The 144,179-nt window shown below is 42.2% G+C and overlaps 3 protein-coding genes and 2 long non-coding RNA genes across 7 annotated transcripts in view; 3 read left to right on the top strand and 2 right to left on the bottom strand.

The window, feature by feature from the left end:
* PPARA (peroxisome proliferator activated receptor alpha) overlaps window positions 1-41,882 on the top strand; it is a 50,085-nt gene extending 8,203 nt beyond the window's left edge. The window contains 7 exon segments of the mRNA XM_043515175.1: window positions 15,469-15,590; window positions 15,592-15,683; window positions 22,420-22,580; window positions 24,164-24,302; window positions 25,640-25,842; window positions 35,542-35,989; window positions 41,514-41,882. Coding sequence (XP_043371110.1) covers window positions 15,475-15,590; window positions 15,592-15,683; window positions 22,420-22,580; window positions 24,164-24,302; window positions 25,640-25,842; window positions 35,542-35,989; window positions 41,514-41,761 — 1,407 coding nt within the window. The 5' untranslated portion in view covers window positions 15,469-15,474 and the 3' untranslated portion in view covers window positions 41,762-41,882.
* Window positions 41,883-55,527: 13,645 nt separating this feature from the next.
* On the bottom strand, window positions 55,528-73,610 carry CDPF1 (cysteine rich DPF motif domain containing 1). Of its 2 annotated transcripts, XM_038412046.2 has the most exons (5): window positions 73,435-73,610; window positions 64,844-64,956; window positions 63,411-63,515; window positions 62,501-62,612; window positions 55,528-57,913 (listed from the first exon to the last, which is right to left on the bottom strand). In XM_038412046.2, the coding sequence occupies exons 2-5, from the start codon at window positions 64,954-64,956 to the stop codon at window positions 57,794-57,796; spliced, it is 450 nt and encodes a 149-aa protein (XP_038267974.1). In that variant the 5' UTR covers window positions 73,435-73,610; the 3' UTR covers window positions 55,528-57,793. The 2 variants fall into 2 exon arrangements, with proteins under 2 accessions (XP_038267974.1, XP_038267983.1); XM_038412055.2 differs by lacking the exon at window positions 63,411-63,515 and having other exon boundaries at window positions 73,435-73,604.
* Window positions 73,611-89,760: 16,150 nt separating this feature from the next.
* On the bottom strand, window positions 89,761-99,020 carry PKDREJ (polycystin family receptor for egg jelly). Its single transcript, XM_038387638.2, has one exon. The coding sequence runs from the start codon at window positions 98,904-98,906 to the stop codon at window positions 90,942-90,944; it is 7,965 nt and encodes a 2,654-aa protein (XP_038243566.1). The 5' UTR covers window positions 98,907-99,020; the 3' UTR covers window positions 89,761-90,941.
* A 3,753-nt stretch (window positions 99,021-102,773) lies between these two features.
* LOC122455410 lies at window positions 102,774-112,688 on the top strand. The gene is made up of 4 exons (XR_006281656.1): window positions 102,774-102,942; window positions 103,969-104,127; window positions 109,156-109,275; window positions 112,629-112,688. It is a non-coding gene; the product is annotated as an uncharacterized LOC122455410 (long non-coding RNA).
* Window positions 112,689-117,624: 4,936 nt separating this feature from the next.
* LOC119842136 lies at window positions 117,625-129,381 on the top strand. 2 transcript variants are annotated; one of them, XR_006281662.1, is made up of 5 exons: window positions 117,625-118,286; window positions 118,559-118,737; window positions 121,041-121,206; window positions 127,201-127,360; window positions 129,047-129,381. It is a non-coding gene; the product is annotated as an uncharacterized LOC119842136 (long non-coding RNA). The 2 variants fall into 2 exon arrangements; XR_006281657.1 differs by having other exon boundaries at window positions 117,625-118,737.
* The last annotated feature ends 14,798 nt before the right edge of the window (window positions 129,382-144,179 follow it).

The following is a 144,179-nucleotide window of genomic DNA, read 5'->3' as shown; positions in this document are numbered from 1 at the left end:
GTAAAAAATTCAGCATTGTTTGGAAAAGTAGGTGAGGTGAAGAGAAGACTGGATTAGATGACCAAATAAGATTTTTCTAATTCTAATTTTATTCTATGATATTTCTGACTGACATCACAGTCTTTGAGAGACAAAATTCTGACTTTCTAGTGCTACTGCTTGATGGACTCCTGCCAAGATGTTCTGACTTTGTGAGAGTTAATGGAAAAACATACTAGTAGAATGGAAGTAAAATTCCTCCATTCCAATTATAGGAACCACTACAGCATCTACTGTGGGTGATAAGTCCACACAGTATCACTTAAGCCCCGCCTCCAGTCTTCACACAAATTGTCATGAAGTTGAGAGCAGTTTTGAATGCAATTAGGGCTCCACGACTGGATGACACTAGTGCAGACATCTGGCCCACATTTTTTTATGCAAACAGTCTAGAAAGAACAGGGTTTTTTCTGCTGTGTAGGAAAGCAGAAAGTAAGAATGCTTGCAGGCAGGCTTGGCTAGTTAGTGATAGGATAGACCTGTATGGCTGGTCCCTGGCGCGCCAAGACACAGGTTGCATAATTTATACGGCACCTCGTTGACCAAGTCAAAACTGGTTCCTGTTGCTGTAGGGGATGGTAGCGGACAATACAAAGGCAAGCTGAAGGTCTTATCACATCTGGTCATTCAGAACCAGGATATTTTATTACATCCTAAATCAGGATATGGCACGGTCTGCTCAGCTCCTGAGAGCTTAACTAGTCTAAGATTTTAGACGCTTCATCCATGATATTAATTACTTGAAAGTCTATACAACAAGTGAAAAAAAATTTTAGTCTGCTGTGAAACCAATGTGAATCTTTTCCCTTGTCTTAAATAAACTGTATAGTCACAATTTTTAAATATCCATGTTATTCTGGTTTAATTTACTACTGTTTCTCAACATGTAGCAAGTAAACCATTTACATTTGAGCCCCTGTTCGCCAGGTCCTTGTGGGACTTGTTGCATTTACTGTTTCCCTTTTTTTTTTTTTTAAGTAATCTCACGGGATATTAATGCACTCTTACCAAGCTGCTGAACCCTCTGTTTGAGCCACAGGATGCTTCTAAGCTCAAGTTTCCAACACAGAAAATTTTATTTTTGGTGTGAGTGACATCCACTCAGAGTAAATCATGATGCTTCCATGCACAGGACTCCAGTTGCCTTTGGGACTTTTGTTGGTGAAAGGATGGCAGCCGTCAATGAGATTGAAGCTATAATGACCTTTCTACCCTACAAAGGTCTGTGGAGCACTTGCTGGTGGTCAGCAGTGTTGGAGCCTTATGGTCAGATGCTGAAAGCTCATTTATTTTCTATTCTTGCTTTTCAGTGTAAGTAACTGCAGTAGCTGTGGATGTGGTTGGTAGAGAGGGTTGGGGGTCTCTGGCAAAAGTGGATAAATTAGCCCTGGAATAGCTTTACTTCTTTTAAGTTACTAATTTCTTATTAAAAAATTACCTGGACTGGTGACAATACAAATTAATTTTCATACAGAAACAGAGTGTAACCGGAAGGGAAGAGAAGAGAAGACGGCAGAGATATGAGAGTATAGCTCACGAGTTACAGTAGGTATAGACTGAAGCTAGCACAGCAGCTACAACAGCAGTTAAAGCTGCACTGGGAGCATGGGGAATGGGGGGTCCAGGTCATGCATCTCCCTCAGTATCCCTAGACCCAGAACTATGCAGGGGAGACTCCCCCATCTCCCTCTGGGGACACCGAGACCCATGTAGTGGCCTCCCGTCTATCCCCCTGTCATGTGATCTTGAGGAAGGAAATTACGGGGGCAGAACTAGCCAGAGACTGAAGCTGGCATAGCAGCTGCAGAAGCACTTTAAGCAGCTGATTTCTTTAAGCAGTCATCAGAATGATTTCTGCAGTTTTCACTTGGAACAGTCTCTTCCCTACTATGATTAGCTGTTTGCTCCAATCCCCTCTTACCCCAGCCCTATCTTCCTAGTTAGGTTTGCATTATTATTTCATAGCATTAGTTAGAGGGCTTTTCTACACAGAGGTTTTAGTTTGCTCTGACTTGATGCGGAGTAGCTGGTGCACAGTACATAAGTAGCAGTAATAGCGTGCACTTAGGACAGTGGTGCCCTGTTTCAGTTCGACATATACATATGGCAAGGGCTTGCTGCACTCTAAGTGCATGGCATTTTGGGGAGGTATCCTGTGGTCCTTTGCTTCAGTGTTGACCTGTGTGAATTCTTGGATTTTTCTTGCTGTGCACTGTGAGATACATTGTGGAAGCCAATGGACTTCTGAGAATTGGGGTCAAACTCCAAAAATCCCATGATTCTGTTCCCTCCATCCTGTGGTTCCTGTTTCTGGGTGGGCTAGCACCATTATCAAATTGCTGCCAGCCAGGATGGACTCAACAATGCTTCATACTGTAATGCTGATGATTGCAAATAGAGAGGTTGTTGGGGCTTTATTTGAGCTCTTGTCAGTGGCTTTGGCTTTGGCTTTCAACCACCATACCACCAAGTAGCTGATGTGGCTCCAATAGCAGTTCCTCCAGCAGCGGTGGGAAGAGGAGAGGATGAGAAAGAGGAGGATGATTCCAAGCAACAGCTATTATGTGTACTGTTCCTGGACCAGCTTCATGCAGATTTCCAGCTTTTCTGGGCTTGGGAAACCAGCATGGATTAGTGGGAGAGGATTATTTTGCAGACCAGCAGTTGCAACAGAATTTCAGGATGGTGGAGGCAATCTTTTTTGAGATCTCTTTTGAACTAGTAGTGGCAGTATACCAACATGTTAACTCCCATACCTGTTGAGAAGTGAGTTGCCATCACCATCTATAAACTGGTCACCCCAACTCTGACCAGTCCTTATCCAACCAATTCAGAGTAGGAGGGTGGACTGTTAGGGCCACAGTCGTGCAGGTGTGTGCTGTTACGCAGAAGGTACCATTGCACCAGGTGGTAAAGCTTGGTAACGCTCAAGAGATTGATGGCTCTGCACACACTGGGTTCTTGGATTCTACTGGGCAATTGTTGGGAACGATATGCATATCATTTTCCCCCCTGCACCAGACCTCATCATTTATAAACAGAAAGGGGTATTTCTTCTTCAAGTGATGGTCCGTATGTGTATTCCACACGTGGGCGTGCATACATGCCATAAGCCTGAGTCCTGAAGTGTTTCTTAACTGTGCCGCCTGACCTGCACATACATGTGTGCTCCCAAAGGAGTATTTCTCTATGGTGCTCTATGGCCTGCTTGATAACTGTGGCAGGTTGATGTAGTCTTCAGCTGCTGAAGGTTGGTCTTCCAAGAAGACAGTTTCTGTTGCTTGTGATTAGCTCTTAGAAGCCAAAATTCGTCCTAGATTTTGTTCTGTTTGTTTACATGTACTGGAGCTGTGATTGTGAGCAAACTCTTGATGATCTTTCTTCTAAGGGAAGCTTTGTTGTATTTGATATGGGAACCCAAAAAACTGACTGTTTTTATTGTAAAAGTCAGGAAATTCAAAGTTAAAATCATATGAATATGTTTTTTAGGTTGTTGTAAGTCCTAGAACTTTGGAGGTGTCCATACAGATTCTACCATATGATTATCTCCATTTTCATATGATTGTGTAAGGAACCCTTTTTTTTTTTTTAGCAATTTGGCAACCTCAGTCTATTTTCTATATACATCTATATCTTTTCTATATACATCTATATACATTCTATATCTTTATAACCCAGAGTTATGGTATCCCACTGGTTATTCTCAGCACATTTCAGCTAATGTAAGTTACATAAGTATTCCCTTACTAACAGGCATTCTAGTTCGCCTGTATTCTTGCTTTTGAAGGTGAGCTACAAAAGGGAAAAAACTGTCTTGTACTCTTTTCTCACCTTTAAGATGTAAGGCACTTGGAAGATTTTGTCTTTAAAAAATATTTTTTCTGATTTTTTTTTTAATATTAGAAATAACTGGAGAATGAGTGAAGTGGTGACTTCACATGAACCAAAAGAGTGAAAGTTGAACTAGAACTGAGCTGCAACAGGTTTCAGAGTAGCAGCTGTGTTAGTCTGTATTCGCAAAAAAGAAAAAGGAGTACTTGTGGCACCTTAGAGACTAACAAATTTATTTGAGCATAAGCTTTCCTGAGCTACAGCTCACTTCATTGGATGAAGTGAGCTGTAGCTCATGAAAGCTTATGCTCAAATAAATTTGTTAGTCTCTAAGGTGCCACAAGTACTCCTTTTCTTTTTTCTTTGAGCTGCAACAGTTACCAAAGGAGAAAAATTGACACCTGGAGCCTCCATTTCCAATTCCCATCAATTTCCTTAACTGGAAGACTATTTGTGTTAAGTTTAAGATCCTTAATCACTCTCTTGCCCTCTAAGTTGCTACAGCACAGTTCAAACTTCCAGGCTGCAAATTTAATTGGCTGTGGAGTGGAGGGTGGGGCAAGAGAAGGTAAAGATGATTGATAAACTATTCTCAGTTCTCTAATGAAGCTATTGCCCTTCCTTAGATAAAGAAATAAATGGAAGATACCAAACTTCCACTTATTTCTTTTTGTATTTCAAGATTTGTACCTTTCGCACCTAGCCAATCATTAATCAGATATGCAGCAGAGAGGTGTGGATTAATGTTGACTGATTTATGGTGAGCACTATAAATTAATCCATAGTCCAGCCTGAAACTAGTTTATCATGGTCTTTAATAACTCTTCATGTGGAAAAGTTAGGGATATAAAGTTTCTTGCAAACTTTTTATGAAAAACTCTTGCCCTTCCATCATTTTGCATCAATCCTTGTAAATCCACCAGGAAGAAAACCCTGGGACCAACGGAGTGTCTGTTCTCTGTCCCATGAAATTCTGTTCAGGGTTGGATGGGTGAGAGAGTCAAGCAGCATGGGGAGCCAGCTCACCTGAGAGTCTGGAAGTCCTGAGGTTCCTAGGGCAGTCATCATGGCAGGGTTACCTCAGAGTCAGGGTTCCTGGAAGCCTTCGGGTCCCCAGAAAGGCAGCCAGGTTTCTAACAGAAACCTTCCTGTGGTTTGTCAAAAGCTTGTCGAACCTTGGATGAACAGCTGTATTCCTATGCCTTTTGTCATTTTTTTTTTCAGCATGCATGTCAAAATTGTAACTGAACATGAATATTCTAGTCTAAAATCAGGCCAGCATTGCCACTATCACAGCAATAGCATCACACACTGTTCTGGAACCCCAGGAGCAGACAGCCTCTCAGGGGGCATGGTGTGGATCACACCAGCCTTCTCTCCCCCATCCCTCTCCCAAGATATCACACAGAGAAGGTGCTTTCCCCCCATCCCTTCCCAGCCAGTGGTTGGGGGTTCTCTTTGTCCCCTTCACCCATAAGCAAGGAATTACCTGCATCCCCTCAAGTAAAGGATCTCCTGTATCTAGCTAATGTACTAGTGCTGTAGATCAAGCTTCACTGAGGATCCTAAAAACGCTGATTTAGTTTGAGTTCACTGTTCATCCTCTTGAAAAAGTAGTGTGTGATACTGTCATTAAAGACTATCACAATGTATGCATACAAGAAAAAAGAAAAGGAGTACTTGTGGCACCTTAGAGACTAACAAATTTATTAGAGCATAAGCTTTCGTGAGCTACAGCTCACTTCATCGGATGCATTTGGTGGAAAAAAACTGCATACAAGGGGACAGAATTAAGATTGCCCGGGTATCCTAAATTCTGGATCTTCCTAATTTTCAAGTACTTGATTTTCCAGCTTAAATGTTCTTTTAATATAGTATTAGCGTGTTGGGGGGAAGGGGAGCAGGTGGAGGAGAAGGGAATGTAATTGAGTTGCATGTGATCTGTATTCAATATTGTTATGACCTGCCTAAATGCTGGGTTGAGTTATTCATCTTATTGTTTAAAAAAAAAATTTAAGTGAAACAAAAAATGTTAGGAAGCTGTTTATTTTTTTTAACAATGTAACTGGCAGCCATGGATAGGGAACCAATTTTTAAAATTGATTTCACCTTATCCATAGTGAATTCTCTTCCTTTTGTGAAGGTTTGCAATGTATACAATGAATGTAATTTTGTGTACAAATATTCCAAGTAATGAGAACTGTTCTAAGACTACAGCAGTTACCAGATTGGGAAGAAAAAACTCCATCCTTTCACTGATGGGCCAGTGCTCTGTACTTCAGTTGAAGTAATAAACTTTTCCATGATGCTCGCAATTGTGCAAAGTTTGTCTTTACCTGGTGATTATCTTATGCCTTGAAGCAGGTAGTTTGAGATATACCTTGTAATTTGAACCTGGCTACTGTAACTGTAGATGTTGCCGTTATTCATATAAATGTCTACAGCTGTCTAGAATACCTACTAGCTTTGGCAACAAATGCTTTGTTCAGCAACAGTGTTCACAAAGTAAGTGACCTGGAACTCTGTTACCTATAGTCTAGTCATGAATGCTTCAACTTTACCCTTGTTAGTTGCAATCAAGTCCTTTACAGGATCTATTTATGCAGTAAATCCAGACTGTTACCACTGATTATGCTTCTTAGAGACGTGCTTTCCAACATGGATTATCCCGACAGTGACAAGTGTTAAAAGTTTAGCAAAGAAGGAAAGTAAGACTGAGTACAGGAGACTGGGGTGGAGTTCGAGAAAAACACATGTGCCTCTGAATCCACAGCATGCTGGATTTTTTTTATACTCTGTCCGATTATGTTCCAATTTGTCTACTTTCTAGCACCTTTTTTAACTTACCAATTTTTTGTGACAAGAAGGGAAAGTCTGTCATGTTGTATGGCTTAAACGGAGAGTAAAAGAAACCGTTTGTGCGGGTCAGGGTTTGCCTGATATGGCATACTGATATCATAGCTGCGCATTTTGTAATCAGACTTTGTGGGAGAAAGCATAGTGCTTCCCAGTGTTTGTGACTTCTTCACAAAAATACCCTGCAATCTGACGTGTGCAGTGACGGGGGAATAGGTATTTTCATGTCAGTTGTATACATCAGATTTTTCTTTCAAGCAATAATTTCATGGGAAACTTTGATTTGTATCTGTATTAAAGCATGGTATAATAAAAAAAAATTACTTGCTGAGTGTGAAATTACTTTTAAGTAATGATCACAATCTTTTTCAGTGAAACTTGCACATGAGCATATATGTACATATACATACACAGACACTAATTATATTCAAAACAACCTAGATAATAAGATTGAGGGAATTCCTAGAAGTTTTAGTATAGAGCCCTTCTGTGCTTGTACAATTAAACTAGAATAAGAGTTCATACATTTTAATAATTTGTTCTATATTGAGATCAGTAAGTATACGCAGAGTGACATTTTGTTGTTCACTTCTTAAGCAGCTATGCTTGATGAGCTGTAATAATTAAGTTGCTGTAATTTTGAAAGTACAGAAGGGCCTGTAATTTAACAGTTAAGCCACTAAATGTTTAATTACTGCTTTTACTAGATAGTAATCTTCTTCCATAAATTCAGCTAAAAGGACTGGCAAACTTAAATATTAATGTGAGTGTGAAAAAGAATACTGCAGACAGGATTTTTATTGGGCACTGTGTTAAAGTAGCTATTGCAACATATATTGATTGATATGTTTTAAAGTTGCCATCTCAGCTTCATTTTTGCATTCCTATTGAACAAATATTGTTCATTTTAAGTAATTAAACTTGCATTTCTGTACCCTCTCGTTCTTTCAAAAATATTTTCTGTGGCCTAAGTGTACCACATCCCTGCCCTGGGAGCCAGACCGAGCTGTGCACCTTGCGTTGGGAGCTTTAGGTAGCATTGAGCTTGGGCTTCCCAGTTACACTGAAAGAGTACTTTTGCTATATGACCTCCCTCTCATACAGAGACAGCTCTGGCAGATAGTGGGGGCAGAACATCTGTTTATTCCCTACCATTCCCCAACCCATTTCTTGTGAGTCGCTTTGGTGCAGAACATCCCCTGTAGTTCCCAGAACATAGATACTGTTACTCTGGGCTGCCCATACATGGGCCACACAAGGGGAAAAGGCTCCTTACTCCATCCTTTCACTGCATGGCCATGTAAGGGGGGTTGCAGTCTAACCCTTTGTTTCTTATGTATTTCTTTTGTGGAAGAATTTCCTTAACTAAAGTAATGATGCTTGATGATGTACTTAGTAAAAGGTGATGTGCCTCATGTAGTCCCCAGGAACCAGTGTTGGACCTAGTTTTATTTAACATATTTACTAATGACCTAAAAGTAGTAGTAAACAGCACATTAAATTCAAGATAATACTAAATTGGAAGATGTTGCTAGGACAGAAGTTATGCAAAGGAATCTAGAGATTAGAGCTATTGGCAGAAAATAACAGTGATGTTAACCCCAAATAAATGCAGCCCATTTGGATTCTGTTACAGGAGCACGGTCTTTCCAAGGCCTCAAATTTATGTCACATCTGAGTTTCCTTTAGTTTGCAAGTACTATTCTGAACATGTAAGTCTGGTTTAGCCATAAAATCCATGTCTGTGGATGATGATGATGACCATCCTTGCCACCTTCATTGAGTATATGGCCTCCCAGTCTCAAAGCATTAGGTTTAATGTTTCTAAGCACAGTCCTAACCATAGTGCTGTTTCTGCAACCCTTACTTATGTAGCTGCTTCTATTTGCTTTTCTTGTTATAACTACGTCCCCTTGGGCATGTGAGCTATATTCATATTGACTTATGACAACTTATTGTGTTTTGTACATCTCTATTTATATCACCTCTGAGTCTGAGCACCAAATTTTATTTTTCTCAGTGATGTGGCCAGATCAGTTCAATGGGTTTTGTAAGTGAAATAAAGATCCTTCTATGGAGACTGATGACCAATTGTGTCATAAGTGAGCTGGATGTTGAGGGAAAGGTAAGACCCTCCTGCAGGAGCACAGAGGATTGTTATACCATTGACAACAATATGACTTTCAAAGAAGATGAGTATGGAAAGAGATTTTCACTTTTACATAACTACTTCAAATTTACATCAGATCAACAGGGACCATCTCTTCAATAGTCATTATCCTCAGGGCCATGTTTAAAATAACCTAATATATAAATATTTACAATTAATCAAATTGATATTGTTTGGACACTCTTAATTGAACAGCTGAGCTACCTTTTAAGTTCATTCCTCCTCAATGAGGTTGACTCATGTGGGACAGCCTGAATTGATATTGAGAGCTCAGATGTGGTGCTGTCAGTCTGGCACCTTTCCTGGGAGTAATACTTATTTATATGTTTTCCGCACATTTGGTCAGGAGAAGAATTCTGTTGGAATTGGTCTTGCCCACTCCTTCCTTTCTGATCATGCCATTCCAAAGCTGCAAATCATGTCCAACTCTTGCATTAAAATTGCCAAGGAGTATGAGCTTGTCCTCTTTGGTGATGGCAGAGAGAATTCGGTCAAGGTTGGCATAAAATCTTTCTTTTGATTTCGTTATCAGCATCAAGGGTTGGAGCATATGCACTGAGTGCTGCAAGCTGATTTTTGGCAAGTTTAAGACAGAAGGTCCTGAGTCATTCATTGATGCTAACAGGTAATTCTGGGAGTTGGCTGACGATTTTGTTTTTGATAGCAAAAGCAACACCGTAGATTCAATGTTCATTGTTGCTGCTCCTTTCCAGAAAAAAGTGAAACCACCACCTTTTTCCTTGAGCTGTCCTCCTCCTGTATGTCAGGTCTCACTCAGTGCAGCAAAGTCGATGTTATGCCTCCTGAGTTCTCTGGACACAATTGCTGTTCTTTGCTCTGGCTGATTACTTTTCAGGTTGTCCATCAGGCTTGAACGTTCCAAGTTCCAAATTTCATTGTTCAGTTTTGACCGCAGTTAGGTGATACCTCTGGACACAGTTATCCAGTTGGGGGGAGGCAAGGCAGGCTATGTTTAGGGTACCTTCAAAAAATAGTCAGCACTTTCTCTGTGGCCTATAACCAACTTGGGCTCATACTCAACACCAAGAAAAATGAAGTACTCCACCAACAGGCTGCAAATTACCAGGATCCTGCTCCTATAATTCAGATCAATAAAGAGACCCTAGAGAATGTTGAGCACTTCCTTTACCTGGGCAGCTGTCTGTCACAGAAAGCTGACATTGATGATGAAATTCAACACTGCCTTCAATGTGCCAGTGTAGCTTTCGAACACTTGAGAAAACAATCTTCAAAGATCGTTACATCGAGAATCAAACCGAGCTTCACATGTATCAGGCTTATGTTATCCCTTCTCTCTTATATGGTGCTGAAACCTAGTCAAGTACAGTAGACGTCTCAAGATTCTTGAATGATACCCATCAATGGTGCCACTGAAAAATTTTCTGAGTCAAGTGGAATGACCAATGCACCAACATCAGTGTTCTGTCCCAGGCCAAAGCCTCCAGCATTGAAGTGATGATTGTCTACCACCAACTCCATTGGGCTGGTCATGTTCTTCAAATGCCAGAAAATCAACTCCTGAAGCAGGTCATAACTGAGCCACGGCCAAAGGATGAGGGAAGGCTCAAGGACATCCTTAAAGCCAAGGAGAGAGGGGAGACCTGTCCTCTCTCTGGTCCTGCGCCCGTAATGCCTCGAGATGCCTAGAAAAGAGGATCAGCTGCCGCTGGAAGTGGTGTGAGGAGCGCCGGGAGTTGGGAATACTGGTGCCGCGAATAAAGACCCCGGACCACACCATCGTTACCCTGACCGCCAGAACAATGCTGGAAAGGATGGCATCCGCTGCCACTAGGCTGAGAACCTCAGGCGGAAGCCGGACCAGGGCAAGGTGTTCGAGGTGGGATCCAGCAAGTGGGATGCCAGCAACCACTTCCTCCCGGGGGGGGGGGGTTGGGCAGCTTCACCAGGTTCGCTGACTGGTGGTTCATCCACCTGGCCCGACTCAACTGCGTTCCCCTCAATGGAGCCATCTGCCACGGCAACCGGAATAAGCGCTGCAGGAAGTGCGGGTACGCCAATGAGACCCTGCCCCACCTCCTGTGTAGATGCAAACAGTACTTCGGAGCCTGGCAGCACTGCCACAACACCATCAAGAACCAGCTGGTGAAAGCCATCCCGCTGTCCCTGGGGAAGATCACCGTTGACTCTGCCATCCCCGGGACAGACAGCTGACTGTGACCCTATGTTGTCATGACCAAAGCAGAAAAGAAGGAGGTCCTCATGGTAGACTTCACAGTGCCATTTGAAAACAGGTCACTAGCTTTCCATGAGGCCCAAGCACGGAAGGTCTTGAAGTACACCCCACTGGCTGACACGCTGAGAGCCCAGGGCCACAAGGTCCAGATCCATGTCCTGGTCGTGGGAGCCCTGGGAGCATGGGACCCCCACAACGAGCAGGTACTGGGAGCGTGCGGAGTCTGTCGATGCTACGCCAGGCTCATGAGACAGCTCATGGTGTCTGACACCATCAGGTGGTCCAGAGACATCTACACGGAACACCTCACAGGACGCCGCCAGTACCAGGTCGAGTAACCAAGAACGCCGACCAGGGAAATAACCCACTTCCTTCCCTGACGAACTGACGGATGCACCCTACCCATGTACTTATTCTCTACACCAATACTGACTTGGACTCTTAATACATCCCATGGGTGGCATATCCAAGCCCACGTATCCACTGACGCTTTAAAAACTCCCACACCCCAATTTGGATCTATGCTGGTTATGTGATATATATGTACTTCATGAACCTTGTAGCTGATACTTGCAATCCCCCATAACCCAAGCCCGACCCCAGATGTACGGTACCTTCCCTCTTACCTTGCGTAGATTTGATTTTAAACATTGACTTAAACTCATGGGAGACCCAAGCCCTTGGCTGATAAATGGAAAAAGACCTTGTGGCAAGGATCCCAGTATTTTGAGATCCATCAGAGATAACAGGAAATGGGAAAGGAGGAAAGAACGTGCCACAGCTCAACTCAACAATCCAGATTCGCCTTTTTCATCGGGAAATGTCTGCATCAGTTGTGGATTCAGGATTAGCCACCTGTGTATCCACCAGTGATAACTGGCTATCGTTTTATGGAAGACAATCCTCAAACTCAGAGATCACTGATGGCTTATTTATATTTGGAGTCCACTTTAAAAATGTTTGTATACAATTAAATTAAAGGAAATTAAAATGTCCTAACCATCATATAACATATCAAAATGGGCAGCTGGCACTTGAGTTGATCTTTTTTAAAATCACAATGTAATGTATAGAAATAAATTGAGCGGAACTGCAGCAAATCAGACTAACATTAGTCAGAACATGACCATCGCCTGTGGCAGCATCCAATTGATGGATAGTTTTCTGATGATTGACTGAATAATTCTTGTTAGTCTCAGTATCATTCTTCTACCACAACACCTCATCTAGTACATCTGTTTTAGTTTGTCATCCCTTCTTTGCCCAGTCTCATTCTGTAGCATAGATGTTTTTAAATGTTATAAATTATAAGACAGATGCACTTATAGATGAGTTGCTTCTATTTCAAGATCTGTCCTTTCTTTCTGTCAAATTGATTTGTATTTGTAATACTGTTTGTATTAAATGGGTTGTGCCTGGCTTGAGGGAGAAAATCTTGCCAAGAAATCTAGCGCTATAAACAAGATAATTGTCCATTTTTCAGAAATGTCTGGCAACTAGACAGGGAAAAGCAGTACTTCCTACTCCCAACCAAACCGCCTACCCATGTAAGGTAGAGAAACATTTTAATAATAGTTGTCTTCATACCTTGAGTTGGCAGTTCAGCCACAGTCATTGTCCTTTTTTTTTTTTATGCAGCCTAAATAAATAAATCTTGAATGCTGTTCCCCTCTTCATACCATCAGCCATTTGGAGACATGCTTCTTACAATTTGCTACCTGCAGTTTCTTTTCAGTTTTCTGGTACGCAGAACATTTCCCTGGTCTGGTTTGTACAATGTGCTTCTTGGAAAAGCTTGTATTGTAAATTCTCTGGGCCAAATATTGAATTCCTTAACCAGTTTTTCACTTGGGTAAAACACCCAATTGGTGTGATGTGGATCAAATGAAAACTGAGTGAACGCCCTATATCTATGTGTCTGTACTAATCTTGCAGTTCTTTTCCTCCAGATACATATACTTTGTGTTAGGCCACTGATTATGGTGGACCCTGCATTTGTAAAGTAATCCAGTGTTATACATTACTATGTGGTTTGAAGAGGAAAGAGCCCCACAGTAGTAGCCAAACTTTCGTGGCAAGCAGATGAGGGAAGCAAATACCAATTTAAAAAAATACTTTGCCTTTATGTACAATGTCTTTTGTCAGTGGACCTGAAAGTGCTTTACAAAGGTGAACAGTGTTTTCTCCATTTCATGGATGGGGACAGAAGCAGAGAAAAGCTTAGTAGCATGCCCAAAGTCATACAGATCATAATTAGATGAAAACAAATATGCTGATTTATGAACATATACTCCAACTTGAAGCATACTTCCTAACTTTAAGGATTAGAATCTGTATTCCTAACCATCCATTATGATCAGAATGAGTGAGTGTGGATAAGTAAGATGAACCACAGTTATTCATGGATCTACTTGAGAATTGGGGGACTTTAATATTAATATGGAATTTGACAGAGAGCCAGTGCAAACATTGTAAATGACATTAATTGCTCAGACAGTCCTCTGTTGGTAAGGATGCAAGCTACAGCATACAAATTACTTTTATATATACTTATAAATTGCTGTTTCCTATTTTAGTTTTTTACCTTACAATAAGAAAAGGAGTACTTGTGGCACGTTAGAGACTAACAAATTTATTAGAGCATAAGCTTTCGTGAGCTACAGCTCACTTCATCAGATGCATTTGGTGGAATGCATCCGATGAAGTGAGCTGTAGCTCACGAAAGCTTATGCTCTAATAAATTTGTTAGTCTCTAAGGTGCCACAAGTACTCCTTTTCTTTTTGTGAATACAGACTAACACGGCTGCTACTCTGAAACCTTACCTTACAATGTAATTTGGTATAATAAGCACACACTGGAAAACACTACAGAATTTTTTGTATATGCTAGTGAACTTCTGGAAAGTACAATGAATATCTGAGACACTGCACTACTATAACAGCATTTGATCATTAAAGATGACTAGTAAAAACTGTGTGTGCAGTATGCATTGTTGCAAACAACTTTTTTAGGCTTGCACAGACTCATGTTACGCATACTGAATCACTATCTGCCCTCAATTATACCTCTGCAACAATTTTGATGGGCCAGACTCCTATGTGACTGGTCCTCCCTGAGTGTTTCTGATATTTACTAGTCTTTTTTAAAGATGATTGTCCTTTGCATTGTAAAAGATAGATCCCCAGCACTCAGCACAGTCTGCCCATCATAACTGTGCTCCTGTTTCAGTTGCAGAGAAAACAATTAAAAATTTTCTCTCAAGATAAATGCTCAAAACTCAATGAGCCAAATGTATTGTTCTGTGGTTATGCGTGGAAATTGAGTGATTCAAGCAAGCGGAAATTGCTTGCTATTAAAGATATTCACAACTTTTAACAGTGTCAAATAAGAAATTGACTTTGGAATTGGGTGTATATGTTTAAAACTTCATTTGCTAGCATATACCACAGTTTTCTCGTAAACTTAGAAGAGGTAAAAATTGGTAAGAACGTGGTATGTTGGTAAATGTCAAATCTTCATGGTGACTAAAGTAACAGTCAGAGCTTTTCTGTAACCAGCAGTGCATATTCAGTGCATGGACATACTGAATTGGTATAAGAACACATACTAGTTGAAGAAAATGCAGCTATAAGTGTAGTTTCAGCCTCAAAAGCTAGCTTCTTTAAATAGCAGTACTTCTTAGCGTGAGTAGCAATATTATACAGTATGTGCCATTGTTTCCTTTTCTGGCAGATTCAACTAAAGAAAATTTTAAAATGTGAAATCAGGGTGAGGGCATTCAGTGTAACTTCACTGACTTTGGCAGGCTTGCACCCAGAATGAATTTGGCTCATTATTTCCCAGAGGTTTATACCATAAGGTAAAGTTGTGATCTCTGTGCTATCACAGGATATACTGAACAAATTTGGGAGGGATGAAGAGAGCACCTGATGCACATCTTCTGACCCTAGTCAAACTACAGCTGTGGATAAACTACTCCCTATGTAAAGTATTTTGATGTATGATTATTCATAATTTGTAGATTTATTTATTGACATTTGCCATTTACCTAGCACAGTTCAAGCTGAAATACTTATCTGCTACAGAAACATAATTTGTCGCTTTCAACAGCAGAAGAGAGGGAGAAGGTAACATAGATACTTACTTAGCCGTAATCATCTTTTGCGTGGTCAGTCTATGGGGATTTTTGCCATCGTGTCAGTATTTCATTTTATACAATGCTTCTGAAAAAACATTTTAGCACAAAATATTTTATTACAAATTATGTACTCCCTTATTTTGAACCTGTATGTGATTCAGTTTATAGAGCTTTTAAATGTGTTATGATATTACATATATATATTTTTTTCTTAACAGTCTAATATGAGGATTAAATGGTGGACACAGAAAACCGGTTTTTCCCCCTTAGAGGAGGATGATCTCGGAAGCCCCTTATCTAGAGAGTTCCTACAAGACATGGAAAACATACAGGACATCTCTGTCTATTGGTGATGATAGCCCTGGAGCATTCAGCGTAACGGAACTCCAGTCTTTGGGAAATGGTCCAGGATCTGATGGATCAGTCATTACAGGTAAGAGTTTAGAATACAGTAAATCTTCATCAGTTGAGATAAGATGTATTTAATTGAGCTAAGCAAATCCTTCCTTTACATTACAACAGTTTCAGATATATAGATAACACTGGAAACAAAAACCTTTCAGCTGTTTATAATGTCAGTAAATTAACTCCAGTCTGAAATTTGTGAGACAAATTACTCCATAGAAAGTAACAAATTTATTTGAGTATAAGCTTTCGTGAGCTACAGCTCACTTCATCGGATGCATCGAAAGCTTATGCTCAAATAAATTTGTTAGTCTCTAAGGTGCCACAAGTACGCCTTTTCTTTTTGCAAATACAGACTAACACGGCTGCTACTCTGAAATCCATAGAAAGTGATATTTTTAAAACAAAAATTTTAAATTATTTTATTGGTTTCACTGTTGAGGTGAGGTGGAGATAAAAGTATGTTGGTCTGTTTTGTATAAATTTGTGATCCCTTTAAAATGAAATTTTGCTGACGACCTTTAATGTACACCATTTTTTACGAGTATCTTGCAAAATAATCACAACTGTTACTACAAAAGTAGCTACATTTTCCTCCAACTTAGCAGGTATTGTATAATATTTATACCTCAAAGTTTTCCACTGATTTCGCTGTCTTTGACTCAGTCCCATGAACTACAATCTGTGTGACTCTTATAACATACACGATATGTATAGTAAAATCTGTGCGAAAAGGAGATTTGTCATTCTGACTGCTAAAAAGTTAAACTAGAACTCAGTGAAAAGGTTTGTCTCTAACTTTTCATCTCTCCAAAATGCCCTTATTTAAATGTTGGTTTCTCTGTTGATCTCAGTAACACAGTTATTAAGAGAGTTATTAAGGCAGAGAGCCATTAATCCTCAGATCTTATATAACAAAAGCCTCATGTAATCAAAAAGGCATAAATGAGGACTGTAGTGCTGCCATTAGGATTATTATGTACCATTTTTGTTTATCCAGTACAGTGACAATAGGAGATTTTTTCCCACCACTTTTGGAGGACATCTGATGAAGTGAGCTGTAGCTCACGAAAGCTTATGCTCAAATAAATTTTAGTCTCTAAGGTGCCACAAGTACTCTTTTTCTTTTTGCGGATACAGACTGACATGGCTGCTACTCTGAAAGGAGAAGAAGATTAAAGTTACTTTAGAACAGTGTTTGAAATCACAGATCTTAATGCCGAAGGTGCATAATCTGGCATGTTTATGCAAATGAATTAATGTCCTAACTTGCTTATTGAGTAAATATACATGACTTATTTACATAAATGAGATCAAATGTTCTGATTACCAGAACATTTGACTGACAAGGCTACAGCATGGAATGAGCTTTAGGAACATAGGGATTTTTATGCTCCTGGCTGACTCGGGTATTTCCACAGCTAACTCTGGAAGCTGTGCCTTGTTTCCCCTAGGCCTGGAGTGGATGCATATGAGGCTGTGGCTGGGTTATTAGCCCCTGTGGCTGACTGCTGCTTGCCTGCTGCTGTCAAGGAGATTCTTGCCATCAACTGGGAAGTGCTCCCTCTGAGCTGCTATACCTGGGTGTTTAGTTCTGGCTCCTCCTTTCTCTTTGGTTGACCTCACCTACTGCTCCCTGACAGGAGGGCGGGAGCTGTGGCTGCTGCATGCTTGTCCCTGTGACAAGGGAGAAATGGCTAGAGCATTGCCCAGTGTCACTCAGGGATCACTTGGGAGTCTGTGATAAGAGATGTAGCCTAGAGCAAGAGTCATTTACAATAGAAATCCTGCCAAAAGTGGCCCTAATCATAAAGATGCCTCCTAGAATATCTCCTTAGCACTCAAGCTTCTGTGCAGGAACAGTTCAGAAAGCAGATTTAAAAACAGGATCCTTCTGGCCAAAGCAGGAGACGTAACACATTTGAGTTTGAGATGTGGTGTTACCAACTCTCACCATTTTACTGCCTTCCTGATTGCAAAGAAAAGATGGAAAACATGAACCCAAAGGCTCAAAATCTGGAAGGCAAATAAAAGAACTAAAAAAAAAAAAACTTTTAAAACATGATCATTTTGGGTGGTCTGAGTCAAGATTTTTTGAGGCTCTTGAGGTTGGCAATATGAGTTCTGAGTTAACCTATTTCTAACATCATATTCCTTGACCTACATTCATATAATTGTTTTAATGTATTTGTTCAAATAAAACCCCTGTGAATTTGGTAAAATCTTAGTGTAGTGCAAGATATAAGGACAAGTCTTCTAGCTTTAGAAAATTTCAAGTTTGGTGGAGGGTAAGTTCTAGAACAGTGATACTCAATTAGATCTACCCGCGGGCCAATTTTGAGAATTTTAATGATGAGGCAGGCCATTTGTTCACAAGGCTGACAAAATTAAAAAACAAAAACAAAACAAAACAAACTTCAGCTGCCAATAAATAAAGACCTTGATTGCAACATAAGTATTAGTGTTTCTGTCTTTTAACGAAGTTTATAAATCAACATTATTACATGTGTTTGTGGCAGCCTCTAATGGGAGAGGTGATATAGATGATTGCTGGCAAGTTTTGTGAAGACTGGTTTGTAGGAGGTAAGGGCAAGGTGCATGCACTGGTGAAGATGCTTATCTGCCAGGTGATTGCAGTGTTGGTTTTAATAGTCACGATAGCAAACCCAGATTCACAGAAGTACGTTGATCTGAACATTGTTAAAAGATAGATAGCTAGATTCTGGCTATTCTGAAACTGGTCAGCATATTGAATCCAGAAATCACAAAGTCCCACTTCTCTGAATTTTACCTTGAAGACATCTGAGCTCTGGAGTTTTACAATTTCTAATTTAAAAGTTACCTTCATCCGTTGAATCAAGAATGTTTTTTGCTTCAGAAAGGCAAGGTTCATCGGCAGTGACCACAAATGGATCATGAACAAACAAAAGCAAATCCTTTGGAATTTTAAAATTCTCAAATCACATTTAAAAATTTGCGATTGGATTGTTTAGGAATTCTTGCGTCGTTTTCATTGAAGTTTCATCTGTAGCAACAACACACAATGTGGGAAAGTACAACATCTTTCCTGTTAAGTTTGTCTGAAAGGTTTTAAGATTCTTCTGAAAGCACACACTTTTTCAGACCTCTGACACTGTTTTCATGGCCTTGGAGCTGGAAATTGAGGCAATTCAAGTGACCAATATATCACACAAAAAGCTACCTGTGACATAGAGGGGACATCATTCATAAATTCGAGGAACTCACATGCCTTGTTGGTCTTGTGATTATTTCTTTTTGAAGCACACAAAACCTCTTTAACACACGCTTCCTACTTAACCAGTGAACGTTATTGTGCAACAGATCACAGTATTCAGCTGAAACATCTTGTAAAAGACCTTTAAAAAGACAATGTTGCAAGCTAGAACTTGAGCATACATAGTTCGCTAATCTCATCACAATACCCATTGTTTTTTTTGTTTTGTTTTTTTTTCAAGTCCCCAGACAACGTACTGCACAGGACAGTCTGGTGAATGATTCACTGAAGTGTTTTTAATGAAGGGTGTATCGCTGCCAAATGTGAAGCAAAGCCCTTCTCTTTCCCTGTCATAGAGGGATCTCCATCTGTAACAAGCAAATTTACTTTCTGCAGATCTAAAACATTTTTTTTCAAAAAAGCCTTTTACCTTTTCAAAAATGATCTTGCCTGTGGTGTAGGTTTCTAATTGTACTAAGCACAAAAATTCTTCCTTGAAAATTTCACCATCATAAAATCTAACAAACAGCAATAGCTGGGCCATGTCACTTAAATCGCTTGCAAGAGACATGTATTTGGTATTTTTTTAAGTCAGAAAGCAGTGATGACAAACAATCCTTGTAAATTACCTCCAATATTCACACTGCTGTGGAATCAAACAGGGGAGCTTGCTTCACATGGTTCACAATGTCATCTTTTTTTTTTTTTTTTTTATCTCTGACAAAAAGCTCCTCCAGCATTTCCAACGTGTTCTCCTTCAAAAGCTCAGTAGCCAGGAAAGGCATTTTCTTTTTGCCTAATACCAGCATTATCTGAAGAGAAGCAGCTGTTGCTTTTTCCTTTTTTGTTTTGTTTTTTTGTTTGTTTGTTAAAATTACTGTGCTTTGATTCAAAGTGGCACCTCACGTGGGTGACTTTACAGATGGATACAGTGGTTTGGCATATTAAACACCAAAGGTTTGGCATTTAAATGAGGTGGCATAATAAAAAGAAAATCCACTGTCCAGTTTGGGTTAAAAGCTTGGTTTTCACTGTCAACTTTGCAACATTTTACTCCCACTCTCACTCATTTTTTACTCCATTTCCATCACTAATGAAAAAATGGATGACATCCTAGCTCAGTCATAGCCGATGCTATTGCAAGAACTTAAGATCTAGTAAATAGTGCTTAATTTTTGCTTGGGTAAGTTACTTACTAAAGAAGTTGTAGGCAAATGATAGGCAGCACATCTCTGTTTGTAAATTTAATGATAAACATTTTTTAAAGGTGAGCTAATGGGCCATGCATGAAGCCTTGGTGGGCAACATTTGGCCCATGGGCTGCCTATTGAGTATCACTGTTGCAGAGGATTGGTGCGGAGAAGCTCATGGTTTGGGTGGCAACATCCTTTAGGGATGAATTTATGAAAGGGGGAACCTCTGTCTCCTATGATCTCACAAAACTGGGTCACTGGGCAACAAAATGGCAGATGAAATTGAATGTTGGTAAATGCAAAATAATGAACATTTGAAAAAATAATCCCAACTATACATACACAATGATGGGGTCTAAATTAGCTGTTACTGCCTAAGAGAAAGATCCCTTAGAGTCATTGTGGATAGTTCTCTGAAAACTTCTGCTCAATGCATAGCAGCGGACAAAAAGGCTAATTGTATGTTAGGAACTGTTAGGAAAGGGATGGAAAATAAGACAAAATATCATAATGAGCCTATATAAATCCATGCTAAGCCCACACTTTGAATACTGTGTCCAGTTCTGGTCGTCCCATTTCAAAAAAGGATATTGTTCAACTGGGAAAAGTTCAGAGAAAGACGACAAAGGTAATCAAGGTTATGAAACAGTTTCCATATGAGGTGAGACTAAAAAGATGAGAGCTGCTCATCTTTTTTGAGAGAGAGACGACAAAGTGGGGATATGATAGAGATGTATAAAATCATAAATGATGTGGAAAAAGTAAATAGACAAATGTTATTTATCACTTCATGCAGTGCAACAACTGGGGGTCACCTGATAAAATTAATAGGCAGCAGGTTAATAGAAACAAAGTAGTACTCTTTCATACAACACACAACTAACCTGTGGAACTCATTGCATAGGATGTTGTGATGGCCAACAGTATAACTGGGTTAAACAAGAACAAGTTAAGTTTATAGAGGATTGATCCATCAATGGCTATTAGCCAAGATGGTCAAGGATGCAGCCCTAAACCTCTGACTACCAGAATCATTCCATAATTGCCCTGTTCTGTATGCTCTTCTTGAAGCTCTGGTTTGGGCCACTGTTGGAGACAGGGTTCTGAGCAAGATAGACCATGGTCTGACCCAGTATGGCAACTCTTCTGTTCTTACGGGGGTTTTTTGGTGATTTTGGAGGTGGTTCAAAGTGAAGCGTTTTAATTTTGCAAGATGTTTAAATTTTACAGATGAGCATTGGACAGTTTCTGCTTAGTTATTTCACTATTTGAGTTGAGCATTGTTTTCCTCACATTTAGAGAGGTGAGGCAGCGCAGTCAGTCAAAGAAGGTTTTGATTGTCAGATCATCTACATTGTAGTCCCTAGTTTGTCTTCCTTTTGAAGCTTCTCTTTAGCCTCACTGCAGTTTAATCATATGGCCTGTTTTCACTCCTCTGGTAAAGGGCAAACTCTTCAGAATGGCACTAGAAGCTCAGCATCTCCTGTCTTAGGCCCTAGTTCACGAGTACATGAATAGTCCCACTGAACTAAAATGGGACTTTAAACACATGCTTAAAGATAAGCATGTGCTTAAATGTTCTGCTGACTTGGGGGCTTTAACCAGGAAGGTATATTTGCTGTCTTTCCATAACAGCAGGTCTGACTCTGACCTGAGTAGGCTAAACTAAAGCACGTGTCTGAAAGTATCCTGGGCAGAAGATGTATTGGCCAGCTGTGCTGATTATAACCATAGAGAAAGGGTGGTCCATTGGCTGCCTGGGCATTATGATGATACTTTGAGGATCTGGTCCATGGGCTTTGCCCTAGCAACATGTATCAGTCTGTTCGGCCAATGCCACTCTTCCATTTCTAACTTACATTATTTTATAACTAGTAAAACATCTGAATAATAGATAATTACAGATAATTATAATGAATAAATTCCCTTGCAAACATGAAATAGACATTCATTTAACAAGTGATTTCAAAGCTTTAGTTAGATACTTTTGGATCACAATCTAAATTATTCTAGATTTTCTGTGCATACTTACTGAACTGTTGTTGAAATACCACTACAACTTCTTTGGTTCTGGCTCTTAGCTCTCCTATCCTTTTGGGTGTGCATTGTATGTGTCATCGACATTAGCCGTACAGACCCTGTATTGTTTGGTGCACTATTAATAGAAGCATGAGCTAGTTTTCAAACAGATTTGTTACTGTTAAATTAATAGTGCATGTAATGATTTTTTATTTCAGGCTTTTAAAATAAACTCTTTCCTATGTGGATGAAATTTAGCACAGAACTGGTGCTGATTTTGGTAGTACAGAATTTATGAGGGTTCCTTTTTCTTTTAGACACCCTTTCACCAGCATCAAGTCCTTCATCCATTAATTTTGCCACAATTCCCGGTAACATAGATGAATCACCCAGTGGAGCATTAAACATTGAATGTAGAATTTGTGGGGACAAAGCCTCAGGCTTCCATTATGGAGTACATGCTTGTGAAGGTTGTAAGGTACAGTTGATTTTTTTTAATAGCCTAAACCATATTGCTTTATTTACAGGGTTATATGAAGAAAAAACATAGTTGCTTTGTAAATGTAATTAAAATCAGTCTAACTGTAAAAAGAAAACACAATTTAAATAATAAAGTCACTTGTGATCTTCTCAGGAAGTATTTTTGTCTGGTACCATAATTTGATACTAGAACTTCTTCAAGAAAGGCAGTTGATGATGATTATTAGTAGTAGTGCTTTTGTGAAAAGAACTAGTTATCATTAGAGATTAAAATAATTTAAAAGGAATAAAAAAATGTTCCATTAGTGTTTTATTTGTGTTGGGAATATGCTATGGGAACCATGTGAATTTGATACATTTCCATTATATTTCCAAGGGACAAATCCTGAATGCCTCATCACCATCACATCCTATGTGAATCGCTTTTAGTACAGTGTTTTTATTTATTATAAATTTTGAACCAGTACATGGTCACAAAGCCAAACATGCTTACCATCAGTCTTTGAAGTGTAGGATAGATGACCAAAAAGATATAAAGGTTTTATATTTTATTTTCTAGCATATGTCTAATTTTTTTGTTTTGTTCTGTATCACATAACAGGACTTGAGAAAGTGAAGCAATTTTAAAACGTTCAAAAATTTTTACAATCACTCAACTTTACTCTTGGGTTAGGATAATAAGGTTCAAATGTAGAGTTTTGTGGATTAATGTTCTGGAATTGGTGGAATAATTCTAAATTCAAATCTGAAGATTTGCACTCATTCTTTTAGAGTTAGAGAACTAGGTCATGATCAAATATGGCACTTTGTGACATGCTGGCAGTGCAACATCTTGCTTCACACATCACAATGTCTTATCATGACACAGCGCTGTGTAGCAAGGTTTGTAGAGACTAGTATTTCATTGCAGGGTCACTCAGAACATCATGGTAAGATCATTTATGGGCTTTTTCTCTGGTGCCCATGTGCCTGTGCTTAGCTCTTCCTCTACACCCTTGCACTTTCCTGTGTATCCCCAACTCTTCCTGCTGTTAACATGTGCTCTTCCTTCACGTAACCACCTATTGCGGTATGTGTGTGCGCGCGTGCATGTATGTGTATGGCAGATGCGGATTCCCTCTGACAGGGAGAGGGGGCTGGCAAAGCATATGCTAGGGTAAGACGGTGCAGGACACAGTGCATGGTCGTTCTGTTTGATCTTTAAAGGCTGCTCTGATATTACCTTAGGAGGCATTTTGGTCCCCACAGCCTGCAAAGGATCAGGAGTGCAGAAAGGAGGCTTAAAGCTACCTTTCCCACCCCCCACATTCTGTCTGTGCCAAGTGTAAACTCAATGCAGGTGAGAGTCTGGCCTCCATGTAATGCTGTATTTAGTGAAATAGGAAACTGTTGCATTTTGACACCTCATACTTTACTTATATTTATCTAGATTAACATTTACCTTTAGTTTCTGTAAGTGTCAACTGTGGAAAAATAAGACAAAGAAAAGAGAAAATGTAGTGATATGATTAAGATTTATTGGAAGACTTACATTAGCTCACATTTTTGACAATATATAACGTTCTCTTAAACATTTTACAGGGATTTTTTAGGAGAACAATTCGACTTAAACTCATCTATGATAAATGTGATCGTACCTGCAAAATTCAGAAAAAAAACCGTAATAAGTGCCAATACTGTCGTTTTCAAAAGTGCCTTTCAGTTGGAATGTCACATAATGGTAGGTAAGAGTGCCCTTAATAATTTGTTCCCAGTTCCGCAAGCAGGCATGTGAATAACTTTACTCACATGAGTAGTTCCACAGAGTTACTTGTGTGAGCAAGAGTTACAGGATTCAGTCTCAGGTGAATTAAAATGAGGCCCTGATCCTGCATTGAGAACGCTTGGGTGCAAGATTTTGTTCTCAGTACAGGATCAAGGCCTAATTAGTGGGGTTCATTTGTGTTTTACTTTCCTTCTTTTCCTCTGCTCTGGAGTAATCACGTTTTAGGTGCACAGTGTATGGACAAGTTTTTAAAGGTCATTTTTCCTACAAAAAATACAAAAGGCTCCCTTTCAAAAATTAAGAGCGGAAGAGGCATGTAAGCATGCTTGACTGGGAATGAGAAAAAAATATTGAAGGCTAGTTTAAGAATGCATGTTTGTGAGATTTCTCCTCTGATGTGTAATTCAATTTGATCAACAAAATGAAAGGTCACTAAAAGTATGTATTAGTTCACTTTTACAACTTTTACTATTGGGGTCATCAGAAAATTGCCTTTCATTTCCAGAAAATATATCTGAACTTCATAGTTGCTATTTGTTTGTCTGGTCCTCTAAATATTCTAAAATCATTTCAATTTTGTTTGTCACCAAGTAGAATAAATCTACAGTTAAATACTTAGTGTGTGTCTGAAATGTGTCTGAAATGCAACTGTCATTAATATTATTTTAAAAAACTTTTTATTCTATTACTTCCTTATGTGCAAGACATTGTTTGCATTTTGGAGCTTGTTTTATATGCGGTTGAATATATTTGTATTCAAGCACCCCATATCTTCTGAGGATTTAAAAATATAGTGAATTTAGTAATTTGGGGTAGTACTTAATCTGAGTGTTCCAAATTTTATTTATGGGACATTGGAAAACAGCCAGTAGACTTATCTTTCAGAGCAAGTGTATAATCATTAAATAAATTTCTAGTCCTGTTTAGTCTCCTGCCAACATCTATGGCTAGAATAGGATGTTTCAACTGAAGTCAAACAGTTAGTTGTACATTGCCCTTTCCCCTCTGCATACAGCAGAGTGCATTAATTCTGGACCACTGCAGCTATCAGCTTATGCTCTGAAGCATGACATTTGATTATCCTCATTGGAGATTGGTGATTTAATAATTAGGGACTAATTATGTGGGGAAGGGCTGTCTTATTTAATTCATGGCTTTATAGGTAGGACAGGCTGCCTCTAATAGTCATTACTCCTTCTAGATAGAAATCTGACTGCTGTATTCAGGGAGGGAAAAATAGTATGGACTTATGTAGAATTTATGTATTTGTTTCATAATTGTCTTTCTACCAGCAATTCGTTTTGGACGAATGCCAAGGTCTGAGAAGGCAAAGTTGAAAGCAGAAATTCTAACAGGTGAACAAGATGTGGAAGATTCAGAAATGGCAGATCTTAAATCTCTTGCCAAGAGAATTTATGAGGCCTATTTGAAAAACTTCAATATGAACAAGGTCAAAGCCAGAGTCATCCTTGCAGGGAAAACCAATAACAATCCAGTACGTGTTTTTGCTTTAATTTTATTGTGGAGCTAAAATGTATTGATGGTAATACAATGAACTGTAGAATTCTTAAGCAAATCATTTAGGAATAAGTGGTGTACTACTATGTGTTAGACCTGAAATATGAAAAAGTAGTACCTGTCGTAAATCTGGTCTTTGATATGTAAGATCAGTATAATGGGAAGCTTTACAAAATAAAGTTGTGGTTAACTTGTAAATGAAGGATCTCAGTCAACTACTAGATCATGTAGAGCAGCGTAATAGGGTTGGCCACCTCCTGAGCACTGCCTCGTGGCTGTGGCACACTGCTTCTTGTAACCCAGGTTCCCCCTCTCATAACCTACTAATTCCTTGGAAGCTCTGCTCTCTCAATAATACCCCTCCGTTGGACAGGTTTATTATTAATATTTTATGCAAAATAGTCCATAACAATAGTCTCAACATAAAATTCATTTATCTCACACAGTTTAAATAGTGATTAAGATCCCAACAGCTAATCCCTCAATATGCCCTATACAACACACCAGCCACTTTGACCACACCCAGATCCTGTCAGTCCTCTGCTCTTCCTCTGGCCCTGGAGAGCCACCCCAGCCCTTCCAGAGGGCGTGCAACCCCACTCTTCCCTGCAGAAACAGCCACAGCCTCTCTTGCCAGGGGAGCATCCCTCACTCCCCCTGGCTCTTTCTTTGTTCCTCTGGGTTCAGTTCTCCAGCCCTGGAGATGTTAGCAGATAAGCTCCTCCTCTGCTTTTGGCCTTTGGCTCTAACTCTTCAGCTTAGGGCCAGCAGGCAACTCCCTTTGCTGCTCCCTGGCCTTCAGCCCTACCACCCTGGCTCTCTGGCTTGGGGATGCCAGCCAGCAAACTCCTCCACTGCTCTCCTGCCTTCTCCCAGGGATCACATATAGTCTGTGCCAGCTTTTATCTCATACTCAAGCTTCTCCTCCCAGGCAGCCCTGACTCACCAGGTCTCTGTTTCCCTAGGGCCCCAATGCCCTCTTTTAAATAAAGTTAATTGGCCAAACTGGAATGTGATGCTCCCTTTTAAAGGGCCAGTGTCACCATGTGACAAGGGGCTAAATGGTGGGGGAAGTAAATTTAGTTATCAGAAAATGAAATGTGATATCTGACTTCTGACTTGTTTTAGTATTGGGAAAAAATGTGTTTATTTCCCATTAAGACTATAATAATGGTAATAAAATTTAGAATTTGTATAACACTTTTCATCCACAGATATTAATGTTCTTTGCAGAGGTAAGTATTGTTATCAGCATTTATACAAATGGGGAAACCATGGCATAGAAAGGTTGTGCCTTGATCCAGGATCACAAAGAGTCACTTAGTGACAGAGTTGGCAACAGAATGCAGGTCTCCTGAGTCTTATTTTCCAGTTCTAGCCACTGGTCCACACATCTTCCCTATTCTAATTGTATGGTTTCCTTTGAAGGGGGAAGTGAACAAGGTTGAAAAGGAATTTGATTTTTATTATTTTTTCTTCAAATATAACCTAGCCAGTCTCTTATATTAAGTGGTGAACACTATCTGATTCTTACTCAGGAATACCAAAATCATTACTATTTTGTAGGAAATTGTGTAATATTAGTTTCTCTTATGAGTTAATCAATGGTTCTCTTGTGGTATCCTTGATACGTTAGCGCTCTGCCATCCCATTGTGTGTACCTAGTCAGTAAAGCACTTAAGCACATAAATTGTCCCATTGACTTCCATGGAACTATTCACATGCTTTAAATTAATCATTGCAGGTTAGGGGCCTACAAAAATCTAAAACACATAGTATGGACCTGCACACAGTACTTCACAAACTCTTCATAATTTATAATCAAGACATCAGGTTATGTATCTACTGTAGGTGCAATGGACCTGAATTTCTAGACCTTGCATTTTGTGTATTCATTTATATCTGTGCAAAATTGATGTACAAATTGCCAAATCCAGAAATTTCTACTCATACCAATGATAGCATTTTGCACTTACTTGGGATAGATGGACATGAACAAGACAGTGGAGAATCAAAGCTTGTATATTCATAAATAAAATATATTTCCCCCCGTACATGGGAAAGAAAAGGATTTATATTATTTAACAGAGTCTTCTCTTGTGTAACCCTTCTGTGAAGTGGAGTCAGCAGCAACAGGGTCACCTTCAATATTGAGGGGTTCTTCTTAACCATTCAAAACAGAACCAGCTCAAGCCTCCACCCAATGATCTGGGAAAATGTAATAACCAACCGTGAGCACATCTGAGAGGCCCTACTTCCCCACTTGCAAGCACTAAGTCTGTGTATAACAAAAGAGAACTTTTAATAAAAGGGAAGGGGAAGGAAGCATAAGTTTGGGAAAACACCACAAGTGCATTCAAAAGCATGTAACCATAAGCAAAACCTGACCCCACAATGTGTTGAGCAGTGTTCTTTGCCTAAGTTTTCCACCTTGTGGTGGAAAAGTCTGACAAACAAATGACCCTTTAAGGAATCACATACACCCCTCTGCTGCATCCTACTCACAGTTGGCTGTCCTTGGTTAGCGAAGACCAAGAGTTCAGAGGTGTGCTCCCACTCCAACAAAGGGGGAAGAGTAATCAAGCAATGTCTCTGTGGTTGCTGTCTGCCTCTGCAACTGGTTGTTTGCTGCTGCCTCCACCGCTTGTCTCTGGATTTTCTTTCCTTTCACCACTGTGCCTACACCAGGTCTAAGGCATAACTTCTAGACCTGGTTATCAGTGATTCAGCTCTGATAATCACTGCACAGCAACAGTGACTCTCAATTGAGTCTAATTAGCTCTGTCTTTAAACACTGGAGAGCGGAAAGTCAAATGGTGTGTAGGACTCTTTGGGCAGAGTCCACACCACCATGTAGGAACATCTGACCCCACCTGTCTCTTCTTTACTGGTATTTGTCATCCCTATCACCTGCTTAGTGAGTGAAATTCCATTTCAGGTGACCCCCTCAATCCGGGCATGCTAAGTACAGTTCTGCTGCCCAACATCAGCCAAAAGTGATAATTTTAGCAAAGCAGCTTCATCATGTTATGCTAGGGTGACCAGATGTCCCGATTTTATAGGGACAGTCCCAATATTTAGGGCTTTTTCTTATGTAGGTGCCTATTTACCCCCCACCCCTGTCCTGATTTTTCACACTTTCTATCCGGTCACCCTATGCTATGCACCTAGGCAAGTAGGCATATCTATGCAAACACATTCTGTTCCTGAAGTCTCTTCCCTCAGCTCATTGCTAGATGTCAGAGGAGAGTTCATTCATACCTGCTAACACTTGGAGAATATGCCTTTTTTAACATTTTTTTATTTGACAGGGTTTTATTTTTTTTAAACATGGCCCTTCAGGTTCAGTTTGTGGTGATGGGAATCCAGCTTACTTGTTGCTGAACAGTACTTTAGCAGTTAATTTCAGTAAATTCTGATTCTTTTTCAAGTAACATTCCTACAGGTGCTCCACTCTAGGTGCCCTGTGCCTTTGACCTGAGATTTCTCATAGCAGAGTCTGCTCAGCCTGCACATGTGTTTGTCAGTCTCATTTCCCCTGCTGCTGTTATATAGCACAGCGTGGGCAAGCCGCCCTCAACCACCTTGGGCTGAGACGGAGTTTTAGCAGTTGTCCTATATAGATTTCCTCAACTCTGTTTTTCTCTCTTACTGATTGTTGTAGTGTTGTTGTTAATTTTTCCATAGTTAGTATATACTCCTATTATAGCTTCTTTTTTCATTTTTTTAAAATATTTTTTCTATGTACTATTTATATAGACTTTAGATCTGACATTTTTTCTGACTGGGAGGTGATGCCCAGTTCTCCTGGCTTCAAGCTACGTTTGTCGTGCCAGGAGGCAATCCCAGGCAGCCTCAGACATTCTCTTTGCATCTGTTGCTCAAAAGTGCAATTTTTGTCTGGCCTTTAAATCAAGAGCCAGAAAAAAAAAAACTAAAGCTTCACCTCCTTGTGATGGAGAGCTCTCTATGTCCGACCTCCAACCCAGGCCAAGGGACCCCCCCATATGTCAGTCCCCAAGCAAGTCTGCTGCCTTGGAGTCCCACAGTTCCAGGGCACCTAAGAAGAAGATTCTGCCCCATCCAATTCCTTCCCTCTGAGAGCAGTGGTCTCCAAACTGGGGTGCGCGCACCCCTGGGGATGCATGAGATGATCCCAGGGGGTGCGCGGCAGCAGTAGCGCCCCCAGATGGCACTCCGCCATTTTCTTCGGTGGCAGCTCTGCACGTCCACGGCTGGTGTTCCCCTCCAGCGGCCTGCCTGCGGCAGGTCTTCCGGTCTTCACATTGGGGTGCGCGAGCCAAAAAGTTTGGAAACCACTGTCCTAGAGGACGTATGAACCACACCAGAGAAGGAATAGCTTTCAAAGAAGGAAACCGTCCACTTCTCAGCCTCCTTCCTCACACACCAAGCAGCAATTTTGACGTGGTGATTGAGGGTCTGAACCAGTGTTCCCTCAAATTTTTTACATCCATGTGTGGAATGAATTTTGTTACGTGCACCAATATGGAGGTGATGGTGGTGAGGTTTGGAGTGTGGGAGGGGGCTTGGGGCTGGGGCAGAGGGTTGGGGTGCGGGGCAGCATGGGCTCTGGGGTGGGGCTGGGGATGAGGGGTTTGGGGTGCAGGCTGCCCCGGGGCTGTGGCAGGGAGAGATGACTCCCCCAAACCTTCTCTCGCCGCAGCCGCTCGGGGCCGGGTCACAGGCGCCTCTCCCTGTCCATTGCAGCTCCGACTGGGCTGAACTGAGCTGGGGTCAGGCTCCTCTCCCTGGCAGCTCTGCTTGCCTGCATGACCCTTTATAGCCTGCTGCACAGCTTACAAGGAACTACCATTCTCATCCTCTTCAGCTTCACTGTTTCACCAGCCTTCCTCCCTTCTGCGACTGCCTTTGCCACTCAAGTCGAGACAGGGACTCTATCACTACAGACAAGTGGGTCTCCACAATCCACTTTGCCTCACTTCCACCAGTGAACATCCTCCCCATCCCTCTTCAGGGACCCTTCTCACGAGAGCATGCTTCAAGATATAGACACATTCTTATATATATGGGGGCTATAGAACCAGTTCCCATATAGCACAGAGGGAAGGGACTTTATTCAAGTATTTTCTGGTACCAAAAAAGAGTGGAGGTTGGAAACTCATCCTAGACCTGAGACTACTCAACACCTATGTGAAGGCACAGAAGTTCAAAATAGTGATGCTTACAGTGATAATTCCATTAGAGCAAGGAATTGGTTCTCAGCCCTCTACTTTCAAGGTTCATATTTCCACATCACTATCCACCCATCCCACAAATGATTTATCCATTTTATTGTTGGCCAGGACCACTATCAATACTGATTGCTCCCCTTTGGCCTATCATCTGCCTCGAGGGTCTTTTTGAAGGTCATGTTGATAGTAGCTCTGCAGGAAAGTATTCTCTTACCAGGACAATTGGCTGCTGAAAGGAGGAGCAAGATTCTCTTCCTTTTGCACCAAGGCATCAGACACTGGAACTGGTGCATATGAAAAAGCTCACTATCACAGCAGCCTATCTCCTCGGCATTCAGAAAGTGACTGCAGACTCACTCAGGAGACACTTCTTCCAAGACAACAAGTGGGAAATAGACTCCAACATATTACACCACAGATTCTGTCAGTGCGGTACCCCCCGATAGACTTGTTTGCCACTTCTGCTCAAGGGGCAGATTGGGTCACCAATCCATAGGGAACTCTTTTCACCCTCAGTGGATGTCAACCCTACTGTATGCACTCCTGCCAACTCTCGTAATAGCCAAAGTTATGCTCAAAATAAAGAGTGCCAGAGCCAGAGTAATTGTAATAGTTCCAATTTGGCCCATGCAAACATGGTTTTCTTACCTGATACAGCTGTCTGTTTGCCCTCTGATCACTCTCCGCATCACTCCCCATCTCCTCTTGTAAGAGTGCAGGAAGATTTTTTTCATCCCAGTGTCACGATGCTTGGTCTCAAAGCATAGTTGTTGATGGCTCATGCGATTAGAGGCAGCCTGCTCAGAGGACATAAAAAGAGTGATATTATACAGCAGGAAACAATCTACTCACTACATGTATTCTGAAAAATGGATGCGGCTTGGCAGTTGGCCTGGTCCTGCCAGCAGGCAGCTTTCACCAATGACTACATCGCTTCTGGATATACTAGGCTACACCCTACCTCTGAAAACCTCGGGTCTATTGATGAGCTCCATAAGAGTCTCCCTGGCAGCCATCATGGCTTTTTACCACCCAACAGAGGGCTATTTCGTCTTTACCCACCCGACCACAGCAAGATTCCTTGGAGGGATGGGAAGAGAAACCTTTTTTTATCTTCCGGTCCAATTCCCTACCCCAGTATTGGACCTCAATCTGGTCCTCAAATGCCTCACAAGACTGCCCTTTAAACCTCTGGCTACCTGCTCACTGCTCCATTTGCAATGAAGATGGCATCCCTGATAGTGCAATGGGTTGGAGAAATAGAGGCCCTAATGGCATATTCTCCCTTCACCGTGTTTTAAGGACAAGGTCACACTGCGGCCCCACTTCACATTCTTACGTAAGATCTCTTTAGAGTTCCATCTCTATCAGCTCATTCATTTGCCTGTCTTCTACCCCAAATTGCATCTGAATTCCCAGGACACACTGCTGCATACCCTGGATTTTGTCTAGACAGAATAAAGCCCTTCAGAAAGATCAACAAGTTACTCATCTTGATAGCAGACAGATCAAAAGGGTCAGCAGTCTCTAACCAGAGACTTTCCAAGTGGATATCAGACTGCATTAACTCTTGTTACCAGTCTTCAGAGTAGTAGCCGTGTTAGTCTGTATTCACAAAAAGAAAAGGAGTACTTGTGGCACCTTAGAGACTAACAAATTTGTTAGTCTCTAAGGTGCCACAAGTACTCCTTTTCTTGTTACCAGTCTTGTAACATTCAGCCACCTTCGCTTTCACGCTCATTCTACAAGGTCTATTGCCACTTCCATGGCCTTCCTCAAAAAACTACCAGTCATCAACATCTGTAGAGCCACTATTAGGGCATCCATCTGTACATTCTCCCAACACTATGCAATAACTCTCAACTCCACCTCCGTTACTGTGTTCAGCTCGACTGTATTTTCCACCGTACTGGACTCAGCTCTGAAGCCCCTTCCACCTTAGATGGCACTGCTCCATAGTCACCTAGAGCACCTGTGGGGACACTACTTGAAGAAGAAATGGTTACTCCCCCTGTGCAGTAATTGTGGTTCTTCAAGATGTGTTCCCCTCTGGGTGCTCCACTACCTGCCCTCCGTCCCCTTTGCTTCAGAGTTCTCGGCCCAAGGCTCTGCAATAGAGAAGGAACTGAGGGCAGTTTGCCCATGCAGTGTTATGTAACAACTGCACTGGGCATGAGACTGACGAACACAGAAATCTCCAGTCCAAAGCGCAAGGGACACTAGTGAACCTGGAGTGGGAGCACATAGAAGGACACACATCTCGAAGAACTAGAGTTACTGCACAGGGTGAGTAACCATTTCTTCTTGGCACAACTGTAGTTCATTTTCAGAAATTACAAGCTCTTTTTACCTAGAGACAAGGTAGCAGTATTAACTTTGGGTCCCAAGATGGATTTGGCAATAAACTTCTCCTCCCGCCCCCCACCTTCAAAGAACAGCATTTCATACTGAAAAGGTGTTAAACTTTAATGACCCACAGTATCTAAAAAATAGGTTAAACCTTTTAAATGGTTTAGAAACTTGGGTGTTTTATTCCCCCACCCATGAAGTTATGTTATTGTTTAGAAGTACTGAAATGGTGCAGAATGTAGCTACCATACGCAGATCAAAGATGGACAAGTACCAGTGAGATGTCACTGATTCCTAAGAAATATATTACAGTTATCTAAATAGAGATTAACCTTTTCACTCTGTTAAATCTTTAAGTCCTTACTCGAGCAAAACTTACTGACTACAAGGAGAGTTTTGCCTGAAGGAGAACTGAAAAAGGACTTCACCCTATGGTTTACTTACCTTAGATGGGAAATACTTTGATTAACGTAAGGAACCAGATTTATAACTGGTGTCAACTTCATTCATTTCATAAACCTAGTTTTTCTTAATGGCTAGCCCTTTTTTCTAATTCTTGCTCTTCAAAAATATTTTGAGGCTTTATAGTCTGGTTATTTTCCTGAACTCTGATCACTCTGTTTAAGAAATTGTGGCTTTTAATTAATTTTTGAAGGAATCATCTCCTCAGTTTTCACTACACAGATTTCTTTACTTAGAGCATCCTCATTCATGGAGAAAGTTCTTGCTAAGTGCTGAATATTTTTATTACTTTGTGAGACAGTGTTCTAGTGTCCTGAAAATCATTATCAGTAATAACAATCCAGCACTAACCTTCTTAAATAGGAATAATGGCTAGAGCTCCTGAAGAAGATCAGTTGCACAGATATAACTTAAAATAAATAATCCAATAGTGAAGAACAATACAAAAGTCCAATTCCACTGATAGTTGTAAGCGGACTGTGTAAATATGTGAAGTGTCAACGTATGTTTAAATGACTGAATGAGTTCCTCTTAGTCAAATCCCACAGTCCTTAGCGCTTGCATAGCTAATATCCCACTGAGGTGAATGGGATGTGTCACAGATCTAGTCAAATGCCCCCTCTTGACTGTTCACCAGATTGCTGTGAGGAGCAGCAACTAGATTCCATGTGCTTTAAGCCATCCAGCAACTAGATTCCATTTGTTTTAAGCTATCAGAGCCTGAATAGAAATCATGCATTGCCCTTAGCTGGGGGTCCCAGGCACACTCTTATAGTACAGACCCTTTGTCTAGCACCTCCTCCTGACGACAGACCTTGTAGTCCAACTGGCCAGCCCCTGGGGGACCACTACTTACCCCTCAAACTTTCAATAACTTTAATACATCATCTCCAAGGAACTGTAGCCATGTGGGTGTTTTGGGTTCACAGGTTAACTCTTTTTAAGAGTGCTTGAGAGATGCAACACATAACACACATGCGGACTGACTTTGTGAAGAATTCTAAACCGCCACTGCTCTTTACGTAACCACTTAAGAAATACACAGATCTATATTAAAATAATACATCCTCCACACACTTCCCTGCAACATTTTTTCTCATCACTCCAGAGAATTCTTTGGACTGGGATTTGGATACTCTAGGGATATCCAAGATCCTCCTGCTGCAGCTCATGGCTTGACTTCTGATTTATAGAGCTTGCTTTCTCTAACCTTGGTTGGTCACATAGCTAAACCCCCTTGCTCCCCCTAAGAAAGCATGCATAGCTTTTCCACCCTGTCTCTAGCCCAAAGCTACCACACCCCTGAGTGCCATAGCTATGTCGTAAGTTTTAAATTTAGAGCAGGCCTGGGAGAGTTGTGCTGATAGGTTCATCAGCAATGGTGGATACACATTGACATAGAGACATTCCATGATAGTGTTTTTCATAAGAACAACTTGACCATTGCAACCAGAATTCGTAAGCTGTATAGGCAGATTTCTCAAATCATCACAGGATGTCATCTGCATAAGTGCTAAATAGGAAGTAGTAATCTGGTCCTTATCCTTTTAATTCAGGGTTTATTAATGGCTGAAGACTGATCAGTGTAAGGAATTAAATAGTCCTCAATATATTTATTTTGTAAATGGATTAATTGGTACCTTTCTCTGTAGCCATTTGTTATACATGACATGGAAACACTGTGTATGGCAGAGAAGACTCTGGTGGCAAAACTGGTAGCCAATGGAATCCAGAACAAGGAAGCAGAAGTTCGAATCTTCCATTGTTGCCAGTGTACATCTGTAGAGACTGTAACAGAACTTACTGAATTTGCCAAATCTGTCCCTGGCTTCTCAAATCTTGATTTGAATGATCAGGTGACTCTGTTAAAATATGGAGTTTATGAAGCCATTTTTGCCATGCTAGCTTCTGTAATGAACAAAGATGGGATGCTAGTAGCCTATGGAAACGGCTTTATAACTCGGGAGTTCCTGAAAAGCCTAAGAAAGCCATTTTGTGATATTATGGAGCCGAAGTTTGATTTTGCAATGAAATTCAATGCACTGGAGCTGGATGATAGTGACATATCACTTTTTGTGGCTGCTATCATTTGCTGTGGAGGTAAGAGATAAATATCTGTTCTTTGAAGTAATATTTATGATTTCACTCCCATCATTTAGTAATTAAAAATGGAAAAGTATATTTCTTTGTAATTTATGGAATTATGACAATTCAGTTCTGTCACTAACAATGTTTGTCTCATGTTAAATTATGTTTGGTATAAGATAAATACTCATTAAGGCCTTAATCCTGCAATGTATAGCACAGGGGTTTGCCCACTTACAACACGTTGTTGGATTAGTGCCTTGGGGCTTTCTAGTTTTAAAAGTGGGATGTGAAGAGTTATCCCTTCCTTGAGGAATAGGGTTGGGCATGAAGAAATATTTCTAAACTCTGAAAAAGGTGGGGAAATACAATATGGGACTGATAGCGGAGTTAGATATTCCTGTTTCTTCTAATTTCATCCTTAGAGGCCAATAAAATTATGGCTTTGATGTTGCTCTCTGGTACATGTGAGTGGACCCCACATTGAAATCAAAGGGTTCTGTGCAGCCACAGCATTCTGCCCAGGCATTTCATATTGCAGGATTGTGACCTTAATTTTAATGTTTATTTCCAGAAAATGGCATTCTTAAATTTGAGTTAAGATTATAAATACTTTCTATGTTACATGACTTAAAGTTGTGCTAGATCAGTGGTTCTCAACCAGGGATACGCAGAGGTCTTCAAGGGAGTACATCAACTCATATAGATATTTGCTTAGTTTTATAACAGGCTACATAGAAAGCACTAGCAAAGTCAGTACAAACTAAAATTTTATACAGATAATTACTTGTTTATACTGCTCTAAGTACAATATTTATATTCCTGTTGATTTGTTTCATAATTATATGATAAAAATGAGAAAGTTAAACAATTTTTCAAGTAATAGTGTGCTGTGACACTTTTTTGTATATTTTGCCTGATTTTGTAAGTAGTTTTTAAGTGAGGTGAAACTTGGGGTGCGCAAGACACATCAGACTCCTGAAAGGGGTACTGTATCTAGAAAGATTGAGAAGCACTGTTCTAGATGATTCACAGATGACCTCAAACAAACCACTGCCCAACATTGTTTACACTCTAAATTTAATAACTTGGGGGGCTTAAAATAATGTAATTTAAAATAAACAGAATGGAAAAAAACAGAGTTAAGGTTTCACTTAAAAACTCCTCACAAACATTTGGAGATGCACAGTCAAGGTGCTCCAAACTCTACCCTCCGAGCTCTGAATCCTCATCCACCCATATTACAGGACAGCCTTTCACTTGTTCTCCCAGTATTCACAAAATGAGGCATATATCCCACTGTACTGTCCCATACTTAACATACTGCACCAATTCCTTCACTACATATAAGCCACCTGCCCATCCTACATCTTCCATCTTTTATTTCATGTGCAGACCAAAAACCTCTGCCCCAACATCCCAACTTCTTACTGTCATCAAGGTACCACAGCTTATGACCCGATTCCCTCTAAGTACAATCCACAAACATCATCCCCCATCATGATTTACTATAAGACAAAAGGCCCAGTATACCCTGTGAATATTATTTTTTACTGCACACAAACTGTTAAAAACATTTATTTAAGGTTGTAAACTCAAGCACTCAAAAGTTAGAAATTGCTGGAATTGTCCAGGCCTGTGCAACTCTAATTCAGCCCTCTTGTGCATATTAATATGATCCAGTTTTTAATACATGATCACATGGGTATTTTTTTTCACAGGACCTCTGCCTCATTCAGTGCACAGGATAGTGCTTTGGAGATGCAGCAGGGCAGTGTAGCGAAGGAGAGCAGGAGCCCTGCTTTATTTGTTACAGAAGTTTGAAGGTGTGTAGTGAATGAGATAGAAGGTGATCACTAATTGTGTGTGCGCCTCATGTTCTGGGTGCCTGACTTGAGACCCTGGGGTCTGACTTGCAGAAGAACTGAGCACTTACAGTTGCAATTGAAGTAAAAGGAAGCTGTGCTGTGAATATAATAAACACTCTATAATTCTAGCTACACTGAACAATCAGGGCCTAGGTGTCTGAAATTTGGGCACCCAAAATTAGTGGATACTTTTGACTGTAATCTCTGTGTGCCTCAGTCCTCATCTGTAAAATGTGGATAATATCATCCCCATATCTTATTGTGAAAATAAACGTATTAATGACTGTGAGATACTCGGAAACTATGGTGATGAGTGCCACAGAAAAGTTCATGAAGAAATTAATAATTCTGTCTTCAGGGCAGGGTATGCATAGTAGGCAATAAATAAAGCCTGGTGCCACACACACAACAAGAAGGAGAAAACAAAATATTAAATAGCTGCTCATTAAGTGAGCACCAGCCACCCAATGCACTGAATGAGGGAGTCCTGTGGGGAGGAGAATGAGGGGAGGGAGATGTGATCATGTAAGTAAAGACTATATCATAATTAGGCTTGGCAGAATTCTATTTTTATATATAATTTCAATGGATAATATTGATGTATTTTTTTTCTATTTTATCACTTTCAATTTTCATAGTTGTGGGAGAATGCAGGAGCAGGCAATAATTATTTAATGACAGTAGACGTAGAGTCAAAGTTACAGCTTTATAATGGTTAAAACTAGGGCTGTCAAGTGATTAAAAAAATTAATCACGATTAATCACGCAATTAAAAATGTAATCACGATTAATCATACTGTTAAACAATAATAGAATACAATTTACTTAAATATTTTGGATGTTCTTTATATTTTCAAGTATAAATTTCAATTACAACACAGAATAAAGTGTACAGTGCTCACTTGATATTTTTTATTACAAATATTTGTATTGTAAGTAGCAAAAGAAATAGTATATTTCAGTTCACCTAATACAAGTACTGTAGAGCAATTTCTTTCTAATGAAAGTTGAACTTACAAATGTAGAATTATGTACAAAAAATAACTGCATACAAAAATAAAACAATGTAAAACTTTAGAACCTACAAGTCCACTCAATCCTACTTCAGCCAATCGCTCAGACAAACAATTTGCAGGAGATAATGCTGCCCGTGTCTTATTTACAATGTCACTTGAAAGTGAGAACAGATGTTCGCATGGCACTATTTTAGCCGGCATTGCAAGATATTTATGTGCCAGATGCACTAAAGATTCATATGTCCCTTCATGCTTCAACCACCATTCCAGGGGACATGCATCCATGCTGATGACGGGTTCTGCTCGATAACAATCCAAAGCAGAGCGGACCAATGCATGTTCGTTTCTATCATCTGAGTCAGATGCCATCAACAGAAGGTTGATTATCTTTTTTGGAGGTTCGGGTTCTGTAGTTTCCTCCTCGGAGTGTTGCTCTTTTAAGACATCTGAAAGCAATCTCCACACCTCATCCCTCTCAGATTTTGGAAGGGACTTCAGATTCTTAAACCTTGGGTCGAGTGCTGTATCTATACTTAGAAATCTAACATTGGTATCTTCTTTGCATTTTGTCAAATCTGCTGTGAAAGTGTTCTTAACACAAACATATGCTGGGTCATCATCAGAGACTGCTATAATATTAAATATATGGCAGAATGAGGGTAAAACAAAACAGGAGACGTACAATTCTACCCCAAGGAGTTCAGTCCCAAATTTAATTAACACTTTTTTTTTTTAACGAGCATCGTCAGCATGGGAGTATGTCCTCTGGAATGGTGGATGAAGGGACATATGAATGTTTAACATATCTGGCACATAAATACCTTGCAACACTGGCTACAAAAGTGTCTTGCAAACACCTATTCTCACTTTCTGGTGACGTAAAGAAGAAGCAGTCAACAGTATCTCCCATAACTGTAAACAAACATGTTTGTCTTAGCGATTGGCTGAACAAGAAGTAGGACTGAGTAGACTTGTAGGCTCTGAAGTCTTGCATTGTTTTATTTGAATACAGTTATGTAGCAAAAAAAAAATCTACATTTGTCAGTTGCACTTTCGCGATTGCACTACAGTATTTGTATGAGGTGAATTGAAAAATACTATTTTGTTTATCATTTTTACAGTGCAAATATTTGTAATCAAAAATAAAATGAGCATTGTACAGTTTGTATTCTGTGTTGTAATAGAAATCAATATATTTGAAAATGTAGAAAAACATCCAAAAATATTTAATAAATTTCAATTGGTATTCTATTGTTTAACAGTGCGATTAATTGCAATTTTTTTTAATCTCAGTTAATTTATTTAGATAATTGCGCGAGTTAACTGCCATTAATTGACAGGTCTAGTTAAAACACAAAATTGTCAACATCACATGTCAAAATATACAAAATAAATATCCTTAAATCAAACTCTTAAGTTCTCGGGCAGCATTTTTCTTACTCTGCATGCCTGGATTATTATCAATGGAAACACTTTTTGTTTCGTGTGTGTATGGTGAAATCCAAATTTCCTTAAAAGTCTGATTTTTCCAAGCCTAATCATAATGCTTACACCCATCCCTGACTCCTTGTCCCATTCCTGTCCTCTCCTAGCCAATCATCTTCACTCCTGAGGTGTATCGTTGCCCAGCAAGTGGTAGTCTTGCCCTTCTGGACTTTCCCTACCCAGGCTCCTTGTCCAATTTCATTGTCACCCTCCCACTCTGAGGCACCTTGTCCAAGTCTGTTTGCCCAGACAGTCCCAGTAGTCCCTGTGTACCAATGCTCCTCATCAGATTCATCTCCCCTTCTCCCACATCCTAACACAAAGTCCTCCCTTTCATTTGCCAAATTTAAAATCCCTGTTCCAAAGTACAGGTGTGCTATATCTTTCCAAATAAAAGATTTTTTTTTTTTTAGCATGGACAACGTATGTTTTTCTCAGCCTCATACTTGGAAACAGCTGAAGTTCCAGCCTGAAGCACACACTTGGCATGGAAAATTTCAGCCCACATATTTGTCAAAGTTACGAGGAACTGAAAACATGATCTGATAATGGGAAGTGTCTCATAATCTTAATAAGAATAAATGGTGTTGCCAGCCTCCTCTATGATTAATTGCATGATGGTAATATCTATCAAGTACCAGTCCAGATTGGTAACTCATTGTGTTTGGCACTGTAGTAACATAGTAAAATATCTTCCCTGTTCCAAAGAGTTTACTAAAAACACCCAAATTCTTAATCATATTCATCCTTCTGATTGGGATTGGAGACCCCACAACCTTCATACAGAGAACATAAAATTGGATATCCAGGCTAGACATGTCCACTGTACTATAGCAGAGGGTTTGAGAGTCACGTGGAGAATTCTCTCTTCAGCCCATCTTGAAATAACATTGGCAAAAGTCATGAGGACCTATTTATTTATTTATTAATTAATTTAATAAAGTTAGTCTGTACCAGTACTCCTGACAGAGTGTTCCACAGCTATTCAGTTGTATTTCAAAAGTTCATTGATGACAAGATTTTACTTTGAGCCTGATCCAAAATCATTGGTGTCAATTGGAATAATCTCATTGTCTTCAGTGGGCCCCTGGAGCAGGCCTTACATGCAGATAAAATATGAACAATGGTAAGATTATATGACATGTATTCTTTTGTTTGTTTTGAGAACAGATCGCCCTGGTCTTGTAAATGTAGAATACATTGAAAAGATGCAGGAGGGCATTGTGCATGTACTAAAACTTCACTTGCAAAACAACCATCCTGATGACATCTTCCTCTTCCCAAAACTCCTCCAGAAAATGGCAGACCTCCGACAGCTCGTCACAGAGCATGCTCAACTTGTTCAGATAATCAAAAAGACTGAATCTGATGCACTCTTGCATCCTTTATTACAAGAAATCTACAGCGATATGTATTAAGGGGTTTTTGTAATTTTTTCCACAATATTTAAAGCCAAGAGCAATATTAATAATGGGAGAAAAATTACTTTGTACAGTTATCTGCTGTGCTTAATTCAAGAACATAAAAATCTAAATTGTAGATAACTGGAACGTCACACTTCTTTTGTCGTGGGTTCTTTAAGTACTTTAGAGAAATTACGTAGCGTTCATGAATTTGCTCACAAGAAGCTTTGATTAATTTGAAATTTGAGGGTTAGCGAGAATGTATATGTACTGAACAAGTAGATGTTTAACAAATCTGAATCTGTTAATTAACAAACAGACCTTGATTGATCAAAATTATATTCTGTATTGGGCTAGTCATTGAGCATTAATTTACTAAATAGGGCAAAATTTGTTCAAGATACATGCACTATCTTCTAGAGATTATGTACTCTTGGTTTAAATACTCTCATGTTCATTATTGAGAACCAAGTAGCACTTTCAATTTTTTTCTCAAACGAGTCAGGCTAGATGTATCAAGTGGCTGGGTATAACTATACATGCATAGGTATATTTATTTGAAAGATATTTACTTTGTTGCTGTCTGAATTTTGAGAGGAATAGAACTACTAAAGTAAATTTAGGAAAAAGAAAAGGAGTACTTGTGGCACCTTAGAGACTAACAAATTTATTAGAGCATAAGCTTTCGTGAGCTACAGCTCACTTCATCGGATCGGATAAATTTATCTCTCCTCTGTTTTTTCCACCAAATGCATCCGATGAAGTGAGCTGTAGCTCACGAAAGCTTATGCTCTAATAAATTTGTTAGTCTCTAACGTGCCACAAGTACTCCTTTTCTTTTTGCGAATACAGACTAACACAGCTGCTACTCTGAAACCAGTAAATTTAGGATTAGCCTTTTGAAAAGAGTCTTTTTAAAAAAAAGTTAAAGGATTATCATGGTGCAATTTACATAATCGCTTCCCTGCCACTGCGGGAGCCTTAGGCACTGGTGCATCTTGATCCCTTCTAGTCTCCCATGGGATGCAATATCCAATGACCAAAATTAGACCAACCAAAGTATCAGTGTGTGGGTCCTGGGTGATGCTGGTGTTCTCTGATATACAGGAGGTCAGACTAGTTGATCTAGTGGTCCTTTCTGTCCTTAAACTGTAAGACTCTCTAAACTATGGAAAAGATATCTTAGCAAGATGCTTGTTAGTGAATTGTACTTTACAGTGGGGGAATCCTTTTTCAAAAGTATTCTAATGAAACTAGGGAAAAGTCCCTTTTGGGTGGAGTATATTGTGTGCATCTTAGAGAAGTCTTAATAGCTTAAGATGAAATTTTTCTTTAAAATGCCATTTTGAATTAGCAGGATGTGGGGAGTCTCCCAGAAGTCTGATTCTTGCCCCAAGGAAGCTGAATTCTAGATTGTCAGAATACAATAGCTTCAGGTCGTGGTCTACTCTGAAAAATGATTGTACAAACATGGCACCTTTAATCTTAACAGATCTTCACCCAATATGTATTCAAAGTCATACATATTTACTATTCTGAAAAAATTTTACATTCTTTGCTTATATTAGCCCCACAAAGCCAATCCAGCTTAGTGAATTGCCTTCTGTTCCTCCTTACACATTGTCAACAGAACTATTAACTAAATTTTAAATGCACTATATTCTGCCCTCCTTTTACTCTATCACACTAGAGGCAACATGTACAGAAAGCAGAATTTGTAGACACTGATTGCACAGTTGTAAAGGAAGGGGGCACAGCTTGGAGAAAATAGTTTCATGTATTTGAGGGCAGAATCTGAGCCACAGTGTACTACTTACTGGTGATGTAAACCAAGATAACACAGCTTGAGTTTGTGTCTATGTTGTCTGCAGGACTGGTAGTTAGAACAATCATGGTACAGTAAACTAAGCACATTTAATCTGAAAATCATTGAAACATAATAGACATAGAATCATAGAATCATAGAATATCAGGGTTGGAAGGGACCCCAGAAGGTCATCTAGTCCAACCCCCTGCTCAAAGCAGGACCAAGTCCCAGTTAAATCATCCCAGCTAGGGCTTTGTCAAGCCTGACCTTAAAAACCTCTAAGGAAGGAGATTCTACCACCTCCCTAGGTAACGCATTCCAGTGTTTCACCACCCTCTTAGTGAAAAAGTTTTTCCTAATATCCAATCTAAACCTCCCCCATTGCAACTTGAGACCATTACTCCTCGTTCTGTCATCTGCTACCATTGAGAACAGTCTAGAGCCATCCTCTTTGAAACCCCCTTTCAGGTAGTTGAAAGCAGCTATCAAATCCCCCCTCATTCTTCTCTTCTCCAGACTAAACAATCCCAGCTCCCTCAGCCTCTCCTCATAAGTCATGTGCTCTAGACCCCTAATCATTTTCGTTGCCCTTCGTTGTACTCTTTCCAATTTATCCACATCCTTCCTGTAGTGTGGGGCCCAAAACTGGACACAGTACTCCAGATGAGGCCTCACCAGTGTCGAATAGAGGGGAACGATCACGTCCCTCGATCTGCTCGCTATGCCCCTACTTATACAACCCAAAATGCCATTGGCCTTCTTGGCAACAAGGGCACACTGCTGACTCATATCCAGCTTCTCGTCCACTGTCACCCCTAGGTCCTTTTCCGCAGAACTGCTGCCGAGCCATTCGGTCCCTAGTCTGTAGCGGTGCATTGGATTCTTCCATCCTAAGTGCAGGACCCTGCATTTATCCTTATTGAACCTCATTAGATTTCTTTTGGCCCAATCCTCCAATTTGTCTAGGTCCTTCTGTATCCTATCCCTCCCCTCCAGCGTATCTACCACTCCTCCCAGTTTAGTATCATCCGCAAATTTGCTGAGAGTGCAATCCACACCATCCTCCAGATCATTTATGAAGATATTGAACAAAACGGGCCCCAGGACCGACCCCTGGGGCACTCCACTTGACACCGGCTGCCAACTAGACATGGAGCCATTGATCACTACCCGTTGAGCCCGACAATCTAGCCAGCTTTCTACCCACCTTATAGTGCATTCATCCAGCCCATACTTCCTTAACTTGCTGACAAGAATGCATGGAAGAATACATGGAACTCCATCCTGCCACTTTTCAGACTACTGTATAAAGAATGAAAACAACTGCTAGCCATGAGTTTCTTTTGGGAGTAACATTTTAAATATTTATTAAAGACTGTCATATTCTGCTCTTATCTTTCTTTTCCTTTTTACCCTGACAGTTTCTCTATTGATCTTTTTTTATTGGGTGTTAAAACAATGATCTTGACAGCCCATTTTAACAATACTTTCATAGTAATACTTTCTGTGGCAGAAAAGGGTCAGTTTTTATGCCTGCTTTATTGCAGTATGGTTTCAAGACCTCAGAATTATAACCCTTCACTAACAGAATCAGCTTGGGGGTAAGGCTTGATGAATCCCAGAACACAGAACAGTGATCTCTGTTTTTATCATTGAACTTGTTTCTGCTAGAGACTTGGTGGCACAGTTAAGCTCTTGGTCATTTGAGCCTTACATATTGTAAGATGATTAGAGTGATTTTTTTTCAACTTGCACATTACAAGTGTTAAACAAATTATCTATACTTCCATCAGTGTGTTTGAAATCTATTGCAGTTTCTGTGCTTATGTAACTTCTCAGGCACACACAGCTCAAACTGAAGTATGTGTCTGGGGAAAGGAAAAAGTAAAGAATTTATCCACACAAAATGATGACATCCATACTACCTTTCCCATCCACCATTTTTTCTTTTCACAATCAGCAGCAGTGAAAAGTATGGATATAGTACATCTGCCTTATCTATTCAATTACAGAATAGATTTTCATGTTTTATCAGAAAATAGTGAATTGAGAAATGATCTCCTTTTATGTATTATTGAAGTACATGGTGTCTCTTCAGAAAACTGAGAGGATTTCAGCAGTGGTACTTTCTGCTACTAACAATGCCCATTGCCAGTTGCAAAAGTTCAAAAATCATGAGTCAGATGCCAAAAAATTATGAGGTTGGCTTAAAAACTATAAGATGTATCACTAATATCTTGGATTCTGGGGGACGGGGGTGGTCTTTTAATTTCTGAGCTTTAGGGCTTTTGGTGTCAATTTCAAACTTTACTCCCAAGAATGAGGGCTAGGAACTTAAATGAAGGCTGAGATTCTCACATAATCACTTTTCTAGAAGATGGGGCTTTAAATAAAATATCAAATATTGCAAGACTCGTAATGAAGTCATAAGAGTTGCCAGTATTTGACTTCTCAAGTTAAATATGGACCTGAATGCTCTGGATCTGTTAAAATACTTCAACTTCCTATTATTGTTATCTGTCCTTCTGGAAATTTATTTCAGACTTGTTCTGGGTTCATTGCATTTCCTGTACGCTCTCCCTGTTTGTTTCCAACTTTCATATAGGTCCAAATTCTGGACCTCTGCACAGACCTTAAATAAACAAACATTGCTCAGGTAAATGTCCATGGGAGTCAGGGAGGGCAACATTTTTACCCTGTTGAGCAGCACCCATTACACTTACTTTTTTCCATGTAGGTGATTAGACTGGTAGAGCCACATAATCATTGTCGCACTGGCTATACCCTTGCCCATACCCCACCATTCCTACCACCAGCCACTAGTCTGCACTGCTTTGGAGGAAGCCAGGGTGGAGTAAAGCTCAGTGCTGTCCAGAATGTGCACGATACAGAAGAATCACAGTGCTTCCATTGAAAGGAAGGTAGGGTTTGGCCCAGAATGAATAACTATTATAGTGAATGATAAATTTTTGGTTTTGCCATTTGGGATAAAATGTGATGTTTTGTTGCCTGGATGGTTGAGCAAGGGCAGCACTTTTATGGAGAGACAGACTTCAATGCAATGCTAGAATTGCCTCAGCAGGTAGCTGATATACATATGGAGTTACTACTGTTTATAAAGCCTAGATGAAAGTTTGTTCCTCAAAACTCAAACCCTCAGAATGTTTATCTGTAAGGGGGTGTGTGATGCAGCTGACTCAGTTTTGACTAATAGTGGTCCCCATAATTAAGTCTTTGACCATCAGCCATTATGAATACCTGCTCTGTTTATGAGCCCTAACAGTTAATTCCCTGCTGCCTGGTGATTAAGGAGACTTTGTTTTGTCCATTCTCACCTCATCTGCTGAATGAAACCATCTCATTTTCCTTCAATCTTTCATAAGCGCTAGGACTTCCAGGTGCCACTTTGTCTGATACCAAGTACAAAGGTGGAGCAGAACCTCTTAACCTCCATAATGCTCTTCTTCAGTTACATTTGGTACACACCACATCTCCCCAGGTGAGGCAGTACGCTGTCCCACCTCCACTTGTATATGCTATGACTACAAGTAGCTGAGTACATCAACATGTATGCTATGTATTTTCACACTTGACACCAATAGTGCTATCCCTACTGGTGGTCTCTACAGCTGTGGTTGGCATCTCTTTCAGTATTCTTGATGTATGCAGCACCCACATGTGTGTAACAGTCTGAACACCACACTTGGTGTGAACCTGATTATAACAGTAGCAATGGCACACATCCAGAGCCTCTTTGCCTTTCAGCTAGGATCTTTGTTTATCAGCAAAGTTCCTGATCTAGAAATTCAATCATCTACAAGTTTTTAAAAATAGGAAAAAACAGCAGTCGCATTTCAAGACCAGCTAATGTTTTGGATAGTTTCCATAACCATTTGAATTTTGATGTGTTAAAGAGCTATAATTAGCATTTAAAAATGTACAAAAAGTACATGTCTAGGGATTACAGAAACTTGAACAAGATGTTAACAGATCCTAAAATTCTGGGAGATTCTGCTGAGTGCACTACAGAGATACCTATACTGCCTTCAAAGAATACAAGGCACAGAACAATAGTCTCAACTGTAAATTTAGTATACAGAACTTTTTTAGCATTACATTTTTCACAGATATAGCTCAGCTACCTCAACAGATTATCACAGACTAACAAATTAGATTTTCAAGATGGCTGCTTTTGTGAAAGTTTACAGTTTGGACTAACTGTAAACAGATTCCTGAGCAACTTTCATCATGCACAAAGGAGTCAAATCATTCAAGCTTTAGTAATTGTGTTTTTTTTTTTTCAAATCAATTCTATACAAGAAAAAGTAGTCTTACTTAAGAGAACACTGTTACAGACTTGCTGGCCTGTTTGGTACATTACTCTGACTAGCAGCTGGTTTTAGGGGAAATTGTATAACCTTAATTCTAATTCATTTGGTTATTCTATCCAAAGCTTTATTCTAATTTCAAAGTGAGTGCATGCAACCTGCATTAATACAAATGAAGTTATTTGTGGATACCAAAATATCCCTTAATTTCAGGACGCCATCTCTATTTTAAATGCACTAAAATTAAAATGACAACCAACCAGAATGTTTTCCATTTAGTCAAATGGAACTTTTTTGGCATTTAAAAAAGTCTTAATTTTCATTTTCCTGTGCCTTTGGGTTTCTGGTTCCAGCCAGCTGCTAAAGTGTTGAAATGCTGCCAAAGAGCTTATGTTTGCACTATTTCTGGCCCAAACAGATTTAGGAAATACCAGCAATTGTACCAGAGTCCATTCTCATGAGATTTCTAACACAAGTTTGTAGACTCATGGGGTTAAGATAAGCATCTTTACATGTGTTTGTTTATCTTAAATACTAAATCTCTGAAGGTTTAGTAATTGTTAGAATTAGGTCCCAGACTGAACTAGCATTTCTGTGTTGTCTCTCATTTCTAATGGACAGCTTTAGGGTAAGAAATCTTAGACAAAGCAGTTGGAGAAGATTGCATTGTAGCTACCTAAATTATTTCTAGTCCTTTTCCGTTTCAGCTCAGTTTGTCCCTTAATTTTCAGTCAAAGCTTCTATCTGAACGTTTTTAAAGAAAAAAAGTCAGCAGTTATTTAAAAGCACTTAACCATTGTACTATTTTATAATAAAATTAATGAAATGTTGAGTGTGTCATAAAATTGGTACTTCATTCAAAGCCATAATCCTTTATTAGGGCTTGTTGAATTGAAAGGCACAATGTGAGGCTTGCCTGTACCTCAGTGCAATTTTAATAACCACATTCAAATTTGAATATCTGTGTTTAATCAAGTTTGTTAACCCTCAGGTAGTGAATGGTTAAATTTACAATATGGAGGTTTGAACTAAGATTACTGGTATTGTTTGGTTTTCGCTTTTGTTTTTAAAATGAAGGTGATAGTGTTTCTTTAAACTTCCATTTGTAAATTATACAAATATAATTGCAAGACAAAATTTTAGTAAATTACACCACAAAAAAGCTTTAAAGAAAATATATAAATTTAAGTGAAACACTATGGGTCTGATTTTGCAAACCCTTAGCCACAATGTGAATACTTGTTTGAGTAAGGACCGCAAGGTCTCAAGTTAAAGATGCTATTAATTTGTTTGTGGACTTAATTGCCATAAACTCTATAAAGCACGGTCATGCTCCCTTGGCCTGGACTCTGTCTCAGTTTCCATTCCATCTGTGGAAATGAGTCCTAAGCCAGACTTACTATTTTAGAGCCCCCGTCCAGAAGATTCCAATAATTAAACAGAAACAAAAAAAAAGTCTCAGCGAATAGTTTGTCTCTCTGGACTCTTGTTCTTCTCTTACCAAGAAACAATCATGAACCACACTGCCACCTCAGTATTGGCTGCTGTTCCCCATCCACACTGGGGTTATCAGTCTCTTGTTCCAAAATTGCCCGCATCAGCTATTCCCTCCCCACAGACTTGCTCCTTTTCAAAGGACTTTCCACCTTCCTGCTCCCTCCCTAGAAGCTAGTTTCAAACTGCAGGCCTTTCCTGTCCAGAGGTACTCACCAGCTCTCTTTACAGAGCTGATAGGATTTCTCCTACTGTCTCCTCTGATAGTTTTCCTCAGGCTTCTCCATACTACTTCTTCTAAGCCCCAGTTCAGTGTTTTGCCTCTGCTCTTCTTCATGTAGGCTCCTTTCTAACCTGTAGAGATCTCAAGCCTTCCCCCAGAGAGAGAACACTCTTGGGTAGCTTCCTTCTTATACTGCTCAGATGGTCTCCTTATAGAGTTCAGCTGCTCCATTACTAATTTGGCTGATGAGGCATCACTTGGAGCACCTAATTGCTCCAAAGTGTAGTTCACAGGGCAGTGGAGGGCAAGTTAGGCAAGTGTTGTGAAAAACTTTGGGACATATCAATGTGTGAGTATTTGCAGTTGTAAACAAGGTTTGAAAATATTTGTATGTAGAATGTAGACTTCCTTTTATTTCTCTTTTGATACAAGTAAGTCTGGCACAGGATAAGCTGTAGCTGTAAATATTTAGTTAACATAATTACGGTTTGTGGCTCAAACTCACCAAGGTGTAGGGTGGACTTCAGAACCACTTTCATCTTTCCATGAACTGCAGTATTTTGTTTTAATTACAAGCCTAGTCGGAAAACTAAAGAGAGGTTGTTTTTGTATAATTCCTGTAGACCTACGTTTCTCTCATAATTTATACTTAAATTTTGTGAGAAGTTGATTTTTGGCTTAACAGGAATAAAGCTGTCCTATTGATTTTGTTTATATATAAAATAATTTTGGTGCCACACCCACTGAGGTTGAACTATGATTTCTTAGACATTTAAAAATATGTAATTGACTATACAATGAAAACCAAGTAATAATTAAAATATGCAATAACTTGGAAGTCATTTATTAATTTTTCTATAGGAACATTCCTTTTTTCCTTATGACTTTAGATCAGTGGTTTTCAACCTTTTTTTTTTTAATTTTTGGACCCCCTAAAAAATTTCAAATGGAGGTATGGACCTCTTTGGAAATCTTAGCCATAGTCTGCTGACCCTCGCTGACCACAGGATGAAAACTGTGTTCTATGATAAAGACAACCTTTCGCAGACCCCTTAGACGCAAATCTGCGGACCCCAGGGAGGCAGGAAACCACTGCTTTAGATATAGACTAAGACAATCTATATATAGGCCCTGATTCTGCATCCTGTGACTAAGGTAGAATTTCATGTTTGCCGGGATCTCTTCTAGCAAATCCTGATGCAGGATCAGGCCATAGACACTAAGTTAATTATTTGTAATGGTTGAATTTTATTCTGAAGAATTCAAAAATGACACCCAGAACAAGCACAGTATGTTCTAATTGTTCTAGCCATGATTTATATTTGTTTGTTTGCAGTACATAATATCACATCTTATAATGTTGGTGCAACTTTTAAAATTGTAGATGATATATTATCATCCAAGTTCTCTGTGTTCATCGATATGTCAAATTTCTATTAAGAATTTACTTGTAAAAGATATACTATGTTTTATTTTGGTAATCTGTTTTTTCTGCACTGGATTAACGATCTGAGGCAGCAGTAAAGTAAAACCTGCGAAGAGCTACATCAGCTATGTCATGTTATACTGTAACTGTATAATAGATGTGTTTCCTGTTAACTAAAACCATCCCAGGGGCAAGGTGCTTTTCTAAGCAATATCAATGTGTTTAATAGTTTTATTAAGGCTTCTTTCAGTTTCTGATTCTATTTCAATCCTGGCCTCTTGTACCTTTCTTAAGTTTGTCTGCCTGTCAGATCACAATTGCAGGGAAAGATGTAATGAAGCAACAGAATAGCTTATGCTGAAGACACAGGGCCAAATCCTTCAGTCTTGCTGATTTGCCAAGGTAAACGCCAAGGTCCCAATCCTCAATAATGTGAGAAGCCTGTACCCATTGGGGCTACTTGCCTAAGTAATGACTACTCACAGGAATATTAGTTGCAGGATTGGCCCTGAGTAAGGACTGCAAGATTTGGCCAATTTATGTAATGTAATGTAAGCATTTTGGAGTATATGCTCCTCTTGCTATGCATGTTAGCTCCCATTGTTACACACATTTGAAAAATCCTGACTCATGATTGCTGTAAAAAGTTACGGGGTGACTCAGATTGTTATCGTTTACCTTCCGGAGGCTAAAGTACTTGGGTTTGGAACAATATTAACCAGCTGAAACACTGACAATAAGCAAATGGGGCATCCTAATTGACTGCATATGAGTTCAGTAAAGGTATCCACTATCTGTTGTTTGTTTTTTTTTCCCCCTAACTTGGCTCTGTAAGAATATTTCCGTAATAAAATTGCTGGATTTGTATACAAGTCAACTTCAAATACATCATAGCTATACTTTAATACGGCTGACATATTTACATAGCATAGGTATATTTTGCCACATGGAAGCCAGGACTGCCTTCGTGGAAGCCCCACCTCTTCGTACTGCCTCCTGCTTTCCACATTAATAAAGCAGAATGGTTATTAACTAGTCTTGATGCCATTTCCCCACCACCACCACCACCACCCACTGCCACCATTCCCCAACATTTCTATTCAGGAAGCTTCTACTAATCAGGGTGGCTAACGCTCAACTAGCCAGCATTACCTGAAGGGGTTAAGGGGAGAATGATGCCATGGAAAGAGGCTTTCATGCATTCCCACTCCTGGAGTTGATTCCCTCAGGGTGAGTGTGTAAGGGAAGCATGCTGATGAGCCAGGATTCAATCTTTGTCCTGATCCACAGACAGCTACTAAGTATTCCCCTTGGCTTGCAGAAGTGGAAGAGAGTGTTTAAGCCTTGATTTATTTCTTTGGTAATTACAGAGAAGTAGTCAAAGTTGTAATATTACTGATTTCACAAAAGAAACATCATCAAGCAGTAAAGATCAGTTTTATTGACTTCTCAAATGATCTACATTGCAGATTAAAAGTAGTGAAACAGGAGTAGAAACAGCTGTTGAATGATTTTTTTATTAATGTAACACACCAATGTACTTGCATAGTGGTGTTCATTAAAATTTTTTAGAATGACCTATAGTATCCAACGTGGCACAAAAAAATTATCACTTTTTTGTCAATGCTGCCGTTAATTAAAATCCTCACCTGTGGGGGGGTCATAAGTGGTTAATTCAGCACAAATATAAAAAACATTTTATGTCAGGGTTTCCTGTTGTCTGTCAAACTTTTCTTGGGTGCCTTTTACTATATTAAATGTACAAAAGTGTAGTGAAAAATGTATCAAACTCATCAGTAGCAGATATTGCTAAGTGCGGAGGAGTCAAAAATAATTATCATTGAGTGACTGTCTTCCTGTAAAGTACCAGTAACTCAGGTTAAATCCCCTTGTACCTTTTAGTCACAACAGTGCAGGTGATGTTTTAAAAGAGGGAATGGAAAGCCCTGGTAACTTATGGACTTGTAGGAAAGACACAGTTAAGCTTTTGCATTTCTACAAGCAAAAAAAAATTTTTTTAATTACTGAATAAAGGATTCTGAATGTTTTGTTCTAAAATCAACAGACTGGAAACAGGCATGTAAATGGAGTTGCTTTTTTCCAATTTTTATTTTACATTCAATTTTTCTCTCCTTAAAAATAAGGGATTGAGCTGATTAGTGATTGTGTCATGACTTGTAAGAATCGTATGCGCTTAAAAAGTCATACTGTAAGACTAATGAATGTAAAGATGATTAATTTAAAGCTATGGTTTTGCCTTAATGGTTCAAAAATAAAATATTTTTAAAAATTGGATCACAAGTTTTAATGGGCAGTGCATCACGAATGGTGTTTGATTTTCTTGGTGATAAAAGACACATTCAGAGTGATCACAAATGTGTCCTGTATTTTTAAAGCAAACATCTTTACCACCCTCTGCTGACTGCATCTAGCACTCAGAAAGAGCTGAAAGTCCAGACTGGGTCCCTCATTCTGTAAACACGTTTTTATATACACCTGAATAACTTTTACAGGTAAATAGTTCTGTTTTAAACTCAGTGGGACTACTTTCTTAGCTGTTCACGTGCATCAGTGTTTGCAGGGGTCAGGGCTTAGGTTAGTATCTCATGAAGCTTTGTCAGATAAAGACTGATAGGTGTCACTGGAAAAAATGTGTTCCTTTGCAACATCCTGCAACACTACAATAGAATTGGTTTAATTTGTAATAGAGCTTTGTCTTAATGGTTTTTCCGTCTCCGAGCTTCTGATATGCAAGCCCCACTGAAGAAATCATTTAAATGCGTAGTGAGTAATCCCACCGATTTCAGTGGTGCCTCTTGTGTGGAGCTGAGCATACAAACAAATGTTTGCAGGATTGGGGCCCAACTCTCTCATGGTAACATGTAAAGAATACATGCTGAGTATACTTATTACAAACACCACTTATGCACTGTGAGAGCAGTTTTTATAAGAATAATATCAAGAGTGTAATTACAAAAATGCTAAAAAACTTTAAAAATCACCCCCTAAAGACTGTGTCACTGAGTTTACAAAGGACAAATTTCACGTTGCTGGTAATGTGCTGTTCTGTACTGTATGCAGCAAGGCTGTAGATTACATTCAAAGGCAGACAATTTTTGAACACGTGGAAAGCGCTAAACATAAAAAGAAACAAAAACAAAAGGCTGAAACAGTAGGGCCATTGACAACAGTAAAGAAACAATGCCCTGTGATGTGAGCATTCCAACTGGAACACTGTGTTCAACTGATACCTATGTCTATAGTGGTTAGGGAAACTAAAGGTCAGTGTTTCATTTTAATTGTGGAAAAATATGGATTTGTATGGGGTTTTTTTAATTGAATTTTTTTTTAATCACTGAAAACTAGGATCCCTGATCATCAGTTCACTCCTGGGAAAGCTGGAGCATTTATTAGTTAGGAAAGAAGCATGTTGAAGAGAAAGCACTGAAGAGGCTGGAGAAGCATGCTGCTGCTCCAACCATGCAGTGATGAGTGGTGGTTGACAGCCTGTATGTGCTAGTAAACTTTTCCTCAAGTGTAATATAAAGAAAGGGTGGGATGTGGATGAAAAACATATCTGACAAGAGATGGGCTTAAGTTAGATCTTCATGCTAATGAAGCACTTAATGATGCTCTCCAATTTAGGCCTCACCCCAGCACTAACCTGGCAGGTGTATAGCAGCATTCTTGTTCATGCTGCATTGGGCCTTCCTTGTTTAACTCATCCCCTTTTACTATGCTCTATGTGCAAAACACTCTGCACCTGTGAGTGCAGGGCCAGTGATGAAATTTACCTGTTAATGATGTGGTGTACCAGAAGATGAACTAGCTTCTGTTTAAAAACTTTGGGATTTTCATATTACTCTCTTTTATCCCAGGTACTACTGACAATTGCTTAAAAAAAGGTTGGGTTGATTGTGAGCATGAGTGTTTAAAACTATTATTTCAACATGTCTAAGATGATGTGTGCTTTTGAAGCCTACATTCAAGACAGCAGCCTTTCTTTTCCCTCATCCACCCCTTCTGTTTTAAATGCAGACCAATTTGTGTTAAAATCACTTTGTTTTAGGGTTTTTTAGAAGGACCCCTTCTCGTACTAAATTACCATCCACTTTCATATAAACTGATAGACACCAATACATAATTACTATGTATTTTTTTTAAACAAGAAAAGTACATTACTACCTCCCATCATGTATCTCTCTCTGCTTTTTGCACTTTTAGTGTTAGATGAGACTTAGTTATCCGCCCAAGATTAGCTACAATTTTCAAAACTTTTTTTCTGGCTGTAGACATTTAACATACATTTGAAATTTAAAGTGCTCTATTTTACATTGTGGTAAGTTTAATGTCCCCGATCTGTTTTTTCTGGATGGGAACACCTTCTGTTAGTAAAATGTTCACGGGAAACATTGCGTTAAGAAGGAAATCCAAAAGGTTAAGTTCTGGCCTACACTCAAGTGTAGATAATGCAAAAGCATGTACGTTCTTTGATCTTGTTTGTGTGATGCCGTAGAAGTGTGCAGTGCTATTAATCTATGCAAAAGCAATTTTTTCCCATAAAAAGCATATAGCTCAAAAGATTGCAAGCTAAGCTGTAAATAAGTCCTGCTCCTGCAATTGATCAGCAAACATCTTTGTCTAACTGGAGCCCTGCTGCATTCCATGAAACTCCATACAGCTCCAAAGGTGTCCACACACAACCAGTTCCAGGACTGTGGGAGACCTAAGAGTCCAATCCTATAAGCCATATTCTTGTGAGTAGTTGAACGGAGTAGCCCTTGGACTCTGTGTTTGTTTGTTGTAACCACCTGACTTCAGCCTTGCAATTTATTCACCAGTGATATTGTTATCACAGCAGAAGCCACCCTCATATCATTTATAACAAACAGGTACTGTAGTGATCAGAAAGGCCCTGCTGTCTAAATTACATTTCTTTAGGATGACTGGACACTACTGTTCCCACAAGCAATGTGGAATTGACTAGTACGCTTTTAGTTTAAATATCAAAAGCTGTTTTCTGTTGGACTAGATGGCTCAGAGGAATAGTAATGAGATCTGGAGTTTGACCTCTAGGCCAGTGGTTCTCAACCAGGAATCTGGGGCCCTCTTGGGGGCTGCAAGTTTAGGGAGTCTGCCAAAATAAACCCGACAGCAGGGCCAGCGTTAGACTTACTGGGGCCCAGGGCAGAAAGCTGAAGCCTGAGGCTTGACACCCAGGGCTGAAGATGAAGCCTGAGCAACTTAACTTTGCAGGACCCCTGTGGCATGCAATTGCCCTGCTTGCTACCCCTTAATGCCGGCCCTGGCTTTTAATCTACTGGATATGCAGAACAGTAGTAGTTGTGGCACAGGTGGTCCATAGAATTTTTATAGCATATTGTGGGGGTCTCCGCAAGAAAAAGCTTGAGAACCCCTGATCGAGGCCACTAGCTAAAATCTGGGTCAGCACTGAGTGAAAGTTATCTGACAATTGTTTAATTTACACTGCATGAGTAAGTGGGTAGTCCAGCACTCTGTCACATTAGTCAATGTAGTATGAATCTGCAGCCCTAGCTGATCAAAATATTGCACTCTGTGTCCGTCTCTCTAAATATTCATTCAACACTGATCTCAAACAAATTGCCTGGTACAGCTAACTCCAGTCAAGAGTTAATTATTTTGGCAAATTAACCATTTACTTGTTATAAAAAAAGCTTCAATCAGGTTAAAGTTCACATTGACTTTAATTTTTATATAAAATATCCCATGCAAGTAAAGCAAAATCAATAAAGGCCATCATTTCAATTGTTTAAACTGTCACAGCCTAATTTAAATCTCTCTTGAATTTCTCTTTAATTGCCCAAGACAGGCAAGGGTTAATCTGACAGTTTACTGGCTGAACTTTATTATTTCCAAGTAAATCATACTGTCCAGTCAAGATCAAATAAATGATCTGGAAAGCATTATCTTTTTCTAATTTGTAAAGGAAACGCTGCACCCAGGAAGGAACCCTTTCCCACTCCCCCACGCAAAGGATGTTTCCACCTCATTGGAAGTTGGAGTGAAAAGTGGTTGCAGTCTTGTAAGTATCGGCTGATATGTTCCATTGCAAGTTTAATGCCACACAATGACTTCTGCAAGCAGATATAGTCTTGACACAATGGCCTCCAGACAACATACTTTTCTATGAATATCTGTTCTGATATGCTCTGTGATCTCGTGCTGTAGAACAGAAACTTAGGGGGGAAAAGAGTCAGGAGGCATCAGGTTCTTTGTCGACCATAAGCTTAATGAAGTGATATTGTCAAGTTAACTGTTATGGGCCAGATTCTCAGCTAGTGTAAATGGTCTTCAGTCGAACTATACTGACAAACCAGCTGAGAGCATTGCCTGTATTTTTAGTAACACTTGCAAGAAAATGGCCAACACCCTAGCTCATGAAAACTGAAAAACTAAAATTCTGACCTATTTTCCATCCTTTGTGCTGTTTAATATTTGCATTACATGTAACCTGGTCAGTGACCAGAGGCCTGGCTGCTTTCCTCTCTGGTTCTCCTGCAGCAGCCCAGTGCTGGAGTACCTGCATTGCAAACACTGCATGGGAATGCCTAAATCCAAACTAACTTAAAGCACTGACATGAAAATACTTGTACTGGTAGTAAATTGCCTAAACATCATTGTTACAAAAATCTACATTTTAGGGCAAACAAAAAAAACACAACCCTCTGAGCGATGTCTCTTCCAGTTGCTTTTAATTTAAGTTCTTGCACCTGCTTTTTTGGAGGGGTTAGGATTTTGAATGAGACTTCCTTTTATTCAAGTCGTGTCGTATTTCCAAAGGAAACTCCTGTAGGTTTTCATTAACGCAGGGGAGGCAGAACCTTTTTGAGTAGAATAGACTACATTCCTGTAAAAAGAAAGAAATTATATACAATGTAATTAGCAGTATAGAAAAATGGAATTGGTTACATTACAGCTTCTCTAAACAGTGTTTTTCAACCTTTTTGATCCCAGGGACCAGCTTGCTGCCATCCTAATCTGTGTCAGGGAGACTTCAGGGACCAGCATTGGTCCATGGTCCCGTCATTGAGAACCACTGCTATAAACCAGACTTTGTATTCAGTGTTCTCCCTCCTCCATTCAGCTTATGTAGCTTCCTCACTAATGGGGAGATCATTTCTGGTTCATTCAGCAGGGTAGGAAGCCACAAGAAGCTTTCTCCCGCCAACCCCCATTAACGGTTAAAGGCAATTGCAGTCCTTACACATTGCTACAAAGGAGGTTATGTGGGAGACCATTTCTTATGAAAGTGCCTAGCTTTACTGCAACTTCAGCTGCGCCTTGGTCCATAGCCCACTACAAAATGTACTATTATTTGTACTGATCTATATGCTTAGTGTTGCTGGGGACACAGATCCAGGTACACAGATATTGTGGTGGTGAACTCCACAGAAATGCTTTATCAATGAACAATGGAATCTAAAACATGGATAATTTCACAATTGAATTAAACTATTTACCACTGCCTTCTTAAATTAGTTCTTTGGGGGGGAGAAAAAGGTGATATTGAAGCCACAAAACTCTTGTATCTAAATTGGAGTTGGCCATGTAGATTGCTTCTGCTTGAGTTTTTGCTGGGGTACTGCCACATCTGTTGTGAATAAGGCCAATGTTTTCCCTGATTCTATTGTGCAGTGACTCTTGGATCCGGCATATTAGCCAATGCTGTAGGCCCAAAAATGTTGATCCAGTTGGCTCTAGCCAGGTACTTGTTATAAAGGAAGAGGTGAAAGCATAGCTGGGATATTTTAATCCAATTTGCAAGTTTGAAGACAAGGTTATTAATGACAGGTTTCAGAGTAGCAGCCGTGTTAGTCTGTATTCGTAAAAAGAAAAGGAGTACCCGTGGCACCTTAGAGACTAACAAATTTATTAGAGCATAAGCTTTCGTGAGCTACAGCTCATCCATGCATCCGATGAAGTGAGCTGTAGCTCACGAAAGCTTATGCTCTAATAAATTTGTTAGTCTCTAAGGTGCCAAGGTTATTAATGTATCTGTTTCTCTGCTCTGTAGTGGGATCACAGTTTATGGTTCTGCTGGTGTAGACCACTAGGTTCCACCTGCGATTCCATGCATGGAGCTGCATTGGTATTGCTGGTGGATTATTCTTGGGTATAATGGATTATGCTTCGGGGATAATGAAGACTATGCCTTTACATGGTTTCCTTACAGATACTAAGTAAATCGGTTCTTTCATGCATTCAGTAGTGAGACAGGTTGGTATCACTTTAGGACACACCTATATCTTGGAAAGCCCCATCTCTTAGACATGGTCTGAAAAGCTATTTGTTATACCATCTAGACAGCCTACTGCCTGTTTGTCCCTGGCTGCTCTTCATTCTTTATAAGGGCACTGACAGAGTGGTGATTTTCAGTTTTTAAATTGGCGCTGCTATTATTATTTCTATTTTAGTAGGTCACAACTGGGATCAGGGCATTGCTATGCTAGGCATTGTCCCTTCATATAGCAAGAGACAATTCATGATCTGAAGAGCCTACAACCTAAGCAGACAAGAAGGAAGCATTGTATCCCCTTTTGGAGATTATGAACTGAAGCCCACAGAGATTGAGACTTGCCTAAGATTACACCTGCAGTCTGGGGCAGAGCTGGGAATTGAACCCAGGCTTCCCAAGCCCATTGCTTTAATCACAAGACTCTGCATTGTACTTAAGTCTTCTAAGATGTAGACGCTGGGTGTATTCAAGATCTCCTTCTTTGATGTTTCTCCTGCTGGGAGTCAGCAGTCCATTACCATCTACGGTTTAAGGATCCCACTATCATGCCCCCACTCTGCAGATAGTCAAGCCTTTGCTGTGGTGAGCATTAAAGAGCAAAATTCACTTCCCAGACCTTCAAAAACATCTATATCTGTTCAGCTTGCCCTCTTTTGCAAAATACCCTTAAAATAACATTGACCCCTTGGCCATATATTTATCACTTCCTCCTTTGGGATGTATTGGACCCCAGAGTTTTTAAAACTGCTTTCTTTGCATGGCATTATACACCGTACTGAAATACATTGGCCAGGGATGTTTTAAGATATTGCTGTTAAGTTACACAACCCACAACAGAGTACAAATAACTCCTCTGCTGGTTTATTTTGGATTGAAACAGTCTAGGGAATCATCTATGCTCAAGCAAATGCTTGACTCAAACCAAGTATCTCACACAGTGCTCTCAGTATTATCACTCGTATAATGTGTGCTTTGAATCACATCAGAGCAAATGACCTCTGTGAGATTTATGACTAGGAAAATAGATTAAGGTAATATAGTGAACACCTTGGCTAGTGAGTATATTCAGCCTGTATTGCTGAAGTGAAAAGGAAAAAGCCAGATGAAAGTGAACCCATTATTGCCTGATTAAATTTAAATGGTATCTCCAGACTATCTGAAGCGAAAAGCTGACAGACATATCCAGACAACGGAAGCTAGCAAATTAAATCCAGCATTTTTGGTCTCACCTAAGGGGAGCCAGGTCCGGTTTTGCCAGATGTTTCTCTTGTCCCATTGCACACTAACAGAAGAACTGAAAGCAACCTGCTATTATTAAAATGTTGTCCTACATACTGATCTGCCTATTTACCACACTGCCCCAATGAAGTGTGGCTTTCTTTAGCTTTAGAGGTTTATTAATCCACTGGGATGAGCACAAATGTGGGAGCCACAAACTCCTGAGCTCTAATCCTAGCTTGGATTCCACATATGGCCTAGGGCAAGTCACTTAACCTCTCCATGTCCTAGTTTCCCCTACATGAAAGAGGAATATTTACCTATCTCACATGGACATCAAAAGAATTAGTTAGGTAACATTGTAAAAGTTCTACAGAAATGCTAAGTGTTGTTGCTAAATGCATTTAGTAACCATCTTCACACATTTTGCTCTATATCAAGTCAGGCCAGTTTGGTAGGTATTCCCAATTCCTTGTACATTTGTGGCCCTGATCCCACTGATTTAGCTGTCTTTCTTTTTGCCTGTTCAGGTTAGCTATTCAGGTGGGCATGTTTCTTGCTGTCACTGTCACAGGTTTTTGTTAGGAAAGATACTATCTAAGAAAATCTTGAAAGCTCATACAGAAAAAGGTGCATGATCTACTAGTTGTCAGAGGGTTGTGGTCTTTTATGAAAATTAGAAAAGGCTTCTAACAGAACACTGCTCATGGCCCAAATGCACTGCTATGCCCAGATGAATTCAAACAGTTCATAAACTGCACTAATTCTTTAAACTTACAGATGGTAGCTCCCACTTTCCTATTAAGAGTTTCAGAGTGTTTGGCTGAAACTCCGAATCCGTGATAAATTTAATTGGTGGAATTGAAAATACCAGTTGAAAATATTATGCATATCAGCTGTTAAAATATCCTGAATTTAGGGATGTAATCAGTTAAGTGTGCCTGATTTACTCCTTTGCATTGTTAAAGAACTCAGTGGCAGATAAAAGCTTTAAGGGTTCAATCCATTTTCCACTGAAGCCCTCAAATGGCTCAAGTCTTCAGACGAAGAAACAAATCTCAGTTTGTCATCTGATAATTCTCTGATTTCCATAAATCTAAGCAATGGAAGAGAATTTAAGAAGGGGAAATAAAGCTATCAGGAGAAAATCTTAGAAAACTTGTAGATGTTATGACTTAATGTTTGCCCCAATTAACATAGGGAATCAAATCCATCCCTGGTGTAACGTCTCTGAAGTCAAAGGAATTATATTTGAACTTGACCCAGTGTTGCTGGCCCAAATGTATCTATGCTACATTCCTGCAATATTATCTTGATCAATGCAACGTAAAGGAATTTGGCCTCACTATCTTTCTCCTATAGAATATTCTGTATTTTCCTCTGCTTCCCCAACAAATGCTGCCTTGCATCAGAATTTGAAATGTCTCAATTGCCCATTTGTGCTATCATGCCATACCCCAATCTCCGCTCTGTCTCCTGCCCCAGCATGACTCCTACATTAGGGTGTGCAAGAGGGGCAACTGAAAGGACTTATGGAGGCACTATGCTGTGGCTGCACAGGGAGTGGGTCAAGTCCAGCAAGCTGTGGTACATTCATCACCCCTATCCATTGCTGGGGCAGTAAAGAGGAGGTAGAATTTGTCCCATGGTTTGTTGTAATCGCAAAGGTATCTGAAGGTTTGGAAAGAGATATACGACTCCCTAGCACTTCTACTCACTGAAATAGCGCTTCAGTTGGGAGTGTGAATTTCATTCTTTTGTAAGCATAATCTGCAGCAAGTTTGTACTCATTCTCATTTAATACATGGAACAACGTTTATGAGCGCTGGCAGGACAAAAAGGCAGCTCACTGAAAACAAAAAACAAACAAACAGACTCTTTGGTTCTCCCCTGGTGCTGTTTGATCTTTCACCAATAGGTCATTGAGACTGGAACAAAAATGAGAGCAAAAAAATGCATCATGTATCACATGTTACTTACTGTGCCCACACACACCCGTCTGTTACACAAACTGCACTGAGATCCAAGGATAAGGAATTTGTCCTTGTCAGGGATGAAAGGATCTTTCATGACATAGCTTTCTTCCAGGAGGCTAGAAGAAAATAATTCCATGCTTTAAAAAACGCATTTCAACTTGTGTCTGTTTTTTCCACATGAAGATCTCTTAGCAACCGATTCTTTATTATTGCCATAATAGGTATTCTACACAACTTTTAACCACATTGTTTTAACCCTCATATTTATTATTACCTAGCCAAATTAAACACCTCTTCAGTACAGTCCTTTCAACTGTGTGGTTTTTAATTTGGAGTCTGTTTCAAAAGTTCTGCATTTACATGTAAATGCCTTTTCCACTCCTAGCTATGTCACTCTTGTAAACTTAAAATTCAAACTCTCATTGGTAAGAGCTGGGTGGGGGTTTTTGTTTTGTTTTGTTTTTTGTTTTGTTTTTGAGGGACCAAAAGATTCAAAACATTTTTTTTTTAATAAAGTTAACAGTAAACAAAATTCACAAGCCTTCCCTGTCCCCTCTCTTCAGTGCTGGTTTGGCAGGCATCAAAAAAGTGCTCTAAAATACTCTTGTTTTAACTCTTACCAACTCAGGCTACACTGTTGCTCAAGAGCAGAGGTCGGCAACCAGGGGCATGCAAGCCGATTTTTACTGGCATGCTGCTGCCAGCTGGGGTCCCAGCCACCGGCCCCACTCAGCCCGCTGCCTGCCTGGGTGAACGGAACCCCAGCCAAGAGCAGGCTGAGCGGGGCCGGCAGCCGGGACCCCGGCTGGCAGGAGCTGGCAGAACCCCAGACCAGCAGTGGGTGAGCCGCTGTTGGTCTGGGGTTCAGTCTGCCACCCCGCTCAGCCTGACGACGGTCTGGGATACCCGCTCACCTCGCTGCTGCTCTGGGGTTCCAGCGCCCAGCCCCCTGCCAGCCGGGGTCCTGGCCTCCGGCCCCGTTCAGCCCGCTGCCAGTCTGGGGTTCCGTTAGGGGGCCCCTGTAAATATAAAATTTATTACTGGCATAGAAACCTTAAATTAATGAATGTTTGGCATGCCACTTCTCAATGGTTGCTGATCCCTGCTCAAGAGTATTAAGGTGATGCGTTGCCTTGGGCTTCCAAGGTGCTCCAAGTGGCTCCTCAATGAAGTCAATTATGTGTCTGTTCACAGCCTTGCAAGACTGGCTCATTATTGGACGAGTTTGATTTAAATCAGAATTAAATTCACAGTGAAATGGACAACAGAACAAAAAACCCCAAAATAGTCTTATACCCCGATGCTGCTCTTTTAATGCAACCGGGAATGTGGGGGAAGGGAGGTGTTTACTCAAACACTGAACTATCCTGGAATTTAAAGCATTATAGCTGTTGTTTCTGGGTAGAAAAGCTGGTCTATAAGCCTTGTGGGCCACTAGGCCACAAAGGATTAATTACACCTAGGCAAGGCACTGTATATTCATGAAGACTCATTTACACCCTTAACATAGAGTTTATTTGATGCAAATCCTGGTCTTTGGGCACATCTTCTGCTCTACCCTGAATTTTGCCCAGCTTTCATTAAAAATAGTCAGCAGAACAGAAAAACATGAACAAGGAGAGTATGGGGAATAACTTTTTTGGTTTTGCTTCCATTTCACTGAATAACACAGTTTTGTCTTCACACTCTTATGTCCCCATTGCAAAAACATGGTTCTTAGTTCTTTTGACTAGAGGGAGACTAGAAGCCTGCTGGAACTTGGATTCATATATGGGGACCATCCTGATGAGGCAAGACTGTCTCCCATAAGTCATGGTCCAATGCCAGGCCAAGCTGGTACTGATCAACAGTTGTTACCATTTTACAGTGTGCTCAACAATCTGGCCTCAACCCAGCCAAGCACTAAGCATGTACTTAATTTTAAGTCCCATTGACTTCAGGGCCTCTGCCAGGTAGTCTCATTGACTTGGATGGACTCCATGGATCTACTCATGTGCTTGAAGTTAAGCACATGGGTAAGTGGTTTGCTGGAGAGCTTGGCATTTGGCAAGATTGAACTCTGACTGCACAGTTGTTGGGCCAGACTGTATCTACCTGTTCTAGCAGAGATTTGTCTAATTCAGGCAAATACATTTCTAAAGATCTTTAAGTTATATATTATATGGAAAACTATTTAAACAACCCTACAAAATGTAGTTTACCACATGCATTTAACTCAGGCATTAATTAAGGCACAAATTAGTTGATATACAGGTCATTTTGTGCAATATTGCATCATTCCACAGTGTGAGATTTCTAAAATCCAAATACATTCAATGAGAGCTACCCCAGAAGAGATTGTACTTACACAACAGAATGAGTATTTGGGGGTTTCTGCCCATAATAGCTGAATGGGGCTGTTAGCCCACATAGTTGGCATTCAAAGTTTCCTTTCGGCTGGGCTTCTTTGTGGGAATCCATCTATAAAGCCACATATATGAAAACAAATCCTTTTAGATTCAAAATGCAGTATTGGGAGCACCCATAAAGGTAATTAAACTGAATTACTCCAGTAGTCCTGTCTAGCCTCACCAATATCAGAGGAAGAATTTTGGATGGTAGCGCAAAGGGCCTAAAGAGTAAACATCAAAGGGAGATCCTCTTTTTACCTTTTCTCTTCTCTTCACACATTGAAAACCATTTATTTTTTATTATTATTTTAGGAGCAGAGGGTATTAAATAGGTGCTTACAGCTAGGGTCCTAAATCTGTATTTAGGCTCCTTCACAAGTGGCCTGATTTTTAAGTGCTGTGTCCCCCATTAAAGTAAGCATGCTGCTCATTTAGGGCTTAGATTTCTCAAAGCTGCCTGAGGATTTGAACAGCCTAGGTGTCTAAATCCCCCAGAGAGCTTTGCAAATTTCAGCCAATGTGCCTAAAAAGGGCTTAAGGGGCCTACCTTTATGCACATGTTTTTCAAAATCTTGGCTAATCAACACTAAGAACTGTGTTCTCTGTAGTTCCTATTCACATCTTTCCGAGTTTTCAAAAAGCTCGGTTTCATGCATGTTATAGATTGCATTCTGATATAATCAGACACATGCAACCAATTTTAACACAAGTACTGAATATGTGCATGCACCAAATTAACACACATCCACGAACAAACACCTGGCTACTTAGCTGCACACAAAGTTGCCTGATTTGTATGTACAGATGCACAATTCCATGGGCACAACTATTGTGTCATATTTGAAAGTTATCAAAAATGAGTTCTGTTTTTTCCAGTTTCCTATTACCAACCCCTAACCCTTTCAGGTCCAACAGCAGTACCACCTTGTACTGTGACCCTGTCAGATCTGGGCTGCGTCAGCAACTGAACGAGACCCTGTCAAAGGGTATCTGCTCTCTGGGGATAGACTTATCCCAGCTTCCCTGGACTGGAGTAGGCGAGTCTAGTCCAGCTAATTAAAGAGAGCTGGGCTCCATCTGGGCTTATAAAGGGCTGCTAGTGGGCAGCTGGGGGGATAGATCACAGTGGAGAGGTGTTAGCACCTGTGGTAGGTCCCTAGAGCTAGGGGCATAGGGAAGCAGCCCTGTAGATCAGTGGTTCCCAAACTGGGGTTCACAGAATGTCACAGGGGGGTTGCCAGAAAAATTTCACTAATGGCGGCCAGAGGACCCCGGGCTTTGGAGGCAGCAGGTGGGACCCGGTTGCAGGGCAAAGAGCCCGAGCCCCAGGGAGAGCAGGGCCGGGCAGTTTGGGCTGGCAGCCCGAGCCCTGCCCCCATCAGCAGGGAAGTCAGCAGCCCGAACCCCAGCGCTCCGCACGGGGCTGGCAGCCCAAGCCCCAGGGAGAGCGCAGCCAGGCAGTTGGGGCTGGCAGCCCAAGCCCCGGTGGTCAGCGGGACCTGCAGCCCGAGCTCAGTTGACCGGGGTGGTCAACGGGGTCCAGCAGCAGCAGCCCCATGAAATGCGGAAGAAATTTAAACTTAAATCCCTGGAAATATTCATTTTTAGGAGGGGGTTCACGAGATTTCACAATTTAGTGAAAGGGGTTCGCGGGCTGTTAAAGTTTGGGAACCACTGCTGTAGATGCTACCCCAGTGAGGAAGCAGAGCTGACTGAGGCTTAGGGTTACAACATGTCTGGTTTTCAATCAGAAATACTGGTCAAAAGGGAACATGTACGGTGTCTGATCAGAAGTACTGACTGGACACCAAATGTCTAGTTACTGCCTGCAGGGATGCGGGAATAGGGGGATACTGCCTGCAAATGCCACTCCCAACCTGCTCCCTGCTAGCTGGGGGTAGGGACTGGGAGGGGCCAAGGTGAGGTACAGAACAGTGAGGGGGGGCACCAGTTAATCAACCTGTGTCAGTCCCTTCTCAGCCAGGGCTGCCTCCAACCTGCATCGCCTAGGCAGGTAGGCTCCATGTCTGCTCCCAGGCTGGCTCTGCAGGCAGCAGGTGAGTCCCAGGGGAGGGGGAGTGAGTAAGTGGGGGAAAGGCCTGTAGCATCTGGTTTTAAGAAATTGCAAAGTTGGTAAACCCGCTGAGGCCAGGAGGCTGCTAGGAACTGGAGTGCCAGAGACCCCTGGGAGGGGTGGCCCTGAAACTTGGGCCAAGAATGGAGTTAAGACTGTGTTCTGGTTCCCCCTCCCCAACCTCTGTTTAAAGACCCTCCTCTTCCTAAGACTCTCACCTTGATGCTGGTGGTTTGGACCCTTCCTTTGGGGTCAGTACTGTAGGAGCTTCCCAGCAAAGTGTGAGGGAGCCCTGGGCTGCTGGAGGGTCTATTTTTAGATTAATTATGAAGGGGATCCTGCCCACTTGTCATTAAATAGCACATGACACTTTCCAAAGAAGGAAGGGGTCCGATTCCTGCACTTGCAAGGATCACAATGGACTGCGGTCAAGGAGACTCCAACCAGATCATAATGCAGGTTTGGGGATTTAGTGTGTTAATCTCAGTCTCCTGAGCAGAGTTCACTTCAGGAACAGCCTCTCTCTCATTCCTCTGTAACTAAAATTCCCCAGCAGTTTCAGTTGTACAGCCTATTTCTCACTTCATACTTGTCAATGCCTGAGGTGACTTCATCTCTGTGGGAGCCCTCTAGATCTTTTCGCTTCCTCAGGGTGGAAGTGAGACACTTAAAGTGCTTTGAGATTTTTGGATTAGATCTGGGCTGCGTATATGCAATGTATTGTTTCAAGCAGAGGTTCTTAAAATCAGCTATGTACAAAATGCACTTAAAGGATCAGTTGTGAAACCTGCATTTTAGATGACCAAAAAACTCATCCATGTGTAATTAGTAGCAAAACAAATACATCCCTGTATCCAAATGGGAGTATTGTAGGTTTAATTTGGTGAGCCAAATTGCAATCATTCAAATGGTGGTAAAGAATGCACAGTGGGCCAATGAAGATTGTTTGAAGTAAGGCATTAAATAAAATCAAATTACAGCATCTATGAGGGGTCTCACAGATTGTGGAGTGTGTGAGTTCAGATTAAAAAACCAGATAACTCAGGGTTCTGAACTGAAATAGATTAGATACAGAAAGGAGTTGCTGGCATGTAGAATAGACATGGCTCAGGGACTACTAAAGGGAAGGAAGGATTTATATGTAGAAACATTCCTGGCTACAGCAGTTGAAAATCATGTGATCCTGCCTGTGAGGCAGTGACTGGATTAGGTGAACCTATAGTGCTTCCATTGGACTCAAAGCAATGAGACACTTACATGAAACTTGATGTAGCTGATGCAACTGGAACAGCATTTTTCCGGAGTCTCATACCCTAACCAAGTGTTCTCTAGTATTTTCTCAGTGCGGTAGACTGAGAGGCCATGCTAACAAATTCACTATCAGGAAATAGTATTTTCTCTCCATGCAACACATGAAGAATGAACCAGAAACCATTCCTTTGCTGGGCAGGACACACAGTCTCAAAGCTTCAGAGAGCTCCCAAGGAGGAATAACATTTAAAAAATAAACCCTTTGTAATCATTACAGGTGAAGCAGTGGCCTAAAGTGACTCAAAATCTTTCAGGGGTTGGTATCTGTTTCCTCCTTTAAAATGCCCACATCCTCTCAGACAATGGGGAATTTCTGAAGAAGCACCATGTTCCAGTGATGTGTAATATTATCTGGCAAGTTTGTGGTTAATGGTAAACTTGTTAATATTGCTCATTTACAGCTTGATTCTGCAAGGCACAGAGCATTTTAGTCCTAAAGCCAAAGCACTTAAGCACCTACTAACTTTAGGCATACGAGTACATTCATTGAAATGAATGCAACTACTCATGCTTAATGTTAAACAGATGTTTAAATACTTTACTGGATTGGGGTCAGAGTGCCCAGCACCTTGTAGCATCAACCTACAAGTGCGGTTAGAAACCTTGTGGGGGGGGGAATACCCCGATGCCATGGTGATGGTGGTGCAATATATATTTTAATTCAATACCAAGAAAACATTTATAATTAAGACACAGTTTAGTCTAGTGATGGGATAAGGGAATGTTCCCTTGACTGATGTATGGTGTGGATTTGGATAGATGGGTCTAAATGCAGTTCTCTCAGAGCTCCTAAAAACTTCTGAGCTGCTCTGCTTGGAGCATTTTGTTAATAAGATTTTAAAGCATGCCAGAAATAATAAATCACCATTAAATGGTCAGGGTCAGCGATGGTAAGGAATCTGACTTTCTGTGCTTCTGTTCTCATTAGCCCAGGTCTTTACAATGTGTATTTTAAGCACTGACTCTTGATCATTCATAGGACCCCTCAGTGACTGAAGAGCTAGAGAAACTATACAATACACATTGTTCCCGCACAGATAATCAATTTGATAGGGCGTCAAGAAAAACCTTGCACCAACACACCTTTAAACATTTCAAATTAAGTCCCTTTCGGGGACTTGGTTTTCCATGCAGGGTGTTCTCATATTATTTAGAGATGGTGATGACCTACCAGAACATTTAGGGCCTAATCCTGTAAGGTGCTGAATGTCCTCAACTCAAGAGTGCAGGAGCTGCTCAGTACCTTGTAGGAGCTGGTCCCTGGTCCATAGCCCAGCTAATGCAGAATTACTCTGGAGTGCTTTGTCTAACCCAAAAATCAGCACTGGGATGCAATCACCTCCCTTAGAAAGCTAATCTGTTGTTCAATAAATCTTATTGTTAAAAGCATTTTTCTGTTTCATCCATTATTTCTAGTTAATCCACTCGGAACAGTTCCCTCCCTGCCCTGCTCCTTCCTTTTGATGCCATTCAGGTACTTGTAGGTCATTTCTTTGCTGTCTCCCTACCTCTCCTATATGAATACAGATCTTCCTTTCACCTACCTTGATTTAGGGTAACCAGTTGGCCATTATTCTCAATTCCTGACTAAAGTGTAGCCATCATATGGCTTTCACTTATCCTTTCACTCCAGGAGATCATTTCACGGAATTAAATCCTCCTGTCTCCCTCTGTCTGACTCCCTGAGGACAGGAGGATATTTCAGTGTTGCTATCCATTATTCACTTGCAATGCACAGCCTCCCTCTAGCTGTTGAGTGTATTACCACAGCTGCCCTAGCCCCACTACTTAAAGAGAGCCTGTGGCTAGCCTTAAATCTGTCTCCCAAGTGGCAACATGACATGCAATCCAGAGCGCCATCAGACTAGCCCTGAAGACAGTCAAACATGAAAGCAAGTGCGGTGACGGAAAAATCCTAAGAATCTTTGAATATGCACCGTGTGTCAAGGGGGTTGGTAAAATATGCTATCAAATCCTTTCCTTGAGTAAAGAACTCTTTAAACAAGCTACAGCTCAAAAATGAGTCTCCTTAGATGCTACGGAGTCAATCTATATATTTCTTTAAGATTTAACAAGGAAAAGAGAACGTCAACATTAAAAAAAGAAATTGGATTAGGCAGGCATCTCCGAGAGAGAGTATATATATACTGAGAAGAATTTCAGTGCATCATGAGGAGGATTCCATGATGAGCCTAAATGCTGCCGCATACTGTAATTAAGTGGTGAGTGTGTACACAGTATATGTACCTATGTCCTCTAGTGGCTAGAATCAGAATTGCGCAACTGTGTTTTATTGGCTCTATACTGTTAATAGGGATTCTCCACTAGCTCAAGTGTTTGTCCCCTCCTCATACCCATCAAGAGTGACAATTTTAAGGGAGGCACGTGATAGGAATGAGAGAGAGAATAATCCCCATAACTAAACATGCTCAGAAGATTCTCAGCATGTTGTACAGCATCTCAGGTCACCTCCTTGCTTGAACTGATTTTGTCCCTACTTAAGTTAATTTAGGACAGCTTTGTTAAAGTAATTTTCCTGGTGGAAAATAAGGTTGGAATGGTCTATCACAGTGCTTGTTCTCTCCTTCCTCCAGGTTACCATTTAAGAATAGTTACAGTGGGCCACACAAATGCAGAAGTACCACTGGTCTTAAACATAATCTAAACTTAACACTTTCCAAACTGCAAAAATCATGGTGTGATTTTTTTAAAGCAGAAATATGCAACAAGAGAGAACATAAAGAGTTGAGAAATAAGAAACTGGCACTGTTAAAATAATCTTGGCAAGCATAAATTATAGCTCCAGCGATGTAGAGTACGTGTGTGGATGTTATTAAGCGGTTGCTATGAGACGCCAGATCTCCTCCATAGTTAGAAAGAAGTTCAGAGTTAGCATATAGAACAGATTGGCCCTTTCCATTAAAATCTGCATGAAATAGGTCTCTGGTTTGCTTAACACCATCCACTAAGCAGCATGGACTGAGTTACAGCTGAAAAGCTGCTCAGTTAGTTAAATACACATAAGTATTAAAAAAAAAAAAAAAACCTATGAAAAGTATTTAAGGGGCAATAGTGCCAAACTCAAAACGCTGAAAGCCAGGAAATACATAGCAAAGTTATATCGCTACATATACAGATTTCCACATACACCCACCCCCACTAATATACCCCATCAATTTCCCTAGTACATGACCCCTATTCTAGTATAGCCAAGCACTCTAGCATGTGAGCTAGGAAACTTACTCTGCTAGTCTGGGTCTCAAATAGCAGTGATCAATCCCATCAGGATGTTTGAGGAGAACACAGATGTTCTCTCCACTCTAACTTTTGAGTTTCCCTTTCCTGGGGAGAAGTCTGGAAGTTTGGGGTTCTTGAACAAGCATCTCAAAGCCTTTGTGAAAAGTCTGCCAGAAGGATTTGTAAATAGGATGGGAAAAGTTTGCAGCAAAACATCAGTCATTCTTTCAGTATGGCTTACAAATGGAGTACATCCTTCAGCCATGGACTAGTTACTTCAACACATGCTGAGCTAGGATATGTCTAGCCTGCAGTCACTAGGTGTGACTGCAGCTCAAGCTGACCTACCCATGCTAGCCTTTATCCAACTAGCTCAGGTCCTGGGCCAGTAAAGCCAGGGCAGTGCAAGTTTCATCATGGGTTAGCCCCAAGAGGCATTATCCAGGTTCTGGGTTTGTTTGCACAACCCATGCTGAAGCTCATGCTGCCATGGCTTCACTGCACCAGTACCTGAACTCACAAGATTAAAGCTAGATCCAGTATGTCAGCTTGAGCGCCAATAGCACCCAGTGATGTAAGGAAAGCCTCTGTTTTCCGTAGCCACCCACAGAACCCATATAAGAAGCCCCTCATGTTGTGAATTTTTAAGGTGCTCTGGATAAAGCACTTGAATGCCCTTATTCAGCCCTCTGTCAGTGTGCTTAGCCAGTCTGCTCATCTAGGGGAGGTTCTTCTCCCCAGCCCTCATTTTAGGGATCCTTTGAGCTATTTGGCCTGGGACAGTACACAGGCATTACGGTCCAACTGCTTGTTTCAACACCAGTTTCTTGGGTGTTGCTGTCAAAAAAAAAAAAAAAGAGCCAAGTCTGACAATTTTCCATACTTTACTGTGTAACCTAGATAAGATGTAAAAAATAAAAGGAGTGCTTGTGGCACCTTAGAGACTAACAAATTTATTTGAGCATAAGCTTTTGTGAGCTACAGCTCACTTCATCGGATGCATTCCGTGGCAAATACAGTGGGGAGCTCATGAAAGCTTATGCTCAAATAAATTTGTTAGTCTCTAAGGTGCCACAAGTCCTCCTTTTCTTTTTGGTAAATAATGGGTCTCCATGAGCAGGAGAGCAAGAAATAAATCAATCAATAAAAATAACCAGAACTGTTCCCAGGACCAAGAGTTGGGAAAAGAGGGAGATATCTTGGGCCCCTTGTTTAGAAAATCCTGATAGCTCTATGGCTCTTCTCTTATTCAAAGGTGCCTTTTCATCACTTACAGCAGCCTCCCATACTGACAGAGGTCTTCAGCCTGCTAGAATAATGTTACCCACAACAGAGTAGCAGCCGTGTTAGTCTGTATTCACAAAAAGAAAAGGAGGACTTGTGGCACCTTAGAGACTAACAAATTTATTTGAGCATAGGCTTTCGTGAGCTACAGCTCACTTCATTGGATGCATCCGATGAAGTGAGCTGTAGCTCATGAAAGCTTATGCTCAAATAAATTTGTTAGTCTCTAAGGTGCCACAAGTACGCCTTTTCTTTTTACCCACATCAGTATCTCTTACTAAAGGCACTGGAAAAGGAGGACTTGTGGCACCTTAGAGACTAACCAATTTATTAGAGCATAAGCTTTCGTGAGCTACAGCTCACTTCATCGGATGCATTTGGTGGAAAAAACAGAGGAGAGATTTATATACACACCCACAGAGAACATGAAACAATGGGTTTATCATACACACTGTAAGGAGAGTGATCACTTAAGATAAGCCATCACCAGTGGGGGGGGGGGGGGGGAAGGAGGAAATATACGGAGTGTGTCAGAATCTACATTAGGAACCCCAGGTGCTGCTGCTTGTTCAGGCTGGGGCACTACAACTTAAAAGGAATATTGTCCCTATATACATGTAATGTTTTAAAAATAAAACTTACCTTTGCTCCTAAAAACCCGGTGGAAACTTAAGACTGAAATATGCCTGCAGATTCAACAGACCCCCCCCCCCCTTGCACGGATGCAACTCGCTGCTGCGTGGCTGGCTGCAGCCAGCATCTGAGCTGCACGCTTCCGGGTTCACGGGCACTACTCGTGATGACATCGTAGGCTCAGGCACCCTTCTCCTTCCGCTCTTTAAAGGAGCAGGGTTCAGTCAACATCCACAGGGGCGGCTGCTTTGCCTTGCGTAGCTAGGGCTTTCTAGTACAGCAAGAGTCCTAAATTATATGTGGAGAAACCTGTCCAGGGCTTCAGGTTAGAAGCCACATAATCTGCATGATGGTGTGTTTTCAGTTCAAAGGGTTAGAGAACTTTGGATCAGCTGTGTGTGTGTTTAGAGGGTACCGATCTGAATTAAACACGGGAGACAAAAGTAAAAGATTAACAACTTTATTTGAGCATAAGCTTTCGTGAGCTACAGCCCGCTTCATCGGATGCGATGCATCCGATGAAGCGGGCTGTAGCTCACGAAAGCTTACGCTCAGATAAATTTGTTAGTCTCTAAGGTGCCGCAAGTCCTCCTTTTCTTTTTGCGAATACAGACTAACACGGCTGCTACTCTGAAAAGTAAAAGATATAATAGTCATTGGTTTCCACCAGTTTTCCAGTAGCATAGGTCTTTTGCACAGAAAAATGATTGAAATATCGGCTAGTCTGTTAAACTTCCAAGATCCCAAACGTTTGGGAACTTCTTAGTCACTTTGTGAATTAAATTCAACAGAAGTTTATATCTCCATGCCTCACTCAAATACTTTGAAATACACTGAGGAGCCAAACCATTATTTATTCTGTAATATTTGGTGTTACATTTATAGGTGTATTGGCAAAATAACCGGCCTTTCCCTTACACAGGACCAGAATGCACCAGAACCAATATGACCACCCCTCCCACCACCATCACCATCATCAACGGTTGTCAACAGCCCATATTACAAGGGATGTTCCTTATTTATATAGAGAATTACCTGTCCCGTGCTTCACCTCTGTACAACAAAATTGGGAGTTGCAAAAAGCAGCATGAAATACCCCTGGCAAATGTAGGTGAGTACTGCTTATTATTAATAATAATAATCATGATGATGATGGGGTGCATTCCCTTATCTTCGAAATACAACGTTGAAACCCTATCTCCCTCCCATCCCCACACACAACCACCAACACCATCACTGCCACCGCCCCTGCACAGAGGGGAACCAACATATGCAGAACCCCACTGAGGTCTGTGCCGCCCCCAACTGGCTGTAGAGCACAGTGCGGGTTCCCTGCTCTTAATATGCTGGGTAGTGAATTTGGGATAGAGTGGTTTGGAGCCAATGTATCTATGACTGCAGATTCATTGGACGTAGTAACCCCTTTCCTCTCCATGTAGATAGAGTAGCTGTGAAGTCTGCTACAGACCTGATGTTCCAGTAACAGCTGCAGAGCTACACTGCACAAGGGCACGCCCTGCCCTCCCTCCACCCCAGGTCCTCCGGACCTTTTCATCAAGCCCTTGCCCCGTGGACCCAACTGGCCTCCCCACCCCTTCTCCGTGAGCCGGCTGCACGACTTGCAGGCGGTTTGTTTCCAGACTGCGCCAAGGAAACACCTATACACACTCATGCTCCACACCCTTTACTTCCTCACCCTCGCGTCCCGCCCCGACACAAAGTAGCGGGACCTCCTGCCACCTCTAGAGGGTGAGGAGCCCCCAGTGGGCCAGCCTATACTTCACCCTGCTCCCAAGGCCCGCCGGGGATATCAGCTGGCCTCCTTCATGGGGCCGTGAGCATGGGCGTGTACTTGGCACAGTTTTCCCATCCTCGACACCTGCCCCTTCTGTGTCATGAGGGAGACTCTGGCACACGTTTACTTGGAGTGCGCCAGGTTGCAGCCCCTATTCCGGCTCCTCACGAATATTCTGTTACGTTTCTGGCTGCACTTTTCGCCTCATCTCCTTCTCTACGCACTTCCTATCCATGGCCCCACAAAGTCACAGGACCTCCTGGTCAACCTCCTCCTGGCCCTCGCTAAAACGGCCATCTATTAAACCAGGGAGAGGAGGTTGGCCGATGGAGACTCTTGTGACTGTGAGGCCTGTTTCCGATCATCTGTCCATTCACATATCCGGGTGGAGTTTCTCTTGGCAGCGTCCACTGGCTCCCTTGATGCTTTTGAGGAGCAGTGGACGCTATCCAGGGTTCACTGATTGGTGTCCCCATCAGGCTCCCTTCTTTTAACCCTTTGACCGCGCTACTGTCCCTGTTATTTCATTAGTTGTCCCACGGAATCATTTGGTTTTCAGGTCCTGTGGATCCTCCCCTTAGGCTGGAGGGGGGTGGGACTCTTCCCGGAACCCATAGGTACACTGAATCTGCTTTTTTTTTTTACAAGACCTTTGTAGGAAACGTCATAATATGATTACAGATGTGACTGATATGCTGAATGATGTTTATGCATCTCGAGAGAGGGAAGTGGGTCACAGATGCAGGTTTATAATTGGCCAAAGACTTCTCCGTGATAGTTATTACTCCATTCATTATATTCCCTCAGTACTGATAGATTGTCTTGCATTGTAGCCTGGAGGGAGGAATTTGAACTCTCCAAAGCCTATGACCTACTTAGCATGCAGCCCATTTACTTGGGGTGTGAGTATTGTTGGGATCAGGGTATGACCCATTATATTTGTAAAGTGCTCTGATGATAGTGATTTTACAATAATCTTTCTACACTGTAATACGGAAAATGAGAGTTCATAATGCAAATTATTTCACTCCTAAAGTGACTTATTAATCAAGGTTTATGGGCACTATTTATGGCTTACCAGTTAATTTTTTTCCACATTAACACTATTATCTCCAGGAAATTATTGTTGAGTATTGGGAGAGATCATTCTTATCATAAACAATATTAAATATCTAAAAGGAATAGCTGTGATTTCCGAAACGATTGCACATCATAACTGTACTAATATAACTGCCAATAAATATCCCATCTCAAATTGCAAATATTTAGGTCAAGAGATTTTTTTATGAATAAATATCAAGGGATTAGGCTAAAGAAGTTAAACAAGGTTATACATTTTAACCAAACAAGATCCCGAGAAGTAAAAGGTCACAATTTCAGCCTGAAATGTGTTACAATTGTTGAAGTTATTAAAAAGATCCTGGTCACTGAATTTTGTCAAATCATCAACAAATGATGAAATAATTATGGATGAAATCTCAGCAGACAGCATCTCTTATCCCTTGGCTATAATGTTTGAAGTTGAGATATATAGCCCCAGCCACATCCCCGAGGCACAGAAACAGGCTAATGTAATATTCAACTTGAAGACAAAGTTGGGTATGCCATACATATTTATGAAAAAGTACTTTATGTCCAGAGCTCTGAAGAACTAGTAGAAACAAATCAGCTAACAGATTACCAAAATAGCTAATTAAATATTATTCCTGAACCAGTCTGGTTGTAGGAAACATCATAATATGATTACAGATGTGACTGATGTGCTGAATGATGTTTATGCATCTCTAGAGAGGGAAGTGGGTCACAGATGCACGTTTATAATTGGCCAAAGACTTCTCTGTGATAGTTATTACTCCATTCATTATATTCCCTCAGTACTGATAGATTCTCTTTCACTGTCAGTAATTTCCCAGTAATCTGTGACTTTGTGTAGTTATTTTGAACTTGAAGTACTGAAAGCAGAGTTCCTAATTTGAATACCAGGGCTTCATTCTGTTTCAGTTCCAATGGGGTAAGTCATGCTATACTCCAGAATAATGCAGCAGATTTTGGTCTCCAGTGTCATAAGAGCTATACATGTTAAAGCTATACATGTTTGCAACTGTTAACCAAGTAAACCAAGTAAAAAAAATTCAATAAAACAAATAATCTCCCCTAGTTTTTAAGCCTTAGCTGTCATTGAGTCCTACTAACTAGAAAAACTGTACACATGTGGAGGGAAACAGCCATGTATTGAATTGTACACTGTAAGGGCCTACCTACACACAGAAGTTGTACTGGTTTAACTTAAATCTATTTTTTTTAAAAAAAATTGTTAAACCAGTGTGAATCTCTGTGTGGACACACACATCCATTTAAAACTGGTTATATCAGCTTAGCTTGCACCTGTAAATGTACAGATACTCATTTATTAAGGGATTCTATAGGTATTTTACCCACCACTGACAGACAGCCACCTCTGGGACAGAATGAAGCAGCTGTTTAACATTTCACAGGCAATACTACACTACAGTTTAGGACAGCAAGGTTAGGACTCTCTGCTTTCCTGTATAATTATGGAGTGGTTCAGTCTCCAGTGTCTGTTGACTTCCCATTCTCCTGCTGACTCTATATACAAATAGGGATTCCATTGTGTTGGCTTACAATGCTTAATCTGCATTTGAAAAGAGATGCACATCTTACATCATGTCTGGAAGAAATCTGTTTTTCTTTTATGGTTGTTGACAGACTAAAACTTTTCAATACATATACACAACTCTTTATATATCATCTGTACATACATCTTACAACAATATTCCTAACCATTATGACAGTGGCTTTCACTTAAGACTTATATGATAGTCTTTGTGGATATATACTATGTGCTAGGTGTAGTGAGTTTGTCAGACCTGTTAGGAGTTGCTGTAACAGAACAGCAGACCTTAGCTAGCTGGCACCAGTAGGCCTCTCTGTCACAGTCTGTATGTGTATTGATTATCAGACACTGAATAAAAGAATGATCCCTGATCAGTACACTATGAGTGAATGAGGCCCTTGATGGTTTGTTGGGAAGCAAATGGTTTTCTGTTCTTGATCTCCAGAGCAAGCACTATCAAATCCCTCTGGGAGAATAGGACAAAGAGAGGACTTCTTTCACCTGCCAGTTTGAGAAGATGCTACAGGGAATCGAAAACAATAACAACCTTCCAGAGGTTAATAGAGAGGGTGGTTGGAAATATGAACCTTTTGAAAGACCCTGGAGGTCTTTCCAAAACATATTTGTTGAAGGTCTTTGATCATTTGCAAGCTGTGTTTGAAACTTTCACTGGACATATGTATCTCCTGCCAAACTTCAGTAAAGTATGTGGGGCACATTGTGTCGAAACACAGAATATCATCAGACCCTGACAAGATCAGTGCTTTAACTACTAGGCCTCAACCTTACAATTTAGAGAGCTTACAATCCTTTCTAGGATTCTATGGATACTACTGCAAGTTTGTAAAGGACTACTCTTTGATTGTGAAAGCCCTGCATACCCTCACATAGGGCTATTCCTTTACCACAACTAAAAGGACTGGCAAGAAGATACTTAAAGAAAAAAAACTATTTTAAGGAGACAGAACCTTTTGAACCTGTATGGGATGCAAATTTGAGGAGGCATTCCGACATATCATCCAATGTCTACCATGGGCCCCAGTACAAGCCTATCCTGACTATGAAACCCTGCACCTTGCATACAGATGCTTGCATACAGCCTTACATACATTTCATACATGAAACCCTGCACCTTGCATACAGCCTTAGTGGTCTAGGAGCAGTTCTTTATCAAAAACATAATGGAGAGTTGAGACTCATTGCCTGCAAGTAGAAGCATGAGAGGAAGGAGAAAAACTATCCTGCTCACAAGTTGGAGTTTCTGGCACTGAAATGGGCTATAGTGGATAAATTTCATGTCTTTAAGAATCCACATTTCTGGAAGGGGAATTGACATGTGTGTTAACATCAGCTAAGTTTGAGCCCACCTGTTCTGCCAGCCTGGGCCCCTTTACCCTGTCTTGCTGAGTCAGGCTCTTAAGCCTCCTCTAGCGCACACACAGGCAGGGCCACACCCAGTTGCAGAAAGACAAAGACACTGAGATCAGCTCTGGGAAGACTCAGCTTAAGGGACTTGCTCCAGCACTCAGGTGCCCACCTCCCTTGGAGTGCAGACCCAAACATTATATTGTCGTGCGCTGTATAGAAAAATCTGCACAGTGTATGCTCATAAAAATTCGCCCTCTCCCTCAATGTGAAGAGAGATATGCACAGCTTCTCTCCCCTCTCCCCCCCCCACGATATCGATTGCACAAACTGCGTTATGTTATAAACAAGAAATAAGTTTATTAACTACAAAAGACAGGTTTTAAGTGATTATAAGGGCAAGAACAACAGAACAAAGCAGATTACTAAGAAAATAAAACAAAACACGCAAACTAAGCTTGATTCACTAAAGAAACAGGTTACAAAATGTAATTTCTAACCATAAATGTTGAATTAAACAGGATGCAAAGTTTCTGTAACTTAGAGTTCCAGTTATCTCTTCATACAGACTGGACCCCTGTATCAGTCTGGACTCACCCCTGCCTTTCCCCTCAGGTATTTTCAGCAGTCTTTTTTTTGGGTAAGCAATGGAGGAGAGTCCAGATTAACTCCCTCCTCAGTCTTAAAAAGGATTTACCTAAGGTGGGAAACCTTTGTTTGATCACCATCCCCCTACAGAGGAAATGTACCAGCAGTGTCCAAGGTGGTATTTTGTATCGGGTGATCTTATCACCTGACTTAGGGCTTGTCTGCACTGGCAATTTACAGCACTGCAACTTTCTCGCTCAGGGGTGTGAATAAACACTCCCCTGAGTGCTGAAAGTTTCAGTGCTGTAAAGTGCCAGTGTAGACAGTGCACCAGTGCTGGGAGCTGCGCTCCTGGCACCTATTCCTCTGGTGGAGGTGGTTTGCCACGACTACACAAGCCACGTTAAAACGGCCACGGCAGCATTTTAACATTGCCCCAGTGAAGACGTGCCCTTAGTAGTGTCCCAGCTACATCGCAGGATGCCTCTCAGGAAGGAGAGAGATTAGTATCTTCACAGTCTTATTCTTCTTAAATGGCTCATTCAGGATGATTGCTTATTGTCTGGTGGGCGTTTTCCCAAGTACACACACAGTTGTAATTGTTACATAGTCAATATTCCTAACTACAAATGCAGAAATGATACATGCATACAAATTGGATAATCACATTCAGTAAATCATAACCGTTCCAGTGATATCTTACATGAGCCATCTTGCATAAAGTATTTCTTAGTTATGCCATATTCATATAATAACCATATTTCTATGAAGAATATGGGGTGTAACGCCACAGACGTGTGTGTTAATATCAGCTAAGTTTGATGCTGTAGGGCACTGATGATTTTCAGCCTTGTCTGCTTAGGACTTCAGTCTTCAGTACTTGCCCAATTTGAACAACACTGATGTGGATGCTCTGTCTCAAGGTATGTCTACACTGTGAAATTAGGTCCATCTTATAGAAGTCGATTTTTAGAAATTGATTTTATACAGTTGATTGCATATGTCCACACTAAGCGCATTAAGTCGGCGGAGTTCGTCCTCGCTACCATGGCTAGCCTCGACTTATGGAGCAGTGCAGTGTAAGTAGCTATCCCACAGTTCCCGCAGTCTCTGCCACCCATTGGAATTCTGGGTTAAGCTCCCAATGCCTGATGGGGGAAAAAACATTGTTGTGGGTCATTTTGGGTACATGTCATCAGTCGCCCCTCCCTCCGTGAAAGCAACATCAGACAATTGTTTCGCACCTTTTTTCTGTGCAGGCGCCATACCACGGCAAGCATTGAGCCTGCTCAGCTCACCGTCACTGTTGCTGTTGTAAGCATTGTAAACACCTCGCGCATTATCCTAAAGTATATGCAGAACCGGGCTAAGAGATGCAAGCACGAGGCAGATTTTGATGAGGACCTGGACACAGACGTTCCTGAAAGCACGGGCTGTGGCAATTGGGATATCCTGGTGGCAATGGGGCTGGTTGATACAGTGGAATGCCGATTCTGGGCCTGGCAAACAATCACAGACTGGTGGGACCGCATAGTGTTGCAGGTATGGGATGATTCCTAGTGGCTGTAAAACTTTCGCATGCATAAGGCTACTTTCCTAGAACTCTGTGAGTTGCTTTCCCTCACCCTGAAGTACAGGAATACCAAGATGAGAGCTGCCCTGATGGTTGAGAAGCAAGTGGTGATAGTCCTGTGGAAGCTTGCAATGCCTGACTGCCACCGGTTGGTCGGGAATCAGTTTGGAGTGGGCAAGTCTACTGTGCGGGCTGCTGTGATCCAAGTAGCCAATGCAATCATTGATGTTCTGTTATCAAGGGTAGTGACTCTGGGAAATGTGCAGGTCATACTGGATGGCTTTGCTGCAATGGGGTTCCCTAACTGTGGTGGGGTGATAGATGGAACGCATAACCCCATCTTGGCACCAGGCCACCTTGCCAACCAGTACATAAACTGCAAGGGGTATTTCTCAATGGTGCTGCAAGCACTGGTGGATCACAAGGGATGTTTCACCAACATTAACATGGGATGGCTGGGAAAGGTGCATAATGCTTGCATATTTAGGAACTCCGGGCTGTTCGAGCAGCTGCAAGAAGGGACCTACTTGCCAGACCAGAAAATTACCATTGGGGATGTTGAAATGCTAATAGTTATCTTTGGGACCCCAGCCTACCCCTTGCTCCCATGGCTCATGAAGCCTTACACAAGCAGCCTGGACAGTAGTAAGGAGCAGTTCAACTATAGTCTGAGCAAGTGCAGAATGGTGGTAGAATGTGCCTTTGTACATTTAATAGCTCACTGGTGCTGTTTGCTAACTAGGTCAGACCTCAGCGCAACCAACATTCCCATTGTTATTGCTGCTTGCTGTGTGCTCCATAATATCTGTGAGAGTAAGGGGGAGGCGTTTATGGCAGGGTGGGAGGTTGAGGCAAATCGCCTGGCGTCCGATTTTGAGCAGCCAGACACCAGGGCGATTAGAAGAGCACAGCAAGGTGCGCTGCACATCAGAGAGGCTTTGAAAACCAGTTTCATGATTGGCCAGGCTTCAGTGTGACAGTTGTGTGTGTTTCTCCTTAATGCAAACCTGCCCCCTTTGTTGATTTTAATTCCCTGTAAGCCAACCACCCTCCCCCCTTCAAAATAAAGTAACTATTGTTTTGAAACCATGCAGTCTTTCTTTATTAATTAAAAAAAAAATGAGATAGCGGACAAGGTAGCCCGGGTGGGGTGGGGGAGGAGGGAAGAACAAGGTCACATTGTTTATTGTAGCCACACTAAAAATCAAACTGTTTGAATGACAGCCTTCTGTTGCTTGGGCCATCCTCCGGGCTGGCTGCCCGGAGTCTCTCCCCCTTCCTCCCCACCCCCCTTATTCTTTGGGCATCTGGGTGAGGAGGCTATGGAACATGAGGAGAAGGGTAGGCAGTTATACAATGGATGCAGTGGGGGGGGGGTCTGTGCTCTTGTTGGCTTTCCTGCAGCCCCAACAGATGCTTCATCATGTCCATTTGTTCCCCCAAAAGACACTTCATCATGTCCATTTGCTCCCCAGTTAGCCTCAGCATCGCGTCCTGCCTCTGCTCTTTGCGCTCACTTAATTCTCTCCTGGCCTCTGCCACTGAAGGCCTCCATGCATTAAGCTGTGCCCTATCATTGCAGGAGGACTGCATGAGCTCGGAAAACATGTAACCGCGTGTGCGTTTTTTTCACCTTCTAATCTGCGATAACCTCAGGGACGGAGATGATAGGGGGCGTGTAGAAACATTTGCACCTAGGGGGAGATAAATTGGGTTGGCTTCTTACGCCTTCATAACATTTGGGAATGTTTTCAAACTGCAGCACCCTCCTTTCCCAGAGCAAGCAATGGATTGGGTTTCACATTTAAAAGGAAGGGCTGCAGTATTCAGGTAGATGTGCAGCACACACCTACCCCCACCCACCGCGTGGCTATTCTCCAGGATGAGCCCTTCACCTCTCCCCCATGCCGCGTGGCTGTTCTCTGGGATGATCCCTTTTAGCCAAGCACAAACAGCCCAGCATGAACGGGGTCCTTTTACTGTTCCCTTACAAAAATTCCCCTATTTCAACCGGGTGACCACAAACACTATTGCTTTTAAACCCTGTTTACAATTACAATTACAATTACAGTTACAAATGTGCACTCACCAGAGGTGCCTTCTCCGGCTTCAGGGTCAGGGATCCCACCTTGAGAGGGTATTGGCTCCAGAGTGATGAAAAGGTCCTGGCTGCCGGGGAGAACGGATTCACCACTTGCCTGCTGCGCATTCTCCTCCTCTTCATCCTCCTCCTCTTCCCCATCCACAAAATCCGCCGTGCGGTGTGAGACTCCCCCCTTGCAGGTGTCCATGGACAGTGGTGGGATAGTAGTAGGGTCCCCCCTAGAATGGCATGCAGCTGTTCATAGAAGCAACATGTATGGGGCTCTGACCCAGAGCGACCGTTTGCCTTCTTTATCTTTTGGTAGGCTTGCTTGAGCTCCTTAACTTTCACGTGGCACTGCTGTGTGTCTGGGGTAACCTCTGTCCAACATGCCCTATGAGATTTTGGCAAATATATTTGCATTTCTTCTTTTGGGTCGGAGTTCTGCCTGCACAGATTCTTCTCCCCATACAGCAATCAGAACTAATCTCTCCCTTTCGGTCCATGCTGGAGCTCGTTTGCGATTCTGGGATAGCATGGTCACCTGTGCTGCTGAGTGCTGCTGAGCTCGCCATGCTGACCAAACAGGATATGAAATTCAAACGTTCCCGGGGCTTTTCCTGTGTACCTGGCTAGTGCATTGGAGTTGAAAGTGTTGTCCAGAGCGGTCACAATGGAGCACTCTGGGATAGCTCCTGGAGGCCAATACCGTCAAATTGCATCCACACTACCACAAACTCGACGCAGCAAGGTCAATTTTAGCTCTACTCCCCTCATTGGGGAGGAGTACAGAAGTCGATTTTAAGAGCCCTTTAGGTCGATGGAACAGGGTTGATTGTGTGGACGTGGTCATTTTTAAATTGACCTAATGAGGCTAAATTCGACCTAACCCTATAGCATAGACCAGGCCTCAGTGCCCTCAGCCAGAACAGGGCACACTAGATTCCTGCCCCTGGGATAAAGGCTGTGTGATTAGCTGGGAGCCTGTCCAGGAGTTATCCCTATCACTTATGCCCATTTCACCTATCTGGTCATGAGTTCTTTACTGCAGCTAAGCAAGTTCACCCTGAGAAAAGCTCAAAAAATGGACCACAGTTTAAGAGAATTTATTTATGCTCTAGGGAAAGGAAAACCAGAGATGTCAGTAGTCTGCTCACCAATATGCACCCATTCTTTTACGATAATGGAGTAGGTTTACCCCCATAAATGGTCTGTTACATTGGACAAGTCAATGTTCAATAGCCCTGAAGAAATAACTAGTGTCTGGTTAAGTTTAGGAGGATTGTCCTAGGCCTGGTCTACAGTACGCGATTATGTTGAATTTAGCTGTGTTAGGTCGAATTAAAACTAAATCCGTCCACACAACCAACCCGGTTTTGTCGATTTAAAGGGTTCTTAAAACCGATTTCTGTACTCCACCTCGGCAAGGGGAGTAGCGCTAAAATCGCCATTGCTGTTCCAGATTTGAGGTACTGTGGACACAATTCGACGGTATTGGCCTCCAGGAGTTATCCCAGAATGCTCCATTGTGACTGCTCTGGACAACACTTTCAACTCAGGTGCACTAGCCAGGGGACTTTTGAATTTCATTTCCTATTTGGCCAGCGTGGCGAGCTCATAAGCATGGATGGAACGGGAGGTACTGGATATGATCGCTGTATGGGGAGAAGAATCCGGGCAGGAAGAACTCCATTCCAAAAGATGAAATGGCAATATAGATGCCAAAATCTCGAAGACATGGATGGAACCCTTGGCTGGGCTGAGCGGAGCCAGCAGCCGGGACCCCAGCTGGCAGGAGCCAGCGGCCGGAACCACTGAGCCATTGAGCCCACTGCCGGTCTGGGGTTCCAGCCACTGGCCCCGCTCAGCCCACTGCTGGCCTAGGTGAACGGAACAAAAATCGGCATGCGTGCCGCAGGTTGCCAACCCCTGCGTTAAATGAGTGCGATGAGAGGAGGCAGGATGCAATGCTGAGGCTAATGGGGGAGCAAACTGACATGCTCAGGCATCTGGAGGAGCTGCAGGAAAGGCAGCAGGAGCACAGACCTCTGCTACAGCCCCTGTATCACCGCCTGCCCTCCTCCCCAAGTTCCATATCCTCCTCACCCAGATGCCCAAGAACGCGAGGGGGAGGCTCCGGGCACCCAGCCACTCCACCCCAGAGAATTGCCCAAGCAATTGCCAAGAAGGCTGGCATTCAATAAGTTTTGAACTGTAGTGTGGCCTTGTTCTTCCCTTCTCCCCGCATCCACCACCCCACCCGGTGCATCCCTCCTCACCTACCCCTCCTGGGCTACCTTGTGAGTTTCCCCCCCTACTTGTGTGATGAATTAATAAAGAATCCATGATTTTGAAACAATAATGACTTTATTGCCTCTGAAAATGGTGATCGAAGTGGGGAGGGTGGTTGGCTTACAGAGAAGTAGAGTCAACCAAGGGGGCGGGTTTTCATGAAGGAGAAACAAACAGAACTGTCACACCATAGCCTTGCCACTCATGAAACTGGTTTTCAAAGCTTCTCTGATGCGCAGCACATCCAGCTGTGCTCTTCTAATCGCCCTGGTTTCTGGCTGTGCGTAATTGGCCGCCAGGCAATTTGCCTCAACCTCCTACCCCGCCTTAAATGTCTCCCCCTTACTCTCACAGATATTGTGGAGCACAAAGTTAGCAGCAATAACAATTGGAATATTGGTTTCGCTGACTTTTCCTTTCACTTTTTAACCATGGTCCTTGTATGATTCTTACAGAGAGTAAGAGATGGGGAGAAGAGAGGTAAAGAAAGTGGGAGAAAGGGACAGAGGGGGGAAAAGGAGTGAGGAAACACCTGCAGCTTCTTGTATAGCACTAGGGGCTCAGAGTGAAACTTCCCCAGGAGTGGAGGGCTCTCAATCCAGCCCCTGCTGAATCCTTGGTCTAGGACTTGCTATAACAATGTCCAGCTCTCTGAGACCTAGTCAGGAAACACAATTCTTTCTGCAGCCCCTGAGATTGGAGACTGGGATTCCTGCCCCCCACTGCAGGCTTTAGATCCTGCTCTGCTCGCCTGCTTTTGCAGGTTCTGCACATACTGCAGATAGCTTCAGGATAATGCGTGAGGTGTTTACAAGGCTCACAACTGCAGCGGTGATCTGAGCAGGCTCCATGCTTGCAGTGCTATGGTGTCTGCGCAGGCAATCCAGGAAAAAGGGCGCGAAATGATTGGCTGCCGTTGCTTTCGTGGAGGGAGGGAAGAGTGACTGACGACATGTACCCAGAACCACCCGCGACAATGTTTTTGCCCCATCAGGCAATGGGAGCTCAACCCAGAATTTCAATGGGCAGCGGAGACTGCTGGAACTGTGGGATAGCTACCCATAGTGCACCATCCGAAACGCGATGCTAGCCATGGTACTGTGGACGCACTCCTCTGACTTAATGCGCTTAGTTGGGACACACACAATCGACACAATATAAAGTCACTTCCAAAAATTGACTTCTATAAAATTGACCTAATTTCGTCGTGTAGACATACCCCTACATTCCCTCCATGAAGAAATGAGACAGCTGGGAATGGACAAGATACTTGATTTAGTGAAATCCCAGTTCTTTTGGCCATGTATGGCTAAGCATGTGGGAAAGCATTGAAAGACTTGTTTTAGATGTCTACAGAGGATGACATTGCCAAAGAAATCTGCCCCTTTGGTTAACATCACCAGCAGTGAACGCCTAGATCTTTTATGCATGGACTGTTTAAGTGTGGAAAGTGATAAGAACAATGAAACATACTTGTGGTAATGGATTATTTCACCTGATACATGCAGGCTTTCCCCACCAGGCACCAGAAATCCATTACTATTGCCAAGGTATGGGGGGGATGTTCTTTGTACACTATAGATTGCCTTGTAAAATTCATTCAGATCAAGGAACAGACTTCAAGAGTAGGCTTACTAAAGAGCTATTGCAAATGGCGGTTGCCAAGAAATTCAGAACCACACCATAACATCGCCAAGGAGAACCTCAGCTGGAGAGATTTAACAGAACACCATTAAACATGTTTGGGCACATTAAGTCCTAATCAAAAACCCAAATGGAGTAAGCATGTCAGCTTTCTGGTGCATGCCTACAACTGTACAAAAAATGAGTCTACAGGATATTGTCTGTTACTTAATATTTGGAAGAGAAGCCAGACTTCTGGTTGATTTGTGCTTCAGGATGTCAGCTGATGGAGTTTACTCTTAGACATGTCTTCAGTATGTCAATTGAATAAGAGCCTTTGAAGGAGGCCTATAAAACAGCGACAGATGCCATAAGAAAATGCAGAGAATATAACAAGGCCTGCTATGATTCCCAAATAAGAGATCATGTCCTGCAACCAGGGAATCAGATATGAATAAGGAATTTTGGACTCCCAGGAAAACATAAAATTGCAGATTGGTGGAAGGCTGACACCTCTTTCATTGTACAAAAGTTACCAGACCTACCTGTTTATAAAGTTTGGTCTGAGGATGGGAGAGAATCATCAAGACTCTGCACAGGAACCATCTGTTACCAGTTAGACAACTTAACCCAAGCAGTAACCCTGTACCAAAAGCATATGTCAGAAGAATTCTTGTCACTAGGAGAAGAAATAAAGACAAGAGAGCGTTATTGCATCGTCCCCTCATATAGTGTATTCAGCTACAGCTGAAGAATCAGTTGTTTCATATACTGATAGTGGATATAGTTTTCCATGTGGGGAAATGGCTTATGAGCACATCAGCCTGATGATGTTTGTAAGGGACAAGTCTTATGATGAAACTAAAGCCCCAGTTTCAACAAAATCTCCATATCTGATTGGTCTAAACCTGATACCACTTTGGATTAGTTAAATTCTTTGACAGAACCATTCTTTCCACCACAAAATCCAGAAGATATGGCTATGGTTACAAAGAAAGAGTCCCACTGAGGGAGAAGTTGCAGACCCATACATGGAACCTGAGGTAGGGAATGCATGACCTACTGCTGCTGAAAATCCAACTGTATACAGACACTCTGAATGAAAGGCGAAACCCATTGTAAAGTTAACCTAGGATTCTGCTAATGTCTCCTCCAATGCTTCATAAGTGGGTATCAGGAGTGTACTGTCCAGTATTGGAAAGACCTCTGTATCGTCCTTGGGTTTTAGTAGGACATTGCGTTTGTCTGTATTTATGTGTTTTATTATTTATTATTTTAAATGTTTTTAATGAAATTCTTGATGGGGACATCATATTTTCTGATGTAAGGGAGGGTGTACTGTCTTTTGAGGGGTTGCTCCTGAAATACCACACTCAGCCTGCAAGGTGAACTACAGCAGTAATGGTGGCAGAGGCCAAGTACTCTGTTTCCCAGATTGCCTAGGGTCCAGGGTAGAAACAGAACCTAGTTGTCAAAACTACTTGGAGCAATCATGAGCCAGGACTCAGAATAAAGGATCTGACTTTACTTTAAGTGTGCTGTGTTTGGAGTGTAGAGGAAAAGGAGCTATTCAGCTGGGGAGGACCCTTCTACCCTCCACATTCCTATCCAAGGGGAGACTTTGAGCTCTTATGGAATTTCTGGGACATTGAACAGTGTCATTGCAGGAGAGACCAGAAACGCAGGAGACTGGGGAGAGTCACAGTGAGGCTACCAAGAGCCAGCCAAACTGAACTTTTGTATCCAGAGGGTCACGAGGATGATCCAACCATCCTGGGTGTGGATACTTATAACAATCTTGTTTATTTAGTTTGATATTGGGTTTTAAGCTGTCTACTGATTTCAGTGCTGTACCACCCATCACAGACTGCACCAAAGTCACTATTTGCCTAGGCACATGTTGGGAGGGAGCAGTATGGTACATATTAGCTGTAAATATTGTGGGGGAGGGGAGGCGTTAAATTTATTTATTATTAATTTTGTCTTTTATTATCGCAATCTGTTTTTTCCATTGTCTCCTATCCTGAATTTCCAGTACCTAATAAAGCCCCTGTTACTGTTTTATCATTCTGGGAGTTGATAGGTTTTTCTGGTGCTCTAACACTCCTGTGTATGAGATTGGGTGATGAATATTTTACCAGGGGCAGGCCTTCTATGTTCTCAGCACTAGAAGGAGCTTCCTTGGGTGGAGGCACCAGGCACCTTGATAGGTGAACCCAGAACCCATACCCCTGAGGAGAAAAGGGAGAATGCTGCAGCCATGCCTCTAGATTGAGTTACATATATGTGCATTTGCTGTAGATGCATCCAGAAGATCTATCAAACTATCAATTCAAAGGAAGACATTTGAATCTGTATTCAATGCCGATTACTGACAGAATTTGGTATATGTATGCAGTTATATTGGTAAGAAATAGCCACATGATCTAAGGAGGTGTGTAAAGATTGGTTTATTCCTGAATGTTTATAATAAGATATAAACTTGTATAAAATGTGTTCCCACAATACTGTATAATTGACTCACATCAAAAATACTCTCTGAATACACAATAATGTCAGAAGCTTAGTATAGTAAAATCTCACTTTTCTGAACTGAAGGGGGAACCTGGAATTTATTAGATAAACACGGACTCAACTAAGGAGAATGTTTCCATGCAAAAGATGAAAATAAAATAAAAACACATACAATTAGAACTGAGAGCAAGGGGATCTGTTGTACATCAATTTTGTACAGCAAACAAGTTACAGGGATAGAAAATATATTTTTTCTGACAAAGGCCTATGTATTTAATAATGCTTCATATGATAAAACAAATCCTTTCTTCTTGCCTGTACCCATTTATCTGACATTCATTACTTAGTAAAACTTAACAAATTGACCAACATGCAAACAAAATAGCAAAATATACCAGAATTCCACTGAATGCACAGTCTGAATACACAGCAAATTGTATAGGTCAAAGGTATTTGTTGGTTCTTTTAAGAACCTTATAGTATTGTATTTAAATTGTCTTTGTTAGGGAAATGTAGTTTTGAAACAGTTTTTTTGCTTGCCAAATCAAATTATTATAAATTGTCCTATCTTTTCTTTCAAAGTAACATTTCTCATCCTTTAGGTTGTGATTCATGAAGAAGCTTTACCAGCAGTTTCTGGGCAGGGGTATACATGCCATGAACCTGCTCCCTGTCCATTTCTAATCTTCCATTATAGTGGATTTGCTCAGCCATTTTCAGCTGGGTTGCTGTCAATGGCCAACCCATAAAATATTGAACTGAGTCCTGACCTGTTGCCTATGAAATATTATAGGAACTGATTTAGAATTTAATTTAAAATTAATTTAAAATACTATGGCAATTGTCTCAAAGGATTCTGAGGTAAATCTGAGGAGGACCAATAGTGAGTGGCTATTCTCTGTTGAGAATTTCCTAATGTAACAAGTTAATTCAGAATATTTATGAGCACTGAATTGGGAAATAAGTATTAGAGGATACATTATTATTGTTGTTAATATTATACTGTTTTTTAAAAATCATTCTTATTGCACATAAAAACGTGCATTACTCATATGACAAGATAAACCATTTTCTTGCCATTTATTTTTTTGGTCTTTAGCCCTAAGTGTCGATGGCTATACCTCTCAGCTTGCCCATACAGTACGCTATTTAAGAGATCTGGATCACTTGCTGATGGTGTCCTACAGGTGATAAAATACCATATCCTTCTGATCTTATGAACTAGAAAAGTAATCACCTCTGCTTCATCAGATGGTTCTTCATATACAGGTTGTTTCATATCCTCATAGGCAGACATAATCACAGCTTGAAATAAATTGATCAAGACACAGATCATCACCAGCATAAAAGAGGCTAGGAAAAGACCACCCAGCAACCGGTTGGATGTAAAAGCAGTGTCCTTAAAAGCTGAAACACAATAAGAGAAGACAGTCTGAGCTGAATGAATCATATTATTATAATTCCATTCATGTTGGCCAAACACTAGGTAGCCGAAAGCCATGTATACAAAAAAGTACACTGCCACCACAAGTGCCATAGAACAGATTCCAGGAAGAGCTGCCAAGATGGATCTTTGTGCTAGGCGCACGTCATAAAAGAACCTAGAATACCTGAGAGTTTTCAAAACTATGAGAAATGCCAAAAAGCCCATTGTTATCCTCAAGGTCTGATCTACATGAGAAACTGTATGGAAAGGAATGAAATCATTTGGATTAAGTAAGTAAAACTTTACTATATCAGCCCCGATCTTAAATTTGATGACTTGCAGAAAAACAAAAAAGAAAAACACTGACTTTAGACCAAAATTGATTAAGTTGGAAACATTTTTAATATACTTTGTCCTTTCTTGGCGTATGATGTGAATTTCATCCATGATATAAATGAAGAGAAAAGCAAGAACAGTTACAAACACAAAAATTTGTGTTCTGCTTTGCTGCTGGAAAATTGGGAGCGTGAAAGAATGTACTGACAAGCTTGTGTTTATGAGCCCAAAATGAGAAACTTCAAATATGACCGAGATGCTGCAAAATAAATGTACATCTGGGTTAAATGTAGTTAGTTCAATAATCACAGCCCATGTCTCTTCATCAAGCCAATTGCTATTTTGTAAAACATCCAGCCTTTTTGTTGAGTTAGGCCGCTGTTCTGCAGGGAAGAAGTAAAAAGTGTATCCCCCTGGTCCATATGTATATAATTCTCCATATGAGTAATACACCCAGTGATTTCTGTTTGACTGGTACGTAAACCCTACATAGTTGCTAGTGTCACTAGTAACGGATCTGTTGGCACCCTTTGTCCAGGACCCAACATAGTCACCTCTCTCTTCAGGGTCACTGCCATATTTATGAAGACAATGGCTTTTACTGATCACAAATTTATTTACAAAGCTGTGAGGATAGAAACATTTTTTTTCAGTACTTTTCGCCCTTACTTGCCTCATCCTTGGCAAACCTAGGATTTTGGACCAGCTGTCAGAAAGAAAAGTTGGTTGGTGGTTATTGTGGACCAAAGGCAAAAAGACATTATTCACCCACAGGTAAATGTGTTCTAGTTTATCCACATTGGAGAGCTTGAGGGAGAATTGTTTATGAATAACTTGATTGTAGTAAAAGCTGTTGGTGTTTTCTGTGGAGTAGGCAATGTTTAATACTAGGGTTAAAAAGACAAAGTGACTGACAATGTCTTTGAGGAAGATGAAAGCTTTGCTTTTAATTTTCTCTCTTTTCCTCATGATTGTGATTTCATCCTCTTCTAAGGGCTGATACTGCTTAGTGCCTCTGAGTCTAATAATTTCATAGTGCCTCTCTCTCATCTCATCTGCATCCATAGTAACTTCATCCAACCTAATCTCAAAGAAATTATCCCTGGTTGACCATGGGATGTTTTCACAGTACTTTGGATAAACTGTACTCAGGGCCGAGAAAACAATGATTTTTAGGGTTTGAAGAAGAAGCACACTCTCAAAAAATGAGGCTATTGATGCTAACAGCCACTCTAATGATGTCTTGTAGCCATAGGACAGACCATATAATACGATGAAAAATGATGACACTCCCGCTACAGCTATGACCAATATCCAGGAGACATAGACACACCACCAACAAAAAGTTACCTGTGGCCTTTTGCGAAAGAGCATGAAGGGGATGTTTAGTGGTTTTCTCTCTTTCTGAATACTGACATCCTTTTCTTCTGCATAATTATTACTGAAATTGGAATTTGGCGGTTGGGTCTGTTGCGCTTTAACCTCTGCTGTTGAAGTATCAGCTGCATTTTGCTCCTCTGCTGCAATTGCATTTGCAGCACCCTCAGAGACTGTGCAATTACTCCATGTTTTTGGTGTTCTTTGTTTTCTTTTCTTACCAAAATATTGCAAGCTATATGAATCATTGGCATTGGAAGGGGTCTCTAGAGAATCGCTACTCACAGGTTGTGTCGAAGCTTCTGCAAGGTACCATTTTTGCAGGCGTTCCTTCCAGTTCCTAAGGTTTCCAGACATGAAGGGTGAACTCTCCTTTGGGTGATTCTGAGCTGCACCACGTGGAGAAGGCTCCTTCTGTGAATACTTAAACAAGGCAGTTATAATCATTTGCACAGGGATGGTAACCAAAGCACTTTCAATTCCTATTATTATTGATATCAAGTATCGTAAGTGTATTGAAACAACTTCTTTATTCTTGTCGGCATTAAAGAACATAATGTTAATAAGCAGGGTACACAATAGTACTGCTAAACAGCAAGACAATCTTTGGAGTCTGTTGAAAGAGCCAGTGACAACCTGAGCAAAAACAGATAACCATATGTGACTATCTACGAGTTCATTGGCAATATTTATAAAAAAATAGTCCATTTTGGCCAAAGGTACTCTTGGGTGTGTAACAACAAATGTCCTTTCTAGTAAGCGATCATCCTTGTCAAGAGCAAGCCATTTCCTGCAAATAAACAGCCAGAACTCTTTAGTGTACATATTTTCAACTTTTACTCTACTTAAGAACCAGTCAGGAGAAGAACCTCCGTTATTGTGCCAGACCCTAAGGGAATAAATGTTTCCTAAATCATTCTTGGTAGTTAGCAGAAAAGTATCAGTGCCTCCTCGAATGAATGATAGATAAGTTGGGTGCCGTAAGTGATGCACATCACTGGTGCCATTTTGGCTTATGAGTTGGAGAAAAACATCTGCTGTGGTTCCAGCTCCCAAGCGACTGCCTGTGTATAAAGTGACCAAGTAGCACACTTTATCAAAGGGGTCATTGTCTGGCAGGACTATAACTTTGTCCCTGCTAACTTTATCAGTCCGGTCTTTTCTCATGGCCCAGAGAGCTAGGAGAAAATAGACTAAAAAAATGAAAAGCACCATTAAGAGGGTCACTGTGTTTTTGTGTATTTTTGCTAAAAGGGATTTTTCCAGATCAACTGGATTAGGGATCACAAATACTTTGGAGGCCAAGAACTTGATATTGTATTTGGAGGAACTGATGCGGCTTGCTGTTCTCTTGGAGTGCTGGTTCACCTTGCAGATGCAATGTACCTGTTGCCAGTTGGTAAGAGGGCCAAGAACGCATGTACCTTCTTTCCACTGACTCTGCACTCCATCTAGGTCTAAGCAGGCAGCATTAAAAAGGGATATGCTCACCAATCTGTTGTTTCTGGATCTTACAATAGATTGTGATTGCAAGATAATGGAAATGTTCCATTTATCTGTCCCACTGACTGGGGCTGTGGCCCTCAGCAGTGACTGTGGGAGACAGATCACATAAGGAGCCTTAATTGCACAATCTATGTTATTTGACTTATTCCCACTTGCAACTGCAGGCTCACTATGAGAAGCAAAAAAAGAAGCTATAGGAGAGGTGTGGGTGACATTAACACCTAAGTATATAAATACCTTGAAAGAAACTTTTAATTTAGTCAAAATCTGGATAAATACATCCTTGGAGTTTCTGTCCACTTCAAAACTAAATCCTCCAGTTGTTTTTGGGAGGGTTTTATCAGGCCCTATTGTCAATTTAAAAGCTGCAGACTTCTTGTCTTTTCTAGCAATAATCACTTCTGCTACTGCAGGCATGATCCCTATTATGTCACCATTCACCCTGGTTCCTGTCATTTTGAACCCAGTGACTGTTGTTACAATATCTGACCTATATGCCAACCAAGGGAAGGGGTTCTCTTCAAACTCATAAAATACAGTGGAAATCACAGCATCTATTGGCAATTCTGAATGATCCCCCTGCTTCAGTGTTGGATAAAAGCAATTCCTGCAGTCTTTTTTGGTGGCGAAAGTATTTGTGACATCCCACTTTTCATCTTTCTTTAAATTAATGTTCCAATTTTTGGCCTCCATTACAGTTTCATTTTCTCCAGGGACTTTGCCTTGTAAGACTATTTCTGATAAAGTCTCCATGACAGAGAAGGTTTGTTTAACTGTGTGCACATTGACATTCCTGAGGTCTAAAAGAGAAGCTTTCAGGACATTGGACAGGCCTGTTAGTATACCAGTGCTCAGAAGCTCTGTTTGTTCAGACCCAAGGCTTTTATCCCTGAACCTTTTTAGTGCTTCACTCACTTCTTTCAGTTTTCGAACAGCTAACTGTTGTGATGCTCTGTTTACTTCAGTGACTTCCTGTGTTAATTCAGAAATACAAGCAACTACTTGATTTACTTCCATTACGTTAGCAGTAGGAATACTCAAAGACTGATTAAGAAGGCTTTCCCTAAATTCAACTTTAGATACCTGGATAGTTGGTGCAGTTTTAATATCATTTAAAATTGAGGCTACCATATAAATCAAATAGCCTACATTTAAATAATCTCCAATTTGAAGCAAAGATGTCATAGGTGCACTTGATCCACTGGTTAAAGCAAGCAGTTCATTAAGCATAATATCTGGCGGTCTACTTTTGGCTGGATCCTGCACTCTTGTGTGTAAAGTTACTTGGGAAAATGCCCCAAGGGAATCATACACTTGAACATAGATTGTCAAAGTATACTTCTTAGATGGTATACCAATGGGGAGAAAAGATGGAGGAGTTTTAGGCTGATAGTCAAAATACACTATTGTCCCCAATGTATTCTCCTCTAAAGAAGTTATTCTACTGCTTTTCAATAAATCTGAGGCTGCTATTACTTTATACGTAAGAGGTAAATTTTTATCTGAAAATCCACTACACTGAACAATGAATTTTGTCAGGAATGCAACACCCCTGGTTGGATTGACGGTACACTTTCCAATCCTAGGTGGAGAATTTACATAAAATGGGTACCTGTAGGTTGATGACCTACCACCCCAAGTGGTTATTTTTAGGAGAAGAGTGTATGACTGGTCTGCAATATTCATAAAAGTCAAAGCATGTATAGACATGTATGCACTAAACTTCCCTGTTGAAGTTTTGGAAGCCCAATCAAAGTTTACTTCAGTGAAACTTCCTGAAAAAAGTGACCAGATATAGACTGGTCGACTAGTCATTCTACAGTTTAGGCATTTTCCAGACAATGTAAATCTATCTGTTGGAATTACAATTTTACCACAATTTTCAATGCATATAACATTCAGAACAGGTGGAGATCCAGGCCGCACGCTTATGGTTTGGTCAGCATAACTCTTTCTGTTATCCTTTTGAATGACCAAACGAAAATGATACATAGTATTTCCTTGAAGGGTTTCTGGCAAAACACTCTGAGTAGGACTAGAAAACTTTATCCATTTCAAATCTATCTGGTCTGGATGACAGGTCCCATTTGTACTCACTGTCATGGTTGCATAATCTGATACATGTTTTGTACAGTACCATGAAAATATGAGCCCCTCTAATCGGTCCAGTGAATCAGGATCAGAGGAAGTAGATCCATCCAAAGTCCAATGATCAGAAAAACCCACTGTCCGGAAGGTGCCTCCAACAATGACTGCCACCAGGTCACTCTTCTCAATCTGAACAAAAACTGTATCTGAGCCTTCCACAACATCCTCAGATGTAATTATTTTAACAGAGAAATTAAACAGATACAAGCCATAATCTAAACTAAAGCTGGGAATTTGTAAAATGAGCATCTGTCTTCTCCAAATGAGGGGTGGATTTAAAGGTTTTGTCCAGTCTGGAATAGTCGTGACATTTTGAACACCATAGATTTTCCAGATTTGTTCAGTACGTACAAGATCTGTGCAGTTTACTTGCAACTTGGCATACAGGATAAGTTGTAACCCTTTTTTAGTACGTATGATGGGGAAAACAAGATCAGGCTTCTGGATTCTCAAATGCTCTATGAAACAAGGTTTTTTCTGACAAGACACCAGTGACTCCATGACCTTTGAAGCATAAGTGTTGACTGTGACTTTTAAAACAGCAGGTGTAAGTCCACTTCTGGTACAATTCACTTTTGCCACAAACCCTGTGTATAGTGCAGGATTAAAAGGTAAAACAGAGCGACGGACAAAGTGGGCTGCATTTCTGACATGATCATCATAAGTATAAGTATTGTTCTGGATGAGGTACTCTTTTCTTGAGCCAAACAACTGCAAGTTGAAGGTCCACTCACACTGCAGCATCGGATGTTGCACAGGAATAAACCACACAATGTGGATCAAACTCCGCAAAAAAGAAGGACCGCTGTTGAAAATGTGGACTTCTATATCTCTGTCCTCTAGAGATCTGAACAGGGCTCCTTTCCGGTTCAGATACAAGTGCATGTTGAACTTGTACCACTGCAACCTCACAAACTCAATAGTGAGCAAGAAGGAAAGGCTCTGCTGCTGGAAGAATATATAATGCGTGTTGAAGCCATCATCAGGGGCACTGGCATTGTTTGCTTGGGTGGTGTAATAAAGTCCATGGTTGCGGCTAAAAATGTAAGTGCCAGTCTTGGTCTTCTGGGCATTGAGGGTGAGGTAGGTGGGAGTTTCACTGTTCACTGTCAGGCCCAGCGTAGCATTGGAGAAACTCAGCTCCCCTGCTAGATCACCAAACCACTCTCCATCAACATGGAAGTAGACGCTGGCTAGTACCATTTCACTAGCCTTCCGGGACATGGAGTCAGCACAGAAGTTGCTCTGCAAAGCATAAGGATTGTAGGAGGCTGACCAGCCCTCCGTGCCCTGCATGTCCAGCAGCCTGTAGGCCAGTGTCCTGGGGCCAAGGGACTGTAGGCTCCAGGAGAGACTGAGGGGCTGGTAAGGAAGGCTAAACAGCTTAGAGTGGGCACTGAGGACATGCAGCAGAGCCGGCTCCACCCTCAGGGTGAGGCTGAGGCTAATCCGAGGCCCCTGCTCCATGCTGACTGAGGCAATGTAGAGACCGCGGCGGGTATAGTGCACGGTCAGAAGGTAGCTGTAGTAGGAGGCACAGACCTGGTGCAATTCAGGTCTTGGGTAGGCAGCAGGTGGGAGCAGCTTGTGGTGCTGGTTGCTGGGAATGAGGAGTGCAGCAGGGCTGCCCCCGCGGCTGCTGAAGCGGTAGTGCCAGCGTGAGCTCTTGAGGCGTGCACACCAGCCCAGCTGCACAGGCTGCCACTCGAGGATGGGGGGTTCAGGTGGCCAAAGCAGGAAGAGCCGCACATCCTGCCCAGACACCTCGATGCTCAGGTTGCGGTGCAGACACGTAGGCACGGCACACGAGGCCGACACACACTGCACCGTGATGCGGCTTGAGACCCAGGGTGGAGCAGGGCCCCCCCGAGCCAGGCCTGGACCCAACACTGCCCTGCCTGACCAGCGAGACATGTCCTGCACCCAGGCCGAGTCCCGGTACCAGCGGCAGCGCGGTGGGGGTGGCAGTTGTGTCTCTCCCTCCTGGACTCTTGACACTGCTCCCAGGGCCCGCGTATAACGCAGCTTGATGGGGCCATCCCACAGGCATGAGGCCCAGACCTCGTTGTCCTGGCGCCGATAGACACGCCCGTGCGGGTCCGAGCAGGTGACTAGCAGTGGTTGGAGCTGGAAGCGTGGGGGGGCCACAGCAGCCAGGCATGGGGGGCCACAGTAGCCCAGGAGCTGCAGGAGGAGGCTGGGGAGCAGCAGTGGAGGCATGCTGGGGTGGTGGTGGGGGGGCCAAGGGGAGATCCCTGGCCCATGAACAGACGTCTCCCAACGGCTCCAACTGCCACCGAGCAGCCGCTGAAGAGCCCGGAATTCCCCGCGCCCCGGCACAGCCAGGAGTCCCCCCCACTGCGCCCCCCCATCTTTTATGTGGCACCCAAATTCCTCCCTTCCCTGATCTGGGGCTAAGGGCCGGGGCCAGTGCTATGACCCCCCAGGGGCTGCTACCCACTCAGCGGAGCCTGAGCTGCCCGTGCCTGGCCCCGCTGTGTCTCCCTGCTGGGGGCAGGCCCGGCCCTGCAGCCCGAGGGGCAGAGAAGGGGCCGGGAACATGGTGCTGCTGAGAGACTTCAAGGTGAGGCGGGTGCAGCCCCCACCCCGCTGTCCGCTCTGGGGCCCACGCGCTGCAGTGAGCTGGGGGCTCTGCGCTCGCCCCCACTGACCCTCAGGCCGGAGGCGGCGCGGGATAACTCTGTATGTGTGTGTGGGGTGGGGGGGTGTGGGGGGGGGGTGTCTGCTTTCTGCAGACACAGAGAGTTTTGTGGTGGTGACTTACCCCTAAGAGTCAGGCTCCTGGGTCCCATCCCCCATTCTGCCCCAGCCTGCCTTTTGCAAGCACTTCACCTTTCCCTGACTCAGGCTCCCTGTCTTAAAGTTGGGGATAACATACAGTACATCTGTCTCACAGGGATGCTAGACACACAAGTGGGGTGAAGTAATATCTTTCAGTGGACCAACTTCTGTTGGTGAAAGAGGCAAGCTGTCTAGCTACATCAGGGGTGGGCAAACTACAGCCCGCCAGCTGGATCCGCCCCGGATCCACCTACACCATCCTGCTTTCTAAAAAGCTTCCTGCCATTGCTAACACAAAAACAGCTCTATCAGTGCTAACAATGGTGGGAGTATTAGTGCAGACAAAGCATAAAGAGGTCTACGTAACAGGATAGATATAATGCTGGCTGCCAAGGGCACCTTTTCTACTCCAGTATTCCAATGCTTGGTACCACCTGTGGAGTTAGCCTCAGAAGCAGTGGAATATTTTTCAGAAACAATGCTAGTGCAGGCAAAGCCCTACTATCAATATATCAATGTATACAGAGTTATACAGCCTACCTACCTCTTTTCCATTCTTTGTTGCTGGTGTTTTTTGGCCATATTTATGTACATAGTACAAATACTAAACAAAAGATGTACATTTGTATTCCAGTATAGTCTTTTTAAATCTATAATTTGAGCACTCAATTTACTTAAATTATTTGCATGTGATCTCTAATCCAATCACACTAAGGAAACCTTTGAAATTGTTAATTAAAATAGATGTCTCTGCTAGTTGCTTCAAATTTCCACACTTGAGTTTATGGTTCGAATCAGAAAATATTTTAGACTGTAAAATGAGGCAAGGTAAAAAACTGCAAAATATATAAGGAATACTCTTCCGTTAGCAGGAGAATCTATTAAATGGCTTCCATCTTTATTTTCTGTAAATGCTATGTTATGGAAGAAAAACTGAGTTTGACTGCAGTTATTTGTGTAGCTCTTAAAGTGTGCCTAGCATTATACAGTGGATAAAATGTGTTAACATGAGTTTCTGCCCATAGAAGCTTGTAGTCTTAATAGCGCTAGTAATACCAGTATAGAAAGAGAGAGTGGGAACTGGTCTGTGTATTTAGATAGCTTTTTGGATACAAAGTTAAAAAATGTTGTTTAGGTGGCAAAGTCAAGCACTTGAAAGTTAGGAAATGAGATTTAAGGTTTCCTATCCATCCTTCATTCCACCTCTTTGTGCATTCATCCTGTGGTAAAGAAATATTATGTAATTAAAGAATGTATGTATATGCGCAAGGGAGCAGAATTAAGGTTGCATGGGCAATCTGATGGCAAATTAGGAATTATCATTAGATTTCTCATTTGACTATTGGGATTGTTTCAGGAATACCCCTAAGGACATTCATGACCACCACAGCCAACCACACTAATGTATAAAACATACATCACCTCTTCCAGCTAATAAAAGGTCTTACTTTAATCTTCCTGCTTATAAATCACCTTGGTGGATCTGAAACCTCTGTTATCGCAATGAGATGTTAGTCATGGAGTTTATAGAATGAGGCTGTTGTATAATCTGTGTGTAAAATTGTGCACAGCATAATTCTTTCAGTGTTTGTGTGTTACGTTTTAGCCTTATCAAATGTCCATACTAGGTCCTATAAATGAATCCTTAGGTCAAATATTTTGCTGGCATAACTCAGTTGACTTCTGTGGATTTAAACCAGCAGATAATCTGGGCCCCCAGTGTCACTGGTGGTATTGGTTTGATAGGAAGCAAAGCAAGGATTTTATTTTGCCACATAACCATTTTGAAAGGGGTATATCTGAAGAGATGGGACTATTATACAATTGAAGGTTAAAGAGAGACTGATCCTAAAATTACAAGACCCATAGCATATCTGGATCATCCACAGTATTGTGCAATTTGCCTTGTCTTTCTTCCACCACTACCATTCCGTCCTTTCTGTTCCCATTAAGAGGATTCCTCAAATATAATTTAGCTGAATAAAAGGCTCACATAGCTTCTCAAGTTGTCCTGTTAATTTTTTTAAGTAGATGAAAAGAAATTGCCGGTAACCTTCTTTCAATTCTTATATCTCAGCTTACATGACATCTGGAAAATCAGTGTATTCAGTAAACAGTCTCATATCTTGTTTAGGTGGGTAAGGTGATATCTTTCATTGGACCAACTTCTGTTGGTGAGAGAGACAAGTTTTTGAACTACACTGAGCTCTTCTTCAGTCTGGAAAAGGTGTTAATATCCTGGAACCAACACAGCTACTAAAACACTGCATACTCACCTCTTGTTTTTTATATAGGCATGGCAGGATGCTGGACTTGTCCTATCCACCTCTAGTAATGAGGTCTGCAAAATGTTTGATGCTACACTGACTCAGATATGGAAGAGTTTTGATAAAACATGCATTGAAGGGACTGACAAACATAAAAATAGTGTTTGTGGCAGTTGATTTTTGAATTGTTTACCCTTTTCATTAATTAAGTGGAGAGTGTCACGTTAAAAAATGTATTTTTAAGAAACAGATTCCCTCATGTATTGATGACATGTTAGATAATTACATCTGAAAAAAATTAGTCTCACTGTTCCAATTTATCTTAAAAAGAAAAGGAGTACTTGTGGCACCTTAGAGACTTGTAACTTTTGAATTCGTTCAATTGAGACAATGAAAAGAAACCTAATTTCTATTCAGTTTCACTCTTTATTCACATGGACCAATGATAAGCGTCTAGGAGGCACTGAAGGATGTCTCTCCAAGTTACTAGCAGCAGATCCAATTTTTAGTAAGTATACCTTATTAATGAGTCAGTGTAGCATCAAACATTTTGCAGACCTCATTACTACTGCAGTCGATTGTAGATTCTTGGGATAGAAAGGACAAAGGAAGTTGGCCAAGAGGATTGTGGGATACTTTTGGTGGACTCACAGGACCCGAGTCAAGAGGCTACATTTATATTACAAAGCAATAGAGTTTGAACCCTGGGTCTTGGCTTGACTTGGGTTTGAACCCTTCACCCCTGCAGGCTCCTTGGATCCTAAGTGCAAACCCAAGTCTGCGAGATTTTTGTTCAGATGGGCTCATGCCTGAGTCTGGGCTTACGTTGCAGTGTAGATGTACCTTAAGTAGCCTGGGCTTTCCATTGGGATCCTAACCAGTCTCTAGCATTACTGCCATCTACTGCCTATGGCTCTCATTAAAACTTATCTCAGTAGTTTAGCCTAGTACTTCTGCACCTGTTAAATTACTTACAATTCTTAGAGTCTAATGTTTATCCATGCTGCTTTGTTCAGCGATGGGACACGTGATTGCTAATAGCTTGGTTCTGACTGGCACTGGAACTTCAGTGCAGTTAGACAAAGAGCTGGACAGTGCGATGAAAAAGATGATGGCTCTCTCAGAATCGCAACCATTAACTGAGAGGGAGAAGCTCACGTTTCTGCACTAGACACGTTTGCCAGTGGGTAAGCAGTTGGTTTTTAGGGAAGAAGAGGTGGAGAGGTTTTATCATTCAAAATGTGTATAGTGTGGTTGCATGTTGCCATTTCTGTTTTCATTTTTATTGTTGTCTTGGCATCTTTCAGTCCTCTTGTGTGACCATATGCATCACTGTGTTAATTAACAAGTAGTATCATAATAAAAATTATTGTTATGGTGCCAGCATACTAAACTTAATTAGTTTTAAACATTCTGTATTTTAAAACCTACCATTATTCCAATAATGGACTAAACTATTTTTAAAACTAAAACCACTTAAGAGGCTAAATCTTTGGTTATGCTGAAAATTGAGCATAGCATCCCATGGAACTGAGGCTGCAGCAGTCTTTTCCTGTTCTTCTTTTTATAGCCCCCCTGCACCACAAGCCCTGTTTCCTCTAAAAAGGAGAGATGATACATAGTTGGAAGCACTCCAAGAAAATTAGGACTTTGGGCATTTGAGCATTTACAGAAATATATTGAGTTTGCATATCCTGTCAAAAATATCGCATGCTATTAGTTTTGATTATTTGCTTCCTGTCAATAAGAAAATACTTTTATGCTAATATTTGATAACAAAGGTTAGAAATGAAATCACTAAAGCTCTGACCCTGCAAGTTCAGTTTGCATGGCGGGACCCCTGCACCTGTGAGGAACTAAATGAACTTTTGTGAGACTCTCTGCAGGTATAAGGATCTTCCCATGTGGCTCAACATGCAAGATCAGGGCCAAAAGGTGATTCATTTTCTCTTCTGTTACAGTGCAGTATGAGTAACAAAGAACGCCATATACATGACTGTGTAGAAAGTATGTTGTGAAGACAGTATAACAATCGTGTATATTATAAATTAAAAAAAATTCCTGCAAGCTAGGAAATTGTCACTTGTTGTCAGGTTTTTCACTTACACTTGTTGGAGTAGTATAAGTTTAGAAATATTAGATTGAGACAGTTAAGTCTTGCTGACTCTGTCAATGATTAATATGTTTTCTTCTCTCTAGGTGTCTTCCCAAAGCTTGTAATGTGTGGGATTAAATTCTACGGACCATCCAACTGACATGCTAGCGCTCAAATTTGCCCATGCCACTTACTTTTACATGGGATGTCAAACACAGATGCGAGACTCTGTTGCCTGTGTTTATCCTTACTGGACACCTGATATTCCTCTGAGTAGGTAAGCAAGAGTTGATCTTCAGATGCCTGTGGATTGCCACCTCTGGTTTGCATAAGTTCAGAAGCTTCTGATCATTAATGTGTGATGGTGTTGTAAAACTTCCCTGATTATTCCTGTAATTGCTGCCTGAGGACAGATAAGGGAATGCCAGCTAATCACCCTTGGCTTTAAAAATATGCATATAAGAATGAACTTTTTTTTTTTTTTGCATTCCTATTGACCCACTGGTCAGTTGTTTTTAACTGAGATTTTGTCTGAATGGGTCATTGATGATGATGATTAATTTATAGCACTTAAAAATGTCACAAATCACATATGAAGACATGGGGTGACATCCTGGCCCTAATAAAGTCAATGGCAAAACTCCCATTGACTTCAATTGGGCCAGTTTCGTATCCATGGTCTTTACTCAAAAGAACTTACAGCTAAGCTGCAAGACTTTACAAGAAGGAAGCAGAACTGAGAGAGGAAAATGCAGCTGTGGGAAACAGTTTTAATTTGGACTGCCAAAGTGTTGTTCTGAAATAAGAATTGGAATTTTCCTAAAAAGAGTTGTGCAACAAGGAAGTCTAGTTAAGCCTGCTTGCTGCCTAACTTAATAACTAAGTGTGCATGCTGACCCAGCTGTCTCAGGAAGAGTGCTGCACCCACCTAAAACTTCTAGTGCTTCATGAAATGATGCAGGATGACCCAGTTTGGTCTTCTGCAATTAATGCAAGATAATCTAAATATGTTGACATATCAGTTACTTATGAAACATACATTAGAACATGTTTGGGGGTTTTTTTAAACAAAAAATTCAACTCTTGAAAGGCAAAAAAGGGCGACTAACATTAAACTCATGAAAGGATTTTAACTTTGAATTACAAAAGAAATTTAGAGCTGAGTGCAGAGATAAATTTATAAGTGGATATACAGGTTGACGTACGGAGGTAGATGTACAAGCCATCCATATGCAACCAGCTCCTGCCCTGACACTATAAGCTGTATGAATACAACCTTGTGATCAGCATACTGTATCCCTTCCTCCAAAACAAACTTATTTTGTTACCGCGGCAATGCAGAAAGAAAGACAAAGTGCTATGGATGTGGTTTAATTAGGCCGCAACTTTATTTGCTTTACATATCTGGGAATACATTGTTCAGGCCATTGTTAATTGTTTCTGCCTATTTGGGAGGATAGCTGTCAGCCTTCTCTGTTCCCAGCCTATTGCTGGGACCTTACTAGCTTCCCCTCATATGAGGGTTAAGAGGAGTTGGAAAAAAGGGGGTGTGTCTCCCTGCTATTCCAGACCTGAGGAGCCCCAAGTACCCCTTACTCAGCTTCCTGAGCTATGCCTTCCCTTAGGTCCACTTCCAACTCCTGTTTATCAAGTATCCCCTCTGTAACAAGTACCTGCACTGGACTCCTGGTACATCTGCTACCTACTAAATTCGACATTTTAACTTAATCTCTTTACCTGCCGCACTGGGTCTTTGACCTGCTGTGGGGAAGGAGAAAAAACCCACCACGCCTCAGCCAATCTGGCGGTGAGGGTCTATTTCTTTCCCGGCCCCAAAAAAAGAAAAAGCGAGAAGTGCAATGTCCACAGCAAATCATAAAAAATCTGGTCCTACTATGATCCCATAGGTAGGAGGGTGAGTGCTGCTGGCCAGTGACTGAGGAGAGAGAGAGTTCCTTCTGGAATACACTGGGTATAAATACCTTCCCCTTCTCCAGTGGGTTCGTGCACCCTGCTCCCCCAAATCTGGCCAGTTCCTGTTCCCCCATTTGCGCCAGGCGGGTAAGTCTGTTCCTGTTTCCCCTTCCTCATAACCCAAACACAGTAGCAACCTTAAAGGAGCCCTGTCCCCTTTTTCCTGCTGCCTGCACAAAGACCTACCGCATTTAGTTGCAGTGAGTACAATTCAGAAAGTGGACAAAGAGCTGACAAAACTTTGATAGTACTTGATGTGTCTAGCGTGGGAACCCAACAATGTTATGTGGGTAACACACAGCATAGTAGGCAGACTTAGGGTTCTCTGAAGAACAGTGAATTCTGACTTTTTGAGATGTCCAGTGTTTGTTTTTCATAAACTTAAGAATTTCAAGCTTTTGCTCTGACTGACTACAGTATTCTGATATCATGAGTCTAAGTAATTGATTAAATGCATCTTAATGATTCCTTTTTGTCTGGGAATAAGCCCTGGTATCTATTTTATTACACTTTGCGGAGCTTCAGTAGAACAATGGGAAAGAAAACTGCTACATTACCCAGACATAAAGTACCCTTTTTCGCCTCTCTGTAAAGTCTTCTCACTTCAAAATATATTAAATTGGGAAAATGATACAATATCCGCAGCATTATACTTTGGAAATATATGCACTGAATATTGTAAACATACTGTACTTGATTTCTTTAAAATACTCTATCAGGGGGTAGCCATATTAGTCTGTAGCAACAAAAACAATAAGGAGTCTGGGGGCACCTTTAAGACTAACAGATTTATTTGAGCATAAGTTTTCCCACCATCAACCTCAGCCTGGACCAGTCCACACAAGAGATCCACTTCCTGGACACTATGGTGCTAATAAGTGATGGTCACATAAACACCACCCTATACCAGAAACCTACTGACCGCTATACTTACCTGCATGTCTCCAGCTTTCATCCAGACCACACCATACGATCTATTGTCTACAGCCAAGCTCTATGATACAACCGCATTTGCTCCAACCCCTCAGACAGAGACAAACACCAACAAGATCTCGATCAAGCATTCTTACAACTACAGTACCCACCTGCTGAAGTGAAGAAACAGATTGACAGAGCCAGAAGAGTACCCAGAAGTTACCTACTACAGGACAGGCCCAACAAAGAAAATAACAGAACGCCACTAGCCATCACCTTCAGCTCCCAACTAAAACCTCTCCAACACATCATCAAGGATCTACAACCTATCCTGAAGGACGACCCATCACTCTCACAGATCTTGGGAGACAGGCCAGTCCTTGCTTACAGACAGCCCCTCAACCTGAAGTAAACACTCACCAGCAACCACACATCACACAACAGAACCACTAACCCAGGAACCTATCCTTGCAACAAAGCCCGTTGCCAACTCTGTCCACATATCTATTCAGGGGACACCATCATAGGGCCTAATCACATCAGCCACACTATCAGAGGCTTGTTCACCTGCACATCTACCAATGTGATATATGCCATCATGTGCCAGCACTGCCCCCTGCCATATACATTGGTCAAACTGGACAGTCTCTATGTAAAAGAATAAACGGACACAAATCAGACGTCAAGAATTATAACATTCAAAAACCAGTCGGAGAACACTTCAATCTCTTTGGTCACACATTTACAGACCTGAGAGTGGCTATCCTTCAAAAAAAAACCTTCAGAAACAGACTCCAACGAGAGACTGCTGAATTGGAATTAATTTGCAAACTGGATGCAATTAACTTAGGCTTGAATAGAGACTGGGAGTGGATGGGTCATTACATAAAGTAAAACTATTTCCCCATGTTATTTCTCCCCCCACCCCACCCCTACTGTTCCTCAGACGTTCTTGTCAACTGCTGGAAATGGCCCACCTTGATTATCACTACAAAAGGTTCCTCCCCCCCCTCCCCCCCGCCCCACTCTCCTGCAGGTAATAGCTCACCTTAAGTGATCACTCTTATTACAGTGTGTATGGTAACACCCATTGTTTCATGTTCTCTATGTATATAAATCTCCTCACTGTATTTTCCACTGAATGCATACGATGAAGTGAGCTGTAGCTCACGAAAGCTTATGCTCAAATAAATTTGTTAGTCTCTAAGGTGCTACAAGTACTCCTTTTCTTTTTTCAAATAAATCTGTTAGTTTTTAAGGTGCCACCGAACTCCTTGTTTTTTTTTAATCTTCTGCATCTCACAAACTTCTGTGTGATTTTTTTGTTGTTAGCACAAAACATGAATACATGTCTCTTCCCACTCCAGATATGTTGGGGAAGAGAAAGTTGGGCATTTCCTAGGTTTTTTTTGTAGGAAAAAAATCAGATTCTGTGTAATTTCTCCTTTTCCCACTATTTGGTATTAATATGTGCAGTGGAAGAATTATTTTGTATTGAAATTTTTTGATGTGCTTTGCAATACTAGCTTTATCCTCCTAATTCTAAATGGAGTTTTCCTTTTGTTTAGCTATGTGAAAGGCATTTACTCTTTTGGATTCATGGAAACTAATTATTTTGATCGTGCTGAAAAGCTTGCCAATGAGGTAAACAGAACACTATTGGTGCTAGAAGGTTTTTAAGTTCTTAATCTTATTTAGTATTCAGATGCTCATTTGAGAGAGAAGATAAATGATAATTTAAAATAAATTAAACAAAAGTAAGCAACTGTTCTGAAATTCATAACTATTGGTGTGCCACATCCTCATTGTAAGTTTTGGGCCTTTGAGACCTAAGAATAGGGGATTTCCCCCTTTTCCTTAGTTTTTGCTGGCTTTTTAAATTCATGATCTAAGGGGGGAGGGAAGGATGAGAGTAGAGGACAGGCAGAATCTGATATTCAGAACTTAGCAGAGCATGTTCTTGTTATAGGAAAAGTGGTTAGCTGCAAGGAACCGTATTATTATTTTATTTTACAGCAAGTGATCAACTCATATGCTCCCCATATAGAGGGTATGGGATGGGCATAAATCATGGCTTTGCCCATGCCAGATGACTCTGCTGAGCCAGAAGCCTAAGGAAAGTTTGTAGAATAAGGTGTAATTTGGTGGTCTTGGTTCAGGCCTTCATTCTGAAACTACTTTGCAATTGTTATCTGTTCAATAGATGCTAGCAAGTGAACTCATCCAGCAAACATTTTTTTCTTCTTTCTGTTGAAACCAGTATCTCAGGATATGATTGAAGTTATAAGCAGAGGTATACTTAATACCCATCATGTATAAGAAAACACTCTTCAGTTTCCATACTAGCAATAGTATGTACAGTTATTTGTAAGCTACCTGGTATGCATCATGCTATTTTCTCTTTTCCCACTACCAGGCTTTAGCTATAAACTGGTCAGATGAATGGTCTGTCCATACCACAGCACACATAAATGAAATGAAAGCAGACCTGAAGAATGGGTTGACATTTATGAAGCAAACTGAAAACAACTGGAAGGTAAATTTCCTTAGCAGTTCCTCTGATGTGACTGACTGTGGGTTTTTTCCTCTTTCTACTAAATACTAGTGATTCTTCCTTATGTAGCATACTTTTAGTCAGATCTGTTTCCTAATGAAATTTGTAGGCTTTCACAAATAATAGGAAGATACTGCTTCAAGATGGAATCTCCATTCATGTCACTTCGGAAGCAATAGGCAGAAAATGTAACAACAGTTCCATATTTCAGAAATCCACCCTGGGTATTATTCACCCAAAAATTCCCCTCAGTGTTTATAGCTGAGATTAGTGACACACAATTAAAACAAAACAAAAAAACCTCAAACTCATTCCCCAAAGTTTCTGTTTTAATGATCTAAATAAAGACTTTTAAAGCAAGTGAGTGAAATACTGGCCCCACTGAAGTCAATGAAAGTTTTGCTGTTGACTACAGTGTATCCAAGATTTCACCCAAAATTCTATTCATTTCTCATTTTACCATATTTTACTTCGAAATATTGAGATAAATTCTGTAGGCATCTTTAACTAGCATGTGATCTTACATATAAAAATATTTCACAATTCATAAGCACAACAGAGTTGTTAGATATTTTGGGTATGTCTATGCTGCAATGTAAGCCCATGGTTAGTCAGGTAACCCATGCTAGGGAACTCTGGGCTTGAGCATCTACATTATATTTTAACCCTAGGGCTCTGGCTTCCACACAGTAGTGTACAGACCTGAGTCAAAGTAACCATATCCAGAGTCCCTAATGATGCCCCTCCCCACCCCAAAATGTGGCCACCCTAGCCCTAGGACCATGTGCACTGTGGGGAAAACTTTACTGCCACCCCCCCATCCTCCCCCTCACACACACACATTACCAGAAAGCAGCTCATTTTGCAAAAAGCTTCATCAGTTCACTCTCCCTTGCAAACCCAGGAGGCTCTCTGATAGTGTGCTTGCAGATCAGTGATCCGAAGATAATGGGTTAATGCTCACGTGAGCTGTTGTCGTTTGCAAAGAGGGAGTGGTGGCTTCCATTTTCAATAAAGTGAATTGCATATTGTTGGGATAGAGAGGACTAAGGAAGTTGTCCCATGAAATTATGGGATACTTCTGGCTTACTCTTGGGACCTGAGTCAAGCGGGGCTGTGTCTACACTGTGAAGCAATAGTGCTCGGACCCTGAGTACTGGCTTAACTCGAGTTTGGATTCTCCAATCCTGCAGGGTCCTGGGACCCTGGGTCTGAGCACTGGATTAGTGCAATTGCAGTGTAGATGCAAGGGTTGTTAGGCTTCAGCCCTGGCTCAAGCATGGGCTTGACATACCCAAAGGGATGTGGCCAGTGTTGGTAGATAAAACATTTTACATGTTACTTGTGATTTGGATCTTGAGATATATATATATATATATATATATATATATATATATATATGTGTGTGTGCATATAATGCTTTTATCTGCTGTGGCTAAGGGCCCTTTGCTCTGATACGCAGGCAATAAAGTGAAATAGCTTTCTACTAAGCCTAAAATCAGCAATTTCAGAATAAATGGAGGGACTTGACAAAACTACTTCATGAAAAGATTAGTGAACATAGAATGAATTGCAGGGAGAAACAATCAAAGTAAGATTGTAAAAGACCTCAACTTGTGTTTGCTTTTGGGGTGGGGAGAACGTTAAAAGATTGACTGCAAAGGAAAGGAAAATGGTGCTTGTGCCCTTTTCTGTTCATGTTCTTATATCATATCCATCTAAGCATGGTCCCATAATGCACTAAACACATAGTTCTCAACCAGGGGTACGTGTTCTCAACCAGAGGTCTTTCACGGGATACATCAGCTCATCTAGATGTTTACCTGGTTTTACAACAGGCTACATAAAAAGCACTAACAAAGTCAGTACAAACTAAAATTTCATACATGCAATGACTTGTTTAAACTGCTCTATATACTATACAGGGGTCGGCAATCTGTGGCATGTGTACCAAAGATGGCACACAAGCCCATTTTTAATGGCACGTTGCTGCCTGCCGGGGCAGCAGCAGCATGCCATTAAAAATCCTGCCCTGCCATGCCCGGCCTGGCCCGGATCACTCTTCTCCGTCCCTCTCCCCCTCCTGCAGGGGCAGGGGGCAAGGGGCAGGGGGCAGAAGTTTGGTCCTGCCGGCTCCCCTGCCTCTTCCCGCAGTGTGCTGGGTTCCTGCCCCCCTCCTCCTCTCCGTCCCTCTGTACCCGCAATCAGCTGATGGCCCTTGCGAGGGGGTGGGAGAGGAGCAGGGTCAGCATGTGGAGTGGAGAGAAGAAGAGGGGGCAGGGCCTTGGAGAAGGGAGGGTGGAAGTGGGGCATACCCATTCCATCCCCCTGCCGTGAGCACCGCATGACCCCAGCCCACACCCCCAGACCTCTGTCCTGACCCACCATATACACCCAGCCCTCTGCCCTGAGCCCTGAAGCCCCGCACACACCCCAAGCCCCTGCCCTGAGCCCTGTACCCCCCTCACATACACCCGCCCGCTGCTTGACTCCTTCACCCCACCCCCAGACCCCAGCCCTGACTCTGGCACCCCCACACATACCCAGGCCCCCCACACCCCATGTACCCCCCACATCCTGACTCTTGCACTCCCCCACATCCCCACCCCCACCCTGAGCACCAAACGGGAGCTCCTGCACCCCCCCCCCCCACATTCCCACCTGCATACCTCCCACCAAATGGGAGCTGCCCAGGTAAGCACTCCACACCCAAACCTCCTTCCCCAACCCTGAGCCCCCTCCCTCATTCTAGCTCCTGGCCAGACCCTACACCCCAACCCCCAGCCTGCTCCTTTACCCCCAGCCCTGTGCTCAGGGCACTCCCACCGTCAGCTCAGTGGAGAGAGAGAGGAAGAGAATGGGCCAGAACCAGGGAGAAGGTAGGTACTCACTGTATGTGGGCAGGGCCCGGACCCCAGACTGGCAGCGGGCTGAGCGGGTCCAGCAGCCAGGATCCCGGCTGGCAGCAGCCGGCAGATGGAACCAGCCCAATGCTGGTCTGAGGTCCTGGCCGCCGGTCCCGCTCAGCCCACTGCCGGTCTGGGGTTCTGGCTGCCGGTCCCTTGTCAGCCGGGGTCCCGGCCGCAGGCTCCACTCAGCCCACTGCTGGCCTAGGTGAACGGAACCCCAGACCAGCAGTGGGCTGAGCGGGCCGGCGGCATAAGATCAACATTTTAATTTAATTTTAAATGAAGCTTCTTAAACATTTTGAAAACCTTGTTTATTTTATAATACAACAATAGTTTAGTTATATAATACACAGACTTTTATAGGGAGAGAGATCTTCTAAAAAACATTAAACGTGTATTACCAGCACGTGAAACCTTCAATTTAAGTAAATAAATGAAGACTCGGCACACCACTTCTGAAAGGTTGCCGACTCCTGTACTATAATATACATTGAAATGTAAGTACAATATTTATATTCCAACTGATTTTATAATGATATAGTAAATATGAGAAAGTAAGCAATTTTTCAATAATAGCATGCTGTGACACTTTTATATTTTTATGCCTGATTTTGTAAGTAAGTAGATGTTAAGTGAGGTGAAACTTGGGGGTATGCAAGACCAATCAGACTTCTGAAAGGGGTACAGTAGTCTGAAAGGTTGAGAACCACTGCACTAAACAACGTGACCAGCATCTGTCATGTTGGTTCTTTCTTTCTTTCTTTCTTTCTTTCTTTCTTTCTCCTCAGGCAGAAAATTGTGTGTAGATTGGAACAGAAGGTGGTAAAGTTTGTGGTGGTTCTTACAATCCACAGGAGTTTGCTCCCAGAAAGGTCTGTCTGCTGTAGGAATGAGCTTTATCCTTGCAATTGACAGTTCCTCTCTTCTCAGAGAACAGAGTTGTATCAAGAAGGCCTAAAGAGTTTTGGGAGTTTTGTTTTCTGCTTGGTTTTAAAAATTAGAAATCTTCAATATCAAGATTAGTATTATAGATGGAGAGCTTTCTGAGCACTCCCTCAAGGTTCAGGCATATCATATTTCAGAGAGATTTTTTTCGCCTTTGCTGATCAACTTTGAGGACAACAGCAACAAAACAAACAAAAACACAGCACCAAAACTAACAAAAAATTGTAATGAACTATAAATAGAAAATTTGGGTGAAATTTTCAAAAGCACCTGAGTGACTTAGGCCCCAGAGTCCTAGGTCACTTTTAAAAATGGAGCTTAGGTGCCTAAGTCATTAAGATGCTTTAGAAAATATTACCCTTTGTCCAAATAAACCAAAGTGGAAGTCCAAAATTTAGATCCTGAAAACCCTCTCTCAGCTGCCGCCTAACCTTATAGATACCTAAAGTCCCATGGTGCCTAAGTTTCTGCAGTAACGTCCCCATGGAACCTACATTTCTATTGTTGGGCATATTCACGGCCCACTGTGTTCTGATGCCGAGGGCATCTAGCTCACACCTAAGTGCCAGGAGGATCCTTAGACTAGGGTTGCCCTACAACTATCTCACCTGCAGGGCCCAATTCAGCAGGCTTGCTCAGAGCATGCCCACTGGATTGGGCCTGGTATAACATGTAGCCTGTGCGGGGAGGTGCTGCCACCCTCTTACAGCCTTTACCCTGTGGTGAGAACATTCACCGAGGATCTAGGAGACCTTGGTTGAAATCCCCACTTTACCTGATATGGAGCAGGAATTTTGACCCAGGTCTGTCACCTCCCAGGAATGGGTCCTAACTGCTCGGCTATGGGATATTCTGGGGTGGATCTCTCTCAGTCTCTCCTGTTGAAGCTGTTCCACTTTATATAAATAATTACTCATTAGAACATAGGTCTTCCACAGCCCAGGTGAGTGCCCTAACCACTGCGCTATACAGTCATTCTCACTCTTTCTCTGGCCCAATTACTTTAATTATTTATAAAAAGTAGAACAGCTTTTTGCAAGAAAGGACTTAGGCACCTAATTCCGGTAGAGGGTTCATGCATGTGATTCCCAAGCTGAAGGAGGCACCTTCCACCAGCCTGGATTTAGGTGCCTAAATCCCTTTGAGGGGTGCACTTAGGCCACACCCCTCCCTTAGGCATTTCTTATGGGTTAGCCTATGCAGCACTAAGAAGCTTCATTTTATTCATAGGGAAGGGACCCAATAATCTTATTTGTATGACATTTGGAACCAATTACTGTATAGGCCAAACTTTCTAATGTCACTTTTATGTCTAACATTTAACAACCTGAGTCAGCAGAGTCCTTGTTGTAGTTTAATATTAAACAAGATACGATAAACCGTTGGCATATGTAAACAACATAAAATGCTGACATACGGAGAACTCTCTCACATCTCAGAGGTTTGTACTGAAGTAGTACAAAGTACTCCCTTTAGAGAAAAGATTAATTTTAACTTCTCCATTGGGCAGGAATAGGCCGTTCTAGAGTCTGTGATTATTGTATTTATTTGAGTTATTTCAGCTTGGAAAAGAGGCGACTAAGGGGGTATATGATAGAGGTCTATAAAATCATGAGTCGTATACAGAAAGTAAATAAGGAAGTGTTATTTACTCCTTCTTATAATACAAGAGCAAGGGGCCACCAAATGAAATAAACAGGTATCAGGTTTAAAACAAACACAAGAAAGTATTTTTTATGCAATGTACTGTCAACCTGTGGAACTCCTTGCCAGAGGGTGTTGTGAAGGCCAATACTATAATGGGGTTCAAAAGGGAGCTAGATAGATTCATGGAAGATAGGTTCATCAATGACTATTAGCCAGGATGGGCCAGAATGGTGTCCCTTGCCTCTGTTTGCCAGAAGCTGGGATTGGGTTACAGGGCATGGATCATTTGATGATAACCTGTCTGTTCATTCCCTTTGGGGCACCTGCCATTGGCCACTGTCAGAGGACAGGATACTGGGCTTGATGGACCTTTGGTCTGACCCAGTAGGGCTATTCTTATGTTCTTATGAGTTGCCACCAATATATTATGGATGCAGATTCCTGTTTGTTACACTGGTGCAAGCCTGTTGTCTCCAGTGGATTTGTGCCAGCGTAATCAGAGGCAAATTAAGGTTTCCCAGAGCGCAGGGCCAGAGCAAGTGGGGGGTCCCTCCCCATCCCTTCTGCCTATGGCCTTACCCACAGCCCCACCCCTTTCTGCCCTTTCCCAGGGGGTGGGGCCTGCCCATGTTCCACCCAGGGTCCCCCCCATTCTGCCCCCCCTACTGCAGCCCTGAAACCCCTTTTGCTTCTTTCTCCCCTCTGCTCCACACTGAGGCCCCAAGACTGGAGAACTCTGTCCCCTTGCCACAGTCCCAGGCCGCAGTGGGGAATGAGAGCTCCTCCAGTCCCAGGGCCACAGCTGGAGTCCGAGTGCTGGGGCTTCCCACACCACCCCCCGCGCTTCTGTGGGGGACCAGGGTAGGGGTGCTGGGGCTTCTCCCGCTCGGCCCAGCACTTCTGCCAGAGAGCAGGGTCGGGCATGGGGGCTTCCCCTACTGCCCTGCAGCTTCTGCGGGGGATGGGTGGGGCTTCTCCTGCCCGGGGGCATCTGCCGGGCCGGGAGAAGCTTTCCCCGTCCTGCAGCTTTGGCCGGGGATGGGGTCAGAGGCGCTGTGGGTGGGGCTTCCCACCGCCTGGCGCTGCCACCACAGAGCGAGGTCGGGGTGCGCGAACTTCCCCCACCTTGCCTGCCTCATGGCTGGGGCTCCGGGCTTCTGCAGTGGATTTTTTCCAGGAGCCCCCTGGTTGGTGGGGGCCTCTAGGCACTGGGCCCATGGGCTCAGTGACTAATCTGCGATTGGTGTAACTGAGAGCAGTATTTGACTTTATGCTGTTAGCCTATGGCTGGAAAGGCAGGTGTGAAGTTAGTCCTGTCAATGTAGAGGTTTTCCAATAAAGGTGCCATTGAATGAGGTAGAGTCTGAGTCAAAATGCAATTCTGCTCTGAAAAGTTGCTCTGTAGAACTTGAATTGTGAGGTTCCATATTTGTGTCTGTCTACATATCCACAAAGAGCAAGTCTATTGAGTAAGAGTGTGCTGTTGTCAGTTTTCAGACTGGAACAACAGTTTAAGCTTCTTGGCTCTAATATCCACTGATTTATTAGGCCTTCAGATTTGGATGCCCTGGATCTGTTTAAATCAGAGTTTAAATTGGAAGTAAAATATTTTCTCTGTCTTCTCAGTCCTGTGACATGTTTGCTTGCCATAATTACTGGCATTGGGCTTTGTATTTTATTGAAAAGGTAGGAGCACACTATTACATCTATATGCTATATGCTCCAGGTGGATGAATATTCTCATATTAACAGGCAGACCTGACAAAAAGGGTATGATCTGCTTTCCCCCCTCCTTACTATTTGGGTGTTTTTTATGAATATACTGCAGTATAATTTGCAGTGTTTGTACTTTACTAATGTGTTTTTAAAAGTGATATTTTAGAGGGGAAAAAATCTAAAATCATCTGTACGGGAATATAGAGAAATTACTGTGGTGCAAACATTTAATATTAAAAGCAAATTCTAAATTAATTTTCAGATAGAAATATGTACCCACTTCTGTAGTCCTTGCATATGCAAAATTCCTATTGAATTAAATGCAAATTTTTCCTATACGTAGAATGTAAGAGTCTGGAGTTTGCAAAAATTACGAGAGAGACCAATAGGGCCACTCTGTTAAAGAAATGAGAGAATTTATGCTGTTAAATTCCTAGTCTTAAAAATATTTAAGATCTATTGAAATTCTTTACCAATATATGTATATTATCCTGGACCTATTGGGCTGCAATATATATTTTCTTTGAATTTATACCCTAGCTGGAGAGAGTAAGATAAAGCAAACCCCTTCCTTACTTTATTGAAACCTTCTCCAAGTTACTTTTCTTCCTGCGGCTCCCCTCCCAGTATCCATGTGTCAACATGTACTGTATGTTGCATTTGTTTTGCATATCCACTGAAATGAGATTTCCAAGATAATTTTTGCCTGGTAAATTTAGTATTAATCCACATTGAATTTTCCTTTAAATTTATTCAGAGCTCTTTGATTGAGTTTTGGATGAAAGCCACAAGATAACTATAGAGTTTATTTTATGTTTATGTATAATTGCTTTTTATGTAATATGACTTGAGGTACTCTCTTCCTAAACTCTATAATACACATAATAAATAATAATCAGGTACCCAATTGTTCACCTCTCCCATATCTAATCTGGGTATGTTGCAAATGGACATTTATTGATGGGATCACCAGTATTCTTTTAAAAATATGCTATTACTGATCTCTAGCAGTCACTTATGGACACGGTATCCTAAAGGTCATTACACAATCCTCCTTTGGTTTTACAGGGTGACTATGAGGCTGCTTTAACAATTTATGACAATCGTATGAGCATAAACCATTTCTGGTGTAGTGAAAAGACATTGTTCAAATGAAATGGTGTGCACATGCCTCATTTTGTATTTGATGTAAAATATATAAAGGTGTGATACCATTTTCTGGTTTTATTTGAAAAGTTTAATTGGCATTTTAGAGTGACTATTCAACTCAACTGGCAAATTCACAAATGAAGTTACAGAGATCATCCTAAACCCATGCCAAAAAACCCTTTATCTCATATCATCATATTTAATATTGTTTACACCACATTTTATTTAAATATTTTTAGTGTTTTCCAATTTCATATCCTGTTATCTTTAGTCAGGCTGCCATAGTTGCTATGTAGGTGCCTTGGAGGTATAGGGGGGAAAAGATAATCTTTAAAAGTTTAACATTATGTAAAATAGTTTTTATATAAATCTAAACTGTCATGATTAAAATCAGATCTCGTAGATTAATTACCAATCCAATTACTAGTTAGGCTTCTTCTTCCTTAGTCATGTCTTTTCCTTTCTAGGTGACTTATTAAAATTTTTTGCTGTCTGAACTTTGGAGGAATCTTTCTAAAATAATCCACAGCAAATTAACCAGGAATCTGTATAACAGGTCTCTTCATGCCTGTTTTCGTGTTACAAAAATATCGTATCCTACCTAGTGATTGTTGCAAAGTAATAGAGGTAATTATGGTTCATTTTGGGGCGATCAGAGATCGTAGAAAAGGTAGTTTTCACACATACTATATTTGATTTTATAAATGGAAAAACACCACAGATAAAATAATATGAATATTATTTGTAGATTGCTGTATTTCTGAAAGATGCAATTTGAGTTGTTAAAAAAGAGTTATATCTGGAAGAGTAAGAGGATAGTATTAATTTTGTACTGTCAAAGTAAGTTAACTTCCACTTAAATATGGGTAATGCAACATAAGAATGCCTTCTGATTATAGATTGCTCCTGCATGCCTGTCAAACGGAAGTATGTTAGCTGTGCTAGATAACTGCTCCATGCTGTACCAGCTTCAGTTGGAAGATAAAAGAACTGTTAGTTTCTGCTTCAGTCTACTCATACTTCTTAAAAGAGTAAGGTAAAAGGCTCATCCTCCAAAATGCAACAAGTGAAGATTTAGGTAAATATACAAAGCGAGTCTGAGCAGTGGGTTATGCTAGAGAAGAGATGTTCAAAGAGATGCTCTTCTTCAGAGATGAATTTAAAGTATATACTAATGAACATTACCTTTATTTCTCCCTACAGTTTATTATTTTCCTGAAAGTACAATATTCCATTCAACCAAATTAATAAAGGTCACATTTTTCTTTTTTTGGCAAGTTTCACTTCCCTTGTCCCCAGAGATCTCATTTTTCAACCTAATGTTAAAAGATCAAATGCGTAAGCTATTAAAAAGCCATTAACTTCTCTTTTAGTAAATATCAAGCCAACATTAATGTTTAGTTCTTAATCTTGATATTGATGGAAATAAGGAGTCAATGTAAATATAGTACCAATCATTCCAACAGTTCCATGGGACTATGTAAACAGTCATCCATCTTTTCTTTAACTTTCTAACACAAAGGAAGCGAAAGTTCCAGAAAAAAAATGCTCACCTCCTAAGTTGTTGTCACAGATCCAGTCAAGCACTTCTTTTTGGTCATTCAGGGTACATTGACACAGGGATAAAAAACCCAAGGCTGGCTCAGGACAGCTGACTTAGGCTTGGGCCCCAGGCTGAAAACTGCTATGTAGACAATTGGGTTCTGCGACCCAGCAAAGGTGAAGGGTAGACATATATGTGTAGACCTGTGTATGTGTAGACATACCCTCAGTAGACTGTTGTCATGGGAATTCCTCTGGATTCCTGGGTGTTTTTAAGCTTCCCTGGGTCTCAATAGGCTGCAGTAGCGTTTCCTCTCTTGATGTGTGTGGCACATATCCTGGTGCTGATTCTCAGTCTGTTATCCTTTCATCAGCTCACCTGCCTTACTGTAGGATTACCATATTTCAGGTTGGCCAAAAGAGGATACAGCTGGGGGGGTGGGGAAGGGGATATAGTTAAGGGTGCTGGAGGGGCGCTCACTGGAGATGGGGGGCAGTGTCACTCCCTGTCATGGTGACTGGCGCAAGCCCAGTCAGCACTTTCCTGCAGGACCCCCTCCCCAGGGCTGGGAGCTGGGGCCTGGGTGGGCAGGATCCAGAAGCTGTGCCTGTAGGGGAATGGACCAATCAGCCCCTATTTATATGCCACCTTTCCAACATCTGGCTTTCTTTGTTCTGCTTTATGGCAAATTTCCAGTGCTCCAATCTCCCCCACTCCCAAGCAGGAAATATCTTTTCCCAGCTTGTGCAAACTATCTGGGCATGTCTATTGCCTGCTCAAAGCACCTCAGTTAACATTAAGTATTTCCCATTGTCTTGCGTCTGGGGAAGACATAACACAACTCTGCCCACTCATGGTGGATATACATACAAAGGTTTTCCTTGATACATCAATTTCATGATACAACTTCATAATATCAACCAGAATTCATAAGAGACAGACTGTCCCCACATAATCAAATTTGTAAATAATAATTTTCACAGAACTTTGCAGCAGCTAGTCATGGTGCACTCATCTGCAGTCTGCTTTAGTAATAACATGCCCCATACAGATCCAGAATAATGACTTTGGGTGTTATCTTCCCTCATCTGTGTTCAGGAGGATGTCATTTATCCCATTGGCGGATTAGCCCCTGGGCAAGCGGGGCTGTGCCCAGGAGCCCTGACCAATTGTGGGGCCCCTGGAAAAATGGGTGCTGCCCCGACGCACTCTGCCTGCCCAGCACTCCAGCTGGGGAGCGGGGTTGGGGCGCAGGGGCTTGCCCTGCTCCCCCCTATCTGCCTAGCATTCCTTTCCGGGAGCAGAGGGAAGCCCCCACATCCCGACCCTGCTCCCCGGCCAGAGCGCCGGGCAGGTGAAGCAGGTCAAGCCTCGGCATCCTGACCCAGCTCCCCACAGGAGTGCTGGGGATGGGAGAAGGGGGAATGCAGGCAGAAGAGGTGGGGAAGGGCCCCCACATGCTCTGGCACAGAGCCCTACAAACCCATAATCCACCTCTGATTTATCCTATGATTAGGCCTGATCCCTATCTAATGGGATCCAGGATATCAGTGACAGATGGTATATTTGGATAAAGAGATTTGACACAGGTCCAGAGGTGGTTTCTTAAACTAGTAATCAAATCTTATGATGCTGAATTAAACTGGGAGTATATGCCAAGAGGCATGGTTTTGCATGTGGAGTTTTTATTTGAAATAATAGATTCATAGATACTAAGGTCAGAAGGGACCTTTCTGATCATCTAGTCCGACCTCCTGCATAACGCAGGCCACAGAATCTCACCCACCCACTCCTACGAAAAACCTCACCTATATATAAATCATGTATATTACTCCTAGGTGTAAAGATGGGAGACAGATAGAATGAAGCTATCCCTCTTGCAAAGAAGCACAACAAAGATCATGTCTGGCTTTTCAGTGATGTCCACATTCTCATGTCTTTGCTAGGGGTCAAAGACCACAAAACCACCAATGAGCTCTTAACAACTTTTCATGAACTTGCCAAGTAAGCAGGTGAATTAAAATATTTTTTATCACAAGGCATATTAGTATAATAATTAATTTCTACCAGTTTGCTAAGTACCATAATTTATTGTTCTCTGTTTTAGAATGTCCTAACCAGAATTCTGGTTTCAGCAGGGTAGTGTTTCTGAAGTTAAGATTAGCAAATCTTTTTACTTTTGATTTTAAGTGTTCTAAACTGGGCATTTAATGTCTAGATTGGGTATTTAATCTTGTCAGATAGCAGCATCATTGTCTGAGCATTGTAGGTACTGTGAGTTTGAGTGCTTGTGGCACCTTACCCTGTAGACACTTTTTTCCCTTACAGTGGTTGTACTTTAGAGATGTGACTGTTCATATCAGAACAGCGGAATTTTTCTTCTACAGCATTAAGAAAACTTCACAAAATAAGCCAACTACCTGTAAAGGCCCTTTTTGCCCTAATGCACCAATTTTAATCAGTGTTCATTATGAGATATCTATAAAATGTCTATAAGCGAACAATGAATTACAGTAACTCCTCACTTAACATTGTAGTTATGTTCCTGAAAAATGCAACATTAAGCGAAATGAAGTTAAGCGAATCCAATTTCCCCATAAGAATTTTAATGTAAATGGGGGGGTTAGGTTCCAGGGAAATTTTTTTCACCAGACAAAAGACTATATACACACACACAGAGTATAAGTTTTAAACAAATAATTTAATACTGGTACACAGCGACAATGATTGTGAAGCTTGGTTGAGGTGGTGAAGTCAGAGGGTGGCATATTTCCCAGGGAATGCTTTACTGCTAAATGATAAACTAGCAGTTGGCTGGGCCCTAAAGGGTTAACTCATTGCTGTTAATGTAGCCTCACTCTCTACAAGGCAGAATGAATGGAGGAAGGGAAGACAGCATGGCAGACAGAGACAGAGACACATACTGTGTGTGTGTGTGTGTGTGTGTGTGTGTGTGTGTGTGTGAGTGTGTGAGAGAGAGAGAGAGAGAGAGAAAGAGAGAGAGATGCGCATTGTCCCTTTAAGTATGTTGACCCCACTCTTAAGTACACTGCCTTGTTAAGTAGATCAGCAAGCTGAGACCACAGCTGCTGCCAGGAAGCTTCCCCCGTCCTGAGCCCTGTCCCTGTCGTGTGTCCCCCCTACTCTATGGAAGGTGGGGTAAGGGGGGTGCAGGAGCAGGAGGGAGCGGGACACCCTGACATTAGCCCCCTTCTTCCCCTCCTCCCCCCGCACAGCAAGCAGGAGGCTCAGGGAGCAGCTCCAAGGCAGAGAGCAGGAGCAGCACATGGCAGTGGGGGGAAGGACAGCTGAACTTCCAGCAATTGAAAGCCTGCTGGGAGGCTGCCACACAGGGAACTTAGCGGAGCAGGGAGCTGATGGGGGGCTTCCGGTCATGGTAGCATGGGTTCCAAGCACCCACCAGCTAGCTGCAAGGGGCTGCTCTTCCTGCAAGCAGTGGACAAAGCAGGCGGCTGCCAAATGACGTTATAAGGGAGCATTGTGCAACTTTAAACGAGCATGTTCCCTCATTGATCAGCAATGTATCAAAGAAACAATGTTAATTGGGACAACTTTAAGTGAGGAGTTACTGTATCATTTTAACATGACATTGAGCTGAAAGCGCTGTGGAAATAATTTTGGCACAATTTGGTTCATCTATACAAATTTGAATATTTTGGTATTTCAGCAAAATAGAATGTTTGTCACATCCTTGTTTATGTCTAAAATATAAATTTCTTGCTCTTATTTTTATATTGACCATCATGACAGGCGGTATAAGAATGGCATTCCACTCTTACATTTTTCCTGCTTTTGTTTTATGTACACAACTTTTCTGTGAGTGAAATTGATTTCCCTTCTTTCTTCAGAGTACAGTCTGAGTCAGTCATTGCTTTCTCTTTCTGACTCTTAAGGGCTATATGTAAGACATTTACGGCATAAAGGTGCCACAGAACATCCTGAAATAGGTCCTTTCTTCTGTAAGTGAAAAAAGTTGTCATTGTAGGTAGCTGCCTCTTCCCCAACCTGTGATTTGTCTGTCAGTTTTCAGAAGAAGAGTAATGATCATCATATTCTGCCAAAACAAATCTCCATTAAAAATAGTGTATACATAGCATTAGAAAGATGACAGCAGTGGCATTTAAACCCAAACAAAATAGGGCAGCAAGGTTATTGTGGTAATGCTTTATGCTAAGTTTCCATTTATAAATGGTATGTAAAGATGTGATATAAGCGATAGATGTTAGACACGAGCAGTATGTGTTAAAGATGGTTATAAGTACAACAGAAGGTGTGCTAGATCAGGGGTTCTCAACCATTTTCTTTTTGAGGCCCCCCACCAACATGCAATAAAAACTCCACAGCCCACCAGTGCCACAACAATTGCTTTTCTGCATACGAAAGCCAGGGCTGGCGTTAGGGGATAGCAAGCAAGGCAGTTGCCTGAGGCTCCATGCCACAGGGGCCCCCACAAAGCTACATTGCTCAGGCTTCAGCTTCAGCCCTGAGTGGTAGGGCTTTGGGCCCCGGACTTCAGCCTCAGGTAGTGGGGCTTCAGTTTTCTGCTCTGAGTCCCAGTAAGTCTAATTCTGGCCCTGTTTGGTGGACCCCCTGAAACGTGCTCGCGGCCTCCTAGGGGGCCCTAGACCCCTGGTTGAGAACCATTGTGCTAGATGATTATAAGCCATGGTTACAAGCAATATGTTCATCTCTTGGACTCTCTCTAACAATCTTCTAAGAGACTGACACCTATTAACCAATTAACAATTTTTAGAAACTATTTATAAATGGAATCTTAATATCAAGTGTGATGGGTATTGTTTTGCACAAAAGAGCAGAACAGCACTGGTGCATATGCAAATGACCCACTTAAGCTTTGAGAGATCAAGAAGAAAATGTGAGAAATGTAAAGCTACCAAACAGTAATATCTGGTTTGCTTGCTACCAGCCTTTGTGACAGCCTTTTTTTTTCTTCTAGATACCTACTATACGTGCTATAGGATTTAAACATTGGTAGATGGAAAATTTGTAGAATATTTAATGAATTTATACTTAGTATTGGCAACCTCTGCACAGTGCTTTCATCTGCTTGTCCACATCTATCTTTACATCTTCATTGTAACGTTGTAACTGCTCTGCATTATAATAGTTGTTTGAAGCATTATAAAACGTAATTTTACTATATTTACTTTAGAAAACAAACGTTGATATGAATATGCATATTTGAAAAACTAAATATAAAATTAAACTTCATGTTTACTAAGCCAAAATGTGGGTAATAGTACTGTTTTCTCACATCAAGAATATAAAAATTATGTTACCTATATTAGAAATTATTTGTTTGTTTAAAGAATAGCCATACAATTCTAATTCTCCAGCCCTTTATTTTCGTTATTTTTATTTTTCTACTCTATACATTTTGAGGCTGAAAGTTAAAATAAAAAAACAACAACAAACAAATCCATATAATAGTATACTCTGGTGGGTATCACACTTATGTTTTCATGAACTGAAGGACTGATTCCTCTGATTGGAATATTTAGCCACACTAGTCTTTTCAGATTAACTGAAGAAACTAAATTCAGTGTTCCGTATTTGTGGTTTCCTTGTGAGAGATGAGGGTTGTGAAACGTATAAATACAGAAAGATTTTTTTGTGTGGGCACCAAAGACCATAATTCTGTAAATAGCCATTAAAAAAAAAAGTCTGCATCTTAAACTCAGCTATAAATCATGTTTTTATAGCCTCTTAATTAGAAAACCTTAAACTGGGTGAGATTTTCAAAAGTGCCTAACTTTAACTTCAATGGAAGTAATGGGAACTACACTATTGACTCCAACAGGAGAGTAGATTTAGGCCAAAGCTGATCACTTCTGAAGATCCCATCTTTAAGAACAATTTAGTTATATATATTGCTGTTGTTGTCCTCCAGGTCTGATGATTAGCATGAAATGTCTTAGGGCTAGTCTACACTGGCAATGTTAAAGCACTGCCGTGGCAGCACTTTAACGTGGTTTGTGTAGTCACAGCTCTCCCAGCGCTCAAAAAAAACTACCTCCATGCGGGTCACGGCTCCCAGCACTGGGGCACTCTCTGCACTGGTGCTTTACATCCCTGAAACTTGCTGCGCTCAGGGGGGTATTTTTTCACACCCCTGAGCAAGAAAGTTGCAGTGCGGTAAAGTGCCAGTGTAGACAAGCCCTTAGAAACAGGCCATTGTTGGGAAGTAGGCACATATACTCATTGCTTGCTTTTTCAAAGATTGTTATAGTTGTGGGATGAGTTGGAAGTTTTAGATATATTTGTAAATACTATGCTTGCAGTTGTACATCAGATATTCACTTTTATCCTTGTGACATTGCATAAATGTAGTGTTCCACTTTATTATCATTTGTATTTGTATTAGCATAGCCCTAGTCCTGGACCAGGACCCTATTGTGCTAGGTGCTGTACAGACACAGAACAAAAAGACGGTCCCTGGCCCAAATAGCTTACATTCCAATTAGTTTAGGAGCGCTAATGGTCAGCTATTTTTTCAAACTCCTCAACTGAATACAGTAATGTAAGTTTAGCACTCTATTTCCATTTTTTTGTGTTTTTTGTCTATCTAGTTATAAAGATTTCTAATTGTGATATAATAATACATCTAGATCTAAGAAATTGTTTTAATTTATAGCAGCTATGTGTACTAAATTATAAAGAAAAATCTATATTCCAAAGACAGAAAGAATTTAAATTTGTTTGTTTGTGTTGTATACTGGGAAATTATGACAAACTGGATTCATAATCTGTTGCACTGAGGCATTAACCTGCTGACTGTATTCCTCTTTGCTGACTCTATTCCTCTTGGGTGGATCACTGTGCAAAAAAACAAAATTCTCTACTATAGATGTATAATGGGATGGTGAAAATTGTTTGAGCTGGTGGAAGTAATAGCTGCCTTTCATTCAAGATAAACAAAAGAAGCAGTTAAGCTCCTTTTGGAGTAAGATAGCTGAAAAACAATAGGAGCCACCACCCAAAACATAGGCTACATGCAAGGCCAGGAGCTGAGCTATGTGGGTATCGGGGTTTTGATGGAGAGGGCTCTCTGTCTTTGTGCCTGTGTGTGAGAGAGAAAGAAACAGGCAGCTAGAGAAGGCAACACAAATCCAAAGACATCCAAAGCATCACTTGTAGTGTGACCCTGAAATTTGAGAGAGCTATTGGGTAGAGTGTTGGCTGAAAAAAGAGGCTTGGAATATTGAGGAATGCCTCCTGTTTTATGGTTGTTTCCTACTGTGTTTGAAGAAACAGGGCTTTCTGTACATTCTTGTTAATAAACAGGTTTCCCTCAAAGAAATACCTGACTTTATCATCAGTTTCTCCTCCTAATAGGCTCCAATAGGCTCCTGCAAGGCTCCAATGATTGGCTAACTACTCAGGTCAAATGGGGGTAACAATACTATGGAATGGATGTCTTCACTTGTCTAATTAAAATATGCGAGATTTCAGGATTTTTTAAAGTTATAGCAAATAAGGATTTGTTTAGCAAAATGTACCTAATGTGTTAGGTTTTGTTCCGTGTATCACTATTCCTTGAACTCAATGGAACTAAGGCCTAGTCTACACTGGGGGGGGGGGGGTGTCGATCTAAGTTACGCAACTTCAGCTATGTAAATAACGTAGCTGAAGTCGACGTACTTAGATCTACTCATCGTGGTGTCTTCACTGCAGTGAGTCGACTGCTGCCGCTCCCCCGTTGACTCTGCCTGCGCCTCTCGCAGGGTTGGAGTACAGGAGTTGACCAGAGAGCACTCGGGGGTTGATTTATCGCGTCTAGACTAGATGCGATAAAGCAACCCCCGCTGGATAGATCACTGCCCGCCGATCCGGCGGGCAGTATAGACATACCCTAAGTTTCTCCAACAGGAGGTGACAGAACAGCACTAGAAGGAGTACAAGTGCTGCAGTCTGATCTTCTGCTCATTGGCAGTTAACTCCTTTCCTGTTCTGCAGAGCACCTGGTGAAGACCATGAGCTGAGTTTGGCTCCAAAATTGGGGTTGCCACTTTCCCAGGCTTGGGTAGAATTTGACAATGGAAATTATGAAAAGACAATAGAATTACTTTATCCAGTTCACTACAAACTCCTGCAGATAGGAAGCAGCAATGGTCAGGTAAGGGGCTTGAATGTCATTTTATTAAATTGCATTTGAGTAGGGCTTGTTTGTCTTTGAGAAGCATCTGTTAGGCTTTCATGTTACTACTAACATTCAAATGTACAAATAAGAAATACTATGTCTCAGCTGCTTAATACTGTTTGTAGAAGAAATTCTCTTCTGGATAGTTTTAACCAATCAGAATCTAAGCAATTATCACTTGCAGCATTTATGACCAAATATTAACTTATTTCATTTGTGACTCATATTTTCAGAGAGATGTTTTCAGCCTGCCATTGATTCATGCTGCTTTAAATTGTAAATCAAAAGCCTATCAAAAACTGTCTAGGTAAGTACCACTTGCTAAAAATCAGAACTTCTGGATTTCATGATATGCATTAAATAGTAATACAATTTATGAAAGCACAAATTTCAATTGTTTTTAAACATTGTAAATTACAAGTCAAATGATATGCAAGCAAGTACATACAAAGCTGCATAATTTTAGATTTAATCTTACTTCACAATTTACAGCAATTATCAAATATTTAGTTTGTTCAGCTGCACAAACTTGGCTGGTTGATTTGACCAATTTATTAGTAGTCTACAAGTTTAGCTATAAAAGACTTTCTCTTCCAGTATGGTACCATTGTATTTACATATGGAACAATATACTTAATAGATTACAAAATAAAACGTGTACGAGTAGCTGAATACTATAACGATGCCACATGCAGTTTATTTGGGATCTAACTTACTCTAGTGCCATATTTCAGCTATCCATTGTGCCAGTCTTGTGTTAGTAAAAATCACAAGAGTTGCTAACATGAGCAGACTCACGTGCCCAGACTGAGGCCCATTCAAGTTATTGGAGGAGTCTACCTGTGTAGCGCAGCTGAAAGAATTGAAGCTTAAGACCACATTCTCTTACACTAGAGTAGCTCCACTGACTTCACTGGAGTTAGTCCTGATTAACACAAGTGTAAATGAGTGGAAAATCAGACCCCTAGCTTCTAAGTAATGAAAATCATTCCAACCTCCCAGATATGAAGAGCTGCTTGCTCATTTTATTCACTTTCCAATTAGAACTCCCTGTCAGAAAACTTTACAATCAAAATTAGACAAAATACAAATAACTGGGGAAGGAACATTAAAAGTGATATGAGCGGGTAGTCTATGTATGAGACATCTTATTTCAAATGTTTGTTATGGCTAAGAATTATGAGGTGAGATATCAGAACAGGAGTGGATGCTTAATGGTAGACAGCTGGAATAAGGGAGCTTTTCGGATCTTGAAAGGAGGAGAGTAAGATTATTTTCTCACAGAGTTCTTGTGCTGTGTCATTTTCAGAGCCATGTGGCTATGAAAATAGGGAAAATTAGTTGGAGGGTTAGAAATAGGAAAGGGAACATCACTCTCTTATTAGTCTATGTCCTGTGTTGTGGTATTTGTGGTCAAGGCATACAATATAGGCATTTAAAAACATAGTTGTGCTGTTTTCTATACTGATTTTCATTTTCAACTCTTTTAAATGCCAGGGACTGAAACTTGAGCATCTACCAATCTTTTTGCTGCAGCAAGTTTTTTATTTTCAGATGACACATGACTACTAAATCAGGAAACAGAAAAGCCTACTTGCTATAGTTTTGAGCACTGTATTTATGCCCTCTTTTTTCACTTCCCCCCTACCTTACCTCCTTCAGATGCCTCCTGGCAGAACATGATGGGTTGAGATCAAATTTACCATTGACTGAGTGACTTATTCGAAAAGCATCAGCTGTTCATGTGATGGGATGAATCTTAAATCTGTTATTCCAGTGGAAATAATAATTAGCACTATAATAAGTCTCTTTCTGTGGCATTAAAAGACTCAAAATAGGGAAAATCCTGCATCAGCAGCCATACCAGATCTTCTAAATATCTGAGCTTTGGGAAGCTTCTTTTGGTGATTCAGCATCATTGCTTGAGCTTCTGGCACACCTCTGATTCTTGGAAAATTGTAGCCTTGCTGTGCCTAACAGGGTGACAGTAGTAAATAAAATAGTGTGACAAAGCTCTGTCCTTGCCTCTGTGAGTCCCGCGTTTCATGGTGGATTTCGCTAGCCTCACAGGCTCACTGTGACCCTGCACGTAATCCTTCTCTCTCTAGAGACAAGGGTCACAGTCTACTGAGCCATTTTCATCATAAGCCAACGAGGGAGGTGGGGAGATATTATCCTTCCTTGCACAGTCTCTGTTGTCTCCCAGTCTCAGTGATTAATCAGGGGGCAAAGGTGTTGGGGGGGACCCGGGCCCACCCTCTACTCTGGGCTCCAGCCCAGGGACCCTAATATGCTATGGTAGCTGACCTTTTAGAAACATGACATGTACAATTCCCTGGGCTACTTCCTCCACAGCAGCCCTCACTTCCTCAAGCTCCACTTCACTCTTACCTCAGGGCCTCCTTCCTTGTGCCTGATATGGTGTGTACTACTCAGCCTCTCCAACAGCGCAACTTCCTCCCACAGCTCCTGACATGCACCCCCACCTGACTAACTGGGAGGCTTTTAACTAGTTTCAATAGCCCCTGATTGGCTTCAGGTGTCCCAATCAACCTAGCCTTCTCCCTGCCTTCTGGAAAGTTCTTAATTGGCCCGAGGTGCTTAATTGACCTGGAGCAGCTGCCATTTCACTTATCCTGGTACCAGGGATTTGTTTAGCCTGGAGCTAATATACCTATCTCCCACTACTTTTCTATAGCCATCTGGCCTTGCCCCATCACATATCCCCCCCGCCCCCGCTCAACACAATAGAGTTGGGCAATTTGGGACGCCAGGCAGCATGCTCGTGACAGACCATCAGCGTTGCCATAGTGGCATCCAGCCCTGTGCCGTATGTGGAACTGGAATGGTTGGAGGGATAAGAACCACCTGGTGACCCTTGCATTCTTTTCCTTATTCCGCTGCATCGACTGGAGGGGTGCATGGTCCATCACAAGAGTAAATCGCTGGCCTAAGAGGTAATAATGCAGTGTCTCCATAGCCCATTTGACAGCAAGACATTCTCTCTCGACTACTGCATATTTCTGTTGTCTTGGGAGAAGCTTTCTGCTTAAGTAGAGGATCGGGTGTTCCTCTTCTCCCACCATTTGCGACAGAACTGCCCCCAACCCCACCTCAGAAGCATCTGTTTGTAAAATAAATTCCCTGTTAAAGTACCGGGCTATGAGTACGGGGTCATTACAGAGGGTCGTCCGAAGGTCTGTAAATGCCCCCTCTGCTGCGTCGATCCACTTTACCATGTCTGGACCTCGGGCCTTCAGCAGATCCATTAGAGGACTTGCCCTAGTGGCGAAGTGGGGAATAAACCATTGATAGCAGCCGACCATGCCTAGGAACGCACGGACCTGCTTTTTTTGGGTCGGCCGGGGCCAGTTTTGAATTGCCTCTAGCTTATTCATTTGGGGCTTCACTATGCCCCTTCCCATAATATATCCCAGGTACCTAGCCTCTGCTAGCCCTATGGTGCATTTAATGGGATTAGCAGTGAGGCCAGCCCGCCTTAAGGTGCGCAGTACTGCCTCAACTTTCTCCAAGTGGGTTCCCCAGTCTGGCGTATGGATGATGGTATCATCTAGGTATGCAGCTGCATAACTAGTATGGGGGCGCAGCAGCTTATCCATGAGGTGCTGGAATGTGGCTGGGACCCCATGTAGCCCAAAAGGGAGGACAGTGTACTGAAATAGCCCATCCGGGGTGAAGAATGCTGTCTTTTCTTTAGCTTCTTTGGTCAGAGGAATCTGCCAGTACCCTTTTGTCAGATCCAGTGTAGTCAAGAATCAGGCACTACCCAGTTGGTCAACCAGTTCATCAATGCATGGTATGGGGTATGCATCAAACTGGGATATTTCATTCAGTCAGCGAAAGTCATTACAGAATCTCATGGTACCATCAGGTTTAGGCACTAGAACAATTGGACTGGACCACTGACTGTAAGATTCTTCAATAACCCCTAATTCTAACATTTTCTTTACTTCTTTACTTGATTTCTTCTCTTTTGGCTGCTGGGATTTGGTAGGGTCTCAGTGTTACCTTGGCTCCGGGGATCGTGTGGATATGGTGATTGGTCTCAGTCGTCCGCCCTGGTTTTGTAGAGAACACATCTCGGTTGCAATTAATCATATCGGCTGCCTCGATCTTTTGGATCAGCATCAAGTTGGATGATATCCTCACTTGCTCGTGTAAGTTATCCTCCTGTGGAAGGGTCTCCTGCATGACTAAGCATGCCTCTCGATCATGCCAAGGTTTTAGAAGATTGATGTGGTAAATTTGCTCTGATTTCCGACGGCCTGGCTGCAGCACCTTATAGTTCACCTCTCCCACGGCTTTCATTATTTCGTTGGGTCCCTGCCACTGGGCCAACAGTTTACTTTCTGCTGTGGGCACCAGTACCATCACCCGATCCCCTCGTTGGAACCGTCGAAGCTTCACTTGGTGGTTATAATGGGTTCGTTGGGTCTCCTGTGCTCTCTCCAAGTGTTCCCGTACAATGGGCATAACTCAGGCTATCCGATCTCTCATCTGCAGTACATGCTCAACTATGTTCCTTCCGGGATTTGGCTCCTCTTCCCAGGCTTCTCTAGCTATATCCAATATGCCCCGAGGGTGGCGCCCATATAGTAGTTTGAATGGAGAGAAACCTGTGGAGGCTTGCGGAACCTCCCGGATGGCGAACATGAGGTAAGGCAATAGGGTATCCCGATCTTTCCCATCCCGGCTCACCACTTTCCTGATCATGGCCTTGAGGCTCCTATTGAACCTTTTCACAAGGCCATCTGTTTGCAGGTGGTATACAGAGGTCCGTAGGGCTGTACATGGAGCAATGAACAGAGATCTTTCATCAACTTGGACATAAAACGTGTGCCTTGATCAGTCAATATCTCCTTAGGTAGCCCAACCCGGGCAAAGATCTGTACTAGCTTCTTAGCTATTGTCTTGGAAGCTGTGTTGCGCAGGGGAACAGCTTCCGGGTACTGGATTGCACAGTCCGGTACAATAAGCACATGTTGGTGGCCCCTAGCTGTCTTCTCTAGGGGCTATACCAGATCCATGGCTATCCGTTCAAAAGGAACCTCCATTATTGGAAGAGGTATCAAAAGAGCCTGCAAGTGCAGGCAAGGGCTATGTAACTGACACTCCGGACAAGAGGTGCAGTATCGCTGGACATCTTCATGTACTCCTGGCCAGAAGAACTTCCGCAGGATCCATGCCTGGGTTTTCTCTACCCCTAGGTATCCTCCAAACAGGTGACTGTGGGCGAGACTCAATATGGCTTTTTGATGTTTTTGTGGCACCAGAAGTTGTTGTATCTCTTGCTCCTGCATTTGTACTACACGGTACCGGAGATCTTTCTTCACTATAAAGTAAGGTCCGGGACCCTGGACCTTCCCATCCACGGGTATCCCATCCATCTCGGCCAACTCTTTCCTGGTGTTACCATATCTGGGGTCCACCGCCTGATACCGCCAAAAAAGTCTCTCTCCCAGGACTAACCTGCCCAAGCTCCCAGGGGCCGGCTTCTGCTTCTTCCAATGGCTCGCCATCGTCATGGCTGGGGGCAGCTTCTGTGGTGGAAGTTTCTCTGTTGGCTGCTCGCGTCCATCTGCCTACTAGGGAGGTCTTCTGGCCCTGGGTCAGGATCTGGGTTCCCAAAGCCTTCACGGCCTTCCTCTCTTTTTTTGTCTTCCGGGTCTTTCGGGGGGCTGAGAACAGATCCTGAGAAATCTCAGCAAACATCGTGGGGTTGACATTCCCCCGGTGACGAGTCGCTGTCCTGAGGGTCCCCACCTCCCTCCAGCCTCTCCGGGGGGAGTAAATATCAAACCCTGGATAGTCTCTCCCAATGACTACAGGATATGGGAGTTTAGGAACTACGGCCACAGTCACCTCAATGGTGTTTCCCTGAACCTCTATCTCCACTGGGATGGTGGGGTAATGGCTCACAGCCCCATGCACACACGTCACTGCTACACATTTGGCTTGTAGCAGCTGTCTACTTTTTACTAGCTTACCCGATATGAGGGTGATAGCACTCCCAGAGTACACAAGCGCTGTAGTCTCTGCTCCATTTATCCTCACTGGCCTGGTGTAATTATGCGGGGCTAATGCAACCCCCGCGAGGTGGATAAGGGAGCGTGGGACCTCCCAATCCCTCAAGTTACATTGCATAGGCTTCTCGGTGCTGGGACACTGTGCTGCTATGTGTCCCCACTCCCCACATGCATCACATATATAATTGCTTTTTATCGCTTCCCTATCCCGGGGGTTAGGGGGTTTAGTCCCGGGGTTCCCCCCACTCAGGCCAATCCCTTCCTTCTGGGGTCCCTGCTGGTTTTTGCCTCCCCCTTCCACCTAAGACTCCCCGGGGGTTTGGCTGCCCAACCTTAATTGGGGTTGGGTGCTTGCTTCGAAAGGGGCCTTCCTTGGGTAGTCGGGTCAGTTCCCTGGCTGTCATCCATCTTTCTACCAGTGTAATCATCTCGTCATACGTGGGCGGATCGTTCTGGCCTACCCATTTGCAGAGATCTGGTGGCAGTCCCCGCATATAATGGTCTATGACCAGAGTCTCCAAAATCTCCTCTGGCCTGCACACCTCGGGCTGTAACCGCTTCTGCGCGAGGTGTATGAGGTGAATAGCTGGGACCTCGGGGGTTTGTTCTCCTGATATTTCCACTCATGGAACCTCTGGGCCCTTACTGCTGCCATTACCCCGATCGTGCTAGGATCTTTGCCTTCAGATGGGTATAGTCAGTGGCATCCGTGGCAGGCAAGTCAAAGTGGGCCTCTCCACACAAAAAAGTGACGAGAATGCTGGTCCACTGCTCCTGGGGCCATGCCTCACGCTGAGCAGTCCTTTCGAATGAGAGGAGATATACCTCTACGTCATCTCCTGACGTCATCTTTGGCAGACAACCAGCAGCCCTCAGGGTTGTCGTCCCGTCGGACCCCCAGGCCTGGGTGGTGAGGATCTTCAGCTGGTCCACCACCTCTCTCAAGAGGGCATGATCTTGGGTCTCCTAGCTCATCAATAATTGATTGGTTTCCTGCTGTAGCCGCATAAACTCCTGTTGTGCCGTTGCCTGAACCTGGGTGGCCTCCTGCTGGGCTGCTGTCGTTTGTACCAGAGCTCTTACCACCTCCTCCATTGTGGTACAAAGCAAGCAAACAAATAAAAAAAAAATCCAAAACCCCCGTGCACTTTTTTTTTAAACCTCTTCTTCCGCCACGCTGTGAACAAAATCCCACTTCTTGACACAAGTTGTGACAAAGCTCTGTCCTTGCGTCCGTGGGTCCCGGGTTTTCTGGCGGATTTCGCTAGCCTCAGAGGCTCACAGTGACCCTGCACGTAATCCTTCTCTCTCTAGAGAAAAGGGTCACACTCTACTGAACCATTTTCATCATAAGCCAGCGAGGGAGGTGAGGAGAAGTTATCCTTCCTTGCACAGTCTCTGTTGTCTCCCAGTCTCAGTGATTAATCAGGGGGCAAAGGTGGGGAGGGGGGTGCCCGGGCCCACCCTCTACTCCGGGCTCCAGCCCAGGGAGCCTAATAGTATCAGCTATGGTAGCTGACCTTTTAGAAACATGACATGTACAATTCCCTGGGCTACTTCCCAACAGCAGCCCTCACTTCCTCAAGCTCCACTTCACCCTTACCTCAGGGCCTCCTTCCTTGTGCCTGATACGGTGTGTACTACTCAGCCTCTCCAACAGCGCAACTTCTTCCCACAGCTCCTGTCGTGCACTCCCACCTGACTAACTGGGAGGCTTTTAACTAGTTTCAATCAGCCCCTGATTGGCTTCAGGTGTCCCAATCAACGTAGACTTCTCCCTGCCTTCTGGAAAGTGCTTAATTGGCCCAGGTGTCTTAATTGACCTGGAGCAGCTGCCATTTCACTTATCTTGGTACCAGGGATTTGTTTAGCCTGGAGCTAATATATCTATCTCCCACTACTTTTCTATAGCCATCTGGCCTTGCCCCGTCACAATAGATATCAATAATTTGTTTAAAAGCATCCTGAGCTTTTGCTTTCCAGGAGAACGCATCGGTCTTATGCTTATCAGGTTGCAGGATAACACTTATTGCAAGGTTGTGAACTGCCAAAGTAGGCAGTGTTGTTGCTATTCGATTACATAAATACTAGATTGGGATGGATGGAGCTTTTATATGAACAGCCCAATAACCACAGCAGGCCATGGCCCCACAGAACCACTGCTGCAAATAGGGGCAGGATGTAGGAGCCCTGTGCCTCCATGAAGCTCCACTCCATATCATCTCCTCATGCATGCAGTGGTGGGGGAGGAGATTGGGGTTTTGAACTAATGAATCAGGTGACAGTCTTCTATGGAGTGGCACTAGCCACATGGTGTGCTCCAATCCTGGAATTGCAATAGAGGCCTGGGGGAAGGTAGGAGAGCACTTCTGGGGGGGAGGTATAGCTCAGTGGTTTGAGCATTGGCCTGCTAAACCCAGGGTTGTGAGTTCAATCCTTGAGGGGGCCATTTAGGGATCTGGGGAGTTTGGAATTGGTCCTGCTTTGAGCAGGGGGTTGGACTAGATGACCTCCTGAGGTCCCTTCCAACCCTGATATTTTATGATCCTGTTCATTGCTCATACACAGCAATATCCCACATATGCTATCCAATATGAAGCCCAGATCCTTGGGCCTGCCTGCTGGCTCTAGGTTCCCCAAAGGCATAATTCTGAATTGTTGGCTATTCAAGATCACACCTGTATGACTTTATTTTGCAAGTCAACAATTTCACAGTTTAGTATGAACTTTTTACTGATTGAATTTAAGATCTTTATTAAATATGCAATAATAAAAACAATGTGATTTTTATCCTAAATGCTTATCTTGTTTATATGTAATGTGATTTATATATAATTAATACTACCTACGGTCCTTCGTTCAATTCAGTGATACGATCATTTTTTTCTGAACTCACCCATTAGCAAGGAAGTGACTAAAGGTATGAAACTGCAGTTTATGAATATTTTACATATTCAATGTGGATCTCTTCAGCAAAATTCTGGGATGAGTCAAGCTATTCTGTGCACCAAACGTGTGAGAGAAAGCCATGCTGTTTGAATTTAAAATGTACGGTATCAAGTTCAGCAAAAATATTCATATTCATCCACCCATCCAAAAAAAATCCCACAAAAAACAAAATCCCATTTTGGGAACTCATTTTCAGAAGTGGAATTGGCACCAGAAACTTCTGTTAAACTAGTGTTAGGCATGTATGTGGCCAGACTGCAGAAGATTGTCATTTACACTTATCTTTCCCTACGCCCACGCAATCCTTTATTCCTTGAATGAGTCTGCACTGATTTTTCTTGTATTAAAAATGTTCTGGATACATGGTGTCTTTGCTCAGATCTGTTTTGTTGGAATGAACTGTAACCACAGTAAAATTTAAGATTTTTTTTTTTATGCTGAAGAATCCCGAAGTGCTGTGTAAACTGTCTACACACAACACCGAAGAAATAAAGCCATAGCTGAGGTAGGGAGAACACAAGCACACTAAAAAGTAGGGGAGGGAGGAGGGTGTTATATTTACTAACACGATACAGATAAGTGAAAACAATGCATGCAAAATCTCATAAATTTTATGAGTACTTGTGGCACCTTAGAGACTAACAAATTTATTAGAGCATAAGCTTTCGTGAGCTACAGCTCACTTCATCGGATGCATTTGGTGGAAAAAACAGAGGAGAGATTTATACACACACACACACCTTCAGCCCCCAACTAAAACCTCTCCAACGCATCATCAAGGATCTACAACCTATCCTGAAGGACGACCCATCACTCTCACAGATCTTGGGAGACAGACCAGTCCTTGCTTACAGACAGCCCCCCAATCTGAAGCAAATACTCACCAGCAACCACACACCACACAACAGAACCACTAACCCAGGAACCTATCCTTGCAACAAAGCCCGTTGCCAACTCTGTCCACATATCTATTCAGGGGATACCATCATAGGGCCTAATCACATCAGCCACACTATCAGAGGCTCGTTCACCTGCGCATCTACCAACGTGATATATGTCATCATGTGCCAGCAATGCCCCTCTGCCATGTACATTGGCCAAACTGGACAGTCTCTACGTAAAAGAATGAATGAACACAAATCAGACGTCAAGAATTCAAAAAACATTCAAAAACCAGTTGGAGAACACTTCAATCTCTCTGGTCACTCGATCACAGACCTAAGAGTGGCTATCCTTCAACAAAAAAGCTTCAAAAACAGACTCCAACGAGAGACTGCTGAATTGGAATTAATTTGCAAACTGGATACAATTAACTTAGGCTTGAATAGAGACTGGGAATGGATGAATCATTACACAAAGTAAAACTATTTCCCCATGTTATTTCTCCCCCCCAACCCACCCCCCACTGTTCCTCTGATATTCTTGTTAACTGCTGGAATTAGCCTACCTTGCTTGTCACCATGAAAGGTTTTCCTCCTTTCCCCCCCCGCTGCTGGTGATGGCTTATCTTAAGTGATCACTCTCCTTACAGTGTGTATGATAAACCCATTGTTTCATGTTCTCTGTGTGTGTGTATATAAATCTCTCCTCTGTTTTTTCCACCAAATGCATCTGATGAAGTGAGCTGTAGCTCACGAAAGCTTATGCTCTAATAAATTTGTTAGTCTCTAAGGTGCCACAAGTACTCCTTTTCTTTTTGCGAATACAGACTAACACGGCTGCTACTCTGAAACCTGTCATAAATTTTATGAAGTTTAAACACCAAACACATTTATTCACATTTAACAGTCTGTTAATCTGCTACTATACAAGTGAATTGACTTGACTTCCTATTGTGAGTTTGTCAGTTTTCAGCCAAGCCTACAGTTTTGGTCAGAGCTGGCATCAGCATCACAGAGGGAACTTGTCCAAGGACACAGGGCCAAACTGTACCCCCTTTTATAAAAAGTGTCAACTTTAATATCTGTGCAGCGCAGACAGTGATGTGATCATTTTTTGACTGTTACCAAGGTTACATACATAGAGCAAACTGCATGGTACTACTTTTATCACAGAAGGATAAAGCATTAAGGGCTAGATGCTAAAGGGAGATTTAGATGTTGCAACATTTAGGGGTGGGCAAACCTTTTGGCCCGCGGGCCACATTGGGCCCACATTCAAAACTGCATGGAGGGCCAGGTAGGGAAGGCTGTGCCTCCCCAAATAGCCTGGCCCCGCCCCTATCCATCTCCTCCCACTTCCTGCCCCTTGCCTGCCCTCCTCAAAACCCCCAACCCATCCAAACCCCCCTCTCCTTGTCCCCTGACCACCCCCTCCCAGGACCTAACCACTCCCGGGAGCCCACTCCCTGTCCAACCCCCCCCGTCCCCTGACTGCCCTGACCCCTATCCACAACCCCGCCCCCTGACAGGCCCCCCATGACTCCCACTCCCTATCCAACCGCCCCCTCCTCCCCATCCCCTGACTGCCCCCCCCGGGACCTCCTGCCCCTTATCTATCCTCCTGTCCCGCTCCCTGCCCCCTTACCATGCCTCTCAGAGCGGCAGGACTGGCTTATTGGAAAGCCTGGGAGATGGGAGGGTGCAAGCCACGCTACCTGCATGGCTGTGTGGGAGGGGAGACAGCAGGGGAGAGGCAGGGGGCTAGCCACCCTGGCTGGGCAGGACGGGCCGTAGTTTGCCCACCTCTGACTTAGGTGCTGCTGTCCAAATGAATTCACAGCCCCAAGTTAGGCACCCAGATTCCCCATCCAGGGCGCCTCAAAAGAGGGATTCACAGAAACTAGCATGCTGAGCAGTATGGACTAAACCCTGCCCCACAAAGGGGATTAGTCTCAGTCAGAGGGAGGCAGCTTGCTCAGCTTGGTATTCACAGTTGTGAACCCCTTCCTGGCAGTAGGCACCTAAACCAGGTCAGTCCTTCTTGCAAAATAAATAACCAACAAGGAGGAGGCAGCAGTTCCCTTAAGCACTTGTACAGGCTGTGGAAGACCCAGGTTCTAATCCCCATTCTGCCTGATTCAGAGCAGGGACTTGAACCCAAGTTTCCTAGCTTTGTGGAAAAGGCCCTAAGCACAGGACTATTGGATATTGTATTTAAAGTGTTCATCAGTCGCTCCTTCTTAATTTGTGTGTATCTGGTTTCTGCCTCAATCAGTGATTTGGATAGATATGCCACTGGTTGCCAACAATCCTCATGCTTCTGTAAAATCACTGCACCTAATCCAGGCTGTGAAGCATCTGCTGAAATTTTAATAGGCCTTCCTGGTGCATAGACCTTCAACACTGGCTCTTATATCAGTTGTTGTTTTAAACCTTCCCATGATTCCTCCTGTTCTGCACCCCAATACCATTTATTTTTATCCTTTAGTTTTCTCAAAGCTGCTGCTCTGGTTGCATCCAGGACTTCCTAAATCATTCTCCTCTTTTGTTGAGCCATAGATGATGATGCCATCCATTGAGGTGTCAACACCATTAATATGTTCATATGTATGGTTTTATAGTACACTTCTGGTGCTGAAGCTATGCTGAAGGGTAAGCATAAAAATCAGTATCTTCCAAATGGGTATTAAATTTGCATAGTTTGAGCTGTCTTCAGTTAATTTTAGTTGCTAAAACCCTGAGGATGCATAAAATTTACAGAAATATTGAGCATTTGCAAATTGAGCCATAATCTCTTGTCTGCTTGGTAGTTTGAAATGTTCTCTTTTTACAGCCTTGTTGAGATCTCTAAGCATATCTGTGCTGGCCATTACTTTTCTTCATGATGACTAGGGAGCTCACTCTTTATGTTGGCTCCTCAATTTTTTGTATTACTTGCATTGCCTCCATCCTTGCAAGTTCAGCCTTGAGTTTATCATGGAGTGCAAATGGCACCTTTCTACATGGATGGATAACTGGAGGGACCTGCTTGTTTATCCGGATTGTATGTTCACCCTGCAAACAACCCAACCCTTGAAACTGGTCATGATATTCCCGAAAGAGTGCTTCATAGCCAGGTTCAATATGATCTTGTTGTGAGAGCAGCCATGTAACCAGATTGAGTTTTTCACATGAAGCCAGGCCTAAAATTGGTTTCACCTCCTTTGGCACTACAATGAAAGGGAGCCTGTACATGGTGTTTTTATGTTTGATACTAGCAGTGCACCTCCCCTTCATTGGTATATTTATTCCACAAAAACCAGTTACTTTTTTGTTGTTGGTCCCAGTGTTGGTCTTATTTTCTATGTCTCATAATCTTGTTCAGACAGAATATTAACCTGAGCTTCTGTGTCCAGTTTCAGTGGAATAATTGTTCCATTCAATGTCATAGGCAGTATCCAGTCTCTCTCATCAGGCTTGGTGGAGCCTAGTACATTTATGAAAAACTCCTCAAGCAGATTTTTTTAACTGAATGTACTTGATTTTTCTGCATTTGGGATCTGCAGCATTTTGCAAAATGATTATTTCCCCCACATTTATGACAGTTTCCCAAAGGCAACATAGTTCGGGGCCATATTGTGATCCACAAGGTCCCCATGACCATCTGTACCCAGTCTTCCCCTTAGCAGTAGTTTGTGTAGTGAGTGGTTCCATTCTTTGATTTGACCTATTCTGACTATATTCTTTTGTACTTAGTACATGGATAACCCCTTCTAGCGAATTCAGCTCTTTGGATTGTGCTTTCACAGTTTCTTCTGCCCTGCATATTTGGAGAACTTTTTCTAAAGTTAAGTATCCTTCATGGAGCAGTCTCTCTCTCTTAACACAGGTTTCAGAGTAGCAGCCGTGTTAGTCTGTATTCGCAAAAAGAAAAGGAGTACCCGTGGCACCTTATTACACTCTATACGGCTAAATTCAGTGCCTTGCATAATGACAGGTTTCAGAGTAGCAGCCGTGTTAGTCTGTATTCGCAAAAAGAAAAGGAGTACCCGTGGCACCTTATTACACTCTATACGGCTAAATTCAGTGCCTTGCATAATGACAGGTTTCAGAGTAGCAGCCGTGTTAGTCTGTATTCGCAAAAAGAAAAGGAGTACCCGTGGTACTCCTTTTCTTTTTGCGAATACAGACTAACACGGCTGCTACTCTGAAACCTGTCATTATGCAAGGCACTGAATTTAGCCGTATAGAGTGTAAGGTGCCACGGGTACTCCTTTTCTTTTCTCTTAACACATTGTCTTTAATGCCACAAATGATTCTATCTCTGATCAGAGACTCTGTCAGCTGACCAGAGATTCTCTCAGCTCACCAAAATCACGGATTTTACTGAGTTTTCTTAATTCTGTGACATATTGCTCTATGGTGTTATCAGTTTTTTGCATGCATGTAAAAAAATTCTCTCTCTCTCAAAGGTTTCGTTCCTTTTTGGCATGCAATGTTCCTCAAATTTAGTCAGTATTTTACTTCATGCTTTCACCTTCTTCAAACTTAAAAGTTGTTATAAATATCCAATGTTTCCTCCCCAACAACATGCAAAAAGTTTGATTTTACTATATCATTTTTCTTCTCTGCCACTATGGCTACTAAATACAATTCAAATCTCTGAATTTTTTCCAGTTCTCTGCAACATTGCCTGACAATTGCAGACTGGATGGAGGTTGCAACCAGTGTTCCCTCTAATTTTTTACATCCATGTGCGAATGAATTTTGTTATGTACACCAATATGGAGGTGATGCGCGGTGCAAGTGGGGCCAAGGAGTTTGGAGTGTGGGAGGGGGCTTAGGGCTAGGGCAGAGAGTTGGGGTGTGTGTGGGGGGGTGAGGGCTCTGGATGAAGGTGTGGGCTCTGGGGTGGGGCTGGGGATGAGGGGATTGGGGTGCAGGAGGGGGCTCAGGGCTAGAGCAGAGGGTTGGGGGATGAGGGCTCCGGCTGGGGGTATGGGCTCTGGGGTGGGGTTAGGGATGAAGGGTTCGAGGTACAGGAGTGGGCTCAGGACTGGGGCAGAGGATTGAGGTGCAGGAAGGTGTGGGCTCTGGGATGAGGGTTTTGGGATGCAGGCTGCCCTCGGGAGAGAGGACTCCCCCAGTCCTCTCTCCCCGGAGCAGTTTGAAGCCAGGTGAGAGGCACCTCACACGGGCTGCGGCAGCTGCAGCATGGCTGGGCTCGGGGAGAGGCACCTCTCCCGCGGCAGTTCTGGCGGGGCTGGGCCGGGCCAGGCCAGTGGAGGGGCTCCTCTCCCCGGCAGCTCCAGTGGGCCTGGGCTGGGGGGGAAGGCTCCTCTCCCCGGCAGCTCTGGCGTGGCTGGGCTGGACCAGGGGAGGGGCTCCTCTCCCCAGCAGCTCTGGCTGGGCTGGCAGAGGGGCTCCTCTCTCTGCCTGCACAGCCCTTGATAGCCTGCTGTGCGGCCATGCAGCTTATAGGGATCTTAGGTTGCAAATATCTGTTTTTGGCTTTTTTCCCTCTTAAACCAGTCAAGCAACTATTGTGCTCCCCACATATATGCACATATATATCTGTGGCTCCTGCTCCGTGCGTTTCTCTGGTGTCACCCTTTGTCTTTGCTTTCAGTTGCACACACAGGAGTTAACTTCAACATGATTGCTGTTTCCTTCTCATTCATGTAGAAGTGTAGCTGTAGATCTTGTATATCACCATGTAGATCTTTTTTCAGAGTAGCAGCCCTGTTAGTCTGTATTTGCAAAAAGAAAAGGAGGACTTGTGGCACCTTAGAGACTAACAAATTTATTTGAGCATAAGCTTTCGTGAACTACAGCGTCACTGAATGCATCCGATGAAGTGAGCTGTAGCTCACGAAAGCTAATGCTCAAATAAATTTATTAGTCTCTAAGGTGCCACCAGTCCTCCTTTTCTTTTCATGTAGATCTTGAGGTTCATTAACAAACCAGTAAATGAGAAAGGAATAAACCTTTAATAAAATGCACGGAAGAGTGTCTCTGGTGAAATGCTGCACCCAGCCATGCGGTGGTCCCAACTCCTGCCTCCAGGGGACAGCTCCAAAGTCGCGTACTCACAACACAGCCCAGGAGCAACGAGGGCTGCCTCTGAGCATGCCTAGGGGAAGCGGGGAATGGGAGGAAGTGGGAATGAGGGTATGGGCAGAGCCACCGGCCTGCGGCGAGCGAGGTGTGGAAGGAGAGAGAGCGCGGCCGTGCGGTTGAGGGAGTTGCAGAGAGCTCCTCAAATAGAGGGTGATGGGAGGGGGCACGCGGGGAGCTTCTGGGAAGGAAAGCAGACATGGGGGGGGGGGGGCCTAATTGGCCTGCTAAACATAGGGTTGTGAGTTCAATCCTTGAGGGGGCCATTTAGGGATCCAGGGCAAAAATGGGGGATTGGTCCTGCTTTGAGCAGGGGGTTGGACTAGCTACCTCCTGAGGTCCCTTCCAACCCTGATGGTCTATGAATATCTATGAAAGTCAGTTTACAGAAGCTACGAAATGCATCGGATGAAGTGAGCTGTAGCTCACGAAAGCTTATGCTCTAATAAATTTGTTAGTCTCCAAGGTGCCACAAGTCCTCCTGTTCTTTTTGAGCAGCTACGAAGTGTTCCACTCCCCGCCCCGCAGCTCTCAGTTAAAACTGCAGCCGCCCTGGACTCCCAACAGCCAACACACAACGCGTGTCACTGGGGCACGGCAGCCCCTGGGGACACCCAGCAGGGCCGGTAGGGGGCCGGCTGGTCTGAGCTGGCCCCGCGCCGTTGCGGGCAAAGGGACAGAGGGAAAGATCCCGCAAGGCGCGAGCGCAGCTTGTCAAAGAGCACTGCCGCGCTGGCTGCCAGCGGCGAGATCCCCCCCCCCCCCCCACACACACACAGCTGCGGCCTCCCAGTTACTACAGCCAAGGAGCCCGGGAACACC

The sequence above is a fragment of the Dermochelys coriacea genome, chromosome 1, assembly GCF_009764565.3.
Source record: "Dermochelys coriacea isolate rDerCor1 chromosome 1, rDerCor1.pri.v4, whole genome shotgun sequence".
In the NCBI taxonomy this organism is placed as follows: domain Eukaryota; kingdom Metazoa; phylum Chordata; order Testudines; family Dermochelyidae; genus Dermochelys; species Dermochelys coriacea.
Note: the sequence above shows the minus strand (reverse complement) of the source record. Positions and strands in the feature narration are given on the sequence as shown.

What these genes read in the sequence shown, in the direction of transcription:
- CDPF1 (XM_038412046.2), bottom strand. Translation starts at nt 64,956, where the DNA reads ATGGATTCCCACAAAGAAGCCCAGCCGAAAGGAAACTTTGAATGCCAA. An exon ending in AACCCCAGAGCAGCAGCGAG is followed by an intron (nt 62,613 to 63,410) that starts GTGAGCGGGTAT and finishes ATTTTCTTCTAG; the next exon opens with CCTCCTGGAAGAAAGCTATG. An exon ending in GACGGGTGTGTGTGGGCACA is followed by an intron (nt 57,914 to 62,500) that starts GTAAGTAACATG and finishes TTCTTTTTACAG; the next exon opens with GAATGTAGTCTATTCTACTC.
- PKDREJ (XM_038387638.2), bottom strand. Translation starts at nt 98,906, where the DNA reads ATGCCTCCACTGCTGCTCCCCAGCCTCCTCCTGCAGCTCCTGGGCTAC.